Raw genomic sequence first — 144179 nt, forward strand, 5'->3', positions numbered from 1 at the left:
CTCGGGAGAAAAATAAATGAAATTATAGGGAGACCTCTCTTGCGATGTGTGAGATTCGAACCCAGGACCTCTTTTCTCGCGCATAAACTCCTTACCAATTCAGCTGTACACCACATGTGACAGGGTCCTGGACACTCTCCTTTTGAATTGACCTGTGGGGTACCTTTAGTCCCGGGTGGGAGACATTTAATCCGGGTTAGTGACACCAACCGGGACTAAAAGGTCATCCTTTAGTCCCGGTTGGTATTACCAACTGGACTAAAGGTTGAAGGACCTTTAGTCCGGGTTGGTAACACCAACCGGGACTAAAGGTCGACCTTTAGTTCAGGTTGGTAACACCAACCGGGACTAAAAGTGGCTTGCTGCAAAAGCGTGCCAGGACAGGGGCCTTTAGTCCCTGTTGGTAGCTCCAACCGGGACTAATTCTTCCTTTACTCTCGGACGCAAAAAATATCGAGACTAAAGCCCAAAATCAAAACGGATGAAAGGTCATTTCTCTACTAGTTGCATCAACCGTTTTTCCAGCCAGCCGAACAGGGCCAAAGCCTTTACCCATCAGTCTGGGCATTATTCTGCACCTGAGTTTTGATACAAGTACTGTATGTTTCTCGAGGATTCAGTTTGTATTCAAGTTGCGCGGTGGAGGAAGAACATGCATGCACCCTTCAAACCCTGACGACGACACGGTAGGCCTCCAGCTCTCTGCATGGCTTCCATAACTCTCCCCGTCTACTCCTCCCGGATTGGATAAAGCCCACCTGCGAAACATTAGGCTTAGTTAGATTCATCAGAAACTTTTGGGGGAAAGAAGAAGTAAAGACGTTAATTGATTTATTGTAATTACAGACATACATGATAGAGGTATATCCATGAAATTTGGTTGAAGTAATAACAAGGAAAAGGAGAGAGAGAGATATATGTATATAACAGAAGAAGTGCCACACATGGTATATAAAAGCCTTGTTTTGTTGGCTCTATTTATTCTAACCCCTCATACAACCCTAGCTAGCACTCTCCAGACTGGACTTAACAAATTAGGGTTAAGCCTTTGAAATCTAGCTTTCAGAGCAAGCAGGTTTTCACCATTCACGATGTTTCTTATATCAATGAGCTAGTTACAGAATTAAAAAAACACAAGAGAATACTATAGGAACACTCTTACATCCACAGATATCCACTACATGTTTATAGTACTTATCGTCATTTATTTTGAAGCACATGTCCAGTAGTATAATTTTAGTGTGACAAACCTAGACATAGTATGCATATTGGTGGTCATAAAGAAACACAAAAGCCACATTTTTGGGTATTACAAATGGTGATGTGTTAGGAATAAAGAGACAAATAATGTTCAGTTTTTCAATAATATGCTCACCTAACAAAACTAACAAAACCTATATACAGTAAGAGGAGTATGCTAGATAAAAAGCTAGCATTACTCAGCAAGGGAGTTCACATGAAATAACTGGGCTTGTACTGTGAAGAATTCCATGCAACCAAGAGATCACGGCTTAAAAGTTTGATCAGTTTTAAAGAAAAAGGAATAATGCTGGTCTCATTGGATCTAACTCCAACCAAACTTATTGGTAAATATCTAAATTATTGAACTGAATTATTCCATCGTCATAACCCATAAGAGCACTGGCAAAGTCATTCACCTAGTTAGTTATGCATTATATCAATATTTACTTAAAACATACAGAATTTAAGCCATTATAAATAAGAAATTAAAAGAAGAAGAACAAATGTTCCTTGTAGACAACCATGGGTCTGTAATAATAAAAAATTTCTCTACACATATCTGTCATGCATGAAAGGTTGAAAATAAAGAGACCAGAACTGGAGAACGATACTTTGCAGAAATTTTTAGGGGGCCAGTGGTTCTATATATTTACTGGTTTCCCTTTCAAATCATGTGAAAATCTATGTAGCATGATGGTAAGGTAAAATAATTGTACCCTCTGCTCACAATGGGACGTAATGTTCAATTACATACATTACACATATATATAGTTTTAAGATAATGTTTGGCCAACTATCCCCCACCCCCCCTCTGCGTGCCCTAACACACACATCACACAAGCACAAAAAAGCGCCTTCCACTGAAGTATTTACATTATCAATTTGGGCAGCATGATATAAAAAACTTATTATTGCACCAAGGAAAAAATCATTTTCAAAATTGTTTGTACAATTTCCAAGATTATTTTCTACAAACTGAAATCATTTTTGACATGGCTAATCTTGAATTCAATATAAAAAAAAAAGTCGCTCAAAGTTCAACTAGCTAGGTTGATTCCATGAATACTGTGATGACACATGCATGCTTTTGATATATATGAGCTTGTCCTCACCAAGCCATTGCAAAGATGAAACTTAACATTATTGGCTGTTGAATACCACTTTCCAAAATTCTAAATACGGCGTGTGAGAATTTTTAACAACATAAATCTTCATCACTGCATTTGAAAACTAGTCATTAAAAAAATGAACCATTCGATTTTTTGTATATAAGTATATTTAAAAACATTTTTTCTAGTATGTTGCAATCAAAAGGCTTTTGAAAGCTGCAGTAGTTAGCATAGCAATTGCATGTCAAATCCAGAAAATCCAATTTGTTGAATCATGTGTGAATGACACTGTAAAAAGAATACTTTTGCATTTTAAACAAAGAGGGCTTTATCATAACCGCCCATGACACAAAACAAGATAAAATGAAAAATAGTAATTTAATTTTTTTAGGGTAAAACAATGTCTATTTTCTTTACTTTGGATCTAAATGTCAAAATATTTTTATTTTATGGATCAAAGTGTCTATACGTTGATAGGTTTTGAGATGTAAACAAAATGTAGACAACTTTAGAGTTCGAGATGTTCACAGAGTTCATATGTAATTGTGCATTATTAAACAAATTTGAGAATGCAAATGCAACATCTATTCAAACTTTGGTAGCTCAAAAAAGGACGTATCCAGACATGCACATCACATGAATTTGGTTGGAAAATTTGAAAAGGGCCATGTTTGCTGGGTGGTATGCAGTTGTAGATGCATGACTGATAACTCCACACCATGGACCAACTCTTATGCCTACGTTTTGAAAAAAAAAATAGTTGTGTGCATTCCTGGTAAGTACAGAGGCGGCCACAAGTACGTCAACTAAAAAAACAATCTTGACATTTTCCAAAAAAGCAATTAAGTTTTAGTTTTTAGAAATATTTTGAAGGTTTTATATTTTTAGTAAAAACATAAACGGATGTTAGAGCTTTGGAGTGATAAAATGTACGTTCACATGTTTAGAGATCTAAATGCCTAACCTAAGCAAATGTTAGGAAGTGAATGTAATATTGTTTAAACTAGTTCATAGCATGTCAGCTTAAAAAGTGAATGCCTAACCTAAGCAAATGTTAGGAGGTGAATGCAATATTGTTTAAACTAGTTTATAGGAACTGGCTGCTTAAAAAGTGAATGCCTAACCTAAGCAAATGCTAGGACGTGAATGTAATATTGCTTAAACTAGTTTATAGGATCCGGCAGCTTAAAAAGTGTCATGCATGCATCATGTATGGAACTGGCAACAACTTAAATGTTGAAATACTTGATCTTAAGCTGTTCACAGAAAAGGGCCCTAAGACTGACTCCAACGGACTACCCAAACCCAAAAATGAGTATCGCACAGTACTTTTACCTATCAAATACCGGCTCCAACGGATCACCCAAACACACGATGCATTTTGGCTACCGGGGCAAAGGAAATGCAAAAAAGCGTCGTCTCTCTCCTCGCTACGCAAATCTCCGACGGTGGAGCTCGCCCGCGGAAGCAAGGAATGGTCGAGCTTCCCTTCCCTCTCGGCACACACGATCGCCGCCTGGGAGCACCACCTCGGACCCCGCTCGCCGCGCAGCACAAGCTGAGCCGACGTAGCCTTGGGCCGCTGTCGTCGTCGGGGAACTCGAGCTGGAGCTCGCGCGCGCACTCCCGGCGGTGGATCCTGCAACGACCACGCGCGGGGACGCTCCCGGCGGTGGCGGTGCATTCTTGACGGGCGCAGGTGCAGGGGCGGCCTCACGACGACAACGACGCATCGGATCTGCCCGAAGCACAGCTGCGGCGGCGCTCGTCCCTCAGATCCGGCCTGGCCGAGGTCCTCTAGGCGGCGGCGAGCCGGATCCCGGCGGTGCAGGGAGGATCCGGTGACCCTGCAAGAGCAGCGCCCTCTCTTCCTCTTCCTCCTGCGGATCTCGATGGCTAGCGGCGGATCCGGCACCGGTGCAGCCGGAGCACCTCCACCGCGTCGAAGCGCCGCTGGAGCCGAGCGTCGAGGCTGCCGCCGTTGTCGTGCTCTGCCCTACTCCATCCCTTCCCCTCCAGTTTGCCTCTTCCCTTCTGCCCTCCTCTTCTCCGCTTTCTCCCCCTCTGCAACACCCTCGGTAGGCCAACGCCGAGCACTACAAGCTGGCATGGGTGGCGAAGGAGGTCCTGGCCGCGCATGCCGTCGTCGTCGTGCAAGGTGCGGAGTGTGGCATTCGACCTCGCTGTCATCGGGGCCGCGACGTGGGCGTCCTCGTCAACAACGCCAGCGCTTCGGGATGGGGGTCGCTGTTGGAGAGGACTCAGTTATGGGTCGGTGACCTTTTCCTGTACGTAACCCAAAATCGGGAATGGGGGTCGGGTTTAGGTCTCCGTCGTTGGAGACAGTCTAACGTGTTAGATCATAAATTTGCCTACAACATGTTTTCTTTCTATATCTCCTACAACCAAAAAGAATAAAGTGTGGGCACCGTTTTGGTGCGTCAATTGCGTTGGTTCATCCGTCTGTCACCCCATGCGATCGATCCCACCTCCCACGCTGTCCAACGGGTGAGCGAGAAAAGGAAAGGCGCGATAGAAAAAGAGACTGCCATCCCTGCGATCCCCGCCTGCTTTGAAGGAAACAAATCGATCACCTGAGGCTATATGCATGGAAGGAAACAATAATCATACATGGAAGAAAACAATAATCATGCATGGAAGAAAACAATAATCATGTATGAAACAATAATCATGCATGGAAGGAAACAATAATCATACATGAAAGGAAACAATAATCATGTATGGAAGGAAACATCAGTGGTGCCAAATAAAAGATGTGAAGGTTATACATGGTAAGACTGGTGAACCTTCTGCAATTTTCTAAATGAATATTCCCACCATTAGTATATAGGTCCATTTCTCTGTGTTTCTTCGTGCTCCTATTAGCATATAATATGAAAGTATTGTTGCGTTCATCACCACTTCCAGTTGACTACTCCCATTGGCATATACTTCCTCTACCCCAAAATATAAGTCGTTATGGGATGCGTGCAGGTCAAACTTTTCCAACTTTGACTAGGTTTGTAAAAAATATGTGCAACATTTATATCTCCAAATAAGTTTATTATGAAAATATATTCAATGTTCTATGTAATGATACTAATTATGTAGTATTAATATTCTTTTATATATAACTGGTCAAGTTAAAAAAAGTTAACTTCTCGGGAAGCGAGAATGAATTCTATTTTGGGACAGAGGGAGTATATGAAAGCAGTGTTGAAAATATTTTAACAATCAAGTTCATCTCTGTCTGATTGGTAACCTTAGACATCATAATGACATCAAAAATTTTGACTCTCATAGACACCCTCATGGATCAGTGCAAAGCATCCCAATCCTACAGCATACACAAATGACAACCTTAGAGTTATGATATTTTTCAAATGGTGGACAATAAAGACCATCTTAGACGTTCTAGCATTAGAGTATATACATGCAGACATATAGGCATGGTGATGCAAGTGAGCAGTCAGCAGGAGTCGAGAGTCAGGGGTGTTTGGATCCTAGGACTAAACTTTAGTCCCTGTCATATTGAATTTTTAGATATCAATTAGGAGGACTAAACATGAGCTAATTATAAAACTAATTACATAAGTTGTGGCTAATTCGCTTGCCAGCGCCGTATACAGGATGGTATGGAGATGTGGTGGAACTTATTCGTGGATTTGTTGGCGTATGAAAGAAATGGATATCGGAAATCTCTTCCTGCCGGTATAAAAAATGATTTTAGCCGCATCACGGAAAGATTTACATAGTAGAGTTTGTGAGCCGCGATGCCACGCTCTCTGTGACTGTGTAAATTTCATGAACTTAGCTTTTTGGATTAAATGTCACTTTAACATCGGTCATATACTTTTACAGTATTTTTATCTTATCGTGCGAAGTTTAGCTGTTCTGTAGCAACGCACGGGCACGAACCTATTTGCATATATACTCGAACCTATGTGTACATGATTATATGGAGATGCAGCGGAACTTATTCATGGATTTATTGGTGCATGAAAGAAATGGATATCGTAGAATTCTTTTTGCCGATATAAAATATTATCTTAGCCGTATCACGAAAAAGTCTATATGTGAGCCTGCGACGTCGCGCTCTCCGTGACTGTATTAATTTCACAAACTTTGCCTTTTGAATTAAATATCACTTTGACGTCGGTATTTAATTTAATAGTATTATTATCTTATCGTACGATCCGTGTATTTTTAGTAAAAAAATTTAGTTGTCCCGTAACGACGCACGAACACGCTACCTAGTAAAAACAGAAAGAATAAAGAAAGATGCATGTTAGAGCTTTGAGGCGACATGCATGCAAATGAAACGAAAGGCCTTCCTCACAGACTCCATCCTGCTTCAGTCGGGCTGAAGTGACATGCATGCAATGCAAATGAAACGAAAGGCCTTCTTCACAGACTCCGGCCTGCTTCAGTTGGGCTGAACAGGCTGTATGCAGTCAGCCCGGCTAGTGAAAGATTTCACTGATGGGCTGACAGTGACGGCCCTCGTTCCTAACTTCCTATATGTTTTATTGATACATACAGACCTGACTTAAACTAAAGGAGATCGTGGCGGAAGCAGAGAAACACGAGTTTGTTTGGAGAGTATCTAGTGCAAATCCGGTGAACCTGCAACGTCGTGCAAAATACTGACTCTTTTTTCTACCCAAATTTCAAGAAATAAATAAAGTAGTCAGATAGTGCTCAACATGTTCATCGCCTTCCAAATGTGTTTACTCCAACCGTTTACAACACGGCAGAAAGAAAAGCCGACAGTGACAAAAAAGCACACTTCGGCATTTTTTTTTTCACGGTTCTCTGAATTTATCTTTTCTTTCTCCCGATCTGCACAACAGGCTAGGGTCAGATAATCACATCCAGTGAAGACGTTGAGAAAGTCGAACACTACTGCTGCTCCTTTTCTTAAAACCATTTGGCAAACAAAAAAAGAAAAGAAAAGAATTTTGCCCGACCTTGACAGGTTAGAGTACTTTGCTACAGACGGCAACACAACTCCCTGTATGAACCGCGCCCCCCTTTTTTTCAATTGCAATTGCAATGGTGTAATTAATCATCATACATGATGAATGAATAATTAATTAAGCATCATACATGATGAATGAATAATTAATCTCTCTCTACAGGCCCAAGCCGAAGCCCCCTTGTATATAAGTAAAATAAAAATACTTGGAGAGTCCTCTCCCTAGTCAACCTTCTACAAAAAAGAGACTTTTATCTGTGTGCCGTTATAAAAGATGGTCACAGCCTACGTGCCACTAAAAAGTTTGAACACACTTATATGCCATGACACTTTACTTTTTTTCTCCCAAGCCATTCCGTTCACCTTATGTTTGATTTTTGTCGTTTGCCAGCCCTGACACGTGGGCCCAGTTAGTGAAAACGTCCAAAATGCCCTTCTGTCAAGGCGTAAACTGCTATCTATATTTTTTCCCCATCGGCATCTTCTTCCGACCACGCGGCCCTCTCCGCGATGCGCCGGCCTCTCGACTCCGGCGACCCCCATCCCGACTGCGGCTAACCCCCTCCCAACTCCGGCGAGCCCGGCTCCCCTCTTCCTCTCTCATCCGCGATGCGCCGGCCGCGGCCCCGATGCGTCGGCGTCCGCGATGCGCCAAGCCCCGGCCCCGCCGTGCCACCGGGCCTGAGAAGGCGGCGCGCGGTCGAGGCCTCGCTCGCAGGTCGCAGGTCGCAGCTCGCGCAACGTGACTCCGGTGACCAGGGGCCGAGCTCCCTCCAAGCAACCAGGTCGTGCACCGCCCACCGAGCCTCCACTGGCGCGCTCGCCGGTGACCACGTCGTGCCCGTGCCTTGCCAACTCCTCCTCCTCGCCGCGCCCGGGCGGCCTTCCTCCCTCTCTGCGTGTTCCTCGCCCTCACCGTCTCTGCCATCTCCGCCCGCGCATGACGCGCCTGGCGCGCCACACGGGTTTCGACCACGCCGCCACACTGCTGGCCTCCCCCGGTGCCGTCGTCTTTGTCTTCGGGCTGTTCGTGCCCTGGGAGGCGCGCAGGGTCAGGGTGGCGCGTCCTTGGCTTGAGGCGGCCTTGGCATGCGCAGGCCTAGGCTGGGTCTGGCGAGTTCAGGTGGGCAGGGAGCTCGCGGCCGGCGGTGCGGCGACGCGGCCCGCGTAGGTAACACCCTTGGTGTTACGAGCTTGCTTAGCACCGAGATTTAGGACCGAGAGGGATTAGCCTAATAAGTTTTTGGGTTTTAAAAATTTATAACGCACGTGAAATGGTAAGCGAATCCCATAGGACTCACTTTTGTGGTTGAGAAAAAATCAAAATAAATAGTGTTAACTAGTGCTCTTGGGAGCTCAAAATTCAAATTTGACGTTAAGATAAGCTCTTTTCGTTAAGTCGGCAAGCGCTTGAACTATTGTTAAAATGCCATTTTTAGTGAATTATATTGAGTAAAATAGTTAAATAGTGCTTAAATATTTTGCTCCTATGGGTTAGTATAAGGTATGGACTATTGCATGAAGTATTTATTGGTTGAAATTAATAAGGTTTAGAACTATTAAAAATTATGACAAAAGAGTTAATGGTTACTTAGCCCCAACCGAAAATCCTTAACCTTTCTAAGTATGGAAAAGTAGTAAGACAATGTTATTTTGACATTTAATTCTAACTAAAATGTTTAAACACTAGCTGCATGTTTTGATATTGTTGATTGCATTGAAGTGAGTACTTGACATGGCATAGGTCGAAGTTGTGTTGGATGTCACGTTGCCCGCTCTAAATTTGCCCAAACCTCCTTAGAACGTGTTGTGAACCATGATTTGGTGCTCGGTTCGCCGTGACAAACTCATGTTGGCACCTCCCTATCTCTCTCTGGTTGCTCCCTGGTCATGACGATTGCTTCGCTAGCTAGCTAGTAGTGTTGACCTTAGGTTCATAGAATTGGTTGAGCCTTCGTCGAATCATTGAGCAGTTTTTGGCCTGCTTTAAAAAGCGTGCGTGGCATCGTTCCCAGTTTCTTGACCTGAGGCCGTGGTCACCATGCGCGTGAGTGTGCTGCCGGTGACGAGCTTGAGCCATGGCTAGGGGCTGCTGCTAGTCAGTCCGCGTGCCGTTGTCACGTATCGCTTGGTGCCGTGCAACGCCTTCGCCTCGCCTTGGCCGAGTACCGCGGGCCAGCCCTGGTGGTCGGCCGGCTATGCGCCAGCCCAGGCTTGGCCGCCACCGCCCCGCGCCGTGTGCACGTACTGCCAAGTCACGCATAGGACTGCACTCTGCCTTTCCTATCACCTTGCCTCGCCCTGTAGCGCGCGTTCACAGCCGCTTACCTCACCTACCTCGCTCCTGCTCGTATCACCTCCTGCCGCATCACGACACCGCGCTGCCACGTGCACATGGCCGCACAGGCACCCCTAAAGGCTCCACGTGAGCATTTAACAACGCGACCTGTGCCCTCGCTCGTGCGGTCATTTTCCCACGCTGCCGTGCCTCATCGGGTCGTGGCCGAGCCACCTCTGCCGGGGCCACTTCCCGCGACATGGCGGTGGCAGTGCATCGCTCTCCTTTCCCCTTTCTTAATAACAGCCCAAGGCTTCCCTGTCCAATTCCTCGCACCAATGGGCAGCTTAGCAAGTTAGCTAGGTGTCGCATTCTTATCGAGCCTAGCCTTGTTCTGTCAGTGGTCAATTTTGGTTTCTCCTCGCCACCGGTGATGTGCGCCACCATGACCAGAGGGTTGGGGGTAAGGCCCGTAGGAGTGGTAATAGTTCAATTAGTCGTAACCCTAAACTCGCCTTGACTCCCTCTATCCGGTGCTTGCACTATTTTGGCCAGGGAACTCGTCGGCGACATGGTGGCGCGTCGGTGTCTGGCTCGGGGCGTCGCCGCCGTGCACGGTGGCACATGGCCAGACCGTCGCAACGCTCCCCTGCTTCGACCGTCAGTAGGGTGTACACTACGGTGAGCTACTGATGCTTCTCCGCCATCCCTACCTTGACGTTAGGGCGTAGGCTCGCCGGAACAGTCGCGCCGCCGTCACAGATAGCAACTCGCCGCTGCAGCCCGTGATAGTGCGCCTCCAAGTCCCTAACAGCCATCCATCCTTGCATATTTAGCTGTAGATGGTGGTCGGTCCCTTAATTCTGTCGTAGCGAGCCTAGTTTGCCCGGCGTAACCGTCTTGTGCCGTCGGTCGCCGCGTCGGCGTGTGCGGGGGTTCTAGGGACCTCCACGTGGTAAAGGTGAAAACATCCGAGGGTTTGGTTGCAAGATTACTGATGGTAGGAATAGTACGCACAGTAGTCATGTCATTATCTAAAAGCAAGATGTTTTTTCTGCAAAATAGCCAACGCGCACGGGCGCCCCCGGCCTTGGGCCGTTGTTGGGTCGGCTTGCTGCGAGCGCCCACGTCCCGCGTTGGGCTAGGCTGGGCTGCTGGGCCGATTGGTTGCCACCGCCCCCTTTTCCTTTTCTAAGCATTTTCTAATTTAGTTTCTAAGGTAAACTTATAAATTTAATATAAAATTATGTCGAAAATTATGAAACCAATTTTGTTAGGTTCCTAAAATTATGATCTATCTGCTGGTATATTTTGTTCACACAGTTTTATAATATTTTTAGGAGTTATATAATTAATTTAAAATGATTAATACTGTAAGATATAAACTTGTAGGAATTATTGTGATAAATTGGTGATAGTGTTAGCTCTGAAGCTTTCACAGTAAATTTCTAACATTATTAGGTGCTCACTGTAATTTTTGTAGCTCTATAATAATTAGTTTGCTAAGATAGCTAAATGAGCCCTAGTTCGAAAATATATATTTAATCAATAAAATGCTGAAACACCATGGGATTTTTAAACTAGAACATTTTTCGGAAAACAACGCCTTGCTCGACAACATGGATATGTAGCCTAGTACGTTGGTCGTTAGAGCTAGCTCGTTAGCTTGTGAGACGGAATCATATTTTTAAGAGTTACGATTATCATTGGTTAATTGCGTATCTGCGTTGCATCCACGTATATCATAATAAGAACAACGATGGATCATGGAGTCGACCGAAGTAGCAGAAAAGATGGTGCCTGATGCTCATGTCACCACGATGGAATGATAACTTTTGCTTATATCTTACCCAGGCAAACCCCGATGCATAACCCATATTATTCGGTAATTTATTTTATGCTTGTGCATTAAGTTTTAAGAAGTTGAATGAAACCACTTGCATATATATATATATAACATAGGACAAGGATATATATATATATATATATATATATATATATATATATATATATATATATATATATATATATATATATATCCTTGTCCTATGAGTCTTACTAGTACGTTAGGATCGTGTAGATTGCTATGCTATAGGATCTGGTAGAAGTCGAGTGGTTACTTGTCACTCGCGAGAGATAGGAAAGTTATTATTGTTGTTATTATATTACTATCACATGAAATATATATGGAGGATAATTGGAGACCGAGAGGAATGTTACTTTGGATCTAGACTTGGTTAGACATTTAAGCGGGGCTCGGATTACACTTGTTCCGCCTATGTCGATTGAGGACTATCCATTGCTGTGGATGGTGGTTAGGTCACAGACTTATTATCCTGAGCACATGCTTGCTTATGGGAGCGGGAAGGCTCGTTACGCTCTTGTCGCGGGTTCCGGCTCTTTCCGGACCGACTGATTGGAGGCAGGAAAAGGTGGAGGTCTAAGCACCATACTAAGACCGGGTCTCAAGTGTGGGGGCTTGGAGTCCAAGTTTGAACGGGGACCTGGACCTCGTGATAGGAGTGAAATGGGTTGATCTTATTTGTGTCTGGGGTACAAACGGGGCGTGTGTTTCGGGATACCCAGCTGGGATACATTGATTCGTGAATCGTCATTTCTGTGAGACGGTACCAACTTAGCTATGGTCTAGCACCGTAGTAAGAACGGAAAATTGATAGGTGATAAAATGGTTCTGATTGCTTACCACATGCTTGAAAGTAGTATAGGTGCTTACATAGAATGGTTAGTTAATGAACTAATTATAACTGCTAATAAAATTGAATATAAGAACACATATTTAGTAATGCTTCCGCAGATACAATAAACCACAAGCCAAATAAGCCTTACATATCCTTAAAGTCTTTTATTTTCCTCCTGTCGGGTAAGTCTTGCTGAGTATAATTGAGTACTCAGAGTTTTATTCCCCCTGTTGCAGGTGATTGGAGGATATTTAGAGCTGACTCTTGTGTGTGGAAACCTCCTAGTGGGCTTAGAGATGATTCCTTTCATGCTACGACCGTAGTGTTTAATTATAACTCTCACTAAAGGTTTTTATAAGAAAAGATATAAATCACTAAAGGTTTTTATAAGAAAAGATGTAAAATCTGCTAGCATCTCTTGTATATAAATATCCACTATATTAATACTCCACCATGTCAATAAATTAATCTTACTTTCTCTGTAACTCTGATAACATTGTTATATTCCGCTGTTATAATCAATTGAGGTAATATTCTACTATTGTAATAAAGTGATGTAAGAATTGACTTAAGAATGTTGTAAGCTTTATTCTCTCATTTATGATCCTGATGAAAAAATATGGATTTTTTAGTTCTTTCTTGGGATGTGCTCGATGAAACTGCGTAGTTTAGTGTCCTCCTTTGGGTACTTAGTGTCTAATGGAAGACAAGTACTCCTGAGAAGCATTAGATTAGGCGGTTCTGCCACAGCGCACGTGGCCGTGCGACCATCGCGCGCGTCGGTCGCGGTGGCCGGGGCGGTGGAATCGCTGGGTGCCGTCGGTGGGTGCGCCAGTGATGGAGGCTCGAGGCAGCGAGCAGCTAGGCTCCGTCCGACCCTGACGTCTGGAAGGCCGGCTGCTCGGCCCCGACGCCCGGCTCCGCCTCCGGCCTCGGCGCCCGCGCGGCTGGCTCCCCCCCACCACCCACCACCCCACCCCCCGCCGCCCTGGCGCACGCAGGATTCCCTGGCCTCAATGCACGGTGGAGGACAGGACGAAGACGACCGGCGGAGAAAACGAAGAAGGGCACGGTCAAGAAGCAACGTGAGGGTATTTGGGACTTTATCCAATGCAGATTGATATCGTTAGATGGAAAAGTGAACGAAATGACTTGGAAGGCAAAAAATGTAAATTGTCATGACACATAGGTACTTTTAAACTTTTTAGTGGTACATAGACCGCGACCATCTTTTATAATGCGGTAAAAGGCTCTAGAAAAAACGCCGGCCCTGTAACCCTCCGCAGTTCTGTTAATTTACAGCTACTACCGAAACTACTACGGTTACGACGACGACTACTACTGCCCTGATATTTACCTTGATCAGCATAAGATAAGGATGTGGTCTCCCCACCAGAGTCTACACGAGCCTCTCTGCCAGTGCTAGCCTGATGATACCTTCGCTGGTACTGCCGCGCAAACTTACCTGCCTCCGCATCCATGTCATGACCTGACGAGCTAGGGTTCCAGCTAGACCTTTGCCGCAGGTAACTCAGCTTGTCTTCCTCGGGTATGACAGCTGGGCTTACCGGGCACATATAGCCCGAGGCTCCAAATATGTGGTCATACTCCATGCTGGAGTTCCTGGTACTATCAGTGCTGTCGCTGCTGAAAGTGCAGCTTGACCCTGCATCAGAGCTGCTGAACAGCGAGGAGCTGTTGCTGCGACTGAAGCAGGGCGGTGGTACCGGGTACGACGATGACCTATCAGATGTACCCAATGTGTATGTAAGGTCGTGCACCGCATCATCCTTAGACAATTGCCCACCTTGGTGCCTGGTACTCCGGTACCTGCCTCCTCCCGAAGGAAACGATCCTGAACGTGCCATCTGCTTGGGTTTATTAGTACGTGATGATGCTCCTTGACTAAGCATTGCTCCCCTTGCAGCGGTTGGGGCACGCGGTGAAATTCTGCTTGAATTGACACGACATAATTTAGGACGGTCAACAGAATCAATACAACGAGATGCAGGACAATAAAGTTGTCGTAATAACTGAGAGCAACACAGTATTTACCTTGCATAAAGCAGCATGTATGCACATTTTGACAGGACTTTTTGGATAGAGACAGGTTTCACCTACAGACAAAATTAATTCAAGTGGCACATGGCTTATCGTTCTTACATCACCAAATAATTGTATCCAGACAAGTAGCCTTTTTTTCATACAAAAATGAATCAAAATTTATGAGGATTCCAATGCAAGATTCCTTCAATGATTATCAAAAACCAATTGCAGGCAAAGGGAATTATTGAAGGAAAAAATTGATAGATGCTATAACATGGTTAGAAAGTATTGTTTACCTTGTTATCGTCCGTCTCGTGCCACTTCCCTTGGGAATCCTTGACATAACATACATAGTGATCAGACACAGTTGCATTCGCAACATTGTGGTGGACAACCACAGCATACAAGCTGTATACAGGACTAGAATCATCTGTTCTACTCATATATGGGGATAAATTTAAGTGCTCTGGGAACTTGACAACCTTGCTGGTCTCGCCCAAAACACCAGACTGTTCAAGGAAAAAAAGGATTTGCAGTGAAAGTAAACACTATGACGATGTATAAATTTTGATCCAAACTTAACACAGGAAAATATCATCCCAGACACAAAAAATTAGCAATAGCGCATGATATGTCAAGAGAAGGAAATAACCTAAGAGTGTTAATGGTACCTGATATCTTTTTAGTGCAATTGTCAGTATATTCGGGGCCTCTAATATAGTCAACTTCTTTTGGGCACGCTCGTACGAATTGCATCTGGTGAAAGTAAATAAATTCAAGAAGATTGTATATAGAAGCAAAAGAAGGATCAGGTCAGGTATCATTAGGCCAAGCTGATTAAACGAGTAGGCAGTGCTAACTAATGTATTCACCCAGCGATAACCAAACTCAACACCACAATAAGCGAAGTAAATTGATAATACTTTGGTTCAAGATCGGTTGCTGATTAAGGCCCTTGACCGTGCAAGGTGATATATGCAAGCGACATTATGAAAATACAAGTGCACACTGTAAGCATTTAGAGAAGCAAAAAAATTATGGAGGGGACCAACCTGTTACAATGGTACCTATTATCACCGTCTAAAACTTCTGAAGATGTAAACCGACGAAGTGCACCGTCAAGGGTACTGATATTCCCATCTATTTCAACAGTTAAATCCAAAACACGTTCACTCTGTTTTGAACTGACCTGACACTTTGTGCATTTTATCTAGGAAAAAAACAAATGGTTAAAAAATAATATAAATGTGCATTTTCATTAGATATTCAATGCTCCAGTAGAAATATGTAGGGCATGGAAAGGCTCAGTGGTCTGCATGAAGAAAACCTTAGATCGCAGATAACCCCCAAATATAAACTGCACCAGAGTTGTTTCTTCAGCTAGCTGCTGGATACCATTTTTCTTGGCTTCCTTCATGCTACCAGATTGCATCTTATCAATTGCATACCTGTTAAAACTTATCACTCAGAGCAGTTTCATGAAACATTATTCCTACTGGGAAGATCTGACCAAATCATTCAACAAAACCAATTAATGGGATGTTTTGGATCAATCATTTGCTATCAGCAAACTAGCAAACAGTTTTGTTATAAATAGAGACCAAAATAGTTCCAGGGTTACAGTTGTTAGAAACCCAAACAGAAGATTCCATTTGAATTTTTTTTTTTTTTTTTGGGGGGGGGGGGGGGGGGCAACTGTGTGTAGTCGTGAAATAATAAGATACCTACGGATGTAGAAAAGACATTTCCATGACACTTGGCCTATATAATGCAATCAACATACTATAGCGCCACTGAACAGATATGGGCATAGGGGTGGGGGTGGGTGTTGCAGGGGCATGGTTCAAAAAGGCGCTACTAGGCGCTCGCCTAGGCGCGCTTACGCGCTGGGCGGAGGGGTGCCGCCTCGCCTATGGGGGTAGGCGGAGGGATAGGCGGCGTCCACCCAGATCCAGAGCCGCACTGCAAGAGGAAGGAAGCCGCGCCAGGAGCGGAGGTCACCGGTGGGGGAGGAGGACCGGCGGACGGCGGACGGAGGTCGCTGGTTGGGGAGGAGGACCAGCGGACGGCAGGCGGAGGTTGCCGGTGGGGGAGGAGGACCGGCAGACGGTGGGCGGAGGTCGCCGGTGAGGGAGGAGGAGCGGCAGGCTCGTGCGCGTGCGGGCGGTGCGCCGGCCAGAGGAAGACTGAGAGAGAGAGAGAGAGATGCGGGAGAGGAACCATTCGGCGGCGGCTGTGCGTGTGTGGCCATGCGGGAGACCGAGCAGAGGAGAAAGAGGAAGGGATAAGGTGTTGGGGAACTTGGGCTTTGGGCCGTTTACAGTTTTATGGGCCTTTCTCTTCAATGAAGTCCACTTATCTCATGTTTTCTTTTCCTTTTTTCAACATATATGTGTGTATATACTATCGCCTAGAAAACGCCTTGGGAACGCCTAGGCTAGCCTAGGCTCGCCTAGGCTCTAGGCCGTGGGTCATCGCCTAGATATCGCCTAGCGCCTTCTTGAACATTGTGCAGGGGTCATGTAAATGACGAGAGTATATATGCTAGTAAGAATAAACCAACCATATCACAGCATTCCACCCCGACAGAGATTTCCCTAACTTATGAGCATAATATATTTGTTATGAAAGATTCACGACTGTATTTGCTACAGAAGGGCTACATTATTGTATGGCTAGATCAGTTTACAATTTACAATCAACAGGATATTTTAAAAAACTCGATCCGCGGTGGCTAGACAGCCCCGGGTATTCCGGTTTAAGAAGAAGATCTTCTCACGCAGATCGAGAAAACCCCCGAACCCCTACCTCACCCATACACAGCGGCACCGCAGCTCCGTGAGATGAGCTGGCCACAGACCTGTGCTTTGGATGTGGGATAGACGAGGGAGTTTTTTTTTCACTGGTCACTGCGGCCGAAGCCACAAATAAAGAGTGAGTCCCTTGGGACTCGAACTCTGACCATCCCAGGGGGGAGGTATGGAGCCTGCACTAACCACTCGGTCAGCCAGGCTGTTCCCAATCAACAGGATATTTTATTTATTTACCTACTGTGCCAACTAAGAACTAAGACCATCTGTCCCTGCCTCCTTCATAATGCAATTTTGTCATAGACATTCATGATTGGTTTGTCAAACAGCAAAACCTTGTATAGCACGTTGGCAGTGCAAAGACTGAATATCCACATGTATGAAGTACGTACACAGACTAGCATATCATTGATGACACCATCAGCACTAACCCAAAAAATTGGTAATTTGTGCTCTGTTGTCATTTCATGTTTAAATTTACAGTAAAGAATAAATGTGCTCCATAAGTTGTGTAAGTTTTCGATTGTCCATCTAATATCTGAAAGAACAGCAATAGTTTTTAGCATCTGAACTAGTGTGATAACCAACTTAGCAAATGTGCCTGTTAGCAAAACAGCAAGTGCACGCATTGACACAGAGTATTCATCAGTGCTTCATAATTTTAGGTACGGTTGCAGATAGTCAGATACTAAATTATAGGGAAGAAAATTAAAGATGAAGAGTTCCCTTTCCAAAGGGAACAAAGTATGCTGCTAAGGAATACATCAGTTCTAGTTTCAATAAATAGCCCTAGAGAATACTCTCGGTCACAGTGATATTATATGTTTTGCAACCAAAAAATCAACAATCAATAAACAGGTGTGTAATATTTGTTGTTCAAAGGTCACAAGAGTATACTGACCAGGAAAACAACAGTAATGTTTGGTAAAATACCTCTTAAGGGTTGCTCAGTTATAGTATATTAGTAGGTAAAATAATCTTTCCATGTGCTGTGCATGAACAAATCAACTGAGTTTTTCATGGATTAGGTATGCAATCAACAACATTATGTGAAATGTCATCAATAATTCAATATAATAAGCGTAACATGATCAGCCATCACTATTCTCATGCACATTTTGGATGCTGACTATGTGACCTAGGCAGTTAAGTGAAAAAGAAAATCTCACCTTAGAAATTCATGGGCATCCTCCTCACTGCCCTGGCCAAAACTGACCCCAATCTCATTCAAACGACATAGTATTCCAGTAGGTGATACTGGAGATTTTCCATGTTTGCCCTCTATCAAGACCTTTCCAACTCACACATGAAGCACCATTCAGTTTTAGAACCTAGAAAAATACAAAAGTGCTACATTATTAACCAAAGAACAGAATGTAACAAATAAAATGCAGGTTAAGTATAAATTACAATTTTGTGAATGATATCCTTCCAAAAGATATGCCGTAAGTGGCCGGGTAAATGCCAAGCACTGAAGAACAGCATTTGCATAGCAGCTGCAAAAGAAACAAAGGTAGAAATGTTAGACAAAGAAAACAGCATTAAGTGCCACGCTAAAATTCCACAAACCATTTCCATTTAATAAAGGGTCTAACATGTTCAATTATAAATTTGTTACTATAACATGTTTAGTACTGTGATGCAGTATAATTCGTTAGACATAATGCAAACAATATACAATCTCCTGAGAAGAGACACCAGTTGATTTTTTTTGGAGAACAAAATTTGAAATCAACACAGGGAGAAAAGAATATAAAGTGTGCCTATCACAGAAGCCTGGAAACTAGTGTCATGCAGAACACATGTTGGAACTCAATCCCCAAGCTGCTTTGGCTCAAAACTTTAAACTATAAATTATTGTTGAAGCATCAGTTTGAACACCTAATCCCCCGGTGCCAATCCCATGTGGATAGTTTGATTTTCATCAGTGTTTCTGGTGTCAGTTTCTCCATAATAATTGCCTAATATGATTTAAACCATCCTTGTGAAAACAGTTTGAATGAAAGCGTGTTAAACGTGTGTTTGAGAAAAAAAAGGAGTGTTAACATTTGTATAGTGTAATTTGCTAGCTCCCATGGGTATTTGGGATTCAGTAGGGAACAAACATATTGCAGCCAATGGTGTACAATCATACACAAACACAAGTAGTAGAACAGAGTGCCGTGATAGAACTATCGTCATTGTAAAATTATATTACATGGAATCTTTCTGAAAGAAAATTAGAGTCATGTATCTTCCGCAATCTATTTACCCATGCTACAGTGGAGGAAGCATTGCTACAGATATATTACGTTAAGATAACATCAAATTCATAAAACCATATTCATATTAATACAGCTTACAAGGAAACTCAAGCATTACTGACTGATGTGCAGAGCTGCAGTCTGCATGGCTGATGTGTTTCCTGCACTAGAAGCACTACCAGGTTGGTTATGTTCCTTAAGTTTATATTGTGTGTTCAGATTCAATAACTATATTATTATCTTGTGCTATACAAATGTTAATGGGCTCCATTCCTAATGCAATGAGATCAATCAAAACCTAGGAATATGCAAACATTGACATTAAATGCACTTTAAAGCCAGCAACACCATCTCATTCATTTCTTCTCATTTGTATTCATTTGAATCCCACAGTTCATATAGAATAGAATGCATATTCAATGAATACATGAAGCACATCAATAAGTGAAGTACATGAAAAGTACAACAGTATAAAGTGATAAATGGCCCAGCTCATGGATTAACACATCAATGAAGTTTATGAAATGTGTTCGAGAAAATATAGTTAAAAAATTCCAGCATTCAAACTTTAATGGAAGAAGCAAATTAAATAGTTTCAGAGTGTGTTTTAAGGAAACATTACAGAAGTAATGCAGATATTAACAATCTCCAAATGAGGCATAGAAGTACAAGTATGTTCATTTTCATATAGCATATGTGTAGAAAGGTAGAAAGGAATTGGGGCACACCTCAGTTAGGCTTTACATCTCAAATAATATGGTTCATATATGCAATAATAACTGATCCATCAATCACTTACCTATTCCCAAGGTTGTAAAGACCAAACAGGTGCAATTCCAACTTGTTGAAGCTGTAGAGCTCAACAAAACGTTTGTAGGCAAAAAGCGTCTGAGAAATTTGGATAATCATTAGGCAATATGATTGTATAGAGGTATATGTTAGTGATTATTTGAGCTGCCCAGTTCTGTTTACCGATTCTGTTGGATAATTCCTCGCAGCTTTTGGAGTTGTTTGTTGTCTGGCATAATTCTTATCTGTTGATGGATAATTTGGCATCACACCTGAGCTCTCTGACCTAGCACAGGGACCAGGAGGATTATCTTCTCTTTTAAGTGGGTTACTTGCCAAACAATATGCACCGCTGTGAGTGGAAGGAACTTTGTCGACAACTGGCATGCATGGCAAATTTCTTAAGCTTTCATGGTTTTCTGAACCAAAAGCTTGCTTGTTGGATTGCTCCGGTTCAGGTTCCAACCCAGCACGCTGGTCATGAGCAGTAAGACAACAGTTTTCACAAACAGCGCCGTCATGACCTTTGCAAATTTCACTTGAAGTTGAAAGCCTTGAAAAATCAACAGATTCTGCCTTCCCCGTAAACTGAGAATAAAGCATATCTTTATTGCCATCACATTTTTCGTAGGTAGTGGATGCCTCAAATGGCATATCCTTAAGCTCTGTTCCAGCCATCGCATTTTTAGGTGTATCATCTCGTGTGGCACCATGACCTAGAGGATGGCATTCATCTTTGTGACCATTTCTCCAGTGATCTATTTGGCATTTGACGGTGCTGCAATGAACAAGAAGGAAGTTACTTAAAAGAGTGGAAACAAGTACAAGCCTGCAAGAAGGAAGTTACTGAAGTAAAACAATTCACACAATAGAGCTCTCTGATTCCACACATAAAAAAGAAGTTACAGATGTACCCTTTTGAATTAACGATCTTAGACCTGATGCCGTATAATGTATGTTACATTATAGAGAGGAATGCATCAAATTTGTGAAACAGAAGTCCTAATGCCTAAGAGAGCTGGTTTCAAAAACAGGAGCTTCTGAGTCTGGAGCTATTTTCATCTGTAAATTTTACAATCATCCACGTCACCGGTATTACAGTTTAAAGAGGTAGGTTTCACGTTTAGTCAAGCAGCTGGGTATAGCTTTCAATGGAAGTATTGTTAATATAAGCATCACAGCTCAATGTTGAGAACAATTTGTACATGCACTAATCACTATTGGAAATTTGCGAACATAAATTGCCGCCATCTTAAAGCAACACAACAACAACAACAACAACAACAACAACAACAAAGCATTTAAGTCCCAAACAAGTTGGGGTAGGCTAGAGTTGAAACCCAGCAGAAGCAATATCTTAAAGCAACACATTATAGTGAAATTTTGCTTGAATAAAAACGCACAATGAAAAAAAAACACGGCTCTTAAGACATTGAATGCCCATGCATTTATTTTGCATCTCTATTCAGAGCACTGGAGAATTAAAGTAGCACCCAAGGTACTAAAAGTGGAAAAGCGAGGTCTCCTATTGAAATAGGAATTCAAACAGAGGTCACAAATATAACTTCATTACTTGACATATCGGCAGTTGATATTGGCTAAATATAACATATCATAGATTATCAACAAACAAAAGTTGGCAGCATATTTGAAGATTGTCTCTCTGAGATTTTATTTGACTAATCTGAAGGAGACATGAAACTGCCTGCATAATCAAATCAGTCATACTAAATCCTATTTAATCCCATAATGTCGAAGTGCTCATCAATGCAACACGCCAACACTGACAGAATAAAAGGTAATTCCTAGTAACAGATTTTGAAACAACACGTTCCTGATTGTACAGATTGCCTGAAATGTCGAACTTGACTACAAAAATGTACAATGATCAAATCATCTGTCCAGCATAAAACTGACACCAATCGCTATAGTGATAAGCACCACAGTTCAATGACGAGAACAATTTGTGCAAGCACCAATCGCTATAGTGAACTTGCGAACATAAATTACCTAGGCTTCACCTTATAGTAACACAAGAAATATTGTAAGACAAACATAACCCGGAAAAATAGAGAAATTTTGCTCCTCAAGAAATATAGTAACTCAAAAATAACCTGAAAAAAAATCAATGTTTCATTTGATACGCTCCAACCTAAGCCTTTTTAAAATGAAAAACAAATAAAAAATGCAATTCTTAAGACATTGGAGACCCATGCATCACATATCTGTTTCGGGCAGTTGGAGAACTAGTAGCATGCAAGGTACTCCTATAAAGGTGGAAAAGAAGGTCTTCCATTAAAATCCAACTTCATAATGGGACAAATTGACAGTTGACATTGGCTAAAATATAAGTAATCCGACCCTCAAAATCACACAGATGTCTTGCCAAACAAAAACTGACAGTGTAATCGAAGAGAAATACAACTACCTAGGCATAACTCAAATTACCCATGCTTAATACTTTGAAGCCCCAAAATGTCGAAGCATAGATCAATGCAACATATAGACAGACAAAAAAGGCAGCCTCAACTGCCTAGAAACTGGTTTTGAATGTTAACTCGTCATTTTGTAGAATGGCTGAATTGTTGAAGTTGTACAGAAATATAGACAAGAATTGAACCACCTGTCCAGCGTAAACTTCCAAAATGTGGGAATCGCTACTCGATAAATCAAGCCAAAATTCTGCTAATGCATGCCAATTCTAATGTAACTTTTATCTGAAAGCAGCATCCACGTTCAAACTCCGCTGGGCCAAAGTAGGCACTCGGAAATGAAATAACTGATGAAATAGTAAGGTTATCTTAAGAAATTCTAACACAAGTATCAGAGAGGCAATGCTGCCCTCGGCCTATCCTTGCTGAGCAAATAACTTGTGGAACAATAAGCAGTCGGGGGTAAGCCAGTAGCCTGACACGCTTGGGCCAAAAAAAATGATTAGGGGAAAACAAACAATTCACACTATAAGTCCACTGACATTGTACTAAGTACCAACCCCTACAAAGCACCAAAACTCCCTAGTGCAAACATCAAGCGCCCGTCGCGCAATGCAGCAACGTATGAATCAAACAGGAAACAAGAATTTCATCAAGAGCAGGACGAGAGCTTACTGGCCAGTACTTGACACTCTTGCATCGCTTGCACCGGAGCGTCGTTGGCTTGGAGCACATCGCACAGATGCCCTTCCCCACCGGAGGAGAGGCCGCAACCGCCGCCTCAGCCTCCACCTCCTTCGGCGCAGGGGCCACCTCCTGCGCCGTCCACACCGGCGCAGCGGCCACCTCCTGCGCCTGCGCCGTCCACAGCGAAGGTACCTCCGGCAAGTCGGGCGCGCGCACGAACCCGCCGTACTGGCCATAGTAGTAGGCCGCCGCCTCCTTCTCGATGGTCTCCTCTTCCGCCGCCGCGAGCAACGCGAGGCGGCGTACCTCCTCATTCCGCGCCTCCATGCGCTGCAGCCACCTGGTGGCCAGCGCTCCCAGCGCCACGAACGCCAGGGCGGCCACAAGCGCCACCGCCTTGGGCGCCCCGGCTGTTTTTCTCCCTTTCGGCGCGTCGCGGAGCGAGAGCGAGAGAGCGGCAGCCGCAAGGGCGAGGGGAGCGCCGGCGCCGCAAAGCATCGGGTTCCCCCGCGGTTGCTGTGGGCCGTCCGATGGCCTGCGGACGGCGGAAGGGACCGCGGGAAACTATACAGGGGTGTTGTTGGCTGCCCGTTGGTTCCCGGCCTTCGCGCGACCGGCAGAACGAGCAGGTGGATTGATTGTTTGATGGCGCTGACTGTAGAGAATTGCAGAATTTGAATTTTCATTTTTTGATTTGATGATGAGAGAGTTGCAGAATTAGAATTTAGCAGGCCATTTTTTTTAGTCCAGATAATAGTTAGTACGGAGTAGTATAGTCATTTAATAATGCTTCCAAAAAAATGCAAGGGGTAGAATCAGCAATGTTTAATTGACTACTAGCGACGTGGAGTACAGTTGTATTATTACTCTAAGATTTGAGCAACCATCATTATTCACTCTGTGATTTGGCAGAATAATAAGTCTCAGTTATTAATACGTCCAAAGATTTGCATATCAAGGAATAAAGGAGTGCTAGTAGCAAGTCTAGCGGTCCTGGGTCATGCTCAATGTTTGGTTACATGACGAGATTATTTGAACTCGCTACTGGAGACGGCCTCTTTGTCGAGGGCCTGAGGCCCTCGGCAAAGGCCCATTAACCCTCGGCAAAGGCTTTGCCGAGGGCGGCCCTCGGCAAAGAGCTCTCGGAGAATTTTGAGTCGGTGAAGAGGGTCTTTGCCGAGGGCCCTTTATCGGGCACTCGGCAAAGCCTTTGCCGAGGGCTGGAGCGGCACTCGGCAAAGAAAAGCAGCCGTCACGGTACCGGCGCCTGGGACGGAGTCTTTGCCGAGGGCCGTCTCCGGGGGCCCTCGGCAAAGAATTATTCTTTTTTTTTTTGAAAAATCTTTGCCGAGGGCCTCCAACCATGGCCCTCGGCAAAGAAATGTTTCAGAATTTTTCCAAAAAATCTTTGCCGAGGGCAATGGGACGGCCCTCGGCAAAGAATTATTCTTTTTTTTTGAAAAAATCTTTGCCGAGGGCTTCCCCGCAGGCCCTCGGCAAAGAAATTTTAATTTTTTTTAAAAAAAGTCTTTGCCGAGGGCCTCCAACCATAGCCCTCGGCAAAGAAATGTTGCAGAATTTTTCCAAAAAATCTTTGCCGAGGGCAATGGGACGGCCCTCGGCAAAGAATTATTCTTTTTTTTTTTTGAAAAAGTCTTTGCCGAGGGCCTCCAACCATGGCCCTCGGCAAAGAAATGTTGCAGAATTTTTCCAAAAAATCTTTGCCGAGGGCTTCCCCGCAGGCCCTCGGCAAAGAATTATTCCTTTTTTTAAAAAAAATCTTTGCCGAGGGCTTCCCCGCAGGCCCTCGGCAAAGAAATTTTAATTTTTTTTAAAAAGTCTTTGCCGAGGGCCTCCAACCATGGCCCTCGGCAACGAAATATTCCAGAATTTTTCCAATAAATCTTTGCCGAGGGCAATGGGACGGCCCTCGGCAAAGGACCCTTCTTTGCCGATGGCCTTGGTCATTGCCCTCGGCAAAGAGGCATAAATTTAATTTTTTTTTTGTTTTTTGCATTCCATCGACACAAGCATTTCATATATATACATATATATATATCAACCATCACATATATATATCACACAGAACCCATTTTCTCACAATATATCACAACCATAATTGTGAACCACAAATCACAATATATTACAACGACAAGTCACATGTTCATTATCATTCACATGTTTATTACGACAAGTTCATGAAATCCAAGCACAAGTCAGAACCATAAACCACAAATATTACAATAAAGTCCAACCACATCACCTAGCACTAGTCCTCATCAAGGTAGCCTATGAGACGGTGGTGAAGGAAAGGCGGGATCACCCGGTGACGCACTACCGGGATGATTGGAACCCGCGGACGGAGGCTGCACAAAGGAGCAGAGATTGCATGTGTGAGTAATCCGGGAAAACAGTTTTGGAACTTAGAGATTGCATCTAGTAATCTAGGAATGCAAAAAGATTAGACTCAATTGAAAAAAGGTAAAGAGCATTTCCTCTCTGCATTTCATGATCCTGCATCCAAAGTTCCAAACATCCCAAAAAGGTAAAGAGCATAAGCTCACATTGTCATGAAAGAATGCCCACTTTCCTCAATGCACAGTTTCAATCGTAGGAGTTTCACTTATTCTTGAGGTTAATATATATACAGGTGGTAGTTTATGACTAGATACAAATGATAAGATCCATCACATCATCCATTGATGGTCATTCAGATGATCTGAAATCAGTTTCACTTGTTATTGTTCTCGAGGAAAAATCAAACATCTAAAGATTTCACATATGGGACATTTTATTTCATGTTCACAATAGAAGCATGCATCTGATTTTGAGGCCAAATGAACTTCTGCTGTGTGGCGGAGAAGCTCAAGTGGATTCATCAGCAGGAGGTAAAATTTCAAGCGGAGAATGTAACAAACAGCTATGAGTCCATATAAGAATAACAAACATTAGGAAATTAAGCAATACCTCCTCTCCAAAAGAATCAAGGTATAGAGACGGCCAAAAGGCCAGACGAGCAGATCGCTGCAACAGGATTGTTGTTTTCTGCGCAGAAGACCATCAAAATTGAAGCATATTCACATAAGAAAGAACAGAGGACGTTATACTGGACAAAATAGTATCATGTGTAATGAGATAGGGTGGTTCTTTGTTATTTGGGGTTTCTCATGCCCCTTTTCTTCTTAATATAAAAGATATGCAGCTCTCCTGCATGTTCAAGGGAAAAAAAGTAATGAGCTAGTACGTACCCTCACTAGAAGAAATATGCCAATACCAGCACCACATTGCAATGCATGATTCTGGCATTTACCAGTCCTACAAACAAATAAAATTAGGACAGGCGTTTGATAAATTATGGCACAACACAAGGTAATAGGAACTTTTACAAGCAAAGTTCTATCACCTGCAGCATGCATGGTTTCCAACTAGGCGAACATAGTTTGCCACAAAGCAAACACAGTGCCGGTTCATCAGGCACTGAGCCACAATCAGGGCATTGCATCTTGACATATCTAGATGGAAAAATAATAAGCCATCAGTTCCAGGAAAAAAGGCGGAGCTCGCATAAAATCTCATCCCAGCTTAGAAGAACCAGACCAAACCTTTCTAGGAGAACCTGGTATACATCTGGTAGTTGCATCAGCCTAAATGGAACTGCAGGGGTAGAAAAGAGAGTGCCTCTATATTTACGGGGATTGTAATCTTCACAGAAATGCTGAGACCATTTTAAGGCCGGGGGCAGGGCCGGCCGGGAGTGTAAATTGAAAATTGTGGGCGGATTCAGTACAATAAAAAGAACCATAACCTATCTTCATTCCTATTTAGCGCCAAAGTCATCATTTTCTCACACTATATCCTCAGCATTACAATTTTCAAAAATAGTGTGTGACTACAATCGTATCACCAAATAGGGAACTTAAAAAATCCAAAAATAAATTCTGAATCCAAACAATTTTTGCAAGATTATATTATTTTGGTTCCTCGTGGTAAGGTAAGTCAAAATTTTAGGTTTATCCTCTGCATGAAAATAGTGAACACAGCACTCTTAATATAAACATCATACACATGGTAGCACAAAACATGAGAGCAACAATAGGAAAGTGAAAAAAAAGGCTGCTTAACCTTTTCCGGATCAAGAACCATAAGGCAAAAGGCATCTACTGGGCCAGCTAATGGATCGAGATGAACGCCCTTAACGTGCTCGTCATCTAGAACTGGAATGCCTGGCTGTGGTCCTAAGTACTGCAATCTCGACTTCACTGAACTTGAAAACCATGCTTTCTCCCTGTGCTGTGAAAGAAGTGACAACCATTGTTTACCACGGATTGAACAGAAAACTCTATTTTACATGAGAATACAACAAGGTAAGCGATAGGGCTATTCGAAGCAGCATATACAAAAATTTTGACAGGTTGTTGAGGTGACAAGAACATATGGTTGAACCTAATAAATGAGCAAAACCCAGGTATGAACTTGAAGTAAAGCTATACTAAGCTAAACTACTAGAAACAAAGTTCTCAGTGATCTGATGAAATTTAGCACCACAAGTTAGTGTGATGATTTCGTCACAATATTAGCAGCTAAAAGAATACTAAAGGGGAAAACCAAATAACAAAAGGATGCACTACAGCCTACAGGCAAATAAATGTAACCCCCTTTTTAAGCAATCAACGAATAACAATCCCTGTCCTGACACCTAAAACAGTATGTCACGGGGGTGATCAGGAAACACCAAAAGCTCCTAGCAGCATACAGAAAATGAAAGACCTACGCACTGTTTACATGTTGCTTGGGCATTTTGTTAGAATTTTAGAACCAAGAGAATCACAGAAGTTCAACTCAGCCAGTGGATATTATCCTTGTTTTAATTTAACTGGACTTGCATTAAATATTCCCATCAATCATGCTACACGTAAATTTGGGGTCATTTAAAGACTCCTTTTCTGGTAGATCTATCCAAAGACAAAACACAGCCCAACCTTCCATGTTCCCAGTGGTTTGCTCGATGACTCAACTTTTCTTTATATATAATATATATCGAATAAGGCATCCCATAATCAAATTATTCACAATTAACACCATCAATTAAACTTTCTTTTTTGGAGAAATCTACAGCAGAAACCACGAACTGTAATGATACAGGTTTGAAGATGCACTCCTAAGACTTCTGCGGATCTTCTATGATTATTAGTTAGGATCTCTAATCATTTGAGGGCAGTCCACCCAATTTTTAGCGCTAGATCTCAAACCTGCTTTTTGGTAAAAACTCTCCGTAAGGTAGCACAAGTTTCTACTTGCAGAAAGTGATGGGTGCTATGACTCCACAACCGTTTCGGGGAATCAACGACTAGACAGTAGCTACGCCCCCTCATTGTCACCATCTCAGTAACCCCAATTTGATCTTACTTCCTCCAGCACCCAGATCGGAGCTAACAAGAGCAAGAGAATCGAGGAGTACGAGTACCTGCAGGAGTGGGCAACGAGGCGGAGTCCATCCGTGGAGAAGCCGGTGCACTTGTCGAGCTTGAGCTCCTGCAGCATGTGGCCCCTGGCACGGACGAGCTCAGCGAGGTCGTTGTCCGTGACGACCATGCGGCGGAGGTGGAGCGCCTTGAGGCACTCGAGCGGCACGGCGAGCTCGGTGACCCAGGGGCGGGCGTAGGCGCCCCAGTCGTCGGGTATGAGGCCATACATGGCCGCGCGGGGCTTCCCGTTCACGGCCAGCGACCCGAGCCGCGGGAACTGCGCGAGCAGGCGCGCCGGGGCGGCGCGGAGGTCGGGCGGTGCGGTGGTGGGGCGGCGGGGCGCGCAGCGGCGGCGGGGCGAGCAGCGGCGGCGGCACGCAGCAGTGGCGTATGAAATGTGGGCGGCGATTTTGGGTCAGGCCGCTGGCCGATTTAGGGTTGGGCCCTCCGTGCCGAGGGCCAAGATCCAGGGCCCTCGGCAAAGATTTTTTATTTTTTTTAAAAAATTTTTTGCCGAGGGTCATTGGCCAGACCCTCGACAAAGAACAAAGATTTTTTATTTTTTATTTTTTTTGAACCCAGTTTTTTGTGGTGCTATAATACATTATTTAAAACTCAATTTTAAAATTTGAGACAATTTTGACTTTGTTTGATATATTTCCCTAATTTATTTCCTTTCCTTGATTTTTTCGAATATTTCAAATTTGAACTACAGGTGGATAGAATAATGCAATTTAGTGATTCGAAAAATGTTATTCATGGTATTTGGTGTATGTTGAGTCCCTATACACGAACTCACATCAAATTTCGGGCATCTTCTTCACGTAACATGACGAGGAACTTGTCGAAAAACTATTTTTAAATTATATAAAATCCATACGAAGTTCAAAAATCACGAAACTTGTCGAGGTGTCATGTTATCTCATGTGTAGGCTGTGGTAAAAAATTGAGAAGGTTTCGAGCAAGTGGGGACATCGGATGTCTAAAACCCAGACATCTCCACATGTGATCACATGTGGAGATGTCTGGGTTTCAGGCATCCGACGTCGCAACTCGCTCGAAACCTTCTCAATTTTTTACCACAGCCTACACATGCGATAACATGACATCTCGCCAAGTTTCGTGATTTTCGGACTTCGTATGGATTTTATATAATTTAAAAACACTTTTCCGGCAAGTTGGTCGTCATGTTACGTGAAGAAGATGCGCGAAATTTGATGCGAGTTTGTGGATATGGACTCAACATGCACCAATTAACATGAATAACATTTTTCGAAACACTACATTGCAATATTCCATGCACCTGCATCTCAAATTTGACATATTCGAAAAAAATCAAAGAATCGAAATAAATTAAGGAAAGATACAAAAAAAGTCAAAATTGGTTCAAATTTTAAAATTGAGTTCAAAACAATGTATTGTAGCACCACAAAAAAACTGGGCTAAAAAAACCAAAAAAAAATCTTTGCCGAGGACCTGGTCTAGGGCCCTCGGCAAAGACTTTTTAAAAAAAATTGCCAAAAAAAAACCTTTGCCGAGGGCCTAACGGGTGGCCCTCGACAAAGCTTGACGGGAATGGCCGCCGTGACCCAACGGGCCTAATTTGCCGAGGGCATCTTTGCCGAGGGCCGCGGCCCTCGGCAAAGATTTGATTTGCCGTGGGCCTGTCTTTGCCGAGGGTCGGACCCTCGGCAAAGGCCTCTTTGCCGAGGGCTGTTCTTTGCCGAGGACTCCTGTGGCTGGCCCTCGGCAAAGAGTGTCTTTGCCGAGTGCTCGAGATTTGGCCCTCGGCAAATCCTCAGGCCCTCGGCAAAGCACGCATTTCCAGTAGTGACTAGAGACTGACGTGATTGTTTTTCTCACAATCGCAAAGTTCTCGATGGGGCATCCCGTAGGGAAAAACGACGTCAGTCTCGCATCAATGTCGAAAGACCTTTCTTCATTGTTATTAGTCAGTAGATGAACTTCACATTATTCTTTTATGATGAAAAAAAAGAACTTCACCTTTTTAAGTGCATAGAAACGATAACATATATCCTAAAATATTTCGACCCTACACGAAAGCTCCATACGTCTAACACAAGATCATGATCCTAGATCCGACGTAGCAATTGATATGAATTATTACATTTTAAATGATTTAAAGTTAAGGTGGAATGAGAATAATATGAATAAGTCCTCCACGGGTAAGAGCAGCTACAATGTTTGTGTTTTAGGTGGTGCTATTATTGATTTCAAAGGTTGCTTCACGTTGGAGCTTGGGTGCTAGGAAGCACCATTTTAGATGGGGGTGCTTGCTTTTGCACTTGATATTATAAACATAATAGTATTTTCTGTGGCCATTGAAAACACAAGCGTTCAACAAGTAGCAACTATAAATATGCATACAACTCTAAACACAATCAATCAAAATTAGAACCAGTTGATTTGTTGACTTAAGACTACTAAAAATGGTACATTTTTGTCAAAGTCTTCTCTGTCGAGCTTTGGGTCATGTAAAGGCTTTTCTAACATTGTTTCTTTGATAGAGAACATCTCATGTGTTACCATAACGCATGCGCCTCTTTCTATCTCTAGCTCTATATTTGTATTTGTATTTGTATCTATATTTGTATCTGTATTTATATCTGTAATTATATCTATATCTATATCCGTATCTATATCTATATTTATATAGCACGTGCGCGCTGATGAAAATGTTCATATACACACATGCATACATAGTCGTCGTCACTCCTATGAAAACGCTCACGCCATCCACCCCTATGTAGGGACGGATCCAGCGGTGGGGTGGGCGGGCGGGGCTCTAGCCCCCCTACGGCCGCCGGACCCATGGAGCCCCCCTAGAAATTTTTGCCATGGATGGACCTTGAAGAGAGACTGAAGTTGTCTTGAGGTTAAAGAAGCCCCCCTAGACTAAATCCTAGATCCGTCCCTGTCCCTATAAGCACTTAAGAGGGACTAACCTAGCAAAGAGTGGAATAAAACCAAAAGAATGTGAGTAGCCGTGCCAAGTCAATGATTTAAACCTGGGTACATTTGTACGTTAAATCATGCACATAATTTGACAAATTATGAGTCATATAAATTTGACCTTTTTCAACCTAATAATAGGCCCTATAAAAAGAATCAGAGGGAGTAGAGCAGGGGTTGAGCCCGACCTATTTGTCAATGGCCAACCGATCCCCAATCAAATCCGTAGATTCGTTAATACTCCTTCTGATCTAAGGCGTAGTCTGACATAGTACGGTCTCCAAAATTACATTGTGACCATTAAGTTATTATCATATTATTTATGGTTATAAAATTATAGAGAAAATTATTCCTTGGACCTAAAAAAAGTTGTACTTACTTCCTTGGCCCTTTCTGTTTTGAATGACCATTAAGTTATTATTATATTATTTATGGTTATAAAATTATAGAGAAAATTATTCCTTGGGCCTAAAAAAATTGTACTCACTTCCTTGGCCCTTTCTGTATTGAACTCCCCTATTTAGCCCCAAAACGAAATTCGTTTTCTTTCTAAGCCCTTCCGTTAATCCGTTAGGTTATACCGTGAACCAGCTTTTCGGAGCAACGCAAAAAGACCTAAATGCGACCTTTCGTAGCATTTCACTTCATCGACGCATACGAGGAGAAAGGCGACAACGGTGCCCGGACGGGCTAGCGCGGTCATCGCCGACTGCTGCGACTGGGAGTACTACGGTGATCCTGCTATCATCCAGGCACTTGCTTTCTAGTCTCCACAGGTTAAGATCGCCGGAGGCCGCCAAGGACTTTCCTGATTCCAGGCACGTAGGTGCTGTATATCCATCCATGCATCGTCTCTTTCCAGAGATCTCTAGAGCCGGATTTCTTTTGGGGAATTCTTGTAAAAATAAATCCATGCTGGGAAATTCTTGATAGTAGATAGTTTGAAAGGCCTGTACAATGAGGTGATTGTACTTTGCCTTTAGCACCAGGGGTAAAATGGTAATCGTACAAGTTAACATTAACATTGCTAGAGCCTCAAACTAACTGAAGGGCCACGAAAGGAACCGAATTTCGTTTTGAGGCTAAATAGGGAAGTTTAAAACATAAAGAGCCAAGAAAGTAAGCACAACCATTTTTTAGGGCCAAGGAAGTAATTTTCTCAAAATCATAAGTATTGGATAGCATATTATTACAAATCTAATAGTATTAAGTTTATATTAAAATAGTTAAAAAAATTATTGGTCAAAGTTTATAAAGTTTGACTTTGGCCTATGTGAAATGCCTTGCAAATTGGACCGGAGGGAGTATTGTTTGATTCAAAAGGCTCACCCTACCTGTAGTGGAGAAGATCCGTTGACTTTATTGCCTAGTTTTGCCGGATAGATAATATCATTGTTGATATCTCAATATCTTTGTTAGGTGCGACATTAGCATGGCTTCTAAAATGTTCCCACTTTATTCACCAAAGGCTGCTGGCCTCTCCTTACCTATTTGTCATGACGATATCGATGAGAATGATCGAATGAGTGCTAGAAGCGCCCCTAGAGGGCACCACCAACCGGGGCAGCACCTGCTGTTGGCCCTAGGCTAAAAGGGCTAGTCGAAGCTGTGCTCTCTGGCCAACAGACTTCCAGGCAGCTTGGCTTTTTTACTCATCTACCACCCCATCACATCCCTTTCAGATCTATCCACTGCTCTACTTTTTTCCCCATGGACCACACTCCCAACACACATGTGATAGTAGCTTCATTCTTTTGACTAACGAGACCACTACATCTTCTGCCGGCCACTCTGCGTGCCTGCGAGGCTATTAGTCTACTTGACATGGATGTTTGGCGTCAGCGTGGAGCTTGGGGCAGTACGCCACGTCCCTGCGTTGGGGAAGCCTTAAGGTCGAAAGGACTTTGGCTTTCAGATAGCAGATAGCAGATAGCTCGCTTTTGGCAATTATTTGATCTCGTGGGTCCCTTGTGTTCTTGTTCGTTGTAGCAAGTGAATTCTGCATGTAGTTGAATTTGGAAGAATTTGTTGTTGCGGTTGGCTTGACAGATATTGTTGACTGGATGTTGGCGTGGTGCTTTGTTACATATAGGAATATAGGACCAGCTGACAGTTTTCATAAACCGAATCTGAACTACTTGTAGTGTCACTTTGTCAACCTGCCCGTTTCATTTTTGGTGGGAAAGATGGTAGCTTTTGAGATCTGGTATTATGTACCATTCTAGCTATGTTGTTCGTGCCACTACTGCTAATATAAGGTTCCAGCCGAGTGAGGAGGGTGCAGAGGAGGACACCAGCATCTTTGCTTCCGTGACCCTTGCGCGGAGCCGAAAGAAGCCATAATTTATGGCTATGGTATTTGGTATGGCTCCTATACTAAACACTCACGCTTTTGCATGCATTAACCATTAGGTGAAAGAACAAATCGTCAATGATCAAGAGGCAGTCCAACCACGCTGATCATTGGAGATAAATCATGCTTTTCTTTTCTTGATATATGGTGTAACTTCTATATATGATAACTAGCTCACTAGCTGGTTTAGCTATGAAAACTATAGATTAATCTTCAGACATGGACCACGGGATTTTAGTTGTCTATATGCATTTTTTTCCAAGAGTTTACATATTGCATCTACTATGATTCATATAATGTCTTCCAACAACGTGCGGGTAGAAATAAATCCCTATGCTATTGTTTAAATCTCGTAATGATTTGGGCTAGAACCGGTTCCATGGTCTAGTTTTTCTACTGGGCCAATTTGGTTTGGGTGAAAACCGATTGAGCAGGCTGGTTTTCAAGAGTTTACATGTTTATTTTCTTTTTGAGATAGTGTGGTTTCTTTTTCATTTCCATATTATTTGTTCATTCGATGCAAGTCCACCGCTCCCTTTTGGCCCTGTTTGATCACCAGTTTCCGATTCATAATTAAAAACCAGTTTTCTAAAATCTGGATTTTGAGCGAAAACTGGTAGGGTGTTTGGATCCTTTAGTTTTTAAGAATTTGATTTCATTTATTGCTCTATGGGTCACAAAAAACTGACAAAAGCTGGTAATCAACAGCTTTCTGATTTTAAAGAATCTGGCAAAAACTGGCTCGTTTGGATCCCACCTAGTTTTAAAAACCAGATGCTTAAAAACTAGCAAAAACTGGAGACATCCATGGCCTTTCTATCACATTGACACACCAACAACAGCTGATTGAACAAATCGTCGTGCATAAATTTAGTCACAGTAGACTGCAAGAGTGAAACCGTGGGTTGCAAATGGTTCCGAATGGATTTAACTCATAGAGAAGCCACACGTTTAGCGTGCTGCAAATGGTTTCTAATGGATTTAACCCGTAGAGAAGCCACAGGTTTAGGCCCTGTTTGATCTCTATAGATAATACTTATCTCTTTTGGATCAAAATATGTGCGGCTAATAAAATAGCTAATTGTTAGCTGGACCTCTCTATATAATAACTATCTCACTAGTTGGACGAAATCAGATAATAGCAGCTCATATATTATCTTACTAGCATTTTTTATTAGCTATGCATCCAAACACCCTTCAACTAATATGTAGTTAGTAGTTAACTAGCTAATATTAGATATGAGCTATTAGCCAGCTAACTATTAGCAGTTAATGAATCATACAGAACCTTATATGCCCCGTTCGCTTGTCTTATAATTCGTATTTTTCAGCTTGTTTTTTTAGCTGAAACATTATTTTTTTCTCACAACAAATTAGCCAGAACAATGTTTCGGCTTTTTTTTTTTTCAGAAAAACGAACAGGGCCATTGTGGTGTGAGGTGAAAGAACGCAACAGTTTTTTTTTTTTTAGAAAAAGAACGCCACAGTTTAGGCTGGTTCGGTTTACGCAGACGATTGAAATGGACCGAGGTGGGTCAAACCTTTGCATGTTGCACGTAATTTTGGGTGGGTTTGGCTTGGATTCCGGACCATTTGCAGGAATACCAGTGCCGTTGGCCCACGACGTGCGTCGGCCTGGAGCCTGCGTTAGAAACTCAGATCGGCCTCCTCAGTCTGGTTGTTTAGTTGGGCGAAGGCCCATCTAAACTTCGTCACAACCAACACCGTAACCTCTTTTAGACTCAAAAAAAAAAAAAATCTGTAACCTCTTTTTTTTTTTTGGAAAACCAACACCGTAACCTCAAGCCGTGTGCCCGGTCAAATATCAGCCTTAACCGACAGGTAGGACCCATGACACGGGGCCCACTTGGTTGCTTATTGAAAGCCACACGCCAACCCAACGCTATTACGCGACGATTAGCCAAACAAATCAATCATCCTCTACTTCATGTAGGCCGCGGGATTCCGAGTCCCAATCCGGCGTCGCCACCGTCGCCTCGCCGGCTACAGGTCCGGTCCCCGCGATGGAGCCCTCGTCAACCTCCTCCTCCTCGCCGGCTGTGGCGCGCCGGTTGTCGCCGGAGGTAAGGAGGGTGCGGAAGCGGGCGCTGGAGGAGGTGCTGGAGCAGGTCCAGCGGGCGGTTGAGATGCTGCGCGACGCCGACGCTGATCTCGGCGTCTCTCTCTCGGAGGACACCGCAGCAGCCCCGCCGGAGGGCGAGGACCGCAGGGGCGATGTCGGTGTCGATGGAGATGACGTGGCGACGTCGTCGGTTGCGAGTGACTCCGATTACGAGACGGCCCAGGTGAGCAGGAGGCGTCTTGATCCCTCACGAGTTCTTCTGGGGACGTCTAGGGTGCCGGGAACTAGGATTTGGATTTCCGAAGTATAAGTCGTTGCAGCAGGTGTAAATGAATTGGTAAAGTGCGTAATTCAACTGAATTAGCTACAATTTAAGTTTGGACACTACATAAATATCTGAGGACCTGCGGTGGATGCGTAGTTCGAAATTACTTCAGTACTGTAAATATGTAATCACACTGTTTCTGTGCTGTGGTGAGACTAAATCTGTCGTTAGTAGCTTGTTGGGAGCTATTGTCCACCTTTGGTATCTGTTGTCAGTAGAAAGTATTTGATGCTGATTTATCGTTCGGTTGACTTTGGTGAATACCTTTGGTATCTGCTCTGCCAATGATGTTATTAGTTAGTTTAGTGCCAGGTCCGGGAATAGTGGTACAAATTCAGATATTTGAACGTTCCTGATTGTTGTAAATAAATCTTTGCAAGATGTTGCAAGAACAGTGAACAGTATGTTGTTAGTTTAGGCGAAGTCATGTCTGCAGTATGCCAGTATCCCTAATATGTATTTCCAGCTTCCTATCTGGAAATGTGGGCTGAACAGTCTCATGGTCATGGCCCTTACAGAAATCTCTTTGGAGTGACAAAGTAGAGACAGAATTTTCCACATCGTTTATTATGTTCTGAAGCTGCCCTGCAATTAAAACAACTTGCTTTTACCTAGCAGATGTGTGACCTTCTTAAATCTAAGGTTGGATCGCTCGAGTTCCTTCAAAAGCTCAATGGTATTCAGAAGCCAGTAGATCAGAATGGTGCAGGTAAGCCTCTGCTGGATGAATATATATTACTATTATAAAAAGTACACAAGAGATGATAAAAATGACCGGCTCAAATTACCTTTGGAGTTTCACTCTATTTTTCTTGAAATAGTTACCACTGTACTTTGAAAACTTCTCTGTTCTTTGGCACAGTGGAACCTGATGCATCATGGGATATAATAAAGTCAGTCGATTTGTGGGAAGATGGTGACTCAGATGATGGATATGTTCTTGTTAAGCAGGAGGATGTGGTTGATGGGATTACTTCCTTTATGGCTGCATACTTGTTATCACTTAAAAGGACCGAGGTAGCTATTTTCTTCACTTGATGGGATCATCATGCTGAGGGAGGAGTTTCATGTCTCTGCATTTTGTACGAGATGTGCTTTATATATTTAATGTGTGAATTTCATGTTTGTGCAGGACCTGTCTCCTGATCAACTTCAGAAAGGTTTACTTATTCTCTCTTAAATAAGACGAACGGTGAAATAAATTTTTATTGGATATTCTGATGTTAAACTTTTTGACTGTTCATGTTCCAGCGCTTAGGAAGACGTTTTCAGCTGAAAAGAAGAAAAGTAAAATCCGGAAGGCATGGGATGGAACTAAAGCCATTTATAATGTTGCTTCATGGGGTGCTACTGCTGTTGGGTAAGTTATTATTGCACTAACCTTGGACAGTAATATTTTCGTAAAGCATTATTCTTCCCACAAAATAATGACCAAGTTGAATAGAGATCTGCTAGCTTGGCAACCTAATCTCTATATAGCTACGCTAACTGTTTTAGTACCCTATCATGCAGGGTCTACAATAATCGAGCATTACTTACGGTCGCAACTACAGCATTTCAGACTTCCTGCCGTGTGATATCCAAGTTCCTTTGAATATTGTGTCAACAACTAGGCTATGTTAGAATTGCTTGTGTGTGTTTTTCCATTGTTCAGGTAATATAGCCTGAAACCATTTGTTTAGTCTATTCTAGATGCTGTAAATCTGTGATTGCCAGTGCGATCATGATTTCCCAGTTGAGTTCGACTGCTAGTTTAGCATTTGTGCTATTCCACAACTTCATCAACAGCAGCGCCTCTTAGTCCAAAGCAGCATTTGTATTGCACAACTGTGTAAATATTGCCTTTGTTTGAACAAACTTGTTTTTGTGCCAGAACTTTATTTTGGTCATCCGAAATGATTAGTTTGTACTATTTTCCGTATCAAGCAAAACGAAAATCCTTACATTGACCTGCTCGAGGTCCATATCAGCCGCTGGCACTTTTTTTTTTTGAAATGCGGATCTTAGATTGACAACGAGGATATTCGGATGGAAGATGCGTGATGCGTTGGAGGCTGAAGCGATCGCAATGATACATGAGGAGATGCGTTGTCATATCCAAATTTAAAAGCAAATCTGGATATAAATTATATGTGTGCCAAGAAATTAATTACACATACATATAGAGATAAATTAAAGAAGAATACTAAGCACAGTGCTTTATTACATCATGAGTATTTAATCTATTACATAATTATACGAGCGGAAATAAATAAAGATAACTTCATGGCGTCTCCATAACCACAGGAACGGTCGACTGGTTGATCGCAAGATTAGTAATCTTTAGGAAAAATCCTAATAACTATTGTCATCTGTTATTCATCCGGGATTTTTATCCAAGTAATAAAAAATAAACAAGCGTAAGTATATCTCGTACTCAACAAGAATAACACGGGGTCCATGAGGCTCAACAAGTAGACACTGGTTTAACTAGATTTAACTTTTATTGAGTCACGATTTTAAGCGAGTGAGTAGCAACAATCTCAAGCCCATAAACACATGATCAGGTAAACATGAATAAGGAATAGCATAAACAAATAATCCATTAGTAATTATATATTCCATAAGGGTCCAAGGCCGCTCGTGACTGTGAGCACGGCTGATATACCAGTTCTACAATCTGCAGAGGTTGTACACTTTCACTGTGAGTCGTGATTCACATTTGCTCGTGGTCATGACTCCCATAACACTTCTAAGGTGAGCGGACATAATACACTGAAGTATTTCAGAAGTTCGTCTAACAATTTAGGGCCACTAGATTTTAGTGGCAAGCAAGTATAGAGCCCCCCTTTAAAGTGGCACACTCACACGGAAGTACTCAAAATCACAGATGCCGTATTATACCCATAGTGTCAGACTCCTTTTGTGCCATAAAAGTAACCACTAACAAGCTAAAAAAGGTCTTGATACTTGACTAAAGCCAGAGCCATGTAGCTCTCACGGTTGTACTGTAAGTCCCGGATGATCGTTTACAGATAAGTCCTTAAGGAGAGGAATATAGCGCATCACAAAAACTATGCTCTAGCCCCTTGTTCCTTGTTGCTAAAAAGCATCTTTTAGTGTTTATTGCATATTCTATTAGTCAAGTTACAGGATCATGGTTGTTGTTTGAGCACTAGCATCATACTACCCAATGCATATAAACCCATAGGTGACAAGGAATCAGGATATCAATTGCTAGAAAAATTTCTATGGTTATCAAGGTAAACTCATGCGTATGATTAAAGTGATAAATAATGAGTAAGACAACAAGAATGATCCCATACTACACTTGCCTTACTCAAAGTACTCATGCTGGTCTTGCTGATCGTCAAAATATTGATCTTGTTCAACGTCGTACTGCTCACCGTCTATACACGATTCACCAATACAACATCACACAAGCATCCACGAGCAATCATGCATAACAAACAATAAAAATAATTAGAACAGTACACCAACAAAAGAAACTAATGTTGAAAAGTTTATAAAATTATTCTACACGTCGCTACGAACACATGCGCGGAAATCACTTAAAACGGAGCTAAAATGGTGAAGTTATGCTAATTATAAGCTCTGGATGGTAAAACTGTAATTAACGCGAACTGTATTCGAATTAAAATAAATAGAAAATCAGGATTTTTGAATCTGATTCGGACCGCAGGCATAAAAAGGAAGAACCGCAGGGACTCTTTAGCAAAAGTGCCGACGAAGGGGTATTTTCAATCCTGAGCCGTTGGATCAAAGAGGGATGGCTCATATTAGTTTGAAGAGAAAAGAGAGAGAGAGAGACGGCCGGAATAGTAACTCCGGCAAGGTGGAGGCCATTGCCGGCAGCGAGAGCTCGCCGGCGAGCGTCGATTCGGCTATTCCGGCCACCGTTAACCTCGGTAAAAGCACAGGGAGAAATAGGAGACGACCGCGAGCTCAACTAGGGCTTCAAACGGGTCGGAGGCGAGAAGAAGACGGCGGGCTGCTCGACGGGGCTGGTGGCGGCGTTCTGCATGGTCCGGCGACGAAACGTGAGCAATAGAGAGCGGAAATATAGGGAAAAACGGTGCGGGGAGCTTCACTACCGCGGAAAGAATCTCGGCGACAGCTCAAATACGACGAAGAAGCGGCGGACGGCGAAACCGGCAGCAGCGACGGCGGCTAGGGCTCGCGGCGGCAACGCGAGAGCTCCGGGGCGCTGCGCTGTTGCGAGAGGGGTCGGGAAAAGGGATACGTAGTGCGGAGCATCGTTTATATACGCCGTAGATGCTCCAAGGAAGGAAAGGGGGAAGATCGAGAGGGATTCGGTCGCCCTCGAGGAAGGAAAGAGCGGCGTCCTTACCATCGCGAGGAGGAAGACGGTTCAATCGCTGACATGCGGGACCCGGATGGCAGTGCAACAGAGGGAGGGGAACGGTGGGCGCACCTGTGCAGCTCGGCTGGGCCGCAACGCGGGCCGCGAAATCGTACTGGGCTGGCGCGCAGCTGAAAGGGGAGGAGGCCATCAGGCCGAAAATGAAACAGGGAGGGATGGAGAGAAACGATCCCTTTTCTTTTTCTGAAATCTGACTTTCAAAACCATTTTAAATGCAGTTTAAATTCAGTTAGCAAATCAGATTCAAATCACTCAGCACATAAAAGTAAATGCAGCAGCATGCATGCAGAATCATGTTCCTAACCTTATGATGGATTTTAAATTAACAAAAATTATTATCTCTACATTGAAATGCTCACACAATTGCATTAATAAATCAAGTTTAGCTATTCAAACGATGAAAAATTTGTGGGTGTTACATGCGTACATACACCACCTTCTCTCTTTGTAATCCCTCCGTAAAAAAATATATAATTTTAGCACAGTGTCATGATTTTGTATCTAAAATTCAATCAATTATAGATAAAAAAATATCAATATTTATAATATCAAATAAATATAATTAGATTAATTATAAAATATATTTTTATAATAAATTATTTTGAAGCCATAGATGTGAATAATATTTACTAGAAATTTTATCAAATATGAACTACTTTTGTTGACACGTAACACGTAGTTACATTCTTTTCTAAATAGAGGTTGTATTTTGTATTTTTAAGGGACCCAAAAAAAAATCAAATTCTGAAATACATCGTTGCGTCAATCGTGTGCAAGGACCTTTTGTATTTTAAGAGACCCCCAAAAAAAATCAAATTCTAAAATACATCGTTGCAGCAATCGTGTGCAAGCACCACCAAACAAGAAACTAATGGCACATCAGCAACACCCATGCATAGCATCCGCTATCGTGTTGCTCCTGATTTATTCCAACAATTTTACACGGATCTAGACCCCCGGAATCTATGCGGCCTGCATATCTTCGTCTACATTGCATTCACCGAGGTACACCTTAACGCTGCGAGGAGAGCCGCAGCTGCCTTCTGCTATAAGTGATCTGTCGTTAGCAGCCATGTGCTGGATTATTTTGTAGATCATCTCAATCTGAGGAAGCAAACGTTGGGCATGTGTTATAGAAGGGAAAAAAACATTGTGTTTCTGTAGATGAAAATAGGGATGCCAAAAGATGGGAGGCGCGTGGTCAGAACAAACAAAGGGAGCACAAAGGTGAAACTTACATCTTCTGGGCAATGGCAGCGATCTGCAATTTCATCTATACTCAATGGCTCACCAGGGTTCTGGCAGCTGGGAGACAAGAAGTACATGAATCAACAAGCAATCCAGTAACTCCAATATAACATTAATGCAAATCAAAGTTATGTGTAAACTAAATGGGTGTGGGTGTGTGTTGTAAGGGTTCTTGCCCCTTTTTCTTCTTAATATAAAAGACACAACTCTCCTGCGTGTTCAAGAAAAGACTTCTTTGCATACACATATTTTGTGTCCTCACTTATGCCGATTATTTGAGTTTACATCATGTAAAGAAATTGGAAATTGGACAGTAAAAATTGTTTCATCAGTAAGGAAAGGTTGAGTTATACTTTAGTACAATCCACATGTTTCTTTCTTTGTAAGAATATTGACTTTCGACTCTAAGGGTATGTAACTGTAAAACCAGCAGGACGCTATCTGTAATTTTGCAACCCCATGCCCACATGATAATTGTCAATAAGCCGTCAATTGTAATTTTCAGCTAGGAAAACTTTTTAAACCTATATCAATTCGAATATCTAAAATGCCCAAAGGAGAAATGGGCATTGCCACAGCTTTGGGGGTGGGGGTGCACTTCGAGTGTTTATTTTGAGGAACCACCCCATGAGTACATCCCTCCTCATGTTTGTACTAATTATTAGTTTGCAAGGGATAAGGTGGTGGCAGATGAACTTATTCAACTCCATAAACCAAACAAGAAAGTGAGAGTGAGAATATGATGGACCAAACCATTCCTCAAAGCAAACACCCACCCACCTAGTGATACAACAAAATACATTTTCAAAGCATAACTCGAAATATGCCCCAAAAATACTATGCATAACCAATCACTTCACAGAGAAACAGAAAGAACATAAATCAGAAGTTCCATACATGGCCTCGTTTAATACAGTCAGCACCCTTTTCTGAAGGGCCAATACTTCTCCTGCTGCCTTTTTCCCAGCCTCAACACCTGTAAATCACATAGCCCACACATAAATGCATACAACAAATAGCTTAATTATAGAGCTACATTACTTTGTCATGAGAAGCATACCAGGCTGATGATAGGCATTGATATTTACCAAAGAAGCATAAATCCCCACAGCACGTTCATAAAGTGCAACCAGTGCTCCAACAGCTCTAGGAGTTACCTCTTGCACAGTAACAGAGATAGACTCCCGGTCATTTGCATAAAGAGCAGAACGGGTTCCCTGCAAAATATTGTAAACTTCTGTTATCTCTGCAGCAGACAAATCAACATAATTTTCTCTCTTTAAAGTTCAAGGTTGACCTGCAACATCCCAAACAAATAGTCACCACATGTGACTCCAGGTTCAAGCTCCCAATCATGACCAGGAGGCCTGTCACGCAAGACCTCAATAAAAGTAACAAAGAAGTTGTGTACACCTTCTCTCAGCTGCTGAATGTAACTGTGATCAGAAATAATTCATTAGACTCTGCAATTTAACTACAATAAGTACTGCAGAAAAATTAGCACACACTTACGCGTGCTGGTCAGTGCTTCCTTTGTTCCCATATACGGTTAGCCCTTGATTGACCTGACATTGGAAATTTCTATGTTAAACAAAGAAAAGTGATGAATATCAAATCTGAAACCTAGTAGTTCAAAAACATCAGGTACAGTAAACTGACTAGAATATGATAGGCTTTTTACCTGGTTGCCGTCCAGGTCAAATTCTTTCCCAAGAGATTCCATGACAAGTTGTTGCAAATATCTACTCAAAAGTAACAAACTATCCTTGTAAGGAAGTACAACCATATCCTGAAAGAGAGGAAAAAATAACAAAACAATAAGGAAAGTAAGAACATCATTCATCACTCAAAGATGCTGCAATCAACAATGCTGGAAACCTTTTTGCCTATCCCTTCTGTTGCCCAATACCAACATAATGCAAGCAATGCTGCTGGATTTTCTTTAACCTGTTAAAAAGATAAACATGTTTGACATGACACATTTTCAATAGATAATCATACCATCATTGTATGTTGTCCGTGTTCTTAATAATGCCATACCACAGTGTTCCGGGTTTCCTCATCCATTAAAGCTGCACCAGCTAGTATTTCCTTGATATCAATACCCTGAAAACAACCCCTTAGGAATTAATTTGAAAGCGTGTGAATGAAATCAACATACAGGAAAAATGGGAAAGCACTGGCCTGCAATGCAGCTGGAAGTAAACCCACAGCTGACATTTCTGAAGTCCTACCACCAACCCAGTCAAACATAGGAAACCGAGCTAACCATCCCTCTATTCTGGCAGTGTTATCCAACAGAGAATTTTCTTGAGTAATTGCAACACCCTGCAAAGCAGACCGTGCTCTCAGATAACGAATTGCTCAGTCATATATCAAGGACGTGGAAACAGTGCATGAACCAAGTAACAGAAACTGATTGCCCTTGAACCAGTTGTGACAGAATTATACAAAACCAACAAGAACCAAAGGTCAAAACCTGTTTCGAGAATTGCAGCCCCGCATCTCTGAAGGCTTTCTGTACTTCCAGTAGACCATTGCGGGTTTCAGGTGTGCCTCCGCTCTATGCAAAATTGAACAATAAGTTCATGGTGCAGCTGGGAGAATATCGACAAAATAAGCGAGTTTGGGATCCTTATGTACCTTAGAAATGACAATTACAAGAGTAGTTGCCAGTTCAGGTCCTAGTTGAGCAATTTGATGATCAATCCCAGCAGGATCGGTGTTGTCAATAAATCTTATCTAGAAATCAAGCATAATAAGAGTTTAGGGTTATATCTTGCAACTGACAAGACATCTTAGATACAAACGAGAGACAAATGCAATTTTCGTGCATTGCTCGGATTTTGACTTAGGGGCATATACCTTCAGTGGAGGGTTATCAGGTGCAAGTGCCTCAGCAACAAATTGAGGGCCCAAAGCTGACCCTCCAATTCCTATAGAGAGAATTGAAGTGAAACGACCAGATGGGGATTGAATCTGCATTTACACGAAATACCGTGTTATAAGACATCAGCATAAAAAGAAATGTACCAAAAGACTGAATAAGATACATAGCAACTATCTGTTGCCATGCACTTATCATGCCTGTTAGAGTACTTGCCCCTAAATGATGTACTCCTATATAAACAGGCCATAAGGCTCAAGCAATACATCGACAACATTGAATCGATTCTAGTTTCCTACAATTCCAAATCTTCAGTATAATGTTGGAAGATTATACACAGGTCTGCTCTAAGCTCTCTCATGATGGCATATCCCAACATTTTGTAACACGGGGCTTGAGGACAACATAGATCAAAAACAAAGAGACACTTGCAATCAACTTCTTTCGAAATCTCGTCCCCAAAATTGTTCCAGGTGCTTTGATTCAGTCATAAGCATATAAGGTATACATGTAAAACTGGCACCCTTTCCCTGATGACAGACTAGACACTCCCTCCAGTCGCCAAATCAACCCGAAAATGAGTTTTTCTAATGGATGGGAGCTAAAAATGGTAGTGGCACAGAATACCAAGCATGCTATGCAATTCAAACTCTGCAGCAGGAGCAATCGCAAGCATGTAATAAGCAAATAGAATTGGAAAATGTTGCAGCGACCTTGCCAGAGACGACATCTTGGGAGAAGGCGAGGATACTGTCGAGCGCCGTCTCGATCTTGTTGCGGAGGAAGGAGTTGGGCGCGAGGGCCGGGTCGCGGAGCCAGTAGTGGCCGACCATGCGACCCTCGTCCGGGTTGGCGATGGCGCCCTTCTCGAGCTCCCGCATGGCGGCGAAGGCCCGCTGCATCCGCGGCTCCATCTGCTGCAGGAAGTCGTCCGTGAACCCCATCCGGCTGACGTCGACGAAGAGGCCGAGCTCCTTGTGCTGGTAGAGCCACTCGACGTAGCGCTCCCAGAGCTTGATCGGGTCCTTCTCCACCGCGCGGACGCCGCTGCCGTTCTCCGGGCTGGAGCCGCCGCCCAGCGGCTGGGCCGGGGTCGGGGCGGAATTGGAGGAGCTGGAGGAGGAGCGGGAGAGGTCGGCGATGGAGTGGGGCGCGCGGAGGAGGCGGAGGTGGGAGGGCCGGAGCAGGAGGTGCCGGCGCAGCCGCAGCCGGCACACAGCGGAAGATGGCGGCGCCGCCGCGCCGGAGATGGACGCCATCGCCGGCGGCGTCGGTCGTTGCAGCAGGGGATGGTGGTGTCAGGTCAGGCCCCTCGCTTTGTTCGCCTCTCGGTCTCGCGCCTCCAAAGCGAGGGTTTAGTTTTGGGGGGGAGGAGTCCACGAGGTGGAGCTGGTGGCTGGTGGCCTCGCTGGGCTTGGCTTTATTTGGGGGGAGGAAGACGAAGCCACGGAGGAAGAGATGTCCATGTCTGCTGGGTCACCTGGGTGCCCCACCCGTCAGCCACCGTCGGGTACGGGGTACCCCGCTTGTCAGAAGTGGGCTCGGTATCACCACGAGGGGAACGAGCCACCAGCACGTGCGACCGGCCGACGGCGTAGGGGAAGTTGTAGTTGGGGAGGTGAGCTGGTGAGGCACGCTGTCGCCGGCCGGGGACTGAGGGAGGGGAAAAATCTCGGCGGTGGAGACGGGAGATGCCGAGACGGCGAGAGCCGGTGGCTGGCTGCGCCTGCACTGTCGGATCGCTAGCGGGCCCGGGGATCTTTTCGTGAAGGGTCAAGGGACGGGTGAATTTACGGGACAAACGGCCGCACGAAGCAAAAAGCGACAGGAAAGATATTTGCGCCTCGCGTTTGTGTTTTCTTGCGTCAGTTGCAGCTTCCTATTTTTCTGGAGAAGATTGGCTGCTCTCGGCCTCGTCGACGGCGACCCTAGCACTGGGATGAGGGGCAGCGAATACAGCAAACAACCTGTGGCTGACGGGTTGTCACCCTAAACTGGAAATGCTGGTTCCTCACGGTTCTCCTGTTGTCGAAACACGAAACTGGAAATGCTGGTTCCTCACGGCTCTTCTGTTGTCGAAACACAAAATGCTGGTCACCGTCGAATTCTTGTGGTTTGAGTTTTTAACTTTTTATATGGCTCTTTAGGAGTTCTCTGTTTGGTTCACTTGTATTCGTTACAGCTTGGCAACCAATACTGAAATGTTGTGAGAGAAAAACAATATTCTATAACTGAAAAAGCTCAAGCGAACATGGTGCAAGACTGTTATTCTAGCTCTGTCACAGCCACCCGCCTGGTGCTATACGGGACTCAGGGACTGTTTCACCGTTTGTTTAGTGGGTGTTTGATTCAGAAATTAAAGTTAGGTCTTGTCACATCGAATGTTCGGAGGCTAATTAGAAGGACTAAATATGAACCGATTATAAAACTAATTACATAGATGGAGGCTAATTCGCGAGACAAATGTATTAAGCCTAATTAATCCATTACTAGCACATATTTACTGTAGCACAACGCTGTCAAATTATGGACTAATTAGGCTTAATAGATTCGTCTCGTAGATTAGTCTCTATTTGTACAATTAGTTTTATAATTAGTCTATATTTAATACTCCTAATTAGTAACCAAACATTCGATGTGACAAGACTAAACTTTAGGTGGAACAAACATCTCCTTAATTGTGTTGCAAACAACGCCTTTGCCCTTTGGCCCGACAGTAGACTCTAGTTTATGATGCATCTTGGCTGTCCAGCCGCGTCTCTAGTGGTCAGAGATCCTTGCACTTTGCCTTATGCAAACGCTAATGGCCGTTTAGTCTGAGCTACCTCTATCTGATTGCCTCCTCCCTAATCTGGCGGGCTAACGGATCCCTTCCGTATTCCAAATGCTTCATGGCTCTCTATCGAAAAAAAAATCAATTACCTTTGACCTTAACTTTCTGCAATCTCAAGAGTCAAACACCAAACCGTACTACGTGGAGCAGCCTAATTATGGATTTTCTGTAAACAAGAGCAACAGAACAGAACACCGACACTTTGTATCGACCTAAGCTAAGCGCGTGTTTAGTTCTCACCCCAAAATCCAAAAAAGTGCTATAGTATCCATCACATCGAATCTTATGATACATGTATAGAGCATTAAATGTAGACAAAAAAAAATTAATTGCACAGTTTGGTTGAAAATTACGAGACGAACATTTTAAGCCTAATTAATCCACAATTGAACATCATTTGCCAAATAAAAACGAAAGTGCTACAATAGCCCAAATTTCTAAATTTAGGCAGCTAAACACGCTCTAAAGGGAACATATTCCGAGAAAGGGCTGAGCCGCTGACAGAATAGTTGGTTGGTGAGTGGCGGCGGAAACCAACATTTTCGGCACCAACCAGAAGCCGGGTGTCCGGGTCAGAGGAACAATACACACAACTGATCCCGCAACGCATGCAAAGAAAATCGCACATAACAGCACGTCATCGCAGCCCTGCACTTCCCTAAATTAGTTGGAATCAACACACAGAGAACCGTACCTACATGCCACAACACAGCTACTACCTTTCTATTAGTAAAATTTGCTGGGGAAGTCCGAAAAATGTACTAATTATTCCAAAAAAAAAAACATCTTCATTAAAACTCAGTACCGGTTAACAGAACAGAACGTAAGAGAGACGCTCAGTTGTCATGAGACCCTAAAATTTGCTTCTTTATGGAGCTGACTCTGGTGATAAGTTCATCACGGTTCTCCTGCACACACACAAAAAAAAAAACATCAAAATATCACTACTGGTCTAGCCTACCCCAACTTGTTTGGGACTTAAAGGCTTTGTTGTTGTTGTTGTTGAAAATATCACTACTGGAGGCATTAAAAAGACATCCATATTTCTTATGGAGCGTAATTAATCACCTTAAATATCAGATATCTCGATGTGAACCAAATTGTGAAGCCAAGACCAACAACTTCCATCACCTGAGGAACCTGCTCATCCAGAACAATGATCATCCAGACATCCATCAATTTCCAGTCGTTGGTCAAATCACACTAACACTTTAGTTGGCTCAAACTACCAATGATCTCAATTTTGTATGGTCTTGGTGATACTTATCTACTGCTATTTCAAGCATTGAAAAAATAATATCAGATATGCAGAGAAGTGAGAGCTACATACCAAAGGGACTGAATCAAGTGCAGAAACCACAATTGATGATATCCAAATTGCAACAACAGCAGATGTGCCATATACGACAGCAGTGTATGATTTGTCAGAGTCCAACTGCACAAAATTAGTACTTCGAAATTAGAATTACATGTAACTGGTAAGCCATAAAAAAAAAGCATCCTTGCTTGATCCATCATATTGGATCAGGAATTGCAAAATCAGTGGTTACTATTTGGTTCCCATTGGTAACCAACCAGGTTGGCCTGGACCAGTAAATTAATACTGATTTGATAAATTTGAAATTCAAAACTCCAATTTTGGCTTAAAATATTTGAGAAAAACATTTCTTTCTTTAACTCAAACTAATTGAAGTATGTTAGTGTAAAACTAATAATAGTGCGCACGACCAACAGCCTTTGTCATACTTAACAGCCCTACAGATGACAAGATTTGCTGTGTTGGAACTTGGAAATCTATTACCAAAGTAACATGTCTAGACTAATATTTAGGCATTTCCAATATTTATTCTATCTACAATCTGATATGGTAATAAACTGATCATGGTTTCTTGTTCAATGATAACCATCAGAATACATGAAAATGTCAGCAGGCTACTAGACAGTAACCAATCTTGAATTTAATTTTGGCCAATATAAAACTGGCTACAAGCCTACAAGTTTTACGATGGTTGGAAAAAAATGTATCGTTGATAGATAGAGATCAGATGGTGGGAAAATAGGAAGTACTAAGGGAAAGGTACCCAGAAATACCAAATAGGTAGGGACAGTACTAAAATGCGTGGACCAGTACCATTTTATTTTCAGATATTTTTCTGATTTTCTTAAAAAACTAAAGGGTAGCTAGGTAATTTCACATAACGTCTTTGAATATTAGATCCATCACGCCATGGCCAACCAATTTCGTCGACCCCCTCCTCCATCCCAAACCATCATTTAGAAAAATTACAAATAGGACACCATGGGGTCCAAGGTGCTCTCGACGTTGCTCATGCCTGCTATGAGCAGATGTGCTACCTCTAGAACACGCTGGTGGCCGCGGCGATCGACTGGTACATCAAGATCTCCACGCTGTACTCGTCCAACATCCGTCACTCATCACCATCCCAGGCCTTCTTCAACCCGTAAGTCTCACTGGACAGCATGCTCATGCCGATGCTCAACAGCTCAAGTTCCTGAAGTCCACAAGGTCACCGCTCATGCTCAACGACTCTACGAGTACATGCGCTCCAATGGCGTGGTCCCGTTGGACTACGTGTTGTTCCGGCCATTGCAGCGGAACAAAAAGATCGTGGACGCCAACACCCTGCTGCACTACACCAACGTCTTTAATGTGGTCGTGTATGCCACCTCCTTTGAACGGAATATCTCAATGTTACAAACTCCGGCAGCTGGCGAGGGTAGTGATGTGGCAGCCAGAGCTCCATAGCCGAGCGGGTCGGCAGCTACACTTCCACCAGGTTGGGGCGGAGCTAGAGCAAATCCGAGGGTGGTGCATTTGCCTTGTGGGTGCAAGAATTTGTGACATGGGGGTGCAAATATGGTGAGAATTTAGTTGTTACTATTGTTCTTGTACTTTTGTGTGAATATAGATCCGCCCACCAGGCAGTCGACTGACTGAGGCCTAATCCGAAGGAGGTGGATCAGTTTGCCGCGGTGGGGCATCGGAGCCCAGTGGGATAGGATCGGTAGAGCAGGTCGGCGGCTCCTCCAGCCTCCTTTGGTACGGGCTCTGACAGAACAGAACGACAGACTGCCACACATGCGAGAGCTTATTAGGAACATATGTTAGGGAAATTGCCACAATACCCTTGAGTCCATAAATCTAATTTTACCAATCTGTTTTCTTAAAATTAGAAGTACCATGATGGTACGTTCCAACCACAGTAACAAAACTCAAAACTATTAACCAGTAACCGGTCAGTTTTTGGTACTGGCCTAGGTCCAAGTTTTTCTGATTTCTGGAACCTTGGATGGGATATGTTTTAAGGAAATTAATATAGGCTGGCATTTTAAGAAGGAAAAAGTGATGACATACCATAGGAAGATATCCACCTAATTATTTTAACTTTCTAACATCCCAAGATTTGGGCACACTGTATTACTATTTAAAGTTGCTGCACTCAGGTTTTCTTACCATTCCATCCACTTTCACATTCCCCTCCATTTTTTTCATAGCAGAATGATCCCTAGAATTCCATTATTTTCATGACGAAATTACAAATGTCCACCAAAAAATATGGAAGTAAACCGCAAGAAGTAAAAAAAACATTAAAAAGTAAAGCAGTAACCAAGGTCTGGTAAGTATTAAGTACCAAAACTTCAAACTACAAGAAACCACCAGCCAGTTTTGATAACTGGATGATTGAAAAGTCATAGTCCCAGGAAACACATGCAACTATCATTTCCCTCTGTTAATTGGATGATTGGCTCTGGTTTTGGGCTCTATTGCAGCGCTTTGAAGACCAAAAGGAGGAGATGGTCAAGGCATTTCAGCTACTGGAGTCAAGAGCCATGGAGTTCTTCATGGCTCATGGATGGCCCATTATTTTCCGCATAGATAGTAATGCCAAACTTCTTGTTGCTGAGACCTAGTTTGTCCTTGTAACAATCGTGGTTTGATGCCCCTTCCATGAAGGGGTTTGGAGCCGAATATTTTTTCCATTATCTAAAAAAGAAATTGTGACTACGTTGCGCAACCCCTCTAGTGTCAAGGTGGTTTTCTCAATACCCACCCTTTACCAAGTTACCAATGAGTGATACTGTAATTAATCTGCAGGAGCTGCAGTTTATATTAACTGAGAAGGCCGACTACACACTTTCCCTTTTGATGCCAGCTATCAAAAACCATAACTGGGTAATTCTGATCAAAGCATCAGAAATTCTAAACCTATAATTCAGGAATTATTTACAATGTCTCATAAAGAAGATTCCCCCCCCCCCCCCCCCCTCCTCTGCGCGCGCACAAACACACAGACCAAAAAACATGTGCTTGGATGCCTTTTCTTGGGAGGTCAGGGTTTCTAATATGAACAAAGAAAGTGAGTACACTAAATTATAGCATCAGTTGTACTGTACTCCCTAAATCCCAAAATATAAGGACATCTAGGAGTCTTACGACAAATTAAACAGCAAAGGAAAAGTCCATCATGCCCCTTATTAAACAGCCAGGCTAGCTCCTGACTGGCTTAATTTTCTGCCACGCCAGCTGCTGATTGGTCTTGTGGGGTTGAGCTTGGTGGATTCTCCAAAATCATTATATTTGGAGACAAAATTTTGAACAGTATAAATCCTAATATTTGAAGGGCGGGCCTGGTGCAAGCGGTAGAGTCTTACCGCCTGTGACCGGAAGGTCCCGGGTTCGAGTCACGGTCTTCTCGCATTGCACAGGCGAGGATAAGGCTTGCCACTAACACCCTTCCCCAGACCCCGCACAGAGCAGGAGCTCTCTGCACTGGGTACGCCCCCTTTTTATAAATCCTAATATTTTCAGACAATGGGAGTAATTTTATAGAGCAAAACTGTGAACAAAATATTTAACCTTATCAATAAAACATCGTCCATTCTCTAAAAATGTCATTAAATAAAAAAAAACTCCTACATGGCAACATCACAGTAGCAACCTTATTTGCCAAAATAAACACTCCCAAGAAATTTATCAGCCTGATGTAACAATGGTCACGGTGATAGATGGCTTGTGTGCTCTCTGTTTGCATGGTTTGCAGTACAAATCAGCTGCAGGTTTGCAATCATTTGAATACTAGCGCGATATGCTCTCTGTTTGTGGAACAAATCAGCTGCAGGTTTGCAATCATTTGAATACTGGCGTGATAAACCTTCTATGAATCAACGTACTGAATGGAGCGAGAGAGAGCAGTATCCTCTTGTTTCAGTACCAAAATGTTGAACACACAAAACATTTTCACCTCAATCCAACACACCCATTTCAAAACGACAACACGACAAGCTTAAAAGCAATCGGAAGCGCGCGCTCACCTCGACGCCGATCTGGTTGAGCACACCCCACGAAGCCGGCCCGCCCTGCACCTCCACCTCCTCCTTCTCCTTCTCCTCCACGCTACTCGCCTCCCTCCCAAAACCCTCCCACCCATCCCGCTTCGCAGGCGCCTGTGCAGCGGGCTTCTCCGACAGCAGGGCCCCGAAGTCGTCGGAGTCCTTCGCCCGCATGGCGAGCGAGGCCCCGCCGCGGCCGCCTAAACCTTGGAAGCGAAACTAGGGTTTTAGCTCTGTGTCGCAGCATTTCGCGGGATCCGAAGAACAGTGGGAGCGGGGCGGCGAAACGTACCTTGCTTGAGCTGCTTCGGTTGCGAGATCGGCGATGGTCGCGGAGGGAGGACGCGCACGAGCGCGGCGCGGGCGGCGAGAGCCATCTCGCTGCAAGCGTATGTCAACTTTTTTTCTCCCCTCGTTCTGCTTTGCTCGGGCGACGCAGAGAGGGTGGCGGCTGGCGAGTGGCGAGGTTCTCGGGGAGCTGGCGGCGCCGCTTCGTCGCGCTGCCTACCCTACCACACTCGCTCTGTATACTGCAGGCAGCGGGCGCAGCGAGGCAGGCGCTTCGACCTTCGAGAGTTCGAGTGGGGAGGCGACTGTTGAAATGAGTGAATTGGAGCACATGGATGAGTTTGGGCCGTCCGAGTCTGGAGTCTCCGAGAGGTGGTAACGACGAGTTTGGGCCCATCTTTGCCTGACATGGATGATTATGAAGAAAATTAACTATGAGGCCCAAAAAAAAAAGTCCAGCTTCCTTTCATGACACTTTTTTTATTTGTACTTACCTATGAGGTCTGAAAACTAAATTCAGATACCTATATAGCCTTTCCGTTGGTTTAGGCACTTAACGGTGTTAAGTGAGGAGTAAAATGGTCATTTTACCCCTGACGAAAAAATGATTAAAGTACATAGTTCAGTTTGTCTATTTTAGATTTGGAGCAATATTGCACATGGTTTAAAGTTTTCATAATTACATAAAATTAAAATATATATATCTTTAAGTGTAAGATAATATATTTTCATGATAATATATTTTTAATTTAAAATATAACATACTTTTGCATAATATATTTTAGATTAAAAATATATTTTAGTATATTTTCAATTTATGTAATCATGAAAATTTTAAACCATACATAATATTGCTCCAAATCTAAAACAGACAAATTGAACTCTGCACTTTAATCACTTTTTTTGCCAGGGGCTTAACACCATAAGGTGCCTAAGCTAACGGAAAGGTCGTATAGATAATTGAATTTTGTTTTGGGTCTCATAGGTAAGTTCAGAGAAAAAAGGGCTATAAAAGAAAGCTGAACTTTTTAAGGGGCATCATAGGTAATTTTTTCATGATTATGATCATGCTGAATGCACAGGATTTGGCCAGCTTTTCTCAATTACGACGCAATATGTCAAGATCTCTCCTCGAAGCCATGGGAAAGCTTCTCGCCCAACTGGTGGCATCAAAGCTTCTTGCCCAACTGGTGGCTGTAACACCCCTGGTGTTACGAGCTGACTTAGCACTGAGATTTAGGTTTGAGAGGAATTAGCCAAACAAGTTTTTGGGTTTTTAAAAAAATTATAACGCACGTGAAATGATAAGCTCAACTATGTGACTCACTTTTGTGGTTGAGAAAAATCAAAATAAATAGTGTTAACTAGTGCTCTTGGGAGCTCAAAAATCAAATTTGACTTTAGGATAAGCTCTTTTCGTTAAGTCGGCAAACACTTGAACTATTGTTAAAATATTATTTTTGACGAATTATATTGAGCAAAATAGTTAAATTGTGCTTAAATATTTGCTCCTGTGGGTTAGTATAATGTATGGACTATTGCATGAAGTATTTGTTGGTTGAAGTTAATAAGGTTTAGACCTATTAAAAATTGCAAGAAAAGAGTTAATGGTTACTTAGCCCCAACTGAAATCCTTAACTTTTCTAAGTGTAGAAAAGTAGCAAGACAATGTTGTTTTGACATTTAATTTCTAACAAAAATATTTAAACACTAGCTGCATGGTTTTGTATTGTTGATTGCATCAAAGTGAGTGCTTGAGTATGGCATAGGTCAAAGTTGTGTTAGATGTCACGTTGCTCTCGTAAAAATTGCCCAAACTTCGTTGGAACACGCTGTAAACCATGTTGTTGGTGCTCTGTTCGTGAACCGACACTCCAGCGACGAACCCAAGTTGGCATCCTTTTATCTCCCTCTCTGGTTGCTCTCGGGTCATGATGATTGCTCCGCAACCTAGCTGGTAGTATCAACTTTAGGTTAGTAGGATTGGTTGAACTTCGGTTGAGATGAACGACATCCTTTGCTTCGCTTTAAAACGCGTGCACATCACCATTTGTAGTTGTTCGGCTTGGGTTCGCAGTCACCACGCAAGTATGCTACTGCTGCCTGACCGTTCCTAGTCGTGGTCGTTGCCCCATTGGGTGGCCTCATCGGCTACCGACCGGTGGTCACACGTCGGACTATGCCGGCCACAGTCGCCTTCCATAGGGCCAGGCTAAGCTGTAGTGCTGCTGCGTGGCTGCTGCATGCGAGCTACCGACCAAGCCATGCGTGGCGCCAAGTCAACGTCGTGGTAGTCATTGTCTGGCCGTCGTGGCGCTCGTTCCGCCGCTCAATTCACCTACCCGCCGAGTCACTATCTACATCCGCTTTTTCATCGCGTTGCTGCCCTTTGTCGTGGTGTCAATGCCTTTCCCGCGCGACCCCTGTTCCACTGCCGCCGTCCGCATCCTGCTAAGACCGAGCGGTCCCATCTCGGCACCCCACGGCACGCTCCCTCTTAGCCTCACCGTGAGGATGCTCCCGCTCATTTAACACAGCTTTGGTCAAGGATGTCCGAGCCTGGAAGCCGCTGCCCCATCTACCTTGCCACCAATGGAGCCGCACCACTTTGTAAGCTTATACACGCGGTTGAAAGCTCTAGTTTGGTTTTGGCAAATTGATGAAACCCTAAGTGCTAACCTAGTTTATCAAAGTGATCATGAGATAGGTAACATATTCCAAGTGGTGAAGCAAATAAAGATCATGACATGATGATAGTGATGCCATGGTGATGATCACGTGCTTGGACTTGAAAAGAAGAAAGAAAAATAAAAGGCTCAAGACAAAGGTATAAGTGGTAGGAGCTATTTTATTTCGGTGATCAAGACACTTAGCGAGTGTGATCATAATTAGGTTCGATAGTTGTACTATTAAGAGGGGTGAAACTCGTATCGAAATACGGTTATCAAAGTGCCACTAGATGTTCTAACTCATTATATATGCATTTAGGATCTAGTGGAGTGCTAACACCCTTGAAAATGTTTATGAAAATATGATAACACTCATGCACAAAAGGTGATACACATTGTGTTTAGCACTTGAGAGCAAGGGTTCAAAACTTCACCAGCGGACAGTCCGACGATGCCACCGGCGCCCTGTACAGAAAAGACAGGGTTTCACAGAGTGCATCGGATGCTGGTCACACAGTGACCGGACTCTGACCCAGCGTCCGGTCAGTGGCGCGTAGTGAAGGCCGCCCTCGGTCTCTTGACCGGACGCAAACGATCAGACTCTGGCTGAACACTATTCAGCATCCGGTCCTGCTGATGTGGTGGCGCACAAAGAAGACAGTGAGTGACCGAACATTGGGCGAGTTCGGTCAGACGTGACCGGACGCGTCCGGTCACAAATTTCCACCTCTAGAAGCTTACTGAAAGTGACCAAATGCTAGGGTCCTACGTCCAGTCGGGCATGACCGGACACATCCGGTCACGAGCAGAACCTTACTGGAAGTGACCGGACGCTGAGGTCCTTTGTCTGGTCCAACACTATAGTGCGTCCGATCATAACTTAAATGCACTGATGATCGTTGAGATATGGCGATCGACATTTGAAGCAGGGGACACGTGGCATGTATCGCGTGATTGGACGCTGGTGTCCTGCATCTGGTCAAACTGGCCAATGCGTCTGGTCGCCTCGATTTTCAGTGGACTGAGGAGCCAACAAGCTCTATTTTATGGGGGCTTCTATTTAAGCCCCATGGCCGGCTCAAGCTCACTCTCTTGGCCATTTGCATTGGTATAGTAACCTTGTGAGCTTAGCCAAAGCCCTTCCACTCATCTCCATCATTGATTCATCATCTTTGTGAGATCAGGAGTGAATCCAAATGCATTGCTTGAGTGTTTACATCTAGAGGCACTTGGTGTTCATGTTTCGTTATGGGATTCGCTTGTTACTCTTGGTGGTTGCCGCCACCTAGACATCTTAGAGCAGCGAGTATCATCGAGCGGAGGTTGATGATTGTCTTCGGCTCTGATCGTGGTGATTATGAGGGGTTCTTGACCTTTCCCCCACCTAGACGCCTTGTGTGATCCTTATCTTGTGTTGATTGTGCATTCCCCTATTGAGGGTTTGGCATGTGATACTAATTAGCGCATGAACCTCTAAGTGAGTGAATCGCCACAACGAGGACTAGCTTGCCGACAACATTTGATTCCGAGGTGATTGGTATTCACTCTTGTGATTGATTGGTTCATTCCTCGACTTGACGGTATAACCATCTTGCTCTCTCTCTTTACATTACCATAAACTAGTTGTCAAGCTCTTTAGCGTAGCTAGTCGTGAGAGCTTGTTAGTTTGGTTAGTGTGGCTCTTTAGTTAGATTTTGAGAGCACACTAACTTAGTATAGTAACATAGCCATTGTGTGGATAGAGATTATATAAACTAGAATTGTGGTAGGTGGTTTGCATTTTTAGTAGCCTAGCGCAACACTCGCTTCGCCTCATATTTGTCTAACCGTGTTGTTAAGTGTTGTTGTAGAAATTTTAATAGGCTATTTACCCCCTCTAGCCATTAGGACCTTTTAGCGGTTCATGATACCCCACCTCGATTCAGTGCTCTAGCAGCTAGGATTGGAGGCTCGCTAGCAGCCGACTCGCACCAAGGCACAGACGAGCCTTGTTGTCGACCAATTTGGTGTTTTGCCATCACTGGTCATCTCGCCGCCGTAGTATGGCACGTTTTGGGGGTAAGTCTATACGCTTGGTCTTAGTTCAATTCAAGTCAGATGTAGACTCATCTTAACCCCCTGGTGTCGGTGCTCGCCCTAGCTTCGCTGAAGGTCCTGCCAGAGGTGAGCTGACGCGACCATGTCCATCTTGGTATGTTGCTGCCTCCGCCGCTTGCACGTGGCCAGCGCCACACAGGGCCTCTCCATCCTCATCAACGCATCGGCTGCTCTAGTGGTATGACACTGGTGCTTGCGCACCAGTTCTTTTCTCTCTCTGCCCTCCTCGTTCACCTAAACGGCTACACCGTCGCCGTACACCACTGCCCATCACTACAGCATGCGCTAGAGCACCTCCTAGCTCTCCACCGCCACATAGCATAGCCTCTTAGGTCTGGGATTGCGATCGACCCTCTAGATAAGTCCACGCGAACCCTAGATGGCCGGTGTGCCCGCTCGGTGCCCATGCTCGCCACGCGCGCCACACGTCCTGCTTTGGGGACGTGCGTGGGGAAATTAGGAAGAAGCCAGGGGGTAAAATGAATTAGTTAGAGAGAGAGGGAAATAGTAAACAAACGACGACGTAGTTTTAGAAAAGATCATGGTCTCTTTTGCAAAACAGTTGCGCGTGCGCGGACTCCCCGCTTGGGGCCATTGCTGGGCCGGCCTACTGCGTGTGCTCGCGTTCCGCATTGGGCCAAGCTGGGCTGCTAGGCCAAATGCTTGCCACCGGCCCTTTTTGTTTTCTAAAGCATTTTCTAATTTAGTTTCTAAGGTAAACTTGTAAATTTAATATAAAATTATATAGTTAATCAAAAATTGTGAAACTAATTTTGTTAAGTTCCTAAAATAATGGTCTATCTGTTAGTATATTTTGTTCACATAGTTTTATAATATTTTCAAGAGTTATCTAATTAATTTGAGATGCTTAATATTGTTAGATATAAACTTGTAGGAATTTTTGTGATAAATTGGTGATAGTGTTGGCTCTAAAACTTTCACAGTAAATTCCTCATATTATTAGGTGCTCATTGTAATTTTTGTAGCTCCATAATAATTAGTTTGCTAGGGTAGCTAAATGAGCCATAGTTCAAAAATTTATGTTTAATCAATAAAATGTCGTAACATCTTGGGATTTTAGAACTGAAACATTTTTTCAGAGGCAAAGCCTTACTTAACAATATGGATACCTAGACTAGTGCGTTAGTCATTAAATCTAGCTCGGTAGCTTGTGGTGCGTAATCATATATTTAAGAGCTACGGTTACCGTTGATTAATTGCATCTCTGTGTTGCATCCACGTATATCATAATAGGAACAACGATGGATCATGGAGTCAACTGAAATAGTGGAAAAGATGGTGCCTCGATGATCATGTCACCAATGGAATGCTAATCTTTGGCTATATCTTGCCCAGGCAAGTACCGATGCATAACCTCTATTATTCTGCACTTTATTTTATGCTTGTGCATTAAGTTTTAAGGAGTTAAATGAAACTCACTTGCATATATATATATATATATTATGGCAGAACCGTCCGAAATAACACACTTACGGAGGTGCTCGTCTTCCACCAGACACTAAGCACCCCGAAAGCAAGCTACAGAGGGCGGTATCCATCGGGCACACCCCAAGAGAGAACCCGAAAGATCCACTTTTTCCTCCAAGGATCCAATAATGCGAATGAGTTACAATACTTAATCCATTATATACATCCAAAATTCTTAAAAATTACATTATTGTATTTCCAAAGTCAAAGTGCGGAATATTAAACAACGGAATTAAACATAAACATCTAGCGGCAATGAACAAGGATCCGTCTGTACCCACTAGAAGAATCCTTCACACAACGATACTCCTCAAGCATTACCTGCAACAGGGATAAATAAACCCTGAGTATACAATGTACTCGCAAGATTTATCCGGCTAGTGAGAATATTTTCCTGACTCTAAAGGATATGCAAAGCTTTATGGTTTGCTGGTTTCCTTTTTGCAGAAAGCAATACTAATAGCGAGTCCTTATTTATGTAATTATTAATAGTCATAATTAGTTGATTATCTAGCCATTCTATGTAAGCATATGTTTTACTTTCAAGCAAGAGTTGAGCAATCAGTTCCATTTCTTCACATTTTATCTTTCAGTTCTTACTACGGTGCTAGAGTTAAGACAAGTCGTACTGACTTGGTGGCGATTCATGAATCAATGTGCCCAGCCTGGTACCTTAAAAACACATGCCTCGCTTGTACCCTCAGGCACAAGCAGGACCAACCCCTCACCCTCTTGTCAAGGGGTCTAGGTCCCTGTCCAAACTTGGACTCTAAGCCCCCGCTTCTAAGTCCTAGACTTAGTGCAGTGCAAGGACCTCCACCATCCTCGTCTCTAATCAGTCAGTTCGAAAAGAGCAAAAAACCACGACAAGAGAGCAACGAGTCTTCCCTGCACCCATACCTAAGTATGTGCTCGGGATAATAAATCTGTGACTTGCCTAGCGTCCATTGCAACGGCCGGTCCTTAACCAACATAGACAGGGAAAAAGTGTAACCAAGCTATGCCCTATTAGCCATAGGACACAACCTCTTACACCTACCAGTACCCAAACCATATCCCTGTCTGGTCACCATTTTCCTTTCCATCATTTATCATGAGTGATCATAATTATCATCTATTATGAGTAACGACAGGTTACTCATGCTACCAAAATCCTAAGCATAGCAGCTACTCGACCTATACTAGTAGAATTCATAGGTAGATATATTTATGCATGTAGTTTCTATAAAATGCCTGTAACATAAATGCACATCATATATATATTCAGTTATCATAAAATATGGGTTATGCACCAAGGCTTGCCTTGGGCAGACGGTGGGTAAACAAAGTCAGCACCAAAAGGCTCTGGGGCTCCCTCCTACACGAGGATCTCCTCCTCATACTCCTCAATGACCTCCTCATAGTCCTGTTCATCCATGGACACGAACTCTACCAACTCATGATCTATATGCATGAAATGATGATGCAACACTTAGTAATATGGCAACAACAACTCTTAAAATACGAATATATTTGTCAAGCTACTAAACGAGCTCTACCGATTAAGATGCTAATTTACCTACTGTTATCACTAACAAGTATGAAGCATAACATATATTATCTTAGCAACTAAAGGTATTCTTACTCTTAATACCAATTTACTCTATATATGATTAAACAGGGAATACTAGCTACTCTATCTATCATCCTACTCTAGTGCTACAAAAATTACAGTGAGTACATAATAATCTAATGAACCTACTATAAAATTTTCATGGCTAAAGCTATCATCAATTTGCCACAAAAATTCCTATAAATATTAAGCTACATAATACTAAGCTTTCTAGATTGAATTTATGAACCTAACATTATTATAGCTAACTGTAAATTAACTACACCAACAGATAGATAGCATTTTTGTGAACTTGACAAATTTTGGTTCACTATTTTTGAATACCTACAACATTTACTATCATTTTTCAAAGTTCAGCCCAAAACTAAATTGAATAAATATTTGTTAAGTCACTGGAAAATAACAGAGGCCGCGGCATCTCCGATCAAACACCGACAAGCACAGACCTCCTCGGCCTCAACCATCACCTCCCTAGCACTCTACGAGTGAAGCGCCGTCGATAGAGGTATCATACACTAAAAACGGTGCAGCACATAGGTGTGGCCATGCACCGAGTCTAGCCATGACAACACCGATGCCGGTGAAATCAACTAACACCACACTACCATCACTACCTAGACTCCATGCATAGTGTATTAGTAACAGCCCAGAGGTCCTAGACATACCCATTCTACTCCCAAATGAGCCAGCCACGTACACCGCATCTACACTACGTTCGCTAGAGGTGATCATGCGCTCCGACGAGCCTTGGACCTAACTGACTCAATCACCTACCCTAGGAGTAGGAGGACCTCACTAGATACGTGTAGGATAGACTGGAAGACATCACAGGGCTCAGCAAGATGGTTGGCCACGAGCGCGGGGTGGCTCTGGTTCATGCGGACTACGGTGAAGGCATTCTCGATGACCAGCTGCTCCATCGGCAAAACCGCTGCACTGGCAAGTCAACTGAGTCAAGGAAACATAATTGCACCGCTCAATTGAGACAAAGGATCAAGGAGCAATGCCTTGGTCGAGCACCCGCCTCGACGGCCATGGCAGACCACCATAAGGAGAATGCCCTGCATTACCTCACTGTAGGATGGAAGCTCGCCGGGATGACTCCAATCGCTGGCTGACTCACATAGCTAGTTGGGTGCACGGTTAATTGGAAGGAGGTGGACTACGCAAGGCTAATTGGATGGACGACGGTGGGGAAAACTCCAATTAAAGCCCTGACACCGTACGGCTGCAACAGTGGTAAGCTTGGCGCAAAGTTGGACTCCAACTTGACCTCCAGACAAGTACCATTATGAGGGTAAGGCAAAGCTCTGTGGGTTTTGCCTTGGCGTGGCTTGGCCAATGCGATTCAAGGCGACGGGACGGGAAGCTTGGCGTGGTGCATTTTCTAATTGGGAGAGGACGATAGCGCGACGGTGATGGCTCCACGTGCGCGTATGAGTCTGGCACAACGACGTGCGACCGCAGCACCATGACTCGCAAGGCGACGATAGCTTGGCACAGCGTGCCATAGAGTCTGACTTCGGTTCAGGGAGGCAGTAGCATGGCAACGCATCGTGCGTGGACGTGATGGCGAGGGCAGGTGGGTTGGCCACGCACGTGCAGCCGTGAAGGGTCAACGGCAGTAGTGATCGTGTGGTAGCGACAATCGAAGCGCAGCGTGACCGGGTGCGCATCTCGACGCAACGGCGTGCAGCGTGGCTTAGGCGGACGCGACGGCGGGCAGAGCAGCCAGGCTTGCTGGCGCGGTGCGTGTGCGTGTGTGAGCATGTGCCAGGGCGCGGCAATGATGGTGCGGGCCCACATGGTGGTGTGCGCGTGCGCGCCAGGGGCAGGCCAGTGCCACGCGCCAAGCCGAACCAAAACCCGGTGACCGCGGCCAGACGCTGGCACCACTCAACAACGTGTCTTGCACGCTTTTTAACGCATCCCAAAAACCCACCTCAATGCTTCAATGGCTACACTAGCTATTTTACGCTCAAGATGGCATGCCAAGCTACTAAAACAAATCCTAAAACCATGCCACTACTTAGCCCGATTCTTCTACGAAAATTGCCGAACTTAGCTTCGTCGACCCATTCCCCGACTTTAGAAAATGACTAAGTTTTTGTTCAGATTCGCGTCAGCTTCGGTTTCCAAGCTATTAAGTAAGCTATCTAGCGAATCCCGTTCTCGACCGCAAGTATTTCATCGCCACCTACGAAGTTTGTACTACAAACTTTATTAAAGTGCCAGGTATGCGTTCTATAGCCTTCTCGTTCCATAAAAAAATTCATTTAGAACTCTTAGTGACATAACACGACATGAATTGTAACATTCATTTCGCGTTTCCGATGAACGTTTTGAGTGACAGGAATTTATTTACACTTTATAATTCATACATTATCACATAAACATGATGCACATGTAGTGTTTTAGCAAAAATTATACAGTGTAACACCGAGGGTGTTACATATATCCTTATCCTATGAGTCCTACTAGTATGTTAGGATTGTGTAGATTGCTATGCTATAGGGCTATGTAGAAGTCGAGTGATTACCTGTCACTCACGAGAGATAGGAAATATATTATTGTTGTTACTATATTATTATCACATGGAATATATATGGAGTATAATTGAAGACCAGGCGGAATGGTACTTTGGATCTGGACTTGGTTAGGCATTCGAGCGAGGCTCGGATTGCATGTGTTCCGCCTGTGTCGATTGACGACCGTTCATTGCTGTAGATGGTAGTCAAGTCACAGACTTATTATCTTGAGCACATACTTGCTTATGGGAGCGGGAAGGCTCGTTACGCTCTTGTCATGGGTTCCGGCTCTTTTCGGACCGACTGATTGGAGGCGGGGAAAGGTGGAGGTCTAAGCACCATACTGAGACCGGGTCTCAAGTGTGGGGGCTTAGAGTCCAAGTTTGGATGGGACCTCGACCCCTTGATAGGAGTGGAATGGGTTGGCCTTGTTTGTGCCTAGGGTACAAACAAGACGTATGTTTCGGGGTACCCAACTGGAATACATTGATTTACGAATCACCGTTTCTATGAGACGGTACCGACTTGGCTACGGTCTAGCACCATAGTAAGAACTGAAATATGAAAGATGATAAAATGGTTCTGATTGCTCACCACCTGCTTGAAAGTAGTATAGGTGCTTACATAGAATGGTTAGTTAATGAACTAATGATGACTGCTAATAAAATTGAATATAAGGACGCACGTTTAATAATGCTTCCTGCAGATGCAATAACCCACAAGCCAGATAGCCTTGCATATCCTTGGAGTCTTTTTATTTTCCTCCTGTTGGGTAAGTCTTGCTGAGTACAATCGAGTACTTAGGGTTTTATTCCCTTGTTGCAGGTGACCGGATGATACGTAGAGCTGACTCTTATGTGTGGAAACCTCCTAGTGGGCTCAGAGAGGATTCCTTTCCCGCTACAACCGTAGTGTTTATTTATAACCCTCACTAAAGGTTTTTATAAGAAAATATGTAAAATCTGCTAGCATCATTTGTATAAAAATGTCCACTATGTTAATGCTCTACCATGTCATTAAATTAATCTTTGCTTCCTCTGTAACCCTGATAACATTGGTATATTCCGCTGCTATAATCAATTGAGGTAATATTCTGTTATTGTAATAAAGTGATGTAAGAAATGACTTAAGAATGTTGTAAGTTGTATTCTCTCATTTATGATCCTGATGAAAAAATGTGAATTTTTTAGTTCTCCCTTGGGATGTGCTCGATGAAACTACATAGTTTAGTATTTTCTCTTGAGTACTTAGTGTCTAATGGAAGACAAGTACTCCTAGAAGGTATTAGATTAGGCGGTTCAGCCACAGTGGCATCTTAGCCCCAACTTCTATTTTGATGTGACGAAGCCCCATGTATTATTGATTAGGTTGCGTTTGGATGTAGACATTAAGGCTCTAGAATTGGCATTGGTATTGGATAGCACCAAATGTTGCTGTTTGGATGTCTTAGGTATTGGAATTGGAGATCACCTTCAATGCCAAGAGGTATTGGCTACAACTGCACCCAGTCACCCCCAATACAGAGCTTGCACCCTCCGTATTGTGCGGAATTGGAGATGAGCGCATCCATGACCGGGGTTGAGCGAGCGGTCACGAAGGCGGGCTCCTCCATGGCCGGTGGAGTCGAGCTCCCCCATGGCTGGCGGGGTCGAGCTCCTCCCCATCCGGCGCGAGCGGTCACGAAGGCGGGCTCCTCCATGGCCGGCGGGGTCGAGCTCCCCCATGGCCGAGACGGGGATGAGCTCCTCCGTGGTCGAGCTCCTCCCCAACCAGTGCGAGCGGTCTGGAGGTGGGCTCCATGGCCGGCGGGGTTGAGCTCCCCCATGGCTGGTAGGGTCAAGCTCCCCCATGGCCGGACCGGGGCCGAGCTCCTCCATGGCCGAGATCCTCCCCATCCGACGCGAGCGGTCATGGAGGCGGGCTCCTCCATGGCCGACGGGGTCAAGCTCCCCATGGCCGTGCTCCTCCATCCGGGGCTGAGCTCCTCCATGGCCGGACCGGGGTCGAGCTCCGCCTCTACGCTCGGTGCCGCAGTAGGGATTGGTGAATTTCTAGATGTGTACATCCAAACAGGAATTGACATTTGATGTGTCACTCGATTCCAGATAGAACATTCATCTACATCCAAACAACAGATTTGGTATTTAGTCCATTTCCACTATTGGTTTGATTTGGTATTGGTACCAATTCAATTTCAGTGTTTCCAATATCTACATCCAAACGGACCCTAGCATTTCCTTTGTGTTTGTTTAGAAGGACTTCTCCTCAAGTGAAAGCATTTGAGGAAGAGCTACTTTTTATAGCTTCGGCTTCTCAACTGTTCACTAGAAAACGGCTTCTACTCCTAAAATATTTGGTAGGGCTCCTCCGCATAAGCTACTGCATACGAGCCTATATAGTAGTGTGTCTGGATAGCGAGTGGATGTGAAGAGGAGTATGTATTTCAAAAAGCCTTTTTACCATTTGAAACCGAGAGAATAACGTTACAAGAAATCTAAACAGGCCTTCATTTACGTGGGCCCCCTTTTTTTTTTTGGGTTTTTCCCTTTCGCGTTGAGACCTGCAAGCACTGCTGTTTGTTGTTCATGTCTTGGACAACCATTCTTTATGCATAATCCCTGATCGAGGCGCATGTATACAGCTGCAATTAACAACAGCTTCTCGGGTTTCCCACTGCAATGCATTGCTGCGCACGGTACACCGCAAACCAAGGACCCCAAGAACAACACTCGGCACTAGCGCACTACAGAGTGTCATACTGTTGACGGAGGAATGCAGAAATCAAGGACACCCCCCGAGATCAATCGCCAGGTCGCGTGACGCGTGGTGTGGCTGTGTGGGCGACCGGGAGGGACCGCCGCCGACCGTGCTTGGGGAGGTGGTGTGGCTCGGCGCGGATTGCGGCGAGCTGCGACTGCGAGCGCACGCAGACGACGCAAGCACAGCGAGCCGGCGGTCCTGGGCGCGGATGTTCCGGACGCTTACCGACGGGCGGTCGACCGGCCAGCACCACCTTCAATTCGCACATGCGCCCGTGTAGTGACCGCTCACTGGTGTGTGCGTCCATATGCGCGGCCTCCCGCGCTCCTCGACCAAGCTCTCAACCACTACATGCTCCAGTCTTTTTGCTACTGGACAGTGGACACTGCACAACACACAACCGGGAGGCATATACAATGCAAAGTCTGTGCACGTCCATGCATCGTGCGCACCAGAGACACTCTGCATGCGTGCTCGATCCGTATGCCTATATATTCTCCGTGTCTGCTGCTGCGCGCGGTGGATCGATGATAAATATTTGGCTTATTTGCAGTACGAACGGCGACGACCCTGTTTACCCGGCCGGATGACCAGATCGATCAGCTAACATGTGTGTATTCCTCTCAGTACTAACTTAAGTGATGTTCCAGAACATACATGTAACACAGGAGTAAGCACCTACTCCAGAACATAGAAATAAATCGTGTACTAATCACACATACTACGCGCTCAACTTGTGCAAATTAAAAACCAGTGGCATACAAGTTTCGAGTTAAAACTCGGAAGTTGGCTTAACTAGGATGTCGTCTCTGCCCTCGCACCATGCAAAACATTGTCCCATCGATCAAACTGATCCCACCGTCGCACCAGTGGCTAATGCTCAGTGCCCAACGCAAATGCTGACTTGATGCAGTGACCTACTAGTAAGAACGGGAGCTCAAAGCTCCAAACGCAACGACCAAACGCAAAAGGCTCAGGCTCTCCATTTCCGCGCTTGGACGGTAGCACGTCACCAACCCCCCGGTTCCTCGACCTGGCGTGGCGCCCCTGTTCCGTTTGAAAATCTAACAAGGTGCCGACGATTCCGTTCGGACCGACGATGCATTAACCTCGGGTCATGTGTGTGCGTGCCTCGGAGTTGGAGCTGGAAGCAGCAGCCAGCCAGGCATGAGGCACAGGCACAGGCACAGATCGGTCAAATAGGAAAAGCCAACATGGTGCTCGAGAGCCTGTCACTGGTTTTGTTTTTTACCGCCTTGTAATCTTCTCCTCTGACTTTTGATCTTGCAGTGATGACAGAGCCGAGCACCACCCACCGTATGCAGGGCATGACCAGAAACGCGACATCGTCACGACAACCGATGCACTAGAACATGCATACAGTAGTTGTACGTCCTGCTACCTGCGATTCCTGAATACAGGAGTAGTATATAGACACGTACGTATGTATATACGGTCTGTTCGCTGGTTGGTTTCTAGGCTGGTTTGGACTGGCGGGTGCTGGATTGTTGTGAGAGGAAAATACTGTTGGCTGGCTGGTTTGATCTGGCTGAAATCAACAAACGAACAGGGTGATAGTTTCAGATTTCAAATAGAAAAAATGAACCATCCGGTAATCGGCATCTAGCATGGCAACCAGCCATAAGGCAACTCTAAAGATTATCCCCTCACATGCTGCATTGTACTTCACAGGCTGTGTCGGTGCGAAAAGTGATCGACACGTAAATTGTCGTACATTGTGATCGGATGTGGCCTAACACTCAATGACACAGGGTTTATACTGGTTCAGGCAACGTGCCCTACGTCCAGTTTGAGTCGATCGGTGACTTTATTCCTAAGCCCAGGTGCTCGAAGTTTGCTGTGGGGTTATAAATGAGAGGGAGTAAGATGGGGGTATCAGAGGTCTGGTCGGACTCCGGACCAAAGGACCAAGAGTGACGGGAGCTCCGATGTGCGCTAAGTGTTCGTGCGTGTGCTCTGTCTGGATCGTTGGAACTCGTTGGTTGTTCCACTCGTCTGAATTTGATCGTCGGTAGTTCGAATCGATCGTCCTTGTTTGGAGAGAGCGTATCCTCTTTTATAGATGAAGGGGATGGCTTTACAAGAGAGAGTGTGTGGGAGAAAGAGAGTGTGTGCTATCTAGTCTTGTTGTCCACGTCGTTGTGTATGAGACGGTTTGTCGGCGCCCACAACACTGTTGTTGCTCAGATGCATGTGGTAGGCTCCATCGTCTTCTTCTGGTATGACAAATGTCGGCGCCTACCATACTGTAGGTCAAATGTCGGCGCCCACAACACTGTTGGTATTCTGACATGTCTGGAAGGTTATAAAGTACCCTTCTGACATGACCTGACAGTACTGTCCTGTAGGTGTGCAGGTATTGCTGTTGACTAAAGCGTCCCGCCTTACTTGCTCTTTCTGTTTCCCAGGTCTTCACCGAGCGGGCGTCCCCGGTCGGTCGTTCCCCAGTCGGCTCCGGTCTCCTGGTCGGAGAAGAGCTGTAAGCAGAGGTTCGGTGTATTCCCGGTCGGAGTCGGAAGCGAGCGTCGTCCCTTCTCGGACAGGCCTTCTGGGCGGAGAGGTGGGCCGGAGTTAGAGGCGAGCGTCGGTCCTCCTCGGCCAGGCCTTCCCGTCGGAGAGGCGGGTCGGAGTCGGAAGCGAGCGCCGGTCCTCCTTGGCCAGGCCTTCCGGTCGGAGAGGCGGGCCGGAGTCGGAGGCGAGCGTCGTCCCTTCTCGGCCAGACCTTCTGGTCGGAGAGGCGGGCCGGAGTTGGAGGCGAGCGTCGTATCCTCCTCGGCCAGGCCTTTCGGTCGGAGAGCGGGCCAGAGTCGGAGGCGACGGAAGCGAGCGTCGTTCATCTTTGGCCAGGCCTTTCGTTCGGAAAGACGGGTCGGAGTCGGAAGCGAGCGTCGTTCCTCCTTGACCATGCCTTCCGGTCGGAGACTGGACCGCCCTTCTGGCCCGTCGTTAGTTTTTGGGGCCGGTCCAGAAGTTACGCATCGATCGTAACATCGTCTGCTGGGTCAAACCTTTGCTGAGAAACAGGTACACGAGGGACTCAATGTACCTACGCACCATCGCGGTTTTTAGCTTCCCACTGGATGCCAGTATGCCACGCGGGCATCTGTGTACCCACGTACTAGAGTCTACTGCTACGCGAATGGGCAGGTGGAAACATGTGCTACACTTGTGCAGAGAACTCCGCCCGGACGCCGACTTTTGCAGCTACCTGCAGCCTTCGCCGAACTGATCACCATCACAGTACCTGCAGCCTGCAGGGACACGAGTCAAGCGCGCTTGCGTATTTCGGACTTGAGCTCAGTGCGTACACACATCGCCTGTGCAAGAATAGCTGCTGCCGTGACCCGTGAGTGTGAGTGGTCGCCATTCCCGGTCCATCGATAACTGACGCCCCGGCAAAAGGGCAAAGGCGTTGTTGAACGGTCAAGAGACAAGAGCGGCCATTCCGAGAGCTCGGATCTCCACCACTGCCTGCCGTCGCCCGTCGCCATGGAGCATTCTCATCGGCCATCGCAGAAAACTCGATGATGAGCAACCGGACCTCGCGATCGCGACCCCCACCTCCGCTGGAGCAACCAGCTCAGTTACGTTACGTACGCCTCCTTGACCATCCCAGAGAACGAGAACCGAACACACGTCAACGTCGGTACGGGCACCGGTCGGTCGCTGACTTCCCCTCTCGCAGATGCCGTGACCCTGACCCTCTTCAATACGTGCCGTACAACACCTGGACCATGGCTGGGCGCCTGGGCCACTGGGTACGCCACGCCGTACGCGACGGCCGGCGCGCCGGGCCGACACCTCACGAGATTCGTGCATGCGTGGCCCACCTGTCGGTCGGCGGGCAGTGAACGACTGCAGGCCGACCGATGACCGGGCAGAGCTCAGCTGCAGGAGTCCGTTGTCGCGCCGGAGCGCGAGGAGTAGCGCCCTCATCCTGCCCTGCCCGCGGCCCGCCCACCGTGCTAGCCGGACGGGGGCAAAGGCTATGTCTGCGTGTCCTTAAACCCGATTTAATCCGCTTCTTTTTTTTTTATCCAGAACAGTGTTTTTCTCTTACAAATTCCTTCAGATTCGTTCAGATTGCTCTAGATTCTTCTAAAATTCCTTCAAGCGAACGAAGCCAAAGGCTAGAAGAGGCTACGCATGTCGCGAGGGTTGGCTGGACACGTGACCGACCGCGGTGGGCGAGGGGAGCGAACGCTGCCGCGGAAACCAAGGTCCGAGCGGGGAAGAAACAGCGAGAAGCAGGCAATGCTACGGCCAGAGGGACATGGGACATGGCACTGCAGAGCACATGGCCGGGACGACATACGCCCCCGATCGAGCAGCGATCGCGAGTGAGAACACTGGACATCCATAACAGTGCCAGTAGGAGTATAGAGTAGAGACTGATGCAGATAATTAAGCTGCGCAGTTTGCAGTGCGGGACCGAACACAACGACACGGAGATGGCGAGATGAAGAAAGCTGGTCCACGGAAGGGAAGGGCCAAGCTCGTTATCACGAACGTGAAGGCACCTACCGCATCGGTGAGACCATGCTCGTCATCACAAACGTGAACGCACCTGCCACATGCCCACATTGGTGAGCAAAGGCACGCGCGCAGTAGCACGTCACGAGTGCATTGATTCCATATTATTGGGACTCTGATGGGACATGACATATGATCCATATATTTTGTTAATACTCCATATAACAATGATATCACGCTTCAACTCGGTCTGGTCCTGTTTTTTTTTTTTTTTTTTTTTCATTCCCTTCCGAGGAAGTACCGTTCTTGTTCATTTTGTTGAACCATCGGCCGTAAGGGTTTGTTTGATTGGTGTTCAAGTTTGCCACACATAATCTTAGATAAACTAGTAATGTTTTAAACTTTAGTTAAAACACTGAGGCATGAGCCTTAAAACTCTAAAAAAGATCTTAGATAAATTGTGAGTACGTGACTGACATACATAAATGTGGTTAATAAAATCAAACTCGCACTTATGGTAAAATCAGGACCGGTTCTATATTTCTGAGGACCTTGGGCGATCATGGCGCCATGGGCCCTTTATATTAGCTAGTTTTCCCCCCATTTTGTAATATAATAAATAAAGCATGTAGTAGTAGTGCTGATAAGAGTTAACTTGCATTATATTTTAGTTCATAAAAGACATAAATTTTAAAAACAGTTAAAAAAACTTAGATTGCCTCAAATAAGAGTAAAAATAGTGTTGTTGTGCTTTGTGAAAAAACACCTTCAGGCATTTCTTGATGCAAAATAATCAAGAACACTATCAAGATCCCAATCCCAAAATGGGAGTTTGCATCTTTATCTCAATTAAGCTTTCGCATTTATATTGTGTGCCTAGTTTGTGTGCTTACTTTTTCTAGTTTAACTTGCTAAGCTAGTTGATAGGATCGGAACCTAGGTTGCATAACTCTTTTACGGTAGAGACATCAACACACTTAGCAAACCTTAGTTGCACATCTAGATAGATCACTTTATTGAATAGGTTTCGATAAGTAAAAATTAGAGGCCATAGTGAAGTAGATTTTTGGAAAGCCTAGTTCATCCGTCCTCTTAGGCATCACGGTCCCTACACTATCCTATCACACTATTTTTACTTGGCTTGGCTCTTGGGGGTGGGTGTTTGTGGGGGGCAGGGGGGGCACGACCCCGGATACCCACGGTAGACTACATGGGTTGCGCCCCTAGGGGCGGCCCAACCCACAAGACGAAGCCTTACGGGGCACGACGCTACTCGGCGCCTTCCGCAAGACACCGGGAAGATATCTTAAAGATACTATGAGATCTGTTAGGATACGTTTGATCCCATGATTCCTATAATCTGTTATTACTTTTCAGTTATCTCCTAGATCTAACCGACTTGACCCTGCCCCCCGGACTATATAAGGCGGGCAGTAACCTCCTCCAAACTCAGGCAATATCATACGATAGCCAATACAATCCAACCGACCACATGAGTAGGGTATTACGTTATACTGATGGCCTAAACCTATCTAACTCGTGTGTCTCTGTTGCCTTCGTATTCTCGATTACATGCTGTAACACCCTCGGTGTTACGATCTCGTTTAGCACCGCGATTTAGGCCTAAGAAAAATTTCTAGAACGAGTTTCTCGGATTTTAAAATTTAAATATTGAGCTTAGGTTTAAAATGCTATTTTAGCAAACTATATTGAGCAAAGTAATTAAATAGCGCTTAAATATTTTGTCTCTATGGGTTAGTGCGAACTATGAACTTTTACGGGAAATAATTATTGGTGGAAGTTAATCGGGTTAAAAACTTAAGACGAAATAGAAATAAAAATGTGAGTGCCGCTGGCCACTCGTCCCACCAGCCTCGTCGGTACGACGGTGTTGTTTTCCCTGCTCTGAATCGGTCACCCGAATTACTCGCGTCGCGCCGCGCTGTCCCGGCGTTGATGGTGTTGGCCGAACCCTCACGTTGTTTGCTTGCTCTATCTCTGATCATCCTTGCTTGTCGCTGTCTGTCTATGTGCCGAGGTCAACTTGCTGCTGCTGTCTCCGGCCCCTGCTTGGCCGCTGGCACATTCTAAGGCACTAGTATATTGATGAAGCAAGAACCACTGCAGGCTTACAAGTTACGTGAAGCAAGCTTAAATACAGCAGCTGTAATACGTGTACTCCTACTCGCTAAGCAACCACAACTGATGGGACGAGTTTGTGTTGTCACTCGTTAGGCCTCTGCAGCTCCGCTTCACATGCAGCAGTCAAGTTACTGTAGCACGTTCATGTCTGTGCTCTCTGCACAAGACTGTACCAGTTGACCTCCTCTCTTGCTTTTTTTTCTTTTCTCCGGTCGTATGCCTCTGCTGTCTTGCTCGACTTGCGTGCCTCTGTGGCTTGTCTTGCCTACCGTGGCCTGTCTCTGTCTGTCTCCTGATTCCCTCATGCGGCTTTTCTCCCTCCTTGTTCTTCTCTGCTGCCAAAAGGGCGTCACAGCTCCTGCCTACTTTTCTCCACTGCGTTGCCTCATGTCTGTAGCACCGGCCTCCTTCCGTTCCCCTGCCGGTGCTGGCCCATCCTCGTGGGCGAGCACACGCCGCCCTGTCTTCCCGCACTGGAGCTGCGGTCCAGCTCCTGCCTTCCCCCCACGGCGTCGCCTCGCTCTCTGCTGCTCCTTTGGGTGTAGCCGCAGCCACCATCGCACCACCGCGGGGCCATCCCCGTCCTACCGGCGCCGTGCCTCGCCGCCCCTCCGTCATCCGTGATGGCCACAGCACTTGTCCTGCTTGCCTTCCCCGCTGCGCTGCCTCGCTGTCGCAGCATCGCACGCCGACGCCCCTACCGCTCCTCCGCGCCGTACCACAGCACCGGCATCCCTCTCCTCCCTGCCCGCTACCTCGCAGTGCCGCTCCTCTCGTGCCGCGCGCGCGTGCACGCTGTGCCGCCGGTGCCGTGGACCTTGCTACGCCATGGCCGTGCCACCTTCCGATTCCCTGCTGCCTTGCGCGAGCCCCTTGGTCCCACGCAGGAGCCGCTGTTCTAGCTCTGCAGCCGTAGCGCCTCGCCCTGTCCGTGCCGAGCGCGCTGCTCCTCCCAGGCGCCTTCTTCATCGTCGTCGTGCCGCACCACCGCACGGCTAGCCCCATCGACGAGCCACCCCTTCCGCGCCTGGAGCGCCTTTCCTGCGCCATTCCTGCCAGTCGGTGCTCTCCTGCGTGCGCTCTGTGTTTGAGGAGGAAGGAAGGGTAAGAATCCAAGCCTGAGTGTTGTACATGGTGCTTACTGCTAAATACATGACACATTTGAACAGTACTATGGACCTAGGGGCGACTTGAGAAAAGCATAGGGGTCATTTCGCATATATGCCGTCATCACCGTGCCCTAACTGCGTTGGGCCGGCTTGCTGGGCTGGCCTGCCGCTGGCTGCCACGACTAGGCCACTCGCGCTACGCCACCGCCGCGCTGGGCCGACCTGCCGCCGCGCCTGGGCTGCGCCTACGCCGTGCGTGGGCCAGCCTGCTGGGCGGTGCTCGCCTACCCCTGGGCTTGGTGCCACGCGCCTTGCTGGGCCGGCCTGAGGCTATCTGGGCCACCACACGCCCGTCCGCCTGGGCCGTCTTGGCCGTTAGTCCAGGCCATGCTGGCTGGCTGGGCCGCTTTGAGCCCAAGGACCTGTTTCCTTCTTTTCGGTGTTTTGTTAATTTCAACAAGCGTTTGAATACTTCGAAATTGATAATAAAATGTAGAAAAATCATAAAAATACCAAACCTGTTTTATTGAGTTCATAAAATCATGATCTACCTAATAGTGTATTTTGTTTGCATAGGTTCGGTATGTTTTTAGAATTTCTCTAATTATTTTAACATGCTTAATAGTGTTAAAATGAGAACTTGTAGGAATTTCCGTGATAAATCGGTGATGTTATTGACTCTAAAAATTTTATAGTAAATTACTAACATTATTAGCTGCTCACTGTAATTTTTGGTAGCTCCAGAATAATTAGTTGCTAGATAGACAATGATGTCCTATTTTGAATATAGTAAATCGATAGAATAAAATAAAGAAACACCTTGGTTTATATAACTAAAATTATTGTTGGGAAATAACGCCTTATCCGACAATGTGTATGTGTAGCCTAAGTATGGTCGTAGTTAGAACTAGCCCGTTAACTTGAGAGGCGTAGATCGTATTTTACGAATCCCGATTTCAGTCGATTAATTACGTCTTTGCATTGCAACATATTGCATATCATATAGGTACGATGATGGAGCAACGGATCAATTGAAGGATGATTGAGAATCCAAAAATGGTGTAATGGTATTCTCTCTAGGAGATGATGCAATGGGCTTCTATCCAATTGATGGTGGATGATCTGAAGATGCAAATACTAACTTTTGGTTATATTTTACCCAGGCAAGCCCCGGTGCATGACCCCTATTTTTCTGCAGTTAAATAATATTTGTGCATTAAGTTTTAAGGAGTTGAATGAAACCCACTTGCATATATATCTTTATCATATGAGTCTTACTAGTATGGCAGGATCGTATAGAATGCTATGCTACATGACTCCGATAGAAGTCGAGTGATTGCCTGTCACTCGCGAGAGATAGAAAATATACTACTGTATTATTATCACTTGGAAAATATAAATGGTGGAAAGAAGAAATGGTGACCGGGCAGGGATATGGTTTGGGTATTGGTGGGTGTAAGAGGTTGTGTCACCGTGGACTCAGGGCATAGCTTGGTTACATTGTTTTCCCTGTCTGGTCGGTTAAGGACCGATCGTTACATATGGCTCTAGGCAAGTCACAGATTTATTGTCCCGAGCGCATACTTAGGTATGGGCGTAGGGAAGACTTGTTGCTCTCTTGTCGCGGACCGACTGATTAGAGACGGGAATGGTGGAGGTCCTTGCACCACACGGAGTCCGAGACTCAGGAGTGGGGGCTTGGAGTCCAAGTTTGGACAGGGATCTGGACACCCGGGATAGGAGAGTGATGGGTTAGTCTTGCTTGTACCTGGGGTACAAGCGGGGCGTGTGTTTCGGGGCACCCAACTGGGCACATTGGTTCACAAATTGCCGCCGAGTCGGTACGACTTGTCTTAACTCTAGCATCGTAGTAAGAATTAAAAGATGAAAGATGGAAGATGGAAAAAAAGAAATCTGATGGCTTACCACATGCTTGAAAGTAGCATAGGTGCTTACATAGAATGGTTAGTTAATGAACCAATGCGGCTCTTAATAAAAATCGAATATAAGGATGCATGCTTAGTAATGCTTTCCTGCAAATGCAATAAACCCACAAGTCAGATAGCCTTGCATATTCTTGGAGTCTTTTCTTTCCTCCTATCGGGTAAGTCTTGCTGAGTACAATTGAGTACTCAGGGTTTTATTCCCCCTGTTGCAAGTGACAGGTGGATGCTAGAGCTGATCCTTAGGTGTGGATACCTCCTGGTGGGCTCAGTGAGGATTCCTTTACGCTGCGATCGTAGTTTTTTTATTTATAACTCTCACCAAATGTTTTTATAAATGAAAGTTTATAATCCATTATCATGGTTGTTATATATCAATACATCAACATGTCATGAATAGATATTTCTTTCCGCTATAATCCTGATCACATATTTACATTCCGCTGTTAACTTAAATTGTCATAACTCTGTTAACATGTTTATATTCCGCTGTTACATTAAGTTATTCATAACTCTGATAATATAATTACATTCCGCTGTTATAGTAAATAAATATTATACTCTGATGTTGTACTAAAAGTGATGTAAGAAATGGTTAAGAATGTCGTAAGCCTTATTCTCTGATTTGTGATCCTGATGGCAAAAATATGGATTTTCGGGTTCTCCCCTGGGGTGTGCCCGATGGAATCGAGTAAGTCAGTGTTCTCCCACGAGTGCTTAGTGTCTAATGGAAGACAAGCACTCCTATGAGGCATTAGATTAGGCGGTTCTGCCACACATGTATCTCTGTCGATCAATCTACCTTCGTGGGATACCCCTCGGAGGACTGCCAACGATATTCTGTCGACAGTTGGCGTGCCAGGTAGGGGTGTGCGTGCTGTTTCTATATCGAACAAGATGGTACGTTCTATAGGCTCTTCGTCCCTCCCACAGCCTAGCCAGATCTTCATGGTCGGATCGATCTCGTGGATCATCAACGCTGAGAGAGTCGGAGAGCTCATCGAGCCGGTGCAAATCAATACTACGCCGATCACCCCAACACCTGTGACTACAGATCTGATCTCGAAACCACCTCTGAGGTCGTCTTTATCGACAACTCACCACCCGCTCCCCCACTACCAGAGGAGGCAAATCAACAATGACAATCTGATCGCATCCATCGATCAGGTCGGCCAGAAGCTCGCCAATTGCCTCTCCATCACAAAATCGGCTCTGACCACTCTGGTTTAGTGCCGACCACCCTCTGATCTAGATCTAACGGAGGTTTCTTGGGAAACTCTAGGGGTTACGGCTCTACCCTTCAGGCTCACCAACGTCGCCGTCGCCTATCAAGATGCCCTAAGGGGCAAATTCGCCGACCAGGCAAGAGATATCCATCCTCTCACCGATCAGATCGTCGACTAGCCCTTGCCGGCAGTCAACATGCTACATGTCGGCCGATGCCCCGAAGCATCCCTCCAAACCATCTTGGAGGAGAATCTAGACTTCGAGTCCTAGGGCTCTATGGAGACTATCACCAAAACCACCACCGAAGAACTTCCTCTCCCTCCTTTCCGTGGGGGTGCAATCTTCAACATCAGCGTCCATAGCCCCCCGTGGGAAGGGGAAACCAAGGAGGACCATGCCGCCCACACCAATAGGAACATCAACTGTGCGTAGCGCCGAGCAAATGAGGCTACCCTTATGATGGTCGAGGCTCAGCTCGACTCGCAAGGAAGGCCATGCCAACTCCAATGCAACCTCAACGATGAGTTTGTCTATGTTGACGGCCATGATGTCTACAAGACCCGAAGCGCCAACTTGGCCATGGCCACCAATGAGCTCGCCCGACTCCCGTAGACATCGGAGGTCGCCAAGATCGTTGTCATGCTTAAAGCGGTGCACTACCAGGTCAACGAGATCTGTCAGGATCAGAGGCCTTTATACTCCACAAGCTCGATTCGTCGATCAGCCACGCCAAGATCTGATTGCCGCCCAAGTAGTTTCACTGACCAGCACCATGATGATAGGCAACCCCTCTAGGGGGAGCTAGGGGCAACCGCATCGAATACCCTTGCCAACATGACCAGGAGGTCGACTAGGACGTCCAAGTCCACCTCAACAATCTTCAAGAAGTGCGATGACATATCAACGAGTGTCGCTTCGTCACCATGAAGAAGTATGCCACCGTCAAGAGTACAAACAAGAGTTCGGTAACCCGGACTCAGCTCTCGAGCCGTTCAACGCCGACAACACTGTAGATCATGGTGCCGACAATCCCGAAGGGCCCCTAGCATTCACGAGGGCACTCCAAACACTCTAGTGGCCCCGTGGTTTCAAAATCACTTGGGTCGAGCTAAAGAGGATTATGCCACTCCAAACACTCCAGCCGCACAGTGGCTACATGCTTATGCCACTCCAAACACTCCAGCATTCACGAGGGCACTCCAAACAGTCCAGAGCCCTACGAGGGACGAATGAACCCCACACAGTGGCTATAGGCTTATGCCATTGCTGTGCGCGCCATCAGAGGAGATACCAGTGTCATGGCAAACTATCTTTCCATCATGCTCACGCTAACCGTGATGAACTAGTTCACAAGCCTTGCCCTGGACTCCATCGGATCTTGGGAAGAGCTAAAGAAGGTCTTCACCAACAACTACATGGCTACGTATACTCAACCGAGCACCAAGCATGATCTGAACCGCATCTACCAGAAGTCGTCCGAGCTCCTTCATAGCTACATTAGATGCTTTTCTAAGATGAGGAATTCTATTCCCAACATCATAGAAGCTAAGGTTATCACCGCCTTTGTCCGAGGACTCCATCACCGTGACCTTCGCTCCATGTTCAACCGTAAGCCGCCCATGGGGATTGGTGAGATGATTACGACCGCCAACCAGTACGCCGCCGCCAAAGAAGCCGAAGTGCGCTTCAATGAGGATGCAAGCACTCATCACCTAACTCGCCTCAACGATGATTGCCCTAACGACCAGCGCCACAGCGACCACTGCTATGACTACCGCAGTCACCATCAAGACAATGGTCATGATCGGCTAGAAGGATCCAAGTCTGGTCAATATCGCCATCGCCGACCAGACCATATCATCGCTGCTATTAATGAACCTCATGCCAAGCACAACTATGACAAGCAATACAAGAAGACCCTCGATGGTCCATGCCCTCTCCATAAGAACGCCAAGCATAAGATGAAGGACTACCTCGGTTTGGCTAAGGAGTTCTAGGCTAAAAAGCCGGACGACGAAAACAACGATGGAGCTAGAGGCTGCCGACCACCTGGGGGCAACAACAATGCCTTCTAGGATCACGACAAGGTGGTTGCCACCATCTTTGGGGGCCTTGCCTCTGTTGAGAGTAGAAGAGAGCGGAAGCTCACCGCCCGTCGGGTGCTCGCCGTCAACGTGGAAGACGCCGTCGCCAACCCTAGCTATCGCCCCTGGTCTGAGGTCCCCATCACTTTTAGCAGGGCCGATCAGTGGGCGGACATCCCTTACACAGGGCGGTTCCCCCTCATCCTTGATGCAACCGTCTAGAAAGTGTTTTTCAGAAAAGTACTCGTTGACGGCGGGAGCGCTCTGAACCTCCTCTTCGCTAGAGCCCTAAAGGAGCTGGGCCTCGGGATATGTGATCTCACACCCTTTGACTCCTCCTTTTAGGGTGTGGTACCTAGTAGGGCATCCAAACCACTTGGAGAGATCACCCTACCAGTACAGTTTGGCATGGCTAGCAACTACCGCGTCGAACACATCAACTTCTACGTCGCCGACTTTAACACTGCCTACTATGCCATACTTGGTTGGCTAGCTCTGGCCAAGTTCATGGTTGTACCGCACTATGCCTATTTGGTGCTGAAGATGCCTTCGCCAATCGCCGAGCAGCACACATTTTGTTCTGTGCTCTATGAAGAAGACCCAATCTTCGATCTCTCCCTACATGTGCTACAGGGTCCGCGCTCTACGTTATGGGTGGTCGGCTATGGTTCTTGGTCACACCTATTCCTCCTACACGTGCACGGGCTCCACGCTCGATGTTATGGACTATGGGCTAGCCAAGGCCAAGAGCCCAGTAAAGAACTAACTGCTCGGACGTTGTTAATACTACGCATATCTCCAAGTTATTTCGCCAACCATCGAGCAGCACACATTCTGCTCTGTTCTCTATGGAGAAGACCCAATATCCGATCTCTCCCTACACATGCTATGGGCTCCGTGCTCTGCGTTATGGGTGGTCGGCTACGGTTCCTTAGTCACACCTGTTCCTCCTACACGTGCACAGACTCCACGCTCGATGTTATAGACTATAGGCTAACCAAGGCCAAAGAGTCTAGCAATGAACTAACTGCTCGGACGCTACTTATACTACGTATAATCGCATTAGGGTTAACACTACAATGACTTTTTCACCGCAATACTAGCAAACTGCGTAAACATGCACTTGTCACTTTACAACATTTATACATACCCATAAATGTTTATCTGCGCCCTTGCGCATTCTAACTACTCTCTCCAGTTAGTACAGAATACTCTCCAGTAGATCACCAGGCTTCACCATCACCGTCCATCTCGCCGAACAGGTCGACATCGCCGGCTAGCTTCTTCGCCGCATCTTTCACCTCATCTTCTAGCTACTGATGCTCCGTCGCCTCCGTCCCTCTGGCAAACCTGGCCCCTATCGCTTGAAGGTCAATGTGATGAGGACATCACTCTATCAAATATAAGCCAAGGAGAGGAGGAGGTCTAGCATGGGCATCCAATTCATCTTTCTCCTAGATTCCAGGACCAGTCTGTCATAAAACTGGTCACACGGGCGCATCTAGGCTCTATTTTCGATGATCCACATATGGATGGAAAGCTAATTAGATAAGAAAGCCAATACAAGTGGTCTCATATCAAAATCCCTTTAGAATCAATGAGAATTGTCGAAACAAGTCAGTGTCTAGAATCTACCAGGGTGCTGTGACACCGTCTTTTGGTCCGTTGGACTGTATATCATGTTTGGGCCCATTAGGGGCGCGTCCCGAGGGTTGATGCCCAAGACGCTATATTATACCACCGTCACTCTCGTTAGGGTTTTGAGTTTTGTTTAGTTCTTGATTTCCTCATGAAACTAACGTTGTTTTGCTGCAATTGTGCCGCCAAGACAGCCTCCTATGAACCAGGGCCCCAGTTCTTGATCTTGTTCGCCTGTGGCAATTAGTCCTTTTGAATAAAGACTTGAACTCCTTCTTGTTATCATAAGCCTCATATTTATTTGCAATTTTAGATTGCATTCATCCAATTCTTGCTTGTGTTCTCAATTTGCTTGTAGGAAAGCCTTCTCGGTGAGGTCAATCGCGTTTGCGTGGTTCATAACCAATGGAGCAGTGGTGTAATAGTTGTGGGGGTCCAAATCAGTTTTGGTTCAAAGCCTAGATCGTGAACATTGAGTCTCCACCAATCGATGCTATTGTACCTATCAGAAGATTGGGCCTTGTCTACATCATAATGGTTGGATAGTGGGATCGGACCACCGCTAGGGCATGTGTAACGACGGAGACGGTGGCATCATGGTTGAAGCTTTTGAAGTTCTCCCATGCCACCTTGCACCTATCGATGAAGGTGCTAGACATGGTGGCCTACCGTCGGGCTACGGGGCCACCTCCAAGTCGATGCAGTCGAGCACCGGCTTGACTCCGACAACTACGACGTTGAGCTTGCCCCTCTGGGTTCTAGCCTCCTGCTCCAGCACATCAAATTATGCCTTGGTCCTCTAACGATAGTCTGTAGGCATCACAAGGATCCATCAAACAAAAGAAATTACTCCAACAGTAACTCCGACCATGAAGTACTCACCTTTTAGCTCCTCGGCCAGCTTCTCCACTCGTCCAATCACTTTCTTCTCCTCCTCCTAGAGTTGCCCAATAGTTTGGCATAGCTGGCAAAGCTCTGTATCTTGTTCTACAAGCACAACAGTCCTCAACAACAATATGACTGTTCAACAATGCAAAGCAAAATTGCCGATACGCCATACCTTTTCTCTACTCGGAGACATTTCGGAGCCGCTCAGACTTCCGCTCTAGCTGCTTAGACACACTTGCCAGCCACTCGAAGATGGCGGCAAGCTGCTCGGACTTGCCCCATAACTGCTCAAACATGGTCGCCAACTGCTCGAACAGAGCCCCCTTCTGGTATTCCAGATCCCACGCTTGAGACTTGGTAAGGTCCCGCTCGTGCTAGGCCCTCTGGATGTTTCTCTCCATGAGCTTCATCTCCTCCTTCAGTATTGCGTTTTCATCGGCGAGGGGCTCCATCCTCTTGATCAGTTGGTGCCGTTGCTTGGCAGTCCAAGCTATCCCCTATAAAAGCATCAAGACTATGACAAACTCCAATCTCCAACATTAAAGATGAACATTGATGACGCAATGCTAACCTTGATTTGCATCATCGCTGATGACAGGGTGGACTCTAGCCTCCTAAGCTCCCTGGTGGTGTCCTCCTCCTCAACAACTACCATTTCGCCACCTCACTTGCAGAGGATTCAAACAGCTTAGGGTCGTGATTCCTCACGTTCGATATCTTCCACTTTGTCCTCCTCCTTCATAGCTAGCGGCACCACCAGGGGGCTTAGTGGCCGGACAACATGTTCGACCACGTCCTTCGATGCCTGAGGGAGTGCCATCTGCTCCTTAGGCACCACTGGCTTATCAGCTGTAGACTCCAACATGGCATTGGCAACTCCAACGTCCGCCTCTGAAGCCTCAACGGCTATCGTAGTTGCCCTAGGCATCGCCACCGACCCGTCCCTCATCGATGCCAACCTTTTGCCGCCCCTAAGTCCACCAGTAGGGGTGCTTGACTCCTTCGTAGGCCATCGAGCACCCGAGGACTCTAGGATGGGATCCGCTAGTGTCGCCTCCACGTCGGGACCAGCCCCCATCTGCTCACCGATCTGAGAGGACGAATTCAATTCCTCCGTACGCCTCGCTCTGCATCAAACTAGCTCATCAATCATTGAAAGAGACAAGGATACGATAGCAAAATAACAAAAAGGCAAGGATACTTACGTGTTGGCCTGTCGATAAACTTTTCTGAACTGGCGCTGCCTACCCAAGCCCTAGGCGTGGCCCTAGGGTCAACTCCCGTGCCCTGGGGTGGAGGTCTCGTGGTCTCCGCCATCAGCCTCTCCTCTGCCTACTGCTCTGGGACTCCCCTCGCCTGTAGCTCGGGGACTCCCTTCAGTTGCTACTCAGGGACTCCCTCCCCACCCTTTGATTGCTCCTCCACGCGCGTGCTGCATGGAGGCATTTTAGTGCTCAGACGAGGAGCTACTAGAGCCTCATCATCATCAGACCACTCAGACATCGCCGCACTCTGCCTCCAAGTGGTCTAGTCACTGCTAAGCGAGATGCCGCCTGGTTTATGGGGTGTGGCACCTGCCGTCTTCCTCTTCTTCTGGGCTAGCTCATTTGCCGCTGCCATCTTCCGTTGGACTTTCTCCGACATCAGGGGAGGACTCTCTGTCCGACTAGCGTCTGTGCCTTTGGACTCCGACGAGACGCTGATGGCTCCCTCATCGGGCTGAGCTAGTTGCCGAGCATCTACTGCCTATGGCCAATCGCCCCTCAGCATGCCCGAGAAGTACACCGCTCGGTCCTACGAATGAATCTTTCCATAAGTGAATTAGCACAATGCTCGGCAATAGTAAAGGATGAAAATCATTGGGAACAAAACAATTGGGGTGTTTACTTGAGGAGGCGGGTTCATATAGTTGAAGGCCCTCATCTGCTTTGTCACGCTGAATGTGGCATTTGGAGTGAACAGCTCTGTGGCCCACTCTAGCACTTCATCCTTCGTCAGCCTCCCCGTGCTCTCCAAGGTACCATCGTTGTCACCCTTGTAGTCATAGCTCGCATGGGCCCTCTCCTTGTTGGGCTAGATGTGGCACACTATGAAGCTCGCTACCACTAGTCTGCCATTAATTTTTACACCCTTTATCAGGTTGAGGAGCTCCCTCACCTGCTCCATGTCGGCACTGCTCGGCTTCTCCGACCAGCTCCTTCGGTTCTCTAGAACGTGGTCGATGTTGCAGTGGATGGTGGGATGGCTCTGCTTCATGTAGAACCACCTGGCATTCCACCCCTTCAGTGAGGTGTTTAGTGGTACAATGATGTACTCGCCTGCCATCCTATCATCGAGTTGAAGATACATGTCGGGTACCTTAGAACGGGGTACCCCAAACAAACATCAAATGGGTCGCTAAAGTCCCATCTAAAAAATAAAGCTAGAAGGCAAGCCATGGGCCCCTCACCTGCCATGACCGAGCCCACTGGGTCCTCCTCCTCACCTCAAGCCTCGAGCAGGAGGTCTTGGCATCCTGACACAAACTCCACCTCGCGCGAGGCTCCCCGGGAAGGCCTCGGCAGGGAGCACCGTCTCCGCCTCGCCCGAGGCTCTCCATGGAAGGCCTCGGCAGGGGGGTAGGCCTCGGCAAGGAGCCCGATCTCTGTCTCATGCGAGGCCTCATTCTCTGTCTCGCGCGAGGCCTCATTCTTCGTGTCGCCTGAGGCCAAGTCGTCCGCAGCCCGTCACCCCCCGCCTCGATCGACCCTCTAGACAACGCGTCATGTCTCATTAATGCTTCAACCACTCCTGCAATCTCAGTCGGACGACGGCTCAACACCACAGAATGGCTGACGTGACCCGAGGTTGCATCAGCGCCATACCGGCTGGGACAGGGCACGGTGGGGATTACCGGCCACTGTGTCCTAACACTGTGTCCATGATCAGCGCCATACCGGCTGGGACAGGGTACGGCAGGGATTACCGGCCACTGTGTGCTGTGCCCACGATCAGCCGCTCACTTGAGGCCTCGGCACTGTACACCAAGGTCTCGGTGATCTTGGGGTTCGCGCCTGCCGAGACCCCTCCACCGCGGTGCAGCCTCGGCATCGACCAAGTCTCGGCCTCGCGCACAGTCTGTTCATAGTGGCTTGCATGTTCACTGCCGCACCCACTCTAAGGCAGTCCTAGGGTTCCCACGACGCACAGAATCTAATGGGACAACCACACCGCTCCAGTGCTCCAAGGACGGACCACTCCGACGACCACGCCGCCATAGGAACAGGCTATAGGGCCCGGACACACCGCCTCTATTCACACAACAGCGTATAGTTAGCTCATGTACCGTCCTTGTCCTCCCTTTAGGCTATAAAAGGAGAGGACTTGGGCCGTTTTTTAGGGAGAGGAAGGAGAACACCTTGTAACACACACACACGCGCACATCCCTGCCGCCTGAGAGTAACGCCTCAAGCGGCCCGCACGACACCCTGCCGAGACCTAGGACCAACTCCCTCTCTCTCTTAGCTTGTAACCCCCTACTATGAGCACTTTGGTGCAAGGAATAAAAGATCGACATCTCAGACTGGACGTAGGGCCTCGATTGCCTGAACTAGTATAAACCTTGTGTCTCTTTGCATCACCATCTAGAATCAGGAGCACGCAGAACAAATTCACTGGTTGGTTGAGGACCCCCCGGTCCAAAACACCAACAGTTGGTGCGCCAGGTAGGGGCCTCTATGTGTCGGTTTCATCATCCCATCAAGTTCCGGATGGCAGACCCCGTACGACCATTGCGTCTCAGCACCGTGGTTTGGTTCGAGAGCCTAGAGTTCATGTCTCTAGGGCATGAGTACGACATTGTACTCCTCACTCCTCGAGCCCCACCGTCCGACGATGAAGTTACGCACCGGCAGCCTAGGCGCAGGTGGCGCCCAGGCGGCCGCTCTCACCATGCTCGCCAGGCACGACACGAGCACGCCACCCCCCGCCGATATCCTACGACTAGCTGTTGGCACAGGGTCCCTGATTTGGGACCTATCTAGCCTGAGCTTGGACAAAGGAAAATCACCGGCGGCACGTGACGATGCCCAGTCATCAAGCTCCGCTCCACCACTCCCTAAAGAACCAACCTCGGCGGAGCAGAATCTGGCAACGGCACCATCCTCATACCCCTTTGGGTTGAGAAATGCCACCGCCTCTTATGCCTACGCTTATACTGCCGCTCACGAGCATCCCTCGGAACACCACCAGCGCTTTGCTCTCGACTTGAGCACCCACGCCGACTCCTCAGACGAGGACGAGGCATGGCCCGGAGTGGATTTCTCCGGACTCCACGACCCTGGGGCTTTGCGCTAGTTCTTGACTGCAAGTGACTTCTGCTTTGGCTACTCTGACTCCGATGACGAAGGCACCTATGACCCCACTCGCGAGTGTTTTCATGTCAGGCTCGGGATGCCGAGGGCGAGTGAAGAGGATGAGGGGGCAGGTAGCCGTTCCTCGCTTCGCCTGGGTGCGGGCGCTGCCACGCCCCCATGTAATGTCCTGCCGGCCGCACAAAATGAGATTGTCGCTCTTGCGCAACCTCAGCGCCCAGACCTAGAACAGCTCCGTGAGCTCTAGGCCAAGGTCGAACAAGACCAACTCCTTCTGCAGCAGCTTCGAGACTCTCTCGAACAGGGATAGCGAGGTCGCGGCGAAGGCGGGGGAGCCCGATGGAGGGCCCGCGATGTGCATCACCACATCCATGATGACAAAGGGAGTGAGCAACCCCCAGTCTTCAATCGCGCTAGCCAGAACGTTGCGGCTGTGGCAATGCTAGTCCGCACAATGCCCGAGCCTTCTACCACGGAGGGGCGGTAGGTCCGCGGTGAGCTCCGGGATCTCCTAGAGACTACCGCGGTTCAGCAGGCTGAGGGTTCTGCCTCCCGATGACACGGGGGCACCTTGAGCCTGCCCACGGCACCGCCTCAGTAGGACAGGGAAGCCCCAGCTTGTCCCAAGCCCGACCGAGCACCGATAGCCCATAGGGCCCCTATGCTTCTAGACCACCTCGACAATCGACGTGAGGTACAGGGAGACCATGAGGTGGTCAGCAGGCGACAACGCCACGACAACGAGGGGCCTGCTCGGGGCTACCACCCACACCGAGGCGGTCGCTACGACAGCGGGGAAGACCGTAGTCCTTCCCCTGAACCGCTAGGCCCTCGGGTCTTCAGTAGGGCCATCCGCGCTGCTCTTTTCCCCGCCTGGTTTTGGCAACCAGCCAATCTCGCGAAGTACAGCGGCGAGACCAACCCTGAACTCTGGCTTGCCGATTACTGCCTGGCCTACCAGCTAGGTGGCACGGACGATGACCTACTCATCATCCGCAACTTCCCCTTGCTCTTGTCAGACTCAGTGTGAGCCTGGCTCGAGCACCTTTCTCCCTCGCAAATCCACGACTGGTGCGACTTGGCTAGTGTCTTCGTCGAGAACTTCCAGGGCACATACGTGTGCCCTGGGAACTCCTAGGATCTTAAGAGCTATCGCCAGAAGCCGGATGAGTCTCTCCGAGACTTCATCCAGCGCTTCTCCAAATAGTGCACCGAGTTGCCCAGTGTCGGTGACTCGGAGATCGTCCAGGCTTTCCTCTCCGGCACCACTTGTTGGGACTTGGTTCGAGAGTTAGGTCACTCTGCTACCGTGCTCCTCGACATCGCCACCAGCTTCGCCTCGGGTGAAGAGGCTGTTGGAGCTATCTTCTCTGACACCAGGGGTAAGCGGAGGGACGAGGCCCCTGAGGCCTCAGCCTCCCACCCCCCCAAGAGAAAGAAAAAGGGGCGCCTGGGGAAGCAGGAGGTCCTGGAGGCTGATCTGGTCATGGCCACAGAACGCAAGAACCCCCGAGGCTTCAAAGGCCCTAGGCCCTTCGACAACATGCTCAAGAAGCCCTACCCATACCACCAGGGCTCGATCAAGCACGCTCTCGAGGATTGCACCATGCTGCGGCGTTACTACGCCAGGCTCGGGCTCCTCGACGATGACACTAAGTAGAACGGCGCCGGCAACTAGGACAAGGACAAGGACGACAGGTTCCCTAAGGTACGCAATGCCTTCATGATCTTCGGTGGGCCCTCAGCATGCCTCATAGCGTGGCAGCGCAAGAGGGAACGCCGAGAGGTCTTCTCGATCAAGGTGGCCACCCCCTAGTACCTCGACTGGTCCCGAGAGGTGATCACCTTCGATCAAGATGACCACCCTAACCATATTCCGAATCCTGGGCAGTACCCACTGGTTGTTGACCCAATCATTGGCAACACCCGACTCTCCAAGGTGTTGATGGACGGAGGCAGTGGCCTCAACATCCTCTATGCCAACACCCTGGAGCTCTTAGAGATCGACCGGTCGAGGCTCCGAGGCGACGTCGTGCCCTTTCACGGCATCATGCCAGGGAAGCGCACGCGACCCCTTGGGCACATCGACCTTCCTATCTGCTTTGGCACCCCCTCCAACTACCGCAAGGAAGTCCTCACCTTTGAGGTAGTCGGGTTTGGGGGAGCCTACCACGCCATTCTGGGGCGGCCGTGCTACGCCAAGTTCATGGCAGTGCCCAACTATACCTACCTCAAGCTCAAGATGCTAGGCCCTAGCGGTGTCATCACGATTGAGTCCACATACGAACATGCATACGACTGTGACGTTGAATGCATCGAGTACGCCGAGGCCCTTACAGAGGCCAAGACCCTCATCGCCCACCTCAACCAACTCAGTGGTGAGGTGCCTGACTCCAAGCGTTGCGTGGGGGTGTTCGAGCCCATGGAAACCATCAAACTCATCCCGGTCGACCCCGCCTGCCCTGACGACTGAGCGCTAAGGATCAGCGCCACCCTCGACATCAAATAGGAAGCCGTGCTTGTCGACTTTCTCCGTGCAAACGCCGACATATTCGCATGGAGTCCCTCGGACATGCCGGGCATACCAAGGGAGGTCGCTAAGCATGCCCTGGACATCTGGGCTGGATCTAGACCTGCGAGGCAACACCTGCGCCGCTTCGATGAGGAAAAGCATAGGGCCATCGGTGAAGAGATACAGAAACTCTTGGCGGTCGGGTTCATCAAGGAGGTGTCCCACCTAGAGTGGTTGGCAAACCCCGTGTTAGTCAAGAAGAAAAATGGGAAATGGAGGATGTGTGTAGACTACACCGGTTTGAACAAAGCCCATCCAAAGGTCCCCTTCCCATTACCTCGAATCGATCAAATTGTTGATATCACTGCAGGGTGCGAGACCCTGTCTTTCCTTGATGCATACTCCGGTTGCCATCAAATCAAGATGAAAGAGTCCGACCAGCTCGTGACTTCTTTCATCACACCATTCGGCATATACTGCTACGTGACGATGCCCTTTGGCCTCAGAAACGTAGGTGCCATGTACCAGCGGTGCATGACCCAGGTCTTTGGCGACAACATCAGGCAGACCATCGAGGCCTACGTAGATGACATCGTGGTCAAAACTAGAAGGGCTGAGGATCTCGTTGATGACTTGAGGATAACCTTCAAATGCCTTAGAGAGAAGGGCATCAAGCTCAATCCCGAGAGGTGTGTGTTCAGGGTCCCCCAAGGCATGCTCTTGGGATTCATAGTCTCGGAATGCGGCATTGAAGCCAACCCAGAGAAGGTCTCGGCCATAACCGGCATGGGACCGATCAGGGACCTCAAGGGAGTACAGAGGGTCATGGGATGCCTTGTGGCCCTGAGCCGCTTCATCTCGTGCCTTAGCGAGAAAGGTTTGCCTCTGTACCGACTCTTGAGAAAATCTGAGCGTTTTTCTTGGACTCCCGAGGCCGAAGAAGCCCTCGACAGACTCAAAGCACTGCTCATGAATCCTCCTGTCCTGATACCCCCGACCATGGACGAGACCCTCTTACTCTACGTCGCTGCAACGACCCAAGTGGTCAGCGCTGCCGTAGTGGTAGAGAGGCAGGAAGAGGGGCATACTCTGCCCACCCAACGACCTATTTATTTCATCAGCGAGGTGCTCTCTAAGACCAAAGCACGCTACCCCCACATCCAGAAGCTGGTTTACGCCGTGGTCCTGGCCCGGCGCAAACTGCGTCACTACTTTGAGTCGCACCCAGTGACTGTGGTATCATCTTTCCCCCTGGGCGAAATAGTTCATAACCGGGAGGCCTCAGGCAGGATAGCCAAATGGGCTTTCGAGCTTATGGGGGAAACCTTGACCTTTGTGCCTCGAAAAGCGATCAAGTCTCAGGTCTTGGCCGATTTCGTGGCTGAATGGACAGATACCCAACTACCACCCACTCAAATTCAGACGGAGTGCTGGACCCTGTACTTCGATGGATCCCTGATGAAGACTAGGGCAGGCACGGGTCTGCTCTTCATTTTGCCCCTCGGAGTACACATGCGCTACATGGTGTGGCTCCACTTCGCCGCCTCCAACAACGTGGCCGAATACGAGGCCCTCATCAACGGCTTACAAGTCGCCATCGAACTTGGGGCACGGCACCTCGATGTCCGAGGCGACTCGTGGCTCATCATAGATCAATTGATGAAGGAGTCAAACTGCCTTGACCCCAAAATGGAGGCTTATTGCAAGTTGGTACGACACCTAGAAGACAAGTTCGACGGTCTTAAACTAAATCACGTCGCGTGGAAGTACAACGAGGCTGCCGATGAGCTGGCAAAGATGGCCTCGGCACGGGCTCTGGTCCCCCCGAACGTCTTTGCCAGAGACCTCCACAAACCTTCCATTGGATACACCTCAGCAACAGAGGAGGGCCCACCCGTGGAACCCGCGGCGAAGCTCGACGCCCCCTCTGCTGCTGAGACCCCCTCGACCGAGCCCGAGGTCATGGAAGTCAACGCTGAGCCTCCACAGACTGATCAGGACGCGGATTGGCGAGTCCCATTCCTTGATTGGCTTGATCGGGGGGAGCTTCCTGACGATAGAACCAAAGCGCGACGGCTTGCGCGGCGAGCCAAGACCTACGCCCTCTACAACGACGAATTGTACAGGCGAAGTCCCTCAGGTGTCCTCCAACAATGTATCAGTTCTGAGGCGGTCCAAGCCCTACTTTGGGACTTACACACAGGCGCCTGCGGGCACCATGCGGCGCCTTGGATGCTCGTAGGGAACGCCTTCCGCCAAGGGTTCTACTGGCCGACGGCAGTCGCCGATGCCACCAAGCTAGTACGCTCCTACGAAGGATGCCAGTACTATGCTCGGCAGACACATCTCCCAGCCCTGGCCCTACAAACCATCCCCAACATGTGGCCATTCGCCGTGTGGGGGCTCGACATGGTTGGGCCTCAGTAGAAGGCCCCTGGGGGCTTCACCCATCTATTGGTATCAATCGACAAGTTTTCCAAATGGATCGAGGCTCGTCCGATCAATCGAATCAAATCTGAGCAGGCGGTGCTATTCTTCACTAACATTATCCACAGGTTTGGGGTCCCCAACACCATCATCACCGACAACGGGACGTAGTTCACCGGCAAAAAGTTCCTGATGTTTTGCGATGACCACCACATCCATGTGGCCTTGTGGGGGGTACGACCCCGGATACCCACAGCAGGTCACATGGGCTATGCCTCCAGGGGCGGTCTAGCTCGCAAGAAGGAGCCTTGCGGGGCACAATTGTGTTCGGTGACCCCCGCAAGGCACGGAGAGGATATCCTAAAGATGTTACGAGATCTGATAGGATATATACGATCCCATGTTTCTTGTAATCTGTTATTACTTTCCGGTTATCTCTCAGATCTAACCGACCTGTAACCTTGCCCCCCGGACCATATAAGGCGGGCAGGGACCCCCTACGAATTCATGGCAAATCGTACGATAGCTAATGCAAATCAACAGACCATAGGAGTAAGGTATTACGTCGTACCGACGGCCTGAACCTGTATAACTCGTGTGTCTCTGTTGCCTTCTTGTTCTCAATTACACGCTCCTCTATCGATCAATCTACCATCACGGGGTGCCCCTCAGTGGACTGCCGACGATATTCCGTCGATAGTTGGCATGCCAGGTAGGGGTGTGCGTGCTGTTTCCTTGCCGAACAAGATGGTTTTTTCCGCAGGCTCTTTGTCCCTCCCGCAGCCCAGCTAGATCTTCACGGTCGGATCCATCACGTGGGTCATCAACGCCGACGGAGTTGGAGAGCTTCTCGAGCCGATGCAGATCAGCTCTGCACCAACCATCCTCGCATCCGCAACTACAGATCCAATCTCAGAACCACTTCTGAGGTCGGCTCCTTCAGCCACCCACCACTTGCTTCCCTGCTACCAGAGGAGGCATGTCAACAATGATGATCTGATCGAATCTATCGATCAGGTTGGCCTAAAACTTGCCGATTGCCTCTCCATTGCTGAGTCGGCTCTGGACACCCTTGTTCAGCACCGAGCACCCTCTGATCCCGATCTGTCAACGATCAATGCTCGGCAGACTCTAGGGCCTGCCGCCCTGCCTTTTGGGCTCGCCAACACCGCAACTACATATCAGGACGCCCTGAGGGGCAAATTCGCCGACCAGCTCGCTGACCAATTTCCACCAACCGTCAACATGCTGCACGCCGGCCGGGATCTCGGAGCATCCCTACAAACTATCCTCGAGGAAAATCCGGACTCCAAATCTCAAGGATCCACCGAGCCCCTCGCTGAGACCTTCACAAAGCAACCTCCTCTCCTGCTTTTCTGGGGTGGCGCGATTTTCAATGTCAGTATCGACAGCCCCCCGGAATGGCAAAACAGACGAGGAACGCGCCGCCCGTGAAAACAGGAACGCCAACCGCGTGCAACGGCGTGATAACGAACGTGCCATCGCGATGGCCGAGGCCGCTCGTGATAACCAGATCGATTCACAAGGAAGGCCCTTTCATCGCAACCTCAATGAAGAATTCCTCCGCGTTGACGGCCATGAGCTCGCCAAGGTCACCGCCATGCTTAAAGCGGCACACTGTCAAGTTAACGAGATCCGAGAAGTTCAGAGACCTTCGTGCTCCACAAGCGCGATCCGCCGATCAGTTGATCCTAGATCCAATCGCCACCCCAGTCAAAGCCGCTTCGCTGACCAGTCACCACCTCCCCAGGGGGGAGTTGGAGGCCACCGCGTTAAGCATCATCGCCAGCACAACCAAGAGGTCGAACAGGACGCCCGAGTGTACCTCAGCAATCTTTGGGAGGCACGACGGCGTATCGACCAACGACGTTTCAGGTGACATGAAGATGAAGTACGACGTCACCAGGAGTATGAGCAGGAATACGGCAACCTGGACACAGCTCTAGAGCCGATCGTCATCGGCAACACTGCCGATGTTGGTCCTGATAGCTCGGAAGGGCCCCCTGCATTCACCAGGGCACTCCGAACGCTCCAGTGGCCTCGTGGTTTCAAAATCACTGGACTCGAGCCCTATGAAGGAAGGATGAACCCAACTCAGTGGCTGTAGGCTCACGCCACCGCCATCTGAGCCACCGGGGGAGACACCAACGTCATGGCAAACTATCTCCCTGTCATGCTCACGCCAGCCGCCATGAGCTGGTTCACAAGCCTCGCCCCGGACTCCATCGGCTCTTGGGAAGATCTGAAGAGAGTCTTCACCAACAACTACATGGCCACATGTAGGCGGCCGGGCACCAAGCACGACCTCAACCGCATCAACCAAAAGCCGTCCGAACTACTCCGTAGCTACATCAGACGTTTCTCCAAGATGAGGAATTCTATTCCCAACATCATGGAGGCCGAAGTCATCACCGCCTTCGTCCGAGGACTTCATCACCGAGAACTCCGTTCTAAGTTCAATAGAAAGCCACCCACCGGCATCGGCGAGATGATCACAGCAGCCAATTAGTACGCCGACACCGAGGAAGCGGAGGTGCGTTTTAACGAAGACACGGGCACTAATCGCCCGTCTCGCCGCCATGACGGCCGCAACGACGACCGACAGCACAACGTTCACCGCCATGACGACCGCAACAACAACTAACAGTATTACGATCGCCGCTACGACGACCGTAGTTTCCACCGGGACAGCGGACGTGATCAGCTAGATGGATTCAAACCTGGTCAGAATTGCCACCGCTGACCAGATCACTTTGTCGCTAACGTCAATGAGCCGCGTGCAAAGCGTAACTACGATGAGCAGTACAAAAAGATTCTGGACGGTCCGTGCCCCCTGCATAAGAACACCAAACACAAGATGAAAGATTTCCTTGGTTTGGCTAAGGAATTCCAGGAGAAAAAGTACAACGACGACAATGGTGGGAACGGAGGACGCCGACCACCAGGGGACAATAATAACGCCTTCCAGGACCACGACAAGGTGGTCGCCACCATCTTCGAAGGTCTCGCCTCCAACGAAAGCAGAAGGGAACGGAAGCTCGCCGCCCGACGAGTGCTCGCCATAGCTTCAGAAGAAACTACCGCCAACCCCAGCTATCGCCCGTGGTCCAAAATCTCCATCACCTTCAGTAGGGCCGACCAGTGGGCAGACATACCCTACACAGGGCATTTTCCCCTCGTCCTTGATGCGACTGTTCAGAAGGTGCTCTTTAGGAAAGTCCTCGTCGACGGTGGGAGCGCTTTGAATCTACTCTTCGTCGGGGCCCTAAGGGAGCTCGGACTCAGGACGACAGACCTCACGCCTTCAGACTCCTCCTTTTGGGGTGTGGTGCCCAGCAGGGCATCCAGACCACTAGGGGAAATTACCCTACCAGTACAGTTCGGCACGGCAACCAACTACAGAGTGGAACATATCAACTTTTATGTCGCCGACTTCGACACTGCCTACCACGCCATACTAGGGCACCCGGCTTTGACCAAGTTCATGGCCATTCCACACTATGCGTATCAGGTGTTGAAGATGCCTTCACCTGCTGGAGTCCTATCTCTACGAGCCAACCTCTCCGTCGCCTACGCCTACAAGATGAAAAGTCTCGCCCTCACCGACGCCACCGACCTCTCCATCCAGATGGCCAGCGTGGTCGCCGAAGCCAAGACCGCATCTGCACATGACATGGAGATCCCAGAGCCTCCCCGGGCCTCCGCCAAGTCTAAGGAAGTCAAGGAGATCAGCCTTGGCCTCGACGACCCTTCCAAGACAGTGAAAATTGGGGCTCACCTTGACCCCAAATAGGAAAGCGTGCTCATCTCCTTCCTACGTGCCAACGCCGATGTGTTTGCTTGGAAACTTGCAGACATGCCGGGGGTACCACGGGAGAAGATCGAGCACTCCTTGAATGTCTCACCGACCGCTAAGTCGATCAAGTAGAAACTTTGACAATTCACGCCGGACAAAAAGGAGGCAATTAGGGTAGAAATAAAATGGCTTTTAGCTGCCAGATTCATAAAAGAAGTGTATCATCCAGATTGGTTAGCTAATCCTATTCTTGTTAAGAAAAAGAATAAAGAATGGAGAATGTGTGTTGATTATACTGATCTTAACAAACACTGCCCTAAAGACCCCTTCGGCTTGCCTCGGATAGACGAGGTTGTCGACTCCACCGCTGGCTGCGAGTTGCTCTCCTTTCTCGACTGTTACTCAGGCTACCATCAGATCTCCCTCAAGGAGGAAGACCAGGCTAAAACATCGTTCATTATGCCTTTTGGTGCATATTGTTACACCACTATGTCCTTCGGACTAAAGAATGCCAGCGCAACCTACCAGAGGGCTATCCAGACGTGCCTCAACCAACAGATCGGCCACAACGTCGAAGCCTACATCAACGACGTGGTCGTCAAGACCAGAACCGCCGACAATCTTATCTCTGACCTTGAAGAAACTTTCTCCAACCTAAGCAAATACCGATGGAAGTTGAACCCTTCAAAGTGCATCTTTGGAGTTCCATCCGGTATCCTGCTCGGCTACATTGTCAGCGCTCGGGGCATCGAACCAAACCCCGACAAAGTCTCCGCCATCACCAACATGAAACGACCGACGTGCGTCAAGGATATACAGAAGCTCACAGGCTGCATGGCTGCATTAAGCCAATTTATCTCGCGCCTCGGTGAAAAAGGGCTGCCTTTCTTCAAGCTTCTCAAGGCCTCCGAGCTTTTTTCTTGGTCGGAGGAGGCAGACACAGCTTTTGAGCAGCTCAAATTGTTTTTAACAAAACCTCCAATCATGACAGCGCCATGACCAGATGAAACTCTGCTGGTTTACATCGCCGCCACTTCTCGAGTTGTCAGTACGGCTATTGTCGTTGAACGCGAGGAAACTGGACACGCCTACAAGGTACAGCGTCCGGTCTATTTCATCAGCGAGGTACTTAATGAGCCCAAAACTCGCTATCCTCAGGTGCAAAAGCTGTTATATGCAATCTTAATCACCTCACGCAAGCTCCGACATTACTTCGAATACTACAAGATCACCGTGGTCACCGAGTTCCCTCTGGGAGACATTCTCTGAAATAAAGAGGCCAACGGTCGTATCATCAAGTGGGCTATTGAGCTTGGCACCTACTCCATTGACTTCAGAAGCAGGCCGACCATAAAGTCGCAAGCGCTCGCCGATTTCATTGCTGAGTGGACCAAAATCCAAGAACCCGTCGCCGCCACTTGCCCCAAGCACTGGATGATGTACTTCGACGGCGCCCTTAATGTTAATGGAGCCGGTGCAGGCATTCTGTTCATCACACCGACAAAGGATAAACTCTGATACGTTCTTCGCATACACTTCCTGGTCTCTAACAATGCCGCAGAATACGAAGCATGTCTCCACGGCCTCCGTATAGCCGTCGAGCTCGGCGTTAAATGCCTTATGGTATACGGGGATTCCGCGCTGGTTATCAATCAACTCAATAAAGATTGGTCCTGTTCTAGTGAGAAGATGGACGCTTACTGTGCCGAAATCAGGAAGCTGGAAGGAAAATTCTACGGCATTGAGTACCACCACGTGGTACGGGATCAAAACCAAATAGCTGACCAACTATCGAAGATAGGATCTTCTCGTACCACAGCTCCGGTGGGGATCTTCATTCAGGACCTCTTGACACCATCCATTAAGGAAGACAAGGAAGTTGTAGAAGTACCCCCTGCCGAGCAGTTGGTGCTCACGATACCTTCGCAGCTCGCTGATTGGACGGAACAGTTCATCAAGTACCTCTCCAATGGCGAAGTACCCACTGACAAAATCGAAACCGAACAACTAATTCGCTGAAGTAAGCACTACGTGTTGGTAGATGGTAGCCTGATGAGGAAAAGTGCCAAGGAGGGGATACTGCAGAAATGCATCATCCAAGACGACGGGGTGAAGCTATTATCTGAAATTCACTCTGGCTCCTGTGGCAATCATGCGGCTTTGAGAACACTGGTCGGCAAAGCTTTCCGAGTAGGTTTCTACTGGCCCACGGCCATTACCAATGCAGAAGATCTCGTCCGGCGATGTGAGGGATGTCAATTTTTCGCCAAGCAAATACATGTGCCAGCACAAGAATTACAAACCATTCCAGCTTCCTGGCCATTCGCATGCTGGGGACTGGATATGATCGGGCCTTTCAAACCTACGCCAGGAGGTTTCCGGTATGTATACGTCGCCATCGATAAGTTCTCCAAGTGGATCGAATACAAACCACTCGTCGCAGCTACCGCTAAAAAAGCAGTCGAGCTCTTTGAGGACATCATACATAGATTTGGTCTCCCGAACAGCATCATCACCGACCTCGGGACAACTTTTACTAGCCATCATTTTTGGGACTTCTGCGAGGACTGCATTTCTGTTAAATACGTTTCCGTCGCTCACCCTAGAGCTAACGGTCAGGTCGAGCGAGCTAACGGTATGATCCTCGACGCCCTCAAGAAAAGGCTCTATCAGAAAGAAGAGAAGCACCCAGGCAGGTGGCTCAAAGAACTACCAGCTGTGGTCTGGGGACTGCGCACTTAAGCTAGTCGCAGTACCGGCGTATCTCCATATTTTATGGTCTACGGATCAGAGGCCATACTTCCAACGGATATTGCATTCCGAGCACCTAGAGTAGAACACTATGACGAAGACCAAGCCGTAGCTGTTCGGACAGAAGACATTGATCGGGCCAAGGAAGAACGTCTAATTACTTGCGTTCGCACAACCAAGTACCTCGAAGGTCTGCGGAGGTATTACAACCGTAATGTCAAAGGTCGTTCATTCGCGATCGGCAACCTCGTCTTACGTCGGAAACAAAAAACCGAAGGGCTTCACAAGCTGTCATCACCATGGGAGGGCCCTTACATCATAAAAGGTGTCACCCGACCAGGGTCTCATCGTTTATGTGACCTAGATGGACTCAAGGTTCCCAACTCCTGGCACATAGAGCACCTTATACGTTTCTTCCCATGAAATAACATAGATATGTATTCTTTACTTTAATATTAATAAAGTTCTGGTCTCCATAATTTGTCTACATTTTTTCCTTCATCATAAGCTTCAACTACCTTAAGCGAAATGTAAGCCACACCGCGATGGCCTCCAATACGCACGACTGATTCCTCCAAATCGCCGAGAACGTTTCCTCCAAATCGCCGAGCACGATTCCTCCAAATCGCCGAGCACGATTCCTCCAAATCGCCGAGCACGATTCCTCCAAATCGCCGAGCACGATTCCTCCAAATCGACGAGCACGATTCCTCCAAATCGCTGAGCACGATTTCTCCAAATCACCGAGCACATTAACTCCCAATCACCGAACATGATTTTTTCCGAAAATCACCTACCATGCTTCCTCCGGGACACATAGTTTTTCCTACAAAAACAACGGCGGTGTTGCACTTTCAGTTTTCGCAACACAGCCCGCCGATCGTCAAACAGCACACCTTTTTTCCTTCTGTTATCTATGGAAACGACCCAGTCCTCGACTACATCCTACACGTGCTTAGGGGCTCCGCCCTCTGCGTTACGGTTGGTCGGCTGCGGTTCCTTGGCCATGCCTGTTCATCCTACACGTGTCAGCGCCTCTGCGCTCAACGTTATGGACTATGGGCTAGTCAAGGCCTAGATTTCAGTTATGAATTAATCGCTTGGACGCCGCTTGAGCCATTTCCCTAGCCACGTTATTCACGTTGGCTACTGGGCAGAACGTTTTTTTCGCAACAGCAATTCTAGAGGGCAACAAGGCTCTAACACCCCACCAAACACACCATGTGCTCGGTGCCCGGCATGTTGGCTAGCAGGACACGGTCTTATGACAACGCCTTTTTCTCCAACATATGCATAGGCTCTGCGTTATGCGTTATGGATCACGACCTAACTAAGGCATTTAGTTCAGTGAAAACTAAAAGATCAAACACAGCTTATATTAAAAAAAAAGAGCATCGGGTCCATAATACACAGATTCTTCTTAGCCAGATAAATCATGTAATACAGGAGGTAACATCCGAGCAGCACTTTAAGCTTCGCCAATAGCTTTGGTTTTGCCAAACAAGTCTATATCGCCGACAAGCACTTTCACCACATCCTCCACGTCATCCTCTAGCTGCTGGGTCTATGCGTCGCTCAGCCCATCGGCAAACCCACCACCTATCGACTGGATGTCGATGGACGGATAGTGGGACTGAACAACCGCAAGGGCATGAGTAGCGGTGGTCAAAACGGCATCGCGGTTGAAGTTTTTGAAGTTTTCCCATGCCGCCTTGCATCTCTGCACGATGGTGTCTGGCCCCTGCTGCCTACCATTAGGATGGGGCACCGGTTCAACGTCGACGCAGTCCAACACTGGTTTTATTGCGGCAGTTATAGTGTTGAAGTTGTCCTTCTGGACTTTGGCCTCTTGCACCAGCACATTGAACTGTGCCTTGGCTTTATGTCGATAATCTGCAAGATTTACAATGGTTCGTCACGGCAAAAACAAAAAAAAGAGAAAAGAATTACGGCGTCACTTCTGATCAGGGGAAGCCTACCTTTCAATTCTTCGGCCAGTTTGTTGGCTCGATTCGACTCCTTCGTTTTCTCTTGTCAGATTTGTTCGACGGTCTGGCGAAGCCGGTTGAGTTCTGCATCTTGCTCTGCCAGCACAAAAAGATAAGACAAAAAAATAATACGGCGACGTACTGCAAAGCACTTTATGTGAAAAAGAATACCCGATTTCAGCTTGGATGCATCCTCCAACTGCTGGCACTTCCGGTTGAGCTATTCAGTTTTACTAACGAGTTCTACGTTCTTCTTGATCAACTGCTCGGACATCTTCTTAATTTCCTCGGATGCAATTGCCAGCTCCTCGGATGTCCTTTTCAGTTGTTCGGACGACGCCGTTAGTCGCTCGGACAGAACCCCATTTTGATGTTCAAGGTCCCGCGAACTCGACTCCGCAAGGTCCCGCTCCTGATGGGCCCTTTGAATACTTTTTTCCGAAAGACTTAAAGCCTCCCAGAGTATCTTATTTTCCTCGGCGAGGGGCTCCATCCTCTTTATCAATTGATGCCGTTGTTCGGCTGTCTGAGCTATCCCCTACGGGTTAACAGTGCAAAAGATAAACCTTGATCTTCTGACAACATTTATCGGCGTTATTGGCGTGGCACTCACCTCGATTTGAGTCATAACTCCGGCGACGGCGGATTTCAACCTCTTTATCTCTCTGGTGGTGTTTTCTTCTTTGACGACTACCACCTCTTCCCCGCGTTTCCGAAGAATCTGGACGGACTGGGGCTCAGGCGCGGTGCGCTCGATCTCCACGACCTCGTCCTCATCCATCGTCGTTTGAGGCACCTTCGACAGGCTCCGTGGTCGGACCGCCGCACCGACCACTCCTAGCGCCCCTGCGGGGGACGACGTTTGCTCCTCAACAGTTGACGGGGTGGCGGCTATAACCTCTGGCGCATCCACAGCAGCCGCAGCTTCCGTTTCCACGGTAATGACCTTTTTGGTCATAGCCGCGGTTGCGATCGCCGACTCACCCACCGTGTGCGCCAATGATTCACCATCGCCAGGTCTACTGGGAGCGACGGCTGGCTCGTCCTCTGCTCACCGAACACTCGGGGACTCCTGGATGGGGGCAGTCGTCATCTTTTCTTCTGAGGTCACGGGCCTTGGCGTCGCACTGCGTCATAACGGCTTCTTAGTAACAAGGTGAAATCAAAGAACAATATAATTACTCCAAGGCAAATATACTCACAGTTTGGTCTTCCGATTGATTTTCTTGAATCAGCGGTGCCTGCCTAACCCCCTAGGCGTAGTGATGAGACAGTCGGGGATAACACCCGCTGCCACCATCTTATCGAGATCAGCCGCCGACGTCCTCGATAGCACCCACTCCTCGTCGCGGCTACCTCCGGTGGCCACTTTCTTTGGCTTTATGACTCCTTTTTTCGGTGCCATCTCCTATGGTTTGGTCCTAGGGTTGAAGGGGAATGCTCACGATGGATGCGGAAGGTGAAGCATAGGGATTGTGAAGGCAGGAAGCAGGGTGGTTTAATAGAGGAAGGAAGCGATATGAGTGGCGGTGCGGTTATAAAGTAGTTCCCCCACTCTGCCTTAACTCTGAGGGTTTTTGGGAAACCGTTCCCGCGATCAGCGCTACATCGATTCCTCCAAAATGGTTTGATGGGCCGCAACTTGGGCTGCCGCATCACAGTAGCCCATGCTGCTGATTTATCGTCGCCACTTTCTCCAAATTCTCCGCATTCTAATGAGGCTTAGTAACTGATACTGAACGGCCATTACTCTGAATTACTCGCTGCAATTTGATTTATCCAATATCTACGCTAGAAACTCGGGGACTGGCTACCTGCTCGGACGGTTCACTACTTTCTGAGCCTGGCACCATGTGACTACATCACCTACTATCAGGCTCGGGGACTAAGTGGGCACACTTCACCTTGCAGTGAATGTGCTCGTTTTTTGTCTCGAGGCTACGCTCGGGGACTGGCTACCTGCTCGGACGGTTCACTAATTTCTGAGCCTAGCACCACGTGACTACGTCACCTACTATCAGGCTCGGGGACTAAGTGGGCACACTTCACCTTGCGGTGAATGTGTTTGTTTTTCTGAAAGCATCCGAGCATCCAAAGGATAAACCAGGTATCTTTACCATTGTTTTCGGATTCTAAGTGGGCACACTTCACTTTACCATGCAGGAATTTTTAATTTTGGACTTGAGCTCCTTACACCCTTATGACAAGTCGTGTTCGGAACACACTGCATGACGATGTTGTACACTGCTCGGCAGTTGCTCACGACTGATCGGCTGCTCCTTATGGTGGTCGGACCATGATTTGGACAGCTCGGTCTTGGATCGCACCTGCTCGGAAAGTTTCAAGACGGCGTTGCACAACGGGTACAAGGCGCTCGGGAACTAGCTGTGGGGGGTACGACCCTGGATACCCACGGCAGGTCACATGGGCTATGCCTCTAGGGGCGGTCCAGCCCGCAAGAAGGAGCCTTGTGGTGCACAATTCTGTTCGGTGACCCCCACAAGGCACGGAGAGGATATCCTAAAGATGTTACGAGATCTGATAGGATATATATGATCCCATGTTTCTTGTAATCTGTTATTACTTTCCGGTTATCTCTCAGATCTAACCGACCTGTAACCTTGCCCCCCGGACCATATAAGGCGGGCAGGGACCCCCTACGAATTCATGGCAAATCGTACGATAGCTAATGCAAATCAACAGACCACAGGAGTAAGGTATTACGTCGTACCGACGGCCTGAACCTGTATAACTCGTGTGTCTCTATTGCCTTCTTGTTCTCGATTACACGCTCCTCTACCGATCAATCTACCATCATGGGGTGCCCCTCGGTGGACTGCCGATGATATTCCGTCGACAGGCCTGGTCGGCCGTAGGACACCCAAGGACCAACAGCCAAGTAGAGCGTGCCAACGGCATGATTCTACAAGGCCTCAAGCCAAGTATTCACAACCGGTTGAAAAAGTTTGGCAAGAAGTGGCTCGTCGAACTCCCGTCGGTCATCTAGAGCCTGAGGAACACTCCGAGCCGAGCCACGGGATTCATGCCTTTCTTCCTAGTCTATGGGGCCGAGGCCATCCTCCCCACCGACTTGGAATATGGTTCCCCGAGGCTGCAAGCCTATAACAAACAAAGTAACCGCACCACCCGAGAGGACGCCCTTGATAAACTGGAGGAAGCCTGAGACGTCGCGCTACTACACTCGGCCAAATACCAGCAGAGCCTGCGGCGCTATCAGGCCCAACGCGTCCGAGGCCGAGAGTTGAAGGTAGGCGACCTGGTGTTGAGGCTAGCATAGAGCAACAAGGGTCGCCACAAGCTAACCCCGCCATGGGAAGGACCGTACATCATCACCCAAGTGCTAAAGCCCAGGACCTACAAGCTGGCCAACGAGAAGGGCGAAGTCTTCACCAACGCTTGGAACATAGAACAGCTACGTCGCTTTTATCCCTAAATTTCCAAGCATTGTATATGTCATTTCTCGAAATACAATTAAAAAGCGTTCTTTAGTTGGTCTAACTTTTCAAGAAACCCCCCGAGCCCATCGTAGGCCTCGGCAATACAGTAACACGGCAAGGGAGACTCGGTTCTACCTCGGCAGAACCAAGCCTCCCTTGGGGGCTAGATAGGGGACCCCCCTAGGTGTCCCCTAGGTCCCACGCACTATTCTTCAGTTGTTTTTCGCAAAAATTCCTATGCCAAGTCCCTAGGAGGCTCTGACGAATCAGTTGTAAAAACTCCTCGGACCAAGGTTTGTTTCCTAAGCAAGAGGCCAATAGAGTCATGAGACGGCCTACGCCTCTGGGCTACGGCACTCCCTCACTACCTCTCGCTCAAGGGACGGCTTAGGCCCCAAGGGGGTGTTTTGCAAACGAAGTCTGATCAGGAGCAACAGAGGGCAGAGGCTCGGAAACAAACGAAAAACAACTAAGAAACACAAGTACTTCAAAAATAAAGGCCTCGATGGCCACAAGCGTTACGATACAAAAAATAACCCATATTCTATTTTTACATAGCCCCCAAGGCCCAGATCAAGGCTCAGGGCCTTCAGCACCGGCAGATGGTAGGGGAGGAACCACCTCCTCTTCGAAGAGCATCGCCAGCGCTGTGCCAGGGCCTTCCGCCGCCTCCATCAGCTTTGCGACCACCGCGTCAGCCTCCTCATCATCGTCAGGCAGAACATAGCCATCACTAATGGCCGGGAGGTTGACGCTAAGGTAGTGAGAGGAGATGATGGCCAGCGCTCGCTTGACATCCGTGTGCAGTGCCCCTCGGAGCCACTCGCGCATCTGGCTGCTCAGCGCAATCAAGCGGCTCCCAAGGGAGCTGCTTGACGGAACCCCCTCGACCTCCAAGGCCTCACAGGCAGAAAGGGCAGCACACTTTAGTGCCTCGTGTTCCCCGATCTCGGTCTCGAGCACCGTCTGCACCGCGCTGGAAGCCTCGACGGCCCGAATGATCTTCGCCTCTGACTCTGCACCATGGAAAATGGAATGAGGATGAGCGAGAGAAAGAACAACCTAAGTTAGGGACGGAAGCCCACGGAACTCACCCTTGGCCTTCTGCTCCCAGCGTCGGGTCTCGACTTGACAGGCCTCGGCCTTCTCCTTCAACCGCTGGGCCTCGACCCTAGAGGCCTCAGCCACCCTGGAAGCTTCACTTCCCAGCTCTGCGTCATATAAGGAAGTCAGGGAGCGAACATAAGGAAAAGGAAACAAAACAAGGGGACTGGAACTCACCCTCGACCGCCCCCTTCAAAACCACAGCCTCGATTTGCAAGGCCTCAACCGTAGCAAGGGCCTCGTTTAGAGCGCCTTTTGTTAGCCAGTGCGCACTCTCCTCTGCCCCCAGCTGCTCAGCGAGGGCCTTGCCCGAGGCCGTCGCTTCTTCGGCCCGGGACCTAAAGGCATCTCGATCGCTGACCGTGCGGGTAAGCTCCTCCTCCAGCTCCTTGACCCGCACCGCCAAAGGGGCGAGCTATGTCTGGGCCATGGCCACCTCGACCTTCACGTTGGCACAGCGAAGGCGGAGGTCCTCCACCTCTGTGCTTCGTGCCAACAGAAGCTCATTAGCGACGGCAAGAAGGCCCTTCTGCCGCTGAAGCTGGTCCCAGATGCCCCTCTCGTGCTGGAGAAAGATCAACTTCCCGAGGGACTGGGTCTCGAGCTCCTGAGGAAACAGAACATAGGTCATCGATTGCGACAAAACCGAGAAAAGAACGACGTCACGCGAAAAAGGAAAACGCGAACCTGGGCAACTCCGAGTAGTTCGTCGGCCACCACGGACAAGGCCGTCCACAGCGACCGCTCCGCCAGCTAGCGGTATTGCTCGAAGGTGCCCCACTACCCGCCCTCGGCTGCGTCCTCGAGGGCAAACAGAGGCTCCCCCTCAGGGTCGTCCCGGCTCTGCCACAATACCCGCGGGTGGTCCCACCCGCAAGGCTCGGGTCACACCCGCACGAGGGCCAAACTTCCCTCGTTCAAGATTGGCGCCGGCTGTTCCACGGCACCAGCGTCCTCGGCGTCTACCACCTCCCACGCTCGGGAGGTATCGTCGGAGGAGATCGGATAGACCTCCGCCTCCTGGGCGCTCTCTCATAACAACGGTGGCCCCTGAGCCAAGGGCGCCACTGAGGCCTCCGCCGCCTTCATCTCTGCCTCCTGGACAGATGGCCCCACCGCCATTACGATGGCCGTGGTGATCTTAGGGGCTCCAGCCTCCACCATCATGGCCTCGGAGGACGCAGAAACACCGGCCGCGGCCACTGCGGTCTCGGCGGCCTTGGGCGCCCTGTCCTCCGTCGCCTGAACCTTGGAGACCCCGGGGGCCTCGACAACCAAGGGCACGCCGGCCCCATCCGACTCATGAGCCTTGCCCCCATGGGATGGGAGCGATCCCTCTCTCGTTGATGTAGGGGCCGCCTCGGCAGCCCCTCCTTGGGTGGCCGGTTCTTTCAGGTCAACCCTCGCCGACGCCACGCCGTGGTGGATAGCGGCTTGTGCCTCCGCCACCCAGTGGGTGGAGGAGCCGGGGCTCGCCTTAAGCGCCTTAAGGGGTGCCAAGGGAGGGTCATCCGTAGGCCGCTTCTGACTAAGGAAAATTAACCTACAAGGTCAGCACAAAACCAAAAAAGTGAATGGAAGACACCATGACCCTACCAAGAATACACTTGCCTTGAACGGGGCGGCACCCGCTTCGCCACGGCAAACCTCATTCGTAGCGGTGGAGGCGGCGACAGGGGCGTCGCCTCCGTATCCATCAGTGCCGGTCGGTCTTCAGCGGACCCCGGTGCCCCTTTGGTCCTCTGTAGGGGTGGTGGCATCGCCTCCACCGCCACCTGCTCCTCCATGGCTGCCGAGCCTACTGGGCTGACGGCGCATTTGCCTAACGCCCGCGCCTCAGGCGTGTCGGACTCAGCCCCAGAGCGAGCAACCGCCGGCCCTAGGTCCGCTTCTCCTCCCCTTCTTGGGGGTGCCAGGCTGCTTGCTGACACCCCAGGTGCCACCTCCATGACGTTAGGAAGGTGGTCCAGGGGACCTCGCCCTCCCTCGCCCTTGTCATTCCCGTCCGAGGCCTCCGTCGACAACGACGTCGACAGGGATTCCTCCAACGGGAGACCATCCTTTTGTTGTTGACGGCGGCGCTTATCTAGCTCCTCGTACGCAAGGATGTGCTTCGTGCGCTTCGCCGCCTTGGCGTCCTTTCGCCTCTTTTGCACATTGGCGTGAGCGCGGTTGATCGCTCGCCCCCCCATGTCCTTGAGAATGGGCGATGGAGAGGAGCGCACGTCCCTCATCCCCTGAAGGAACGACAAACATGCATGAGGGAACAAGGGGTAAGGGGAGACTAAGGAGGTTCAGAGGCTATATCGGCACACGACTTACCAGCGAAAGGAACCCCTGCGACGGCCGCATCATGATAGGGGTCAAGTTGCTGCCCCACAGCTTCGCCTCTACCGTCTCCCCCACCTGACGAAGAATTTCCTCGTCAGAAAGGGTGGAGGAGGACATCCGGGTGCCCTCAATGGGCTCACCCGGCTTCATCTCGAACAGCCGCCACCGCCGAGCCATCAGCGGCAGCACCCTCCGGCAGTGGAAGGCGGCCACGACCACAGCCACAGTGAGGCCATGGCCTCGCAGCCTCGCCAGCCCCTCCAGGAGCGGCTCTAGGTTGGGCTGGTCGACCTTCAGGACACCCCACTTCCATTTCTCCGGGCAACTCCCCACAATCCGCCTGGTGTAGGGGGGAAGCCCTCCGTCGTCGTTGCAGAGGTAAAACCAACTCGTGTACCACCGGCGGTTGGAGGATGCGAGTTGGGCCGGGATGTAGAGGTGCAGGCGGTCCTGATGCACTTGGAGAGTGCAGCCTCCGGCCCTCACCGCCTTCCTCTTACCCGACGTGCCCGTCGGCTTGGTAGTATGCCCCACCTAGAACAGATGGAGCCACAACTCCTAATGGGGAGCGATTCCTAAATACCCCTCATAGACGGCAACAAAGATAGCCACCTGAGCGATGGAGTTGGGATTAAAATTGTGGAGCTCCATGTCATAGTATTGCGGGAGCGCCCGCATGAACCGGTCCGTCGGGACGCCGAGGCCACGCTCATGGAAGGAGACGAAGCTCACGACGTAGCCATCATGAGGCCTCAGCTCTGGCTTGTCGTACGGAGCAATCCACTCCGGCCTAGCGGGGTCTATCACCGAGCGGAGGAGTCCACCGTCGACAAGCGACTGGAGCATCTCCTTGGTGACATCCGATGGATCCCAGGGGTCCGCCTCGACAACAACGATGTCGCCGACCATGGGTACGATGGAGGAATTGAGGGCGATGGTGAGTTTTTTTCTCTCCCTCCCACGCTCTCGCTTTTTTCTCACTATCTCCCTAGGCTCGCTCTTCTCTCCTCTTCTTCCCGGCACCCGCTGTGCTAGCGACGGTGTGACGAAGACGGTGCTAATGCAGGCAAGGTAACATGAGGAGGGGCAAGACTCCTCAAGTATTTATGCAGGGAGGAGGCGAAATGAACGGGCGACGAAATTAGGGAGGTTTTCCCTATCCGGCGCAGTTAACCACGAGCCGATTTCATCGGCCCACGCGCCCATGTCTCCCGCATTAAATGCGAGGACGGTTATGTCCCATCCACCACGTCACGTTCGGCCACTACGACAGCAGGCATCGTTTCGACTCCCCATGAAACCACCTCAAAAGGCGCGCCGCCCGTGCCGAGCCAATAGGGAAGATATTCCCTATGGCCTGTTCCTTTCGTATGAAGGAACCGGGCTCTGAACCTATTACGATCCTGGGGTTCGAAGGCTGGGCCCCAAAGGGTTTCGACAGCCGCCCTAGGATAATAGAGTCAGGGACAACCACGGGCGAGCCCATACGGGGCCGAGGCCCAAGCAAGCGAAACGCTTGGGACGCCCAAAGTTGTGTCTGAGACCGGAGGAAAGTCTCTGAATGGGATCCCACCGTAGGGAAGCACCGAGCCACCGAGGCCCAGCGAACGGCCTCAGCACCCACTAGAGACATCCTCTGGTACTCTTGGAGTGTGTCTCTGGACCGCTAGCTGTCCCCTAGCGAACGGGGTAGGGGCCTCCACTCGGACTACCTGATAACAGCTCACCGGAAGTGCCACCGCTCGTGCCCATCGAGGGTAGCAAGGCACATTCCACCCCTCCTTCCAAGCGAAAAGGAAGCGCGAGGGTCGCACAAAAAGTCAGGGGAACCCCCGATGGCCTTCTCGTTTTTTGCAGAGGCTAGGGGGCTCTTCCTGCAACCTTGCCGAGACCCACCGACCCCAGCTCGCACTCAAAGGGGCTCGGCAAAACAAACCCTCCTTCCAAGCAAAAAGGAAGCATGAGGGTCATATAAAAAGACAGGGGAGTTCCTGACGGCCCTCTCACCCTATGCAGAGGCTAGGGGGCTCTTCCTACAAATACACCGAGACCCCACAACTCGGGCTCACGCCCAAAAGGGGCCTTGGCAAACAAACCCTCACGCACAAGGGGCGTATAAAAAGTCAGGAGAACTCCCGATGGCCCTCTCGCTCCACGCAGAGGCTAGGGGCTCTTCCTGCAACCTTGCCGAGACCAGAATGGGCTCGGCAAACAAACCCTCCGTCCGAACAAAAAGGATATGTGAGGGGCGGATGAAATAGTCAAGGGACCCCCGACCGCCCTCTTGCTCCAGGCAGAGGCTCGGGGGCTCCTCTTGCACCCAAAGACCAAGACAAATGGTTCAAGGCCACGCTAGAGGTTTCACTACAAAACATGATAAAGGGCACCGAGCCCATTACGGTCTAGGGGTTCGAAGGCTAGGCCTCCAAGAGGTTTTGATAGCCACCCCAGGGCAACAGAGTCAGGGACGACTTTGGGGCGAGCCTACGAATGGCCCAGGCCTAAGCGAACAGTCGCTCGGGGCGTCCTAAGTTGTGTCCGAGACCGGCAGGAAAGTATCCGAATGGGATCCCACCATAGGGAGGCATCGAGCCACCGAGGCCCAGTGAACGGCCTCGGCACCCACTAGAGAAACCCTCTGGTACTATTGGAGTGTGTCTCTAGACCGCTAGCCATCCCCTAGCGAATGGGGCTCGGGCCTCCACTCGGACTACCCGATAATAGCTCACCGGAAGTGTCCACACTCGTGCCCATCGAGGATAGCCTGGCACATTCCACCCCTCCTTCCGAGCGAAAGGAAGCGTGAGGGTCATACCCAAAGTCAGGGGGCCCCTGACGAACCTCTCGCTCCATGCGAAGGCTAGAGGGCTTTTTCCTGCAGCCTCGCCAAGACCCCCGCAACCTGAACTTGCGCTTATGGGCTCGGCAAATGCAATAAGAACTACTCGCTCAAACACGAAAATGGGGAAAGCCCCTAGAGGAGTAACTTCACTCCTCCAGGGGCTCGGGGGCTACACCCGTCGGGTGCGCTCACGCGCACCCACCGGAACCTCAAAAAACAAACCCCAATTCCTATGGAGCAGGTATAAACCCAGCCTCGGCAAACCCTCAAGGAGAGTGCACGCACTCCCCCCGAGGCTCGGAGGCTACTATTGGGTACCTTAGAATGGGGTACCCCAAGCAAACATCAAATGGGTCGCTAAAGTCCCATTTAAAAAATAAAGCTAGAAGGCAAGCCGTGGGCCCCTCACCTACCACGACCGAGCCCACTGGGTCCTCCTCCTCCTCGCCTCGAGCCTCGAGCAGGAGGTCTCGGCATCTTGACACAAACTCCGCCTCACGCGAGGCTCCCCAGGGAAGGCCTCGGCAGGGAGCGCCGTCTCCGCCTCGCCCGAGGCTCTCCACGGAAGGCCACGGCAGGGGGGCAGACCTCGGCAAGGAGCCCGATCTCCGTCTCGCGCGAGGCCTCATTCTCCGTCTCATGCGAGGCCTCATTCTAAATGTCACCTGAGGATGGGTCGTCCGCAGCCCGTCACCCCCTACCTCGACCGACCCTCTAGGCAACGCGTCATGTCTCATTAATGCTTCAACCACTCCTGCAATCTCAGCCGGACGATGGCTCAATGCCACAAAATGGCCGACGCGACCCGAGGTCGCATCAGCGCCATACCGGCTAGGATAGGGCATGGCGGGGATTACCGGCCATTGTGTCCTAACACTGTGTCCATGATCAGCGCCATACTAGCTGGGATAGGGTACGGCGGGGATTACCGGCCACTGTGTCCTAACGCTGTGCCCATGATCAGCCGCTCACTCGAGGCCTCGGCACTGTACACCAAGGTCTCGGCGATCTTGGGGTTCACGCCTACCGAGACCCCTCCACCACGGTGCAGCCTCAGCATCGACCAAGTCTCGGCCTCACGCACAGTCCGTTCACAGTGGCTTGCACGTTCACCGCCGTACCCACTCTGAGGCAGTCCCGGGGTTCCCACGACGCACAGAATCTGTTGGGACAACCACGCCGCTCTAGTGCTCCAAGGACGGACCACTCTGACGACCACACCGCCATAGGAACAGGCTTGTTGATGCAAAAGTGGATCTGCAAACACAAAGGGCTAATACCCGAATCGATATCCAAAGCGTGCCAGTCGATTTGACCTGCTAATCGACAAGGATGAAGATACGAACACTTTGGTCCTGACAACAGCGATACGCTCGGAAGTCACGGCCAAGAGGTGCTCACGCGGAACTCAAGAATCGCCGAAGGTCACACTGAAACGATGCAGCTCGCCGAATCAATGAGAACTCGTAAAAAAGGAAAAATATGCAAATTGACGAAGTCGCCGAAAAGTAAGTAGATGCGAATAGGAGTAAAAATTGGTTTTGATATTGATTGATGTATCTATTACATTGCCCCTTACTCCATATTTATACCCTAATCTAAAGAGACACAACCAAACACAACTAGGACACCAATCCCATATCTAAGGAAACACGTGACTCTTACATGAATCATACCCTAACAAATATAGAAAAGGAAATCAACTCCTATCTATTTCCCTGTCCGCCTCAATTACGATGGAAATCTCACCGTCCTCCTTCCCATCGGCATACTCCCTATTTCATCGGCAGTAGTCTTCAAGTCTTCCTTCATCGGCATACTCCCTGTTTCATCGGCAGTAGTCTTCAAGCCTCCCTTCATCGGCATACTCCATGTTTCATCGGCAGTAGTCCTCAAGCCTCCCTTCATCAGCATCGACAATAACACCTCCAACCTCATCGGCAACGCCCGAGTCCAAATCAACCTTTCCATCGACCATCACCAGCTATCGGCAACCATCTTTACAAACCATCTTTCATCGGCTATCAAAGTATTCAATAACTTTCCCCTTGCCGATAGTCCACTCCGATTATTTTGACACGTGCAAAAAAATGGTGTCAACACATGCCCCCCAATTTCGGAGTATAAAACCATTAATGCTCCGAAATTTACTCCAGATAACGCTTGCCTTTGCCCGATTACCGTAACTCATTCTCCAAGCCAAAACTTGATTTGTTATCAAATCCAATCAGATCTAATCTTGATTCACGCACTTCAGTAAATATCGCACAATCACCAACCACTCTTGCCTTGATTATGGTTAAGATACCGAAACAATAACCCATCGGCAAGATCTTAACATGATAATGCTGCCATTTTCAGAATTAAAATATCATATATCGATATCCCCTCCAAGTCATGATTACTTGTCATCAACTCATCTGTACAATCCCCTGATTATCGCGCGAACAGTTACCATATCCCTCTGAACCGCCTTGACCTATATGCGCGCGACATAGAGATAAGTCCAAAATACCCTTATTCTGGGCGGCTTATAAATAGATTTCTTCGGAACCCTCATTTTCTACCTTCAGCCTCCAATCCTTGGCATTCTCTCTCTCCGGCGGCGACTCTGACGAACAACCGCGCGACCTCAACCAACAAGAACCCTTCTCCGGCGCTAACTTCAAGTTTCCGGCTCGTACCTCCACCTTCCTCAAGACAATGGCCATCAACTTCGACGTCCCCATGGTTCGCTCCACTTCCATTACCTTTTACTTTGATCTTTTTGCAAATTCATTCAGTTGGTGATTTTTCCTTTCTTCTGTCTTCTGGATTCCATAACCTTAGGAACTGCGCAACAAATTAGTTATCCCAACCGATCAGCCACACGTCCAATGCCTTGGACTAATGGGCAACCCAGATCCAACCGATCTGATCAATGCAGAGGTTAACAGAATCCCCTTTAGAGCCCAAAATTTTTCTCTGAATTTGTGGAAAGACACATTCCGATCTTGGCCCAAAACCACCAAAGGGTGGAAAGATTGGTACTTGAGGGTTAATAGATCGATGCAAGTATACTGGGCAGAACGAAGGTTAGACCAATGCATTAGGCTCTCTATTGCCGATATGCAGAAAAATGAATCAATGATAATTGCAGCTGCTTATTTCTGGTCAGACACGACCAATACTTTTATGTTTGGACATGGCCCAGCTACTCCTACCCTTGCCGATATCCACATGCTTACTGGCTTGGACATCTCAACTGCCGATGAAGGCTCCATCTATGGTAGAAAGTCTGAATATAGGGTGAATACCCGCAACATCGGCGGTTGGACAGGATATATTCAAGAATACCAGAAAACCGGGACACTTAGCCAGAGGGAACATGCCACATTCCTGAATATGTGGTTAGAAAAATTTATCTTCTGTGGTCGATCAGTAGGACCAACCAACGCCTTCCTCCCTGCAGCTGAACTTTTGGCTAATGGCGTAAGGTTTCCTCTTGGCCGATACCTTCTGAGCTCCACTTATCATCTTCTTCATCAAGTGTCTCAGAAACTTTTGCTTGGTGAACCCATCGGCAACCTGGGAGGCCCGTGGTGGTTTATCAACATGTGGCTGAATGCCCATATGCACAAACGTTTGCAATGGGACTTTTTTGCTCAACAATTCCCATGAGAAATTGCTGAAGATTATGTGCTTGGGGATGATGAATCGGCAACACGCTCACCCCTCAATTTTGGTGAAGCCATAATTGTCCTTCCTGGAACAGAAGCCAACGAAGACCAAATCGGCAGATTCTTTCAAAGCTTCTACAATGGTCTTTCTCGTGATCATAGGGCCTGGGTGCCTTATATTGACGAAGAAAACAGATTCCCCCTTCTTTTCAACTTTGCCGACGACACTCTGAATCAAGATAATGAGCTCATGATGGCTATCATCACTCCCAGGGCAATTCCAGTAAACACATTCGGCAGCGGGAAAAACACCAACATTACATATGAATTTTACAACCCATCGGCAGTATCCCGCCAATTGGCTTTTGGGCAACTGCCAATCAAACTCTGCTTTGCCGATGTGATCAAACCCAGGGAAACAATCACCTGCGGAACAGATTGGAACAAGGTAGTACAACTCTCCCCCGATGCCGATACTACAGATGTTGATATATCCACCTGGACACCAATATCTTTCATCACTGAGTCATATAAGCAATGGTGGCGAGAGTGGAAAGAACAACTGTTCGCAACTTCTGCTCACACATATCGGCACATGATCGACCCTGAATATGCCATCCCTGACGACGCGGTAAGTTTCCTTTAACTCCCTTCTGCTTTTCCCTTCATATATCAGTAACTGATTCTCTTGTAACAGGTTAACAACCCAGCACCATCGGTGAGCAAAAGTGGGAAACCCTTCAATCTCCGGCCTGTTTCCCCAACATCGCCGATCGGCTACAACGCTCCCACCTTAGCCGCTTTGACCCACCAGAAGATTCGTACCAAGACCATCACTTCTAAATCCAAATTGGCTACATCTAGGGCTACTCCATCGGCCGCTGCTACAACCTTGGTCAAAGCATTTAAGGTAACAACCTCGTTTATTTTCACTTATGCCGATCACAAACTGTATTAACCTTAATCATCAGGGGGTAAAAGCTGCTACTGGATCGTCATCGGCAATTCCGCCGATATCAAGCACCACTTCTGTCGATGAACCTTCAGAGGTAGCTTCTTGACTTTACATTTTATCTGTTAAATATCATATCTTACACTTGTTTTGCAGCAACAATTGGGTACATCGGCAAACGTACCAGATGTCCAAACTTCACAACCAACAAGTGTCGATGCCCCCAGCCAATCGTTGCCGATGCCCAAGCAAAGCGCAAAGCTTCAACAGATACTGAAGCACAGCCAAAACGACAAAGGTCTATGCCGATCCCTACATCTGCTCCAATGTCATCGGTCATCATACCTCAAGAGCCCACCACCGATGAAGTCACAGAGGATATCCCATCGGCAAGCTCAGCCGATCCCCTACACGACATACTCCAGGTTGCTTCCTCCAGTCAAGCACAGGAAATTGCCTTGAAACAGGTAAACCGATCAACCTAGCTGATTTTACAATACTCATACTTACCCCTAACTGATCTCCTTCTCTCTCTCAGGAACAAGATTCCCCGAACAGCCTATTTTCCTTTGCCATTGACATTTCTGATGACGATGGAGAGGAGACAAGTTCTTCCCTTGTACTGGGAACAATATCGGCAGAGACTAAATCCAAGTTGGAAACCCTCCTGAACTTGCTACAGCAAGGTACCGCCCAACTGGTAGATGACTCGGACCCCGCAAAGGCAATTTTCAAAACAATTCGTGGCCAGGTCCCTGCCGATGTTGAAGAAGTACTCTTCCCAGCAGCTCACTTAGAAAGCCGCCAACTGCAATATCAATGGGCTGCTCAGCGCATTGCCGATAGAACAGCTCAAGCTCAACTCAAAGAAGAGATGCTACAACTGAAACAAATCGCTGATGAGAAGCACAAGGGCATCGTCAACTTGCAGACTTCGGGTGTTGCACTTAAGCAGAAAATCTTGGATCTATCAGCAAGGAAGATAGCTCTATTGGCTGAATTGAAAGAAATCGATGCAGCCTTAACTCATGCTCAACAAGAAGAAAGCCAGCTACCCAATGCCGTCAAAGCCCTTCAGCATGAAAGAGATATCCAAGCTCGCAAAGCTTTAGCCATGAAGAAAAAACTCAAGCCTGTGGAGGGTGCTGCCGATGACGATATCAAAGAAATGGAGGAAGCCGACCAGATTCGCCTGCGTGCGATATTAGCTATCCAATCCTTGTTGAACGTGTAATCTTATTTATTGTATCGGCACTTTATGAGACATTGACATCCTTGCATAATTCTAGCCGATAGTACTGTTATCGGCACTTATACTTTCATGCATCTATCCAGATACTAGGGTAATATTTCTTTAAATATTTTCCATTTAATGCTCTGGGAAACACAACCCCTTCGAGGGTTTCTAAAATATATGCATTACCAGGAACAGACTGATTTATCCGATATGGACCTTCCCAATTAGGAGACCACTTTCCAAACTTTGAACTTTTAGTCCCAATCGGTAAAATCAATTTCCAGACCAAATCTCCATCGGCAAACTCTTTTACTTTCACCTTCTTGTCATACCATCTAGCTACTCTTTTCTTATTTTCTTCGATACTAACTAAAGCCCTTAACCGATGACCCGCCACATCTTCCAACTCATCCTTCATAAGAGTATTATAATCATCGGCTGTCAGCTGATTTTGATAACGTATTCGTCTAGAGCCAACCTTAATTTCCCAAGGCAATACTGCATCGTGTCCATATACTAACTGATAAGGCGCTACTTTGGTTGCACCATGACATGACATCCGATATGACCACAAGGCTTCATTTAATACTGTATGCCACCTCCTAGGATTTTCTTCAATTTTGCGCTTAATGAGTTTGATGATCCCTTTGTTAGAAGCCTCAGCTTGACCATTAGCTTGAGCATAATATGGAGAAGAATTTAAAATTTTAATTCCCATACCTACAGCAAACTCATCAAATTCTCCTGATGTAAACATAGTGCCCTGATCGGTAGTGATAGTCTGAGGAATACCAAATCGGTAAACAATATGCTCTTTCACAAAATCAATCATATTGACCGATGTCACCTTTTTTAAAGGAATCGCCTCAACCCACTTTGTGAAATAATCGGTAGCAACCAGAATAAATTTATGTCCTTTACTCGATGGCGGATAAATCTGACCAATGAGATCAATAGCCCATCCCCGGAACGGCCATGGTTTGATTATAGGATTCATAGCCGATGCAGGCGCTCTTTGAATATTACCAAACTTTTGACACGCCTGGCATCCCTTAAAATATTTAAAACAATCTTCAAGAATAGTCGGCCAATAGTACCCATTCCTTCTGATCATCCATTTCATCTTGAAAGCCGATTGATGTGCCCCACATACTCCTTCATGAATTTCACCCATCAAGCTTTTCGATTCATCATTGCTAACACATCTAAGTAAAACTCCATCTATAGTTCGATAATATAATTCATCATCGAGGAGCACATATTTGGTAGCTTGGAACCTTATGCGTCTCTCAACCTTTCTATATGGATCCTTTAAATAATCGACAATCTCTTTCCTCCAGTCATCGGTATCAACTGCCGATGTTAGCACTTCCTGAATAGGCTGATACCCTGAAGCATGCTGAGCTAGTCGATTAGCTTCCTCATTATGCAATCGAGAGATATGTTCAAGACGAAAATCTCTAAATCCTTTCAACAATTGCAAACATCTTTCATAATACGAAATCAAAGCTTCACTTCGGCATTCATAAATTCCAGCCAATTGATTTATAACTAGCATAGAATCACCAAAGATTTCAACAACATCGGCACGTATCTCCTTCAGCAATTCTAACCCTTTTATCAAGGCTTGGTATTCAGCTTGATTGTTTGTCGCTGTAGCAACAATCGGCAATGAAAACTCATACTTCCTTCCTTGAGGTGAAATTAACACAATGCCGATACCTGCTCCTTCACCACACGTGGACCCATCGAAGAAAAGTGTCCGAGGAGCAATCCCCAGAGAGTCCACTGTATTACAATGCTGAGTGACAAAATCAGCCATCACTTGCTCTTTAACTGCTTTAGTTGATTTGTAGCGTAGTTCAAATTCTGATAATGCTAAAATCCATTTGCCAATTCTACCACTTAATATCGGCATCGACAGCATATACTTGACCACATCGTCTTTGCATATGACCGTACATTCGGCAGATAACAAATAATGCCTTAATTTGACACAAGAAAAGTATCAACACAGACACAATTTTTCGATGGCCGAATACCTCGTCTCAGCATCCACTAATCTTCTGCTCAAATAATAAATAACACGTTCTTTCCCTTCAAATTCTTGAATAAGAGCCGAACCGATAACTGTATCATCAGCTGACAAATATAACCTGAAAGGCTTCCCATGTTGAGGTGGAACTAGCACTGGAGGATTTGATAAATATTTCTTAATTTCATTAAGGGCTAATTGCTGTTCAACTCCCCATACAAATTTCTGATCAGCTTTCAATTTAAGTAGTGGGCTGAAAGCCTTGATCTTACCCGACAGATTAGATATGAATCTTCTAATGAAATTAATCTTACCGATCAAAGATTGCAATTCAGTCTTATTGGCAGGAGCAATCACCTTGTTAATTGCATCAATAGACTTCCTACTGATTTCAATGCCCCGCTGATGCACCATAAAACCCAAGAATTGTCCTGCCGATACACCGAATGCACATTTATTAGGATTCATCTTCAATCCATGCTTCCTTGTGCACTCCAGTATCTTTCGCAGATCGGCTAAATGTGCTGTGATATCTCCAGACTTAATCACTACATCATCAATGTAGATCTCCACTAATGTGCCGATGTACTCATGAAAAATAAAGTTCATAGCCCTTTGATAAGTAGCACCGGCATTTTTCAAACCAAACGTCATGACTATCCACTCGAACAACCCCACATGACCTGGACATCTGAAAGCAGTCTTGGGAATATCTTCCTCAGCCATGAATATTTGATTGTAACCTGCATTACCATCCATGAAGCTGATAATTTGATGTCCAGCCGCAGCATCAATCAACAAATCAGCAATCGGCATTGGATAGCCATCCATCGGTGTGGCTTTGTTGAGATTCCTGAAATTAATACAGACACGAAGTTTTCCATTTTTCTTATAAACAGGAACCACATTAGAGATCCACTCTGCGTATCGACATTGCCGAATAAACTTTGCTTCAATTAATTTAGTTATTTCGGCCTTAATGTCAGGAAGTACATTAGGGTTGCATCGGCGCGCTGGCTGCTGATGCGGCCGAAATCCAGATTTGATAGGTAACCGATGTTCAACTATCGATCGGTCTAATCCAGGCATCTCAGTATAATCCCAAGCAAAACAATCTTTATACTCTTTTAACAAATCTGTAATTCGCTGCTTACACTTAGAATCTAACTTAGCACTAATAAAAGTAGGTCTTGACCTATCACCATCACCGATATCTACTTCTACTAAATCATCTGCCGATGTGAACCCTTGACCTAATTTTCCATCATCGGCAAACCTATCCATTAAAACTCCTCTTCAGAACCGACTGCTTGGATCGGTGGAATTTCATAATCAGCAACTCTAAGGAACTCCTTTTCCCAAGCTTCTCCTGATATGCATTTAGTTCGCTCATAAGTATCTGATTCTGCCGATGCGATGATATAAGAAGAATCACCAGGGACGACCTCAATCTTATCCCCAATCCACTGTACGAGGCATTGATGCATTGTAGAAGGAACACAACAATTAGCATGAATCCAATCCCTCCCTAGAAGCAGATTATATGCACCCTTGCCGTTGATAACAAAGAACGTCGTTGGCAAGGTTTTGCTGCCGATGGTCAATTCAACGCACACTGCCCCTTTAGCCGGTGACACATTGCCTTCAAAATCTTTCAACATCATATCGGTTTTGGTCAAGTCTTGATCTCCTTTACCAAGTTTCCGATACATCACGTAAGGCATAATATTAATCGCAGCCCCTCCATCAATAAGTACCTTAGACACAGGCTGCCCATCAACTCTGCCCTTCACAAATAAAGCCTTAAGATGCTGTCTCTCGTCATCGGTAGGTTTCTCAAAAATAGCCATCATTGGATCTAGTGTTAGCTGAGCTACTTGATCAGAGAGAACAACTTCTTCCTCATTATCAGATAGTGCCAGAAACTCCATCGGCAACATGAATACCATATTAACATCTGCCGATGGACCCTTATTTTTGTGTTTTACCTGCCACTGCTGATGACCCGGCCTTTCATTGGAGGAATTTTCCTCTTGGTATAAATCCTCCTGACGCTCACGTTGCATCCTCCTTCTCTGCGTCTTTGTCAGACCCTCTGGGCACCATCGAGGAAACTTGGTTTTCCAAACCGGCTGATAACAAATCCTAGTTGGTTCTACACGACGTATATTAGGGTCCCTGTAGAATATTTCCTCATCGGGAACTCTTGCGTTTGCCATCTCCTCAAGCTCCTCTTGATTCCTTGGAAAATATCCAGCGTGTTTACCAAGCCTCTCATGTACACTAAGTCTGCCCCCCCAGCCGATCATGCACTGATGCTCTACCTCTGATCGGCTCATTGATAGACAAACCCTGATTACCAAGTTGAAACCTCCTTTCTGAGCGATTGACTCCGTAATAACCATTACACTCAGGGCAATTTTCAACAGTTGGCAATTTAATACCTTCTTCCCAGCAATGGATGAAAAACGGACATCTCCAATGATCTTTATGTCGATTCCATTCTTCCCGACGTCTCATTTCTTGTTGTTGTCGATATCGGTCATTACGTTGACGCCAACCCTCCTGCCTTCGATGAGTAATCACAATGCCAGGTCGAGGAGGATTTTTGGAACTACTGCTTTCTCCTAGCAAACCCTTACTCTTTGCATCATCGGTAGTTATCCGATGTTGGGGGTCTACTGACGCGTTTTTCTCAGCAGCCTCTGACGTCAATACCTTGGTCTTTCCTTTGGCATCCAACATATTTGCTGGAAAAGGGTGTTGATCAATTTTCATCGGCTTCTGGGCCTTGGAAGTACCAAACTTAATTCTCCCAGATTCAATAGCCGATTGTAACTGTTGCCTGAATACCTTGCACTCATTTGTACTGTGTGAAGTTGCATTGTGCCATTTGCAGTACAAAATCTTCTTCAACTCTTCTGCTGATGGGATCACATGATTAGGTGACAACTTAATTTGGCCCTCTTGAAGCAGAAGATCAAATATTTTATCAGCCTTGGTGATATCAAAGGTAAACTTTTCTGGCTCTTTTTGACCAAAGGGACATGATATCGGCTTTTTATTCTTAACCCACTCAGCTAAGCCGATAACTGGTTCTTCATCAGAGTCAGAATCTCCTACTTCTTCAACAAATGATACCTTTTTACTCCAGTTCTTTTTAGGTTAAAAAACTCTAGTATCTTGATCAGAGATCCTTTGCACAAGATGACTGAGGCTTTCAAACTCCTGAGAAGCATATCTGTCTTTAAGATGTGGCAATAACCCTTGGAAAGCCAGATCGGCAAGCTGCCGATCATCCAGCACCAGGCTGTAGCACTTATTTTTTACATCTCGTAGCCTTTGTACAAAGTTCTCTACCGATTCATCATTACACTGTCTCAATTTTACTAAATCGGTAAGCTTCTTTTCATGGATTCCAGCAAAGAAATACTTATGGAATTGTTTTTCTAGATCAACCCAAGTAATAATAGAATTTGGTGGTAATGAAATGAACCATGTAAATGCTGATCCAGACAAAGATGATGAAAATAATCGAACTCTTAATTCATCTCAGTTAGCTGCCTCTCCACATTGAATAATGAAGCGATTGACATGTTCCATTGTTGATGTATCATCTTGCCCAGAGAATTTAGTGAAATCCGGTACCTTGTACCGATTTGGGAGAGGAATTAAATCGTATGCAGTAGGGTATGGAGTCCGATAAGAATAAGTATTGACCTTGGGCTTTATCCCAAACTGATCCTTCATAATTTCTGCTATCTTATCGGCCCAAAAAGCATCAGCCTCCTGCTGACGAACTGGTTGAATTTCTACAGGAGGTGCCTGCTGACATCCCTCCACATATCTTTGTGGCCCACGATCTCCAGCAATCGGCATATTTGCCGTTACTTGTGGTCCATTAGCCTGTTGGAAAGGATTCATCGGCTGGGCTGCCGATGCTTGATTCTGGAAACCAGCTTGCATATGACCTTGTTGAATCCCTGCAACCTGCTGATTTTGCTGAACTGTATGTTGAACAGGTAACTGTCCTGACCAATCATTATTAGAACTCATCGGTACAAAACTTACTGATGGCTGGTAATTTGCTGATATTGTTGGATAATTATAACTGGTTTGAGGCATGAACTGAACCCCAGTTTGACTCATAGCAGGGGCTTTCTGCTGCATTGGCAGTAAGCTCACCGATGGACTTGAATTAAATGTTTGAACCATAGGCATCTGGAAACCTCCTGGAGTTGGTTGCACAGAAGTAGTTGCGGCATATTGAGGCACTTGAGCCATCGGCGAAACGGCCGATGGTATAGGCGCTCTTCCTACTGCATCAAACACTTGAGGTAATCTAGGATTGAAAGCAGATGACTCTGGAGGCATGCCATATCCCCACCAATTAGTAGGAATCTGGCTATTCTGAGACACAGGGCCTGACATAGCTGATGCCGATAGATCTGTATTAAGCTGAACTCGCCCTCCTGGTAGTACCTGATCTGATTGTATCGGTGTAGATTGAATATTAGGTGAGCCTGCCAATACTGGAGGGGAAGTAACTTCTGTACCCACAACGGCCGAAGGAGCCGATGGAGTTTTGACAGATGCCGGCTCTGGTTGATGATAGGCAGGCCCAACGTAATGTGGTGCCGCTTGTCCTTCTTTGAGAGTTCGAACCACAGCATTATGAACAGTATTGGACAGCACATTGGAATGATTAATCAAAGCATGATTTACTGCAGAATTAACCATCTCTTGAAGTTTACCAGGATTGGAGTCAAAGGTAACCTGCCGAGGCAACGGCAAATCTTGCTTCTGGATGACTTGTCCACTCTTGTTCAAGCTAAACGATCTCAGACAAAGCTGCTTGTATTCTTCTACAGCCTTTTCCATAGCCTGCCTCTGTTCTTCCTTGAGATCTTCTTCTGATACTGCGATAATGTTCCCTGAATCGATCTCGGGATTGAACATTTTGATTGATTGGTCCCACCGAGCGTGCCAAAAGATGTGTTGATGCAAAAGTGGATCTGCAAACACAAAGGGCTAATACCCGAATCGATATCCAAAGCGTGCCAGTCGATTTGACCTGCTAATCGACAAGGATGAAGATACGAACACTTTGGTCCTGACAACAGCGATACGCCCGGAAGTCACGGCCAAGAGGTGCTCACGCGGAACTCAAGAATCGCCGAATGTCGCACTGAAACGATGCAGCTCGCCGAATCAATGAGAACTCGTAAAAAAGGAAAAATATGCAAATTGATGAAGTCGCCGAAAAGTAAGTAGATGCGAATAGGAGTAAAAATTGGTTTTGATATTGATTGATGTATCTATTACATTGCCCCTTACTCCATATTTATACCCTGATCTAAAGAGACACAACCAAACACAACTAGGACACCAATCCCATATCTAAGGAAACACGTGACTCTTACATGAATCATACCCTAACAAATATAGAAAAGGAAATCAACTCCTATCTATTTCCCTGTCCGCCTCAATTACGATGGAAATCTCACCGTCCTCCTTCCCATCGGCATACTCCCTATTTCATCGGCAGTAGTCTTCAAGTCTTCCTTCATCGGCATACTCCCTGTTTCATCGGCAGTAGTCTTCAAGCCTCCCTTCATCGGCATACTCCATGTTTCATCGGCAGTAGTCCTCAAGCCTCCCTTCATCAGCATCGACAATAACACCTCCAACCTCATCGGCAACGCCCGAGTCCAAATCAACCTTTCCATCGACCATCACCAGCTATCGGCAACCATCTTTACAAACCATCTTTCATCGGCTATCAAAGTATTCAATAACTTTCCCCTTGCCGATAGTCCACTCCGATTATTTTGACACGTGCAAAAAAACGGTGTCAACAAGGCTATAGGCCCCGGACACGCCGCCTCTGTTCACACGATAGCATATAGTTAGCTCATGTACCGTCCTTGTCCTCCCTTCAGGCTATAAAAGGAGAGGACTTGGGCTGTTTTTTAGGGAGAGGAAGGAGAACACCTTGTAACACACACACATGCGCACATCCCTGCCGCCTAAGAGCAACGCCTCAAGCGGCCCGCACGACACCCTGCCGAGACCTAGGACTAGCTCCCTCTCTCCCTTAGCTTGTAACCCCCTACTACGAGCACTTTGGTGCAAGGAATACAAGATCGACCTCTCAGACTAGACGTAGGGCCTCGATTGCCTGAACCAGTATAAACCTTGTGTCTCTTTGCATCACCATCCGGAATTGGGAGCACGTAGAACAAATTCACTGGTTGGTTGAGGACCCCCTGGTCCGAAACACCGACAATACACGCCGCCGACCACCTTCGAACCGCCGCCACCCATCTTTAGCCAGAATATATGACGAAAGAGGTTGAAGTGGGGAAGAAATCTGAGATATGTCTCACAGAAATGGATGAAGATGGAGATGTGCAAGATGGTGTTTAGGTGGACGTTGCATAGACTAATGACCCAGAACTCCAGTAGATCCCTCAAGAAAGGATGAACAGGAAAACCTAACCCGCGCCAGAAATAATCTGCAAAAACTATGGCTTCGTTGGTATGGGGCATTGGAAAGGGCTCACCGCTGGCTAGCCACCATCCGACAGTGACATGGTCTAGGAGAATGCCTGCTTCCACCATCCTATTGATCTCTGCCTCCCCCATGACTGACGAAACCCACTTGTTGTCGCGGCTGGCTCTGGTAGCCGCCTTCTTCGGGTTTCCAGCTCCCTTCTTCGATGCCATTTCTTAGATTTGTTTTGGGATTGGCGGCAGGAGCGCATGTGAATCTAGAAGTCTGAGGGCTAAGGAGGAAGATGAAATGACAAAATGGCAAAGGTGGGAGCACGGGGTGCGGTGGCGCAGTTATAAAGCACTCCCTCACCTTTCCCATTCGAGGGTTTTTGGGAAACCGCTCCTACGATTTGCGCCACTCCAAATTCTCTGCAACAGCATGGTGGGCCGTTAACTGGGCTTTCGCGCAACTGCAGCCTGTAATGCCCATTTATCATCGTAATATGTTACTGCTCACTAAATATTCACTGACTTCTCCGCCATCTGTTACGGCTCAGTAATTACTACTGTACAGCCATTACTCTAGTTTTTTCTCTAGGATTTGTTTTCTCCAAGATTTCCTCTTGTGGCTTGAGGACTACGTCAGCACTATGACTTGGTTCCTCGCCGCACTGGGGATTTTCTTCTCTTGACTACTATTTTTGACCCTAGCACCACATGACCACATCACCTACTATCAGGCTCGGGGACTAAGTGGGCACACTTCACCTTGCAGTGAATGTGCTTTTCTCATCTCAAGGCTACGCCTAGGGACTGGCTGCTTGCTTGGCTGGTCTTCTACTTTTCTTCTACTTTGGACTCTGGCACCATATGACCATGTCACCTACTGTCAGGCTTGGGGACTAAGTGGGCACACTTCACCTTGCGGGGAGTGTGTTAGCTTTAATCTAGAAGACTCCGCGCCTCTTAAAGCTAAAAAAGATTATCTCCCTTTCTCATGGTTGGACTCTAAGTGGGCACACTTGGTCCACTGTGAAGAAATTTTTTATTCTAAACTTGAGCTCCTTACATCCTTATGGCAAGCCGTACTTGGGTCACACTGCTCGACGATGGTTCACGCTGCTCAATGATGGTTCACGCTGCTCGGCGATGGCCCACAACTGCTCAGCAACTCATCACGGTAGTCAAAGACCATGAGTTTGACTACTCAGCTTTGTTCGGACCTACTCGGACAAGCTCAAAACGGTGTTGCACAACAGATACAAGGCACTCATGGACTAGCTATGGGGGGCATGACCCTAGATACCCATGGCATACTACATGGGCTATGCCCCTAGGGGCGTCGTAGCCCACAAGACGAAGCCTTACGGGGCACCACGCTGCTCGGCGCCTTCCGCAAGACACCGGGAAGATATCCTGAAGATACTATGAGATCTATTAGGATACGTTTGATCCCATGATTCTTGTAATCTATTATTACTTTCTGGTTATCTCCTAGATCTAACCGACTTGTAACCTTGCCCCCAGACTATATAAGGCGGGCAGGGACCCCCTCCAAACTCAGGCAATATCATACAATAGCCAATACAATCCAACAGACCATAGGAGTAGGGTATTACATCATACTGACGGCATGAACTTGTCTAACTCATGACTAGACCTTCACCAAGACCACGGTCCACCCCGGCACTGGTGATCCCATGACTAGACCTCACGTTCATCTATAAATAGATAGGAACCAACCATTAAGATCAACCCTCCAGATTAGGAACCAGAGACTTAGAGAAATGATAAGGTTTGTATTAAAACATTGTTTTAAGTTATCCTATCGATTCATTAATCCATTATATGTGTGGGGAAGCATTCTTTTCATGATGCATGCATCGGCCTACCCATTCACTCGAGCTAGAATATAGCGGCATTCGCAAAAAAATTTGGCACATCGCACATTCACTTTTCATATGCTAAACAATTCTTACACAGCGTAAGTTAGTGTACCTGTAGAAACTTGATTAGATAAAACCAGTGCTGCTATCCTAAATAGACCATATTGCTAGGGCTTATACTTATTTACATAATTTTATTGCATCCTACTTTTTGCAAAACTTTTGTTGGTCAAATTTTTTTAGGTTTTAAAAAGAGTCATGAAACTCATGGACTCATTATTGGCTCCGATACCACCTGTGGAAGAACCGCCCAAAATATCACGCTTTCAGAGGCGCTCATCTTCCACCAGACACTATGCACCCCGAAAGTAAGCTACATTGGATGGTTCCGTCGAGCACACCCCAAGGGAGAACTTGAATAGTCTATGTTTTTTCCTCTAGGATCCAATAATGAGAACGAGTTTATAATACTTAGTCCATTTTATACAACAAGAGTTCTTAGAAATTCATTATTACAATACTAAGTTCATGGTGCGGAATTTAAACAGTGAAATTACAATAAACATCTACGATAAAATACAAGGATCCGTCTGTGCCCACTAGAAGAATCCTCCACATAACAGTCACTCCTCAAGCTACACATGCAATAGGTGTAAGTAAACTCTGAGTACACAACATACTCGCAAGACTTACCCGACTAGTAGGAATAATTTCCCGACTCCAAAGGATATGATAAGCTTTATGATTTGCTCGGTTCCCTTTTTGCAAAAAGCATTACTAGTAGCAAATCCTTATGTATGTATTGTATTAGCAGTCATGATCAATTTATTAGCTAACCATTCTAGGTAAGCACCTATTCTACTTTCAAGCAAAGAGTTAAGCAATTAGATCCATTTATTTCCTTTCATCTTCCAGTTCTTACTACAGTGCTAGATCATAGACAAGTCGTACTATATTACATGGCGATTCACAAATCAATGTAGCCTAGCTGGGTACCCTGAAACACATGCCCCGTTTATACCCTAGGCACAAGCAGGACCAACCCACCACTCTCCTGTCAAAGGGTCTAGGTCCCCATCCAAACTTGGACTCTAAGCCCCCATACCTGAGTCCTAGACTCAATGTGGTGCTTAGATCTCCACCATCCCTATCTCCAATCAGTCGGTCTAGAAAGAGCCGGAACCCATGATAAGAGAGTAAAGAGCCTTCCCTACTCCCATAAACAAGTATGTGCTCAGGATAATAAGTCTGTGACCTAACTAGAATCCAATGCAATGGCCGATCCTTAACTGACACGGGCAGGAAAAATAGTGTAACCAAGCTATGCCCCATTGGCTATGGGACATAACCTCTTACATCCACTAATACATGTACCATATAACTGCCTGGTCTCCATTTCCTTTCACCATTTTATCATGAGAGTGATAATAATAATAACCTATTGTGAGTAACGACAGGTTACTCACGCTACCGAAAAACCTAAGTATAGCAGCTACACGGCCTAAGCTAGTAGGACCCATAGGTAGGTATATTTATGCATGTAGTTTTAACAATAAGCCTGTAACGTAAATGCACATAACATATATATATATATATATATTCAAAATAAGGGTTATGCACCGGGGCTTGCCTTGACAGGTGCGGTGTCAGCTCAGTCAATCAGTGACGGCTCTGGGACCTCCTCCTACATGAGGATCTCCTCCTTGTCCTCCTCGATCACCTCCTTGAACTTGTGATCTTCGATGGTCACGATCTCCGCCAACTCATTTTCTACGTGCATGCGATGATGATGCAACACTTAGCATTTCGGCAACAACAACTCTTAAAATAAGAATACACATGGTAAGCTACTAAGCTAGCTCTAATGACTAAGATGCTAAGCTAACTATCATCTTCATCAAGTAAAGTGTTGGGTTCAAACACCTAGCTTTTCAAATGAAGGATATATCTTTATTTCTACTAATGATTTAATGTATATTTGAAACAAAGAGCATTTAACTACCCTTATGTTATGTCTATTCTAAAGCTACAAAAATTATAGTGAGCACATAATAATACAAGGAAGCTAATGTAAAATTTTCAAAGCTAAAGCTATCACCGTTTTGCCGCAAAAATTCCAACAATATTTAACCTAATAATATCAAGCAATCTCAAATGAATTAATAGCTCCTGGTATTGACAAGTATATATTTGAACAAAATACACTAACAGATAGAGCACAATTTTAGGAACTTAACAAAATTGGTTTCACAATTTTTGGATATCTACATGATTTTATATGATTTATCAAAGATCAGCTCAGAAATATAAATAAAAAGCTATTTCTATTCTCCACGAAAAAGCTAAACTGATTTTGGCCCAACGTGGCCCACGTGGTGCAACGCGCGTGCGTGCGGCGGCCCATAGGCGAGGCGCGGCCCACACACAGAGGTGGCCCACGGCGAGGAAGCCTGCGTGCGCTGGCACTCTTGTAAAAATGCCCTCACGTTATCAGAAAATAGCACTAACACTATACGTACTATTTCTATAGACAACGACTTTGTAACGAAACCCTTGGATCTTCCCCTCTTTACAATAGGAAGGCCCTCGACTATCCCCGCGTGCGTTGGCATGGCGAATGGTGGCACGGGTGCTTACGCCGGCCACACGGGACCCTGCTGACCTATCTATGAGGCCGACGCTCACCTAGGGTTAGACGCAAGACGATGGGCGGCGGTTACACGAGCCAAGACATCATAGAGGGACCTCTCCACGATGGTGGGCACCCTGTGGCAATGACGACGGCATTCAGGTGAGCCGCAACAACAACAAGGTGGTAGGGTTAGTGGGTGAGCAACGACCACTCACCAGTGACCTTACCAAGAAGGCGGCTAGGCCAAAGATGACCCGAGCGAGGCTTGCCACGTGCGCGCTATGAGGTGAACAGTAGACCGCAAAGGCACGGCCACGTCAGCGGCGAGGAGGTGGCACTAGAGCTGTGACTAGCGTGCGCACAATGAAGAGGGAGCCAAGGCTAGCTAGTGGTATAGAGGAATTGACGCGGGATGAAGTGGGGGAGACTGGCCACGACGCGGGCGACGACGGGCCTTAACGGCATGGCAGAGGGCAAAGCTCCAAAATTGGAGCTCGACGTGATGCGAGTCAAGGCGGGGTGGGGTCGGCTGGAGAGGGGGCGTGAAGACAGAGACGCGAGCACGAGGAATTGATGAGAGTGCTCGCTCTCTAGCTTCACCGTGACACGACGCGACGGCGATGAAAAACAGAGGAAGAAAGAGGGAAAGAGAGAGACAACGTGACAGGTGGGCCTGGCTCATCCATGCCTTGGCGGGACGTGAGCAGCAAGCACGGGAGGCCCATGCCCCAGCACTATGGACAACATGTGCGCGCATCCGACCGGCATGGCCCGCGCGCCACAGTGACATAAATGGTGTGGCAATGATGGCTCACCCACGTGCGCGCGACAGAGGCGACACGCACAGGGCTGGCAACAGCGCAGAGGTGCAGCGGATCAGCGCGGACGCGACGACGATGCGACAATAGCGGTAGCGTCGCGGCGCGAGTAGTGCCAGCAGTGCGGACGCGACGGCAGCGTAGCGCGGCCTCGGCGGCACCCAAAACGGCAGTGCGAGGCAGAGCAGCAGGGCGCAGGGCCAGCGGCTCACTGCGCCCAGCCTCGGCCAAGCCCAGGTGGCGCGACGGCAGCGACAGCAGCACGGCACGGCGGCAGGACGGCCTGGTGACGGTGCCCAATATAAGAAGACGACTCGAGTTCATGTTATGTACGAATTTTAAATCATTCGAGACGTCTAAACTGTTGATCCAATCCTCAAACCACTTTTGCTATACCTTAGAGGGTATATTAAGCTACTAAAACAAGTCATAATACTACCCTACTTCTTAACCCAATCTCTCACAATAAATTGCTACACATAGCAATGTCTAGCGGTCGACAGACTTGAAAATTTTTAAGTTTTAGAGCTGAATTTGATTTCCATTTGCGATTTCTAAGCTAGTGGAAATATTAGCTAGTAATATCATTTTTCAACCGCAAATATTTCACTGTCATCTACAAAGTTTATACTTCAAACTTTATTTAAGTATCACACACGTGTTCTATAGCATTTTTGCTTAATAAAAATTGGTTTTAAACTCTAAGTGATATAACATGACTATTGAATCAACTTTCGCTCCGTATTTTAGTTGATCGTTTCGAGTTATAGAAATTGATCTACACATTTTATTGCATACATTAACACATAAACATGGTACTCATGACATGTTTAGTAAATGATTTACGGTGTAACATCGAGTGTGTTACAGTGGCAACCATCCAAATCACTCCATACGAAATATTCTATTGTAGAACATTCTACTCTCTTCACGATATACCATGATTATGGAGATAAACTGCATCGTAGATTATAGAATTAGCTTCTTGAAAAAAGGAATAAGATACTAACTATGCTTCAAGGTAAATGTGAGAAAGGTATAAAAGGCTCTAAAAACTACAAAAACAGACATTTGCAATGCATATGAAACATCATGACAAAATATAGAATAATATATATGGTATCTATTGTAGAACATTCTACTCTCTTCACGATATCCAAATCAATTCAATTGGAAAATCCAATGACAAAATTATGGAGATTTTTGTTAGCTCACTATTTAGTATGAGTCAGCAGATGGAGAATGTACCGATAATAGTGTAGCAGCCATGCGACTGCGGCCTAGGGGAAAAGCATATGGATGTTTTGAGTTATACACACAAGGTTAGTTAACGTCAGTTTCACCTGTGAAAATTTGTACTGTGATGAATATTTGGGCCCTATAGACACCGTGGTGCTAAATGTAATCAAGCCCCTTCCTCACTGTTCACCTCAAACACTATTCAGCTTATTTTTTCAACCGGAACAATGTTTTTCTCTCACAACAATTCAGCTAGAACAGTGTTTTTAGCCAAGTTTCAGCAAGCCGAACGGGGCCTCACTGGAATTCTTGCGTTCCGACTAGTTGGAGATCTATAGAGCTCCAACCACCCCTCCCTTTCAGGACGACAATATATGTGTTCTAAGACAACAATCTTTCAGACATTTTTGGAGCTGGTCGTTGGATTTAGCATAAGGACTGCACTTTAGCTTCGGTGTTTGAAGGAAGTCATTGGGAAAGAAGAAGATGGAAGAATCTGGATAAAATCTTATGTATTTTTTATTTCAAATTTTTTCATGTGTAATTTGGGATGTACTGTGCCGAGTTGTAATATAATCATCTTTCCTTGGCAAAAAAAAAGAATATTATCAAGATTAATATTGTCCAAAAACATTTCTCAATGCTACACAAAGCCAAGCCATTGTCTCACATAATCTTAGTGGCTGCCATGGATAAATGTGTAAATAAAATCGAAGTTACATTTATGACAGATCACAAAACTAGACCAAAACTGGAACTATGATATGACAATGTTAGGCTGAACCGAATATTCCCTACAAAACCTTAAAATAAATCTTCAACCCTGTAGATTTCAGGTAGCTAATCATGTGTACACACTTTCATCGTTTTGAGTAGCAAAATTCATACTCCGACCCATGGACTTGAGTCCCGTCCATGTGTAAACTAGCTCACCCGACACCTTCAATGGTTCTCCAAAACCAGAGTTGAGTCATGAGATGAAATGTGGATTTTCTTACATAAAATTCTCAAATTTGTTCAGCCGATCCCTGGCTGGTTTTCCATGGCGGTTTGGTTGACACGGTTTAGATATATTAATAAATAAATTCATTTCCTTTTTTGGCCGAAAAACGTTCATATGTGTGAACTACGTACCGGCACCACTGAATGAATATACGACTATATATGACACTGTTCCCTTTTCAAACTTCAACGCTGAGATTAGTCGCTCTTTCTTACTACAGGTAAGGTAAGCACTTAACCTGGGTGGCTGGGTCAAAAGGCTGAAAAGGGAATAAAAAAAAAGAACACAAAGAACCCTAAAAATACATGTCATAAAAGCTCTAAAAAGTAGAGCGCCTCAAAGTACAGACTAGAAAAGAAAAACGGAACGAAAGTGAGCATCCATTTATCTAATCACACCCTCGTCCTTCCCGCTTTCGCGTACTAATCGCGCCCTCGTCACTGCTTGCCGAAAATGCCCTTGCCTACTCTGTACGCCGGTTCATACAAAAGAGGCCTCACGGCACACAGCCGCTCCTCTTCCACTTCCACTCCTCGCTCGCACCAAGCCAGGTGAAGAACACGAGCAGGAAGGGGGAAGAAGAGGAGGAGACCTATCAGAGCCAGATAGCCAATCAGTATCTGTACCAGTACCATCAGGCACCAGATTACCGAAATCTTGTAGTGGGAAGGGAATGGCGCCGAGCAGCTACGAGATGGCGGCTTCCATCCTGCTGTGCGCCGAGGACAGCAGCAGCATCCTGGACCTCGAAGCGGAGGCCGAGGAGGAAGTGATGCTGGCGCGGAGCAGCAGGACGCGTGGGGAGCCCAGCGTGGAGTTCCCCGTGCCGTCCGAGGAATGCGTCGCCGGTTTCGTGGAGGCGGAGGCGGCGCACATGCCGCGGGAGGACTACGCCGAGAGGCTGCGCGGCGGCGGGATGGATCTCCGCGTCCGGATGGACGCCATCGACTGGATTTGGAAGGTGGGCGCTAGTTCGGTCAATGTAGTCGTCTTGTTCCCATCCATGATCCATCCGGGTTGTTATGAATCTGACAGTTAACCTCTCGACAGGTTCACACGTACTACGGTTTCGGCCCTCTCACTGCCTGCTTGGCCGTCAACTACTTGGACCGCTTCCTCTCGCTCTACCAGCTTCCGGTAAGAATCAAATCCGTCCTAAACGAACTGATGATGAAGTAGCACTGTTACTTCTTGGTTCTTGAAATTCTGCACCATATGTTCCAGTGTTTCAGTTCCGGCAATCATGTGTATGTCTCACCATTTCAGGAAGGCAAGGCTTGGACGACACAGCTGCTGTCCGTGGCGTGCTTGTCCCTGGCTGCCAAGATGGAGGAGACCTACGTTCCTCCGTCTCTGGACCTGCAGGTGAGATCGAGAGCAATGCAGATGCATAGACCACACTTTCAGTGGGGTGCGGCCCCGATCGTGTCGGTCGAGCTACAGACGCCCATCTATCATGCCTGAAACCTTGTTCCTGATCACTGTTGTTCGATCCTGTCGGCCATCAGGTCGGGGACGCGCGGTACGTGTTCGAGGCGAAGACGATCCAGAGGATGGAGCTCCTGGTCCTCAGCACGCTCAAATGGAGGATGCAAGCGGTCACCCCCTTCTCCTACATCGACTACTTCCTCCACCGGCTCAACGGCGGCGGCGACGCGCCGAGCAGGCGCGCCGTCCTTCGATCCGCGGAGCTCATCCTGTGCATCGCAAGAGGTGAGCACGCAAGCAGGAAATTCTCATGCATCCGGCGGAGTTTTCCCATAGATAGAAACCATTGGCGCATCCATTTCGCGATCGATCTGACGACGTTACTGTTACGAACGCATCGCAGGAACGCACTGCTTGGATTTCAGGCCCTCGGAGATCGCCGCGGCCGTCGCCGCCGCCGTGGCCGGCGAAGAGCACGCCGTGGATATCGACAGGGCTTGCTGCACCCACCATGTACATAAGGTACGCGTGTGCCTGCCCCGACCGACGCTACGGAGTTTTGTCGTCTGATTCAGGCAGCTGGCGTCTTTGAATGCAAAGCCATACGTTAGCGTTTACCGCACGCGTCGAAGTCGTAGGTTTGCAGCCGTACTCGACTTGCTTGTGCAGTGCAGCTAGGCTAGGCACGCCTGCCGAAGTGGTTTGTGAACCGCATTTACAGCCACGGCGATTAATGCTTTGTTGCTTTGCGCCGCTGCGGCTGCAGGAGAGGGTGTCGCGATGCCTTGAAGCCATCCAGGCCACCGTGGCCCTGCCGGGCGCCGTGCCGCAGCCGCGGCTGAAGACTGAAGGCACGAGCAGCGGCCGCAGAGCCTCTCCTTCCTCTGCCACCGTGCCGCGGAGCCCCACCGATGTGCTGGACGCTGCAGGCTGCCTGAGCTACAGGAGCGATGACACGGCTGCTGCTGCTGCTGCCTCGCATGCGAGCAGCTCCTGGTGCGACGAGGACGACGACAGCTCCCCGGTTGTTTGCAGCAAGAGGAGGAAGATTAGCAGATGATTACACCAATGATGGACGGATGAAAAGCCCATTCCGCGCCCTGATCAATGATCATCTTCTTGATAAAAGTCAAGTGGTTTTGATTGCACTGACTGAAGAGTTTGGTTTGTTGGGAGCTTTTGACGCCGGTTTCAATCAAAGTGGATGCCTGAAAGGCAAAGGAACCGCAACCAAAAGCAGGACATTTCGGACATGACGATCCAGCAAAGACGACGCCCGGGAATAAAGACGATCTGAAATCGTAGAAATGTACTGAATTTCGTGCGCTTTTTTTGCAACAGTAGGCACGCAGCCACTGAGCCACCACAAGCCCACAATGGAATGGTGTTGCGAAAAAGAGCAAAGGTTTTGCAGGTTGACAAAGCTGAGACGGGACGAGACGACCAGAATAAAAGGCAGCGATGATGGGGATGATGAGGCGATGGTGACACAATGCAAGGCGTGAACTAGCTATAGATAGCTGCGTACTAGTTTGCTTTGTTCTGTAATTTCCGACCAATTTCCATTTGTATGCAAAAAGAAAAAAATGCAAAAGAGAAAGAAAAAAAATTCTTGCGTCAAAAGTTCAAAATAATGGTTAACCAACTCTTCGAATCCAAGAAGCAGAAAAGTTAAACAAGAACATAAAGACAGGACCCAGAAGAACTGGAAATGGGTTTCTTTCAGGGGTTACGAACTATCAACATCAGCAATCATCGGTTTCTCTTGCTATGAACCAACCACTAGGACACCACCTCGCTGCCACCAAACATTTGTTTGACTGCTTGTCTGCAAAGACCATGGAGATCGGCTCCTTTTTTTTTTAAAAAAAAAGAGTAGTAAAACAAAATAGAGGCGACATTGTCTGGGGAAACCTCGGGAACACAAGCATAGCTCACAAAAGTAGTGCTAGTGCCATGCCATGCAGGGCCGCTTGAGAATCTGTCTATAAATCTTTGTGTTGAATGAGAGCTTATGGCCCTTTCTTAATTTGCGATTTTATAATTATGCACTGATGAACTGGCCGGGTTTCTTCTCAGGTGACGCGCGCGCTGCCTGCCATGTTTAAGTTTAACCCTGTCCTGCTTGTCATGTGTTGCAAGGACAGTTAAGTACTTGCAGACAAGCATCACTGTTAAACAACACTGAGTTACTGTTCAGTTCCCATCCCACTTGAGGCGGGAAAGTTGCTTTTGCATTTCTTATTGTTATCCCGAATTCAGAGCGTACGTACCGTTTGTGTATCCTTCGAAGTTAGAACATAGCTGTATTTGTATTGTACGAAATTTGATCTCGCGCGCACAAGATGTTTCTAGGCAACTGCTTTCGGTATTGACAGTAAAAAAGACTGGCTGGTCGGCATTGTTTAAGCCTGTAATCTGCGGTTGCACGTCACCTAACCCCCTGTCAAAACCTTGGATGAATACACAAATGGCCCGTCATCAGGCCGATAAGTTTTCCTATCTTCGGCTTCCCACCAAAGCTGCAAGGTTCATTAAAATCGTATCCACTGTTAGTAGATACATCCACCGTATCCGGAGACAGTCGCACAGGACAAGAGAGCACAGTGTATAGAGATACGAGACGCTACGCTTTCTTATACCCAGCGGCTGTGTTGCCAGCTTCCTTTTGCTGCTGGTTTCAGGAACCTCCTTGGTAGGAAGCGGGCACGTCGGCCCCCACGAGACGCATGGCATGGTCGCTCTCGTGGACCTCAAAGCTATTATTCTCATGCATGATGCGCCAGTGTCCTGTCCCGAGATGCGCGCCAACCGCGACAGCTCGACCACTTTGGGCTTGGGCGGTAAATTCAGCGGCAAATCAACAAGCGAACAAGACATATGCATGCACATCCACAGAACTGGGTGCTGCACCTGCACTGCCGCTGCTGCCGATCGATGGGCCGGGCGGGTTACCATTAGCGGCCAGGGAAGGAATAAACCCACGCCGCGCCAACTGTAACTAATGTTTCATCTCCTGCAGGGGTGGCTGCAGAGCGGCAGTACAATAATCGGGTCGGCCGGCAGCCCGGCACCGTAGTAGCCGCGTGTCTGGCCAAAGGTTACATCAGATGGGATCGCGCGCCGAGACCGGTCGTCGTCGGCGAGACGGCGACGCGCCCCATACCGTCGCTTTGGACGCGTCGTCCCCGCCGGAGCTGACGGCTCAAGTGCACAAACAGGTGGTGGGTCTCGGAGCAGGCTGCGTTGTGCAATTGTCAGCGTGGTCAAATGCCGGGGCCCAAGCAGTGTGCGAGGTTGATAGGCCAGATCGCCAGAGTATAGTAGTGTGGTACTAGGTCCATCGTCTAGCCTTAACAAGAATGAAATTGACAATACAGATGATGGATGATGGGCTGCACCTGCACAGAGTACCGACCAAACAAACAAATTGTTTCACCATCATGATTCATGGGACATTGGGACGCCGGGGCCTGATGAAAGTTTGGATCCATTGGGACCGTGTCTAGGTCTGGTAGATCTTTTCTTTTTAAAAGGAAAGCTTGCGCGATTTTGTGTGGACTGGATGTATATATTTTCTACATCACGCCGGTAACAATTAGGATAATGCTCAGGAGCGGGCATCCCTTCGTCCATCCGGACGCTGTCTTCTGGGCTTGCTTCCTTGCGTCTCTCCATCTCTCTCTCTCAAAATATCTCCCACTCCTGTGCTCGCTCATCGCGGCTACGCGTGCGCTCGCTGCTCGGTTGCTGTCATCTTTCCCGCCGTGCACCCCATCTCGCGCGGCGCGGCTCCCCCATCCAGCATCACGCTCCCATCCCATGCCGCGCCCCCCTTCGTTGCCGCGTCGTGCTCCATCCCCCGCTACACCAGGTCCAGCTCGTTGCGCACCACGGCCCCACTCCAGCTCACTACGCGTCGCACCCCCACTGCTGTGCGCCGTGTCCCGTCCCCCACGCGCGCCAGGGTGCCGCTAGGGTGTGCTGAGGTGCCATCGCCGCCGCCGCCGTTCCCCACCAGAAGGTCGTGGCAGCCGTGACGCACGACCTCAGCAAGGAGATGTTGCGAGGAAAGCGCATGTTGCAAGCGTATGTTTCAAGTGTTTTAGAGGTATATTACAATTGTTTCATATGGATGTTGCAAAAGTAGATCGAGGATGGTGCACATGTTGCAAGTGTTTCAGAGACATGTTACAAGTGTTTCAGAGGTGCTGTTTAAAATGTTTTATCTGCTCTAGGCGTATGTTGCAAGCGTTCCAATCTTGATGTTGCATATGTTTCACACATATGTTGAAATAATATGTTGCAAATGTTTTAATTGTTTCAGTCTTATGTTGCAGCAAGTGTTTTCACGTTGCAAGTTGCAAGTGTTTTTATCTGATATTGCATACGTTTCACATATATATTGCAAGTGTATGTTCTAGATGTTTCATCCGTTTCATACGGATGTTGCATTCAAGTATTTTATGTTGCACGTGTTTCATGTTGTTCGAAGAGTCAAGGGGTATAGGGAGTGATGGTGGCACATCATGGGCGCAGGGTAATGATGGGGCACGGCGAGCTGGGGGCCGACGGACGGGGTGCGCTGTGCGCTGGTGTCCTACGAACGGGGGCGGGGTGCGTGTGCGGGACGGGGCGAACGACCTCGAATCGAGGAGGACAGGATGGGCTACGCGTTAGAGGCGAGTCGTGTGGACACGTAGGCGCTGCGATAGGATGGGTGCGCATGCAGAGCGGGAATAAAATCAACGTACAGGGCAGGCTACGCGGGCGTCCGGACGCATCCTCGCGCCATACGTTCGGGCGCTAGTCGCTTGGCAACAATTAAGATTTGTTTTTGTATAATAGATCAATCTTTCTTAGAAACTATTCCGAAAACCTACCGAGCGAAAAATCACTTCCAGAATTGTAGCACATACCCATAGAGGATGCATGTAGCCACATGTAAACTAGGGAAGCTGGACATCCTTGTTCAAAACTCAAGAACACCAAGCGGCAAAGGTTTAACGAGAAACTAGGTAGATAAAACGCTGACGTGTTATTGTACTTAAGAGAAAAGATAGGGAATTGATTTCTTAAGCAGCTCCGATGGTGATTTATGAACTAGCTTTAAGCATATTACTCCCTCCTTCCCAAATTATAACTCATTATAACTTTCTTATAGAGTCAAACCATTTCAAGTTTAACCAAATTTATATAATAAAATAATAATACTTAGGATACCAAATAAGTATTATTATATTCTTCATTAATTATATTTTCAAAGTATACCAATTTGATGTTATAAATTTGTAACTCTCTATATAAGTTTGATCAAACTTGAGATGTTTTGACTCTCCGAGAAAATTGGAATGACTTATAATTTGGGAGGGAGGGAGTATTTCATATTATAGAAATAGAAAAGAGAGAAAATATATCTCTTGATCAAGAGTTAGGCTTATAGACATATTCCAACATAATGTGAGAGTGTTACGTGAGACTATCATGTTAAAAATTTAACATTATCGGAGAAGTTGTCTTGGAGCTAGCAACTAGCTAATACTATTGATGGTGCCCTTATACAAGAAATCATGTTTACACGCGAACCAAGACAGGGACAAGTGGTAAAATGCTAATGTGTAATCGCAATTAAGGAGAGATAAGGAAATGATTTCTTATCTAAGAAATTATGTGTCAGTGTTTTGTAAACCGGACTAGTAAATTTATACGATTGCCGTGCTGCTCTAGAAAGATGATGGTAGCATCCAAAAGACATGAGGATTTATATTAGTTCAGGTCGGAGCCCTACGTCCAGTCTCAGAGATGATTGAGTGCATGTTCCTCGCTTGAATGCGCTGAAGTTCTTACAATGTGGGGTGCAAGAATGGTGGAAGATGAAGGAGAGCTAGAGCTAGGAGATGGACGGCCTGAAGGAAAGCTCCAGGAGCCCTACTACGATGGAGAATGTGTAAAATGGTAGAGGGATGTCTCGAAAGGATGCCCTGGCTACCCTTATATAGAGTTCAGGACCAAGACATGTACAAAGAGAAAGGTTCTCCCGACCAAAGGGTCGTGAGCCTAAGGGAGGGCCTAGCTAACTTGGCTTGCAAGCTACGCCGTCTTGTGGTGCACGTCCGGGTGTGATTGTCGTCATGGTCTTGTGGCCACATCGTGGCATGGTGTGACATGGTGCTACTGTGCCTGCTATGGTGGCACTATAGGCACGGTGGTGGTTCGCCAGCCGTCCTATGCGACGAGGTCTCCGCCGTGGTCTTTGTCATCGCTTTCTAGTTTCCTAGGGCGCCGTACAGGAGTTGGTAGCCGCCCTCAGGTCGTCGATCGCCTTGTTGTCTTGAGGAGCTAAGGCCACGATCCCGATCATTGGGGTCATGGCTTCTACCGGTCTGGATGGCGTCTAAGTCAAGGCCTTCATCATGGATTTCATCCCATAGTGGGTAGAACTGTACATATGTCCTATCAGGCCATGTTTGGATGGTGGGTCGCTGTATTGACAGCCATCACCGTGTGGTGTTGTCTTATCCATGTTGCGTGGCGTAGGGATGGCGTTTGACCGGACCGAGGTGACCGCTGTCCCCTCGGTCCTTGTAGGGAAAGTGTGGCGTGTCTACTCTTTTTAGAGCAGGAATGCTTGGTCAGGCTTGATCCCTCCCCGTTCCTCTCTAGGGGTCAGAGCGGTGGGGAGGTCGTGTGTATTCTTATGTGTTGTGTGGCTAAGTCTGATGACAGGGCCATGGTCGACCCCTGTCTTAGCACTTGGCCATTTGGGCTCTTGCTAGCTGATGTATTGTGGGCCGCTCGACTTACTAACTAATCGGTGCCTTGGGACACCCCACAATTATAACCCCGATAGTATCCCTCGAGCGTTTTTGCAATCGCGTAGTGATCATGAAAGCACTGAGATGTGTGCGTATTTGAGTGTGGGTTCATAGTCATAGCTTGTTCTAGCTTTGTCGCTTGACCCTTCATGGGCTGGTGCATTCAATGTGGTAGGTAGTCCCTCATCGGGATGCCCTGACAATGTGATACGCGATTGCTGAGCCCTACCATGGTAGTGTGTTGTGTATTGGGGTTTGTAACCAAGGTGGGGCCGAGTGGTCTCGTCGACCCTATACTGGTCCTGTCTTTGGAAGTATCTTGATTTTCCCATCCTCACGTGGGCATTTGACTTTGGCTGTGACTTCCCGCGTTGCGCCACATGGCGCGGGGACCGCTCTTGGGCCTATAAATAGGTGCCTCCTTACCATTCAAACCACCTTTAGCTATTTCTACAAACTTGGCTCTTGCCTAGACTAGGTTTGAGAAAAAGAGAGGGGAGAAAAATCTGATGGGAACCGTGGGGCTTCAAGCGTGCGATCCGCCGGTGGATCATTTACGGCGGCTAGAGGCCGACGTCGCTCCTCTCAGTAGCTGGTGCTAGAAGGAAACTTGCGAACTAGGGACTGAGAGGTAGTGTGGCCACCAAGTCGGGTCACCACTTCTCGCTCCAAACCTTGGTGGTTCGTGTGCTCAAAATGTGTGACGGCCAGAGGCGTTCCTGGCTTCTCCCTGAGTCTCACGCATAGTCCAGCATCATGTCAGGATCCTGCTAAAGGTTCACTTGATGTCTGCTTGGGACTACTTGTGGAGTAGGGGGAGGGCAAAGTAGTGTGGCCCTATCATACTATCCAAGTCGAACGGATTAGGATGATGTCCCATCCACGCTTTGTTTGCCGATGATAGCCAGGCTCCCTTTATTGCCGAAGGGAAGGCAACAATCCCCCAGCATATGATCCCCAAGGTCATGTCATTCGTTGAGGAGCAGGTGGGGCATGTGTCGCTAGTGCTTCCTCTATGTCGTTCGGCCTTGGGTTGTCAGTTGGCATCACCATTGAGGTGACGCCTGCCCTTGGTGTTTTAGCGGTGTGGCCGCTCTTGTATCCATAAATTCTTAGGCTTTCCCTAGGATTGCATTGAGCCCCTGAGCCATGGGTTTGGGGTCACACTTCTAGTTTGGGTGGCCACAAGGGTCATTATGTCCTGATGATGCAAGGGATTCTTTCCTCGACCTCTTTTTGCACGGTCGTGATGTTTTTTGCAATCGTGCATTGGCTCGTAGGTCTTGGACCATTTATTTTTTCCATGTGATCGAGCCATGATCACTCTTTGGGCCCCACATTGCTTCATGAGGAAGACTCTGCTGTGTTACCTTGGCCACCTGCTTCGTCGATCTCTCTCAGAGAGGTCATTGACCTCTGATGGTTTATGAGTCTCCGAAGATGGCCATAGGTCTAAGACCTAGGACGTAGGGAGAAGCAGATCGAGGCTTGGCCCTAACTTCTTACAGGGTCATAGGGACCCAACTCTATTTTCCTTGATGTCCTTGCTGACCTCAAGAGGTCATGTTGCCTTGTTACAGGCATATTTGATTTTGCCTCACGTGGAGAGAGGCATATCCACCGTAACCACGCGGTTAGAGTAGTACGCCTCGTCGGGGTCGATGGGTAGCTCGAGCGGGACCTGACATCCTCCCTAATCAACATGGAGTTTGGCTGTGTCTCATCGAGAGATGTCGCATAAATCATCGGCCGTCATACCCATCGGTCCTCGACCGCCTTCGCAGCGGTCAGAGCGCAAGATGCCTCCCCCCAGAGGGGGTCAACTCGAGTGACTTTGAAGCGGACTACTCGAACATAGAGAGAGATAGTCATGTATCTTCGTACCACCAATTAGAACCATAGGGGACCATCTCCTCCCTGCCCTCATCCCATTGTGGCCTCGAGCCCTTCTAAGGGCTGGCCCAAGAGTGGGTTTCCTAAGCATGATGCGGGGTCGTGGTCATGGCTAGTTGTTTTGCGCATGATCTCGAGGATTAGTTGGCCTCCTCGATCATATCATGGCATAATGGCACCCACTCGTAGGCAATCGTACGCCATGGAACGTGGGCCCGCAAATTGAAACGATATGGAAAGAGTGGGGATGTGTGTAGCTTACTTGGTTCGCGCCGCTGTGTGGGCAACCGTCATTCCACCTTCCCTCCGATCGTTTCACCTGCTCTGTGGGGTTTTCCAAGCGGTTAGTTAATGTAAATGAACGTGTGTGTGCCTTGGGTGTCCTTAGCGGCTATAAATATGCTTGGAGCGGCACGGCGGGGAGGTATTCGCTTTGAGTCGCCTGCTCCACCGATTCCCTATTCTTGCTCTCGTGTGTTCGGTGCTTCTTCTCTACCAGCCAGAATGGACCAGGGCAAACGGCTATTGGAGGACTCACCGGGTACCGACGTGGCGCCACCGCCTCTTCGTCCTTGCCTGCATGATTAGGGGTAAGTGCATTCAAATGATGTTCAAGTTTGAAGGTTCAACCTGTATCGACTGTGTGTGTTTGTAGGGCTGCCTCCCACGCCACGTCTGGAGGGGCCGCCAGCGTCGCTTGTGTCATGACACCACCCACAGGGTGTCGAGCTCATCATTGTCCTCCTCTGATGAGTGGCATGAGTTCCGCGAGCTCGTTCGTAGGGCGGATGAGGCCTGCCAGCGCTACTCCAATGCCACCCGTGAGGTGAGCCAGCTAGAGTGCTGCCTTGATGCCATCATGGTGGCCCTCGAGGCCTCGAATCAGGAGACCACCGCCTAGGCCCATGTCATGGGTAAGGGTGCTTCTTCATCTTGTTGTCCCATTCATTGCTTGCCATTGCTGATCCTCCTGTCTTCTTATTGTCAGCATTGGAGGAGAAGTTGGTGGCCTCCCGCGTTGAGATGGAGGAGGCTCACCTCTGGGTGGTTCTCTTGATGGAGGACCATGAACGCATGGTGGTGGCCAAAGTCTAGCAGAGAGCCGGCGTCACCCTGATAGCCCTACAGCTCCGCACCAGCTTGGACTTTCGTCTGGTGGCGCCCAGGTTCCTAGACCATGCCTGGTAGGTGGAGCGGGTGGAGCTGGTCAATGAGTTCGCTGCCATCGTGGCTACCGTCATGGCCACCGTAAACTAGAGGACATCATCCGTGATGATGGCCAGGGACCTTAGGTTGTACCTAGGGTCTTTTAGTTAAAAAAAATTCTTAGTTTATATCTCGTCCTTCTTTTACTTTCGCATGCTCATCGATGATCCGATTGTTTGAATGTCGTAGTTGTGCGATCTTGCCTGGGGATCGACCCATGAAGCTTAGCTTAGTGCAACTCCATTTTCATGACCGAGGTGTCATAGGATAGATCTAGCGGCAGCACGCCTCTCATCGTCCCCTTTCCTTTAGGTCATGTCGATCTTTCTTTTGGTGAGCATCGATGCGTGGTATGCCACGGTGTGGCCCCCGAGAGTGAACCGTGTCAACTGGCACACATCGATTGACATGAGTCACTTAGGGTCGCACGTGTCGTCAGAGTGTCGCTTTGACGTGCACTCATTGTGGCATGTTGCGATCTCTGGGCGCAAGGAGGATTCTTTGATCATTATGTATGAATTCTTAGTTCGCTGAGAGTAGCTTTGATGTAAACGCTGAGTGTCTGTGCCACTGGTCATCGCCTTTAACATTCATAGTGCTCGACGCGGTGAGGCCTAGAGCGCGTGGCTCGTCGAATTGAGGAATGCACGGTGCCATGAGCACTTTGGCACTTGTTGTTCATGTCATCCTCATGCCGCGTCATCGCCTGCCTCATCGCATGCTGTAGCTGAGGTCATAGAGTGAAACCTCCATGTGCTCCCCTACCACATAGGGAAGTTGTGTTCGGGTTCAGCCCATGGGGGTTAGCATGCGGCTGTCGCGATGTTGTAATTTTCCCGTTCATAGAGGTAGGCCTACTAGAGGTCACCTCCTATAGCGATGATTTTGTGAGGATCAGGCATCTTGAGCTTTAGGTAGATGTAGTTAGGGACGGCCATGAACTTGGCCTAGCATGGTCAGCCCCGGATGGCGTGATAGGCACCGGAGAAATCCGCTATTTTGAAGGTGAGCATTTCCGTGCGGAAATTGGCTCATCCTCCAAACATCACGGGTAAGTCGACCTGCTTGAGGGGAATGGCCTGAAGTTCGGGTATTACTCCATGGAACGGAGCA

General features: G+C 47.4%; 5 protein-coding genes and 1 pseudogene across 10 annotated transcripts; 2 read left to right on the forward strand and 4 right to left on the reverse strand.

Moving 5' to 3' along the window:
* Window positions 1-13473: 13473 nt before the first annotated feature.
* Window positions 13474-23770, reverse strand: LOC136546382 (ubiquitin carboxyl-terminal hydrolase 17-like; annotated as a pseudogene).
* A 1629-nt stretch (window positions 23771-25399) lies between these two features.
* On the reverse strand, window positions 25400-29197 carry LOC136546383 (coronatine-insensitive protein homolog 1b-like). 5 transcript variants are annotated; one of them, XR_010781342.1, is made up of 6 exons: window positions 28778-29197; window positions 26916-27603; window positions 26717-26825; window positions 26562-26628; window positions 26281-26358; window positions 25400-25679 (listed from the first exon to the last, which is right to left on the reverse strand). XR_010781342.1 is itself a non-coding variant. In XM_066538365.1 (5 exons), the coding sequence occupies exons 1-5, from the start codon at window positions 29001-29003 to the stop codon at window positions 25593-25595; spliced, it is 567 nt and encodes a 188-aa protein (XP_066394462.1). In that variant the 5' UTR covers window positions 29004-29197; the 3' UTR covers window positions 25400-25592. The 5 variants fall into 5 exon arrangements, 2 of the variants coding, with proteins under 2 accessions (XP_066394462.1, XP_066394463.1); XM_066538365.1 differs by lacking the exon at window positions 26916-27603; XR_010781340.1 differs by lacking the exons at window positions 25400-25679; window positions 26281-26358 and having other exon boundaries at window positions 27436-27598.
* Window positions 29198-35999: 6802 nt separating this feature from the next.
* Window positions 36000-38424, forward strand: LOC136542033 (uncharacterized). Its single transcript, XM_066534269.1, has 6 exons — window positions 36000-36410; window positions 37131-37221; window positions 37375-37529; window positions 37645-37672; window positions 37764-37872; window positions 38025-38424. The coding sequence occupies exons 1-6, from the start codon at window positions 36129-36131 to the stop codon at window positions 38104-38106; spliced, it is 747 nt and encodes a 248-aa protein (XP_066390366.1). The 5' UTR covers window positions 36000-36128; the 3' UTR covers window positions 38107-38424.
* Window positions 38425-41446: 3022 nt separating this feature from the next.
* On the reverse strand, window positions 41447-46449 carry LOC136542032 (glucose-6-phosphate isomerase 1, chloroplastic-like). The gene is made up of 14 exons (XM_066534268.1): window positions 45745-46449; window positions 45010-45123; window positions 44788-44886; window positions 44624-44707; window positions 44329-44472; window positions 44185-44250; window positions 44023-44091; window positions 43826-43933; window positions 43657-43709; window positions 43442-43580; window positions 43205-43361; window positions 43042-43120; window positions 42135-42201; window positions 41447-42000 (listed from the first exon to the last, which is right to left on the reverse strand). Exons 1-14 carry the CDS (start codon window positions 46288-46290, stop codon window positions 41860-41862), a joined length of 1866 nt encoding a protein of 621 aa, XP_066390365.1. The 5' UTR covers window positions 46291-46449; the 3' UTR covers window positions 41447-41859.
* Window positions 46450-48504: 2055 nt separating this feature from the next.
* On the reverse strand, window positions 48505-53782 carry LOC136542034 (protein CURVATURE THYLAKOID 1D, chloroplastic-like). Of its 2 annotated transcripts, none has more exons than XM_066534271.1 (5): window positions 53509-53782; window positions 53199-53416; window positions 49195-49299; window positions 48933-49004; window positions 48505-48772 (listed from the first exon to the last, which is right to left on the reverse strand). In XM_066534271.1, exons 1-5 carry the CDS (start codon window positions 53591-53593, stop codon window positions 48701-48703), a joined length of 552 nt encoding a protein of 183 aa, XP_066390368.1. In that variant the 5' UTR covers window positions 53594-53782; the 3' UTR covers window positions 48505-48700. The 2 variants fall into 2 exon arrangements, with proteins under 2 accessions (XP_066390368.1, XP_066390367.1); XM_066534270.1 differs by having other exon boundaries at window positions 53199-53422.
* A 78482-nt stretch (window positions 53783-132264) lies between these two features.
* Window positions 132265-134737, forward strand: LOC136546384 (cyclin-D4-1-like). Its single transcript, XM_066538367.1, has 6 exons — window positions 132265-132685; window positions 132775-132861; window positions 132991-133089; window positions 133233-133437; window positions 133556-133674; window positions 133919-134737. Exons 1-6 carry the CDS (start codon window positions 132398-132400, stop codon window positions 134210-134212), a joined length of 1092 nt encoding a protein of 363 aa, XP_066394464.1. The 5' UTR covers window positions 132265-132397; the 3' UTR covers window positions 134213-134737.
* Window positions 134738-144179: the final 9442 nt, after the last annotated feature.

The sequence above is a fragment of the Miscanthus floridulus genome, chromosome 3, assembly GCF_019320115.1.
Source record: "Miscanthus floridulus cultivar M001 chromosome 3, ASM1932011v1, whole genome shotgun sequence".
NCBI lineage: Eukaryota > Viridiplantae > Streptophyta > Magnoliopsida > Poales > Poaceae > Miscanthus > Miscanthus floridulus.

Coding starts and splice junctions, on each gene's coding strand:
- LOC136542034 (XM_066534270.1), bottom strand. CDS start 53,593: ATGGCTCTCGCCGCCCGCGCCGCGCTCGTGCGCGTCCTCCCTCCGCGA. Junction 53,423..53,508: donor ACCGAAGCAGCTCAAGCAAG/GTACGTTTCGCC, acceptor TTCGCTTCCAAG/GTTTAGGCGGCCGCGGCGGG. Junction 48,773..48,932: donor CGAGATATCTGATATTTAAG/GTGATTAATTAC, acceptor GTGTGTGTGCAG/GAGAACCGTGATGAACTTAT.
- LOC136546383 (XM_066538365.1), bottom strand. CDS start 29,003: ATGGCCTCATACCCGACGACTGGGGCGCCTACGCCCGCCCCTGGGTCA. Junction 26,826..28,777: donor CTCGTTGCCCACTCCTGCAG/GTACTCGTACTC, acceptor TTTTCCATCTAG/ATATGTCAAGATGCAATGCC. Junction 26,629..26,716: donor GGAAACCATGCATGCTGCAG/GTGATAGAACTT, acceptor ATTTGTTTGTAG/GACTGGTAAATGCCAGAATC.
- LOC136542032 (XM_066534268.1), bottom strand. CDS start 46,290: ATGGCGTCCATCTCCGGCGCGGCGGCGCCGCCATCTTCCGCTGTGTGC. Junction 44,251..44,328: donor TACTTCCAGCTGCATTGCAG/GCCAGTGCTTTC, acceptor GGTTGTTTTCAG/GGTATTGATATCAAGGAAAT. Junction 43,121..43,204: donor CAATGCCTATCATCAGCCTG/GTATGCTTCTCA, acceptor TGTGATTTACAG/GTGTTGAGGCTGGGAAAAAG.
- LOC136546384 (XM_066538367.1), top strand. CDS start 132,398: ATGGCGCCGAGCAGCTACGAGATGGCGGCTTCCATCCTGCTGTGCGCC. Junction 132,686..132,774: donor CCATCGACTGGATTTGGAAG/GTGGGCGCTAGT, acceptor ACCTCTCGACAG/GTTCACACGTACTACGGTTT. Junction 133,675..133,918: donor GCACCCACCATGTACATAAG/GTACGCGTGTGC, acceptor CTGCGGCTGCAG/GAGAGGGTGTCGCGATGCCT.
- LOC136542033 (XM_066534269.1), top strand. CDS start 36,129: ATGGAGCCCTCGTCAACCTCCTCCTCCTCGCCGGCTGTGGCGCGCCGG. Junction 37,222..37,374: donor AGTAGATCAGAATGGTGCAG/GTAAGCCTCTGC, acceptor TCTTTGGCACAG/TGGAACCTGATGCATCATGG. Junction 37,530..37,644: donor TATCACTTAAAAGGACCGAG/GTAGCTATTTTC, acceptor ATGTTTGTGCAG/GACCTGTCTCCTGATCAACT.